The sequence below is a fragment of the Pseudophryne corroboree genome, chromosome 1 (assembly GCF_028390025.1).
Source record: "Pseudophryne corroboree isolate aPseCor3 chromosome 1, aPseCor3.hap2, whole genome shotgun sequence".
Taxonomy (NCBI): Eukaryota; Metazoa; Chordata; class Amphibia; order Anura; family Myobatrachidae; genus Pseudophryne; species Pseudophryne corroboree.
In genome coordinates, this window is record NC_086444.1 from 994,336,190 (window position 1) to 994,480,368 (window position 144,179).

Below are 144,179 nucleotides of genomic sequence, written 5' to 3' on the forward strand. Positions count from 1 at the left end.
TCTAATCTAGGTCAAATGTCTGTAAGAATAAACCTGTTGCGGAACTATCCCCATTAGATTAAGCATTGTCTATAGGAACTGTTCAGAAACATGACTAACTATATAGCTAGCCAGAGGTGTATAAGCCTGGATTAAGCCTTGGGGGTGCCCGGGGCACTTAAATCAAGGGGGCCCCTGGTGGAAGGCGGGGGAGTGTATTTTAGATTGTGCATACCCCCCAATCTGTCCAGGAGGGATAAAATGCTGTTTACCTGGACTTCCTTCTTAATATATGATTGGTGTCACCTGTGTTGAACTATTTCATAGATATGAAAGGTGTTTCAACACAGGTGATTGCAATCATAACTTAATATAGCATGTTATCCCTCCCTCCAGGACTGAGCCATGTTAGGATGCAGTGGCGTCACAAGGCGGGTGCAGGGGGTGCGGCCCACACCCGGGTGTGACACCTGGAGGGGGGTGACACCAAATGTCAGATCCTCTGCAGTGTCAGGAGCCAGGTGCTGCAGTGAGAAAGTCTCCTACAGCACCCAGCTCCTGTCATAGAAGAGGAGCCGACAGCGCACGGAGACTGTCTCTGGGGGAAGCCCAGTATCTCCGGAGATGCTGGGCATGCCCCCAGAGTGATGATTCCGGGATCCCCGCAAAGCCTCGCCCCCTATGTGTTAAAGACCATGCCCCCTTTTTGCCACAAGTGCGGCAGGAGATCAGGGGTGCGCACCGGGTGTCACCACACACGGTGACGCCTCTGTTAGGATGTATGGATTGTGTATATTAAATTTAATCCAATGGGGTATATTAGACTTAAACTAATAGTTGAATAATGCCAGGTTACATAGGACCCAGATACCCAGGCAGGGAGGAGGAGAAGATGGGATCCCTGTGTCACTTACAGCTCTCTCCACCCTCCTATCTCTCCTCTGGTCAGAAAGCTCAATCGGTAGCTCATAAAACCTGATACATATGCCTGCAATGCATGCTGCCCTCCTCGCATTCTGGCTGTGTGGTTCTGCTACTGCGTGAGAGGGAAAGCTAGCGATGTCGGCGTGCTCTGTCTGGTGGGCCCCCTAACAAAGGGGGGCCTGGGGTACTGTATGACCTTCGACCCCCCCTTTATCTGGCTATGGTAGAAGGACCTGCTCATCCTGACAGACTCTACGAAGTGTCAGCAGTTGTGGAACAACAAGTCTGAGTATGCTCAGAGATGTACAAAGCCTTGGAGAGTGAAGAGAAGATAACGTATTAGCTAATCAGTTCCTAACTGCCATGTTACTGGCTGTGTTTGAAAAATGACAGTGTGAAGCTGGTTGGTTGGTAGTTTATCTCTCTCCAAGGCTTAGTACATCTGCCCCATAGTTATCTAAAGGAGAATTACGTACGTGCTGCAACATCCATATAGCAATAAACCTTTGTTTTGTAGTTCTATTACTGTATGAGTAAATGTTAAATTATAGAAGAGGACAGAGGAGGGCACAAATGTATATTTTGCAGGAGTTTGCCAGACACCTCAGCACCAACCCTGGTCCCTGGCATGCTTATGAAATTGCAGGCTATTCGGCGGTGAACGTACATAGAGATCTGGCCGCTTTTAGTTGGATCACATGCACTGAGGATAGGGCTGGTGTAAATACATGCTGCTGATGATGACGATGACTGCATTAGCCAGCGGTGGGATGTGCGGCAGTGCTGTCACATAGATTACAGGTGGAAATCTGCATGCATGTATGAATGAGTAAAGCAGCCAGAATTGCGTCCACGTGTGACTATGAATCAGGCCCAGTGTTGACAAAAGTGTGTCTGTTATACTAACTCTAAATTATCCTGTTGAGATAAGAATCCGCTCATGATAAGTTCAGCCTAATACTTTCTGCATGTAATCACTTGCTCCTGCCTGCAATAATGCGCCAGTAATTTGCCCCATCTGCTGATGCTTCTGATCCCTCAGTGTCAGACTGGTGCATGCACGTTAGATGCTTGTCCTGCCTGCACTGATGTCACTCATAGATATTTATAGAGAATATAAACTGGCAAAAGATGTTATGGAGGAAGAGCTCTTGATTTGCTGCTATTACATTACACACATGTAGCACAGATGGGGCTGGCAGGCAGTCCAGCAACACAGTCTGGAGAGTAGTGTGATGAGCTTTGTTCTGACACTGGTATGCATAGCTCAGACTAGTGATTGCTGGGAATGCACTAGCATGAGAGTTGTGGTGCCCATATAATCTGTATGCTAAATGAGGCCCAAAGTCTTTATACAGTAAACTGCCATTTGTTCCAATCCACTGCTGGGGCTGCGGAGGCTAGCAGTATATTTAGTGATTCCTGCAGCCACCCTCCCATACTTTACTGGACCACTGGCAACGAGCAGGAGACCACTGGCAACGCAAAGGAGACCCCTGGCAATGCAAAGGAGACCCCTGGAAAGACGCATGACACACCTGGCAACGCGCAGGCGACCCCTGGCAACGCACACAAAATCCCTGGAAACGCTAAGGAGACCACTGGCAATGCAAAGGAGACCCCTGGCAATGCATAGGAGACCCCTGGCAAGACGCATGACACACCTGGTAACACATAGGAGATCCCTGGCAACGCGCAGGAGACCCCTGGCAATGCGCAGGAGACCCCTTGCAATGCAAATGAGACCCCTGGCAAGATGCATGACTGACACCCCTGGCAACGTGCATGACACCCTTGGCAACGCGCATGACACCCCTGGCAACGCGCATGACACCCTTGGCAATGCGCATGACACCCTTGGCAATGCGCATGAAACCCCTGGCAATGCGCATGACACCCCTGGCAATGCGCATGACACCCCTGGCAACGCAAAGACGACCCCTTGCAATGCAAAGGAGACCCCTGGCAAGACGAATGACACACCTGGCAATGCGCATAAAATCCCTGGCAACGCGCATGACACCCCTGGCAATGCGTAGGAGACCCCTGCGAGCATGGAATCCAGAGCATGAAACCCCTGACAACGTGCATGAAACCCATGGCAACGAGCATGAGACCCCTGACAACAGGCAAGTAATTTAAAAGTAATTAGAAACCTTACTGTGTGGCATCATTTGTATGGGGTATTAATGTGTGTGGTGCATAAAATGGTGTCAGGGTCATAACTGTGTGCGGCATAATATGTAATTGACGTTACAGTGTGTGGCATAACGCATAGTGGGCATTACGGTGTGTGGAATATTGCGTAATGGGCATTACGGTGTGTGGCATAATGTGTAATGGGCATTAGTCACTGCTGCGGCCGCCCAATCAATCCAGCTGCCGCCTCCTGACGATCACCCTCCAGCAAAAACATAAATTGGCACTTTTTTTTAGGGGGGAGGGGGGGCAAAGGAGAGGGAGGAGTCAAGTGTGATGCCCAAGCAGCGGAGTTGGGGAATGGGGGAGATAATGGTGTTGTCAATTGGGATAGAGATATTGATGGAGGGGGGGGGGGGGGGAGAATCTAGATGGGGGGGGGGGGGGAGATGAGGAGTTTGGTTTTGTCCACAATGAGCTTCAGAGAGCACTTAGACATCCAGGAGGAGATGTCAAGATATTAGTATAATTTGTCACAGATGTCATAACTCCCCCACTGTCCTAATTCCAGTGATACAGTCCCGCTATTCAGACACTGTCTTGCTGTCCCACTCGCCGGCCACAGTGTCCCGCATGCATTAATGCTATAATGGTGCGGAAAACAGCACATCCAATAAATATAGGTAGTGCCTGCAAGATGCAGCCAGTCCAGTGTTCACAATAAAATAACATCTAATACACCGAAATAACATACTTATATGTATAGGGAGGGATGAATTCACATAAAGTCAAATTGCATTTGGAATTTATTGTATAGGCACCGCATTAATCATGTATACTGTCTGAGGGCGGGATGTACTAAAGGAAAAATGCGGTAACCCCCCCCCCCCCCCCCCCCCCCGTTTTCGGGGTTTTACCGCATTTTCAAATGTACTAAGACCCAGCCCCCGGGTTTTCACCACCCAGGATATTGATATCCCATAGAAGCCTATGGGCTTCTTATCGCTGTCTGCCGCAACCCGCCGACGATGCTGACCCCCCTCATCCCCAGCATACCTTCCTCCAGGCAGCCTGGACCCTGGAAGGTAATCTCCTCCTCCCCCTAGCAACGCGGCCAAAGGTCCTTCCGGCTGCAGGGGGGAGGAGGAGGCGCCGGGGAGAGCCTGCTGCTGCTTCCCGGCGTGCGGGCAGTGTGGAGACCCCTGGGAGGTGACGGAGACCCCCCGCACACCACCTTACAGGTATCGCGGGAGGCCTCCGTCACCGCATTGCGATGTTGATCGCATATGTTAGTACATACAGTATGTGATCAACATCGTTGCGATGGGCGGCGAGGGGCGGCGAGGGGCGGTGATGTATGTTAATACTAGGGATGTGCACCTGAAATTTTTCGGGTTTTGGGTTCGGTTCCGTGGCCGTGTTTTGGGTTCGAACGCATTTTGATCCCATAGTATTATTAACCTCAATAACCATAATTTCCACTCATTTTCAGTCTATTCTGAACACCTCACACCTCACAATATTATTTTTAGTCCTAAAATTTGCACCGAGGTCGCTGGATGGCTAAGCTAAGCGACCCAAGTGGCCGACACAAACACCTGGCCCATCTAGGAGTGGCACTGCAGTGTCAGGCAGGATGGCCCTTCCAAAAAATACTCCCCAAACAGCACATGACGCAAAGAAAAAAAGAGGCGCACCAAGGTGGCTGTGTGACTAAGCTAAGCGACACAAGTGGCCGACACAAACACCTGGCCCATCTAGGAGTGGCACTGCAGTGTCAATCAAGACAGGATGGCCCTTCCAAAAAATACTCCCCAAACAGCACATGATGCAAAGAAAAAAAGAGGCGCACCAAGGTGGCTGTGTGACTAAGCTAAGCGACCCTAGTGGCCGACACAAACACCTGGCCCATCTAGGAGTGGCACTGCAGTGTCACGCGGGATGGCCCTTCCAAAAAATACTCCCCAAACAGCACATGACGCAAAGAAGAAAAAAAAGAGGCGCAATGAGGTAGCTGTGTGAGAAAGCTAAGCGACCCTAGTGGCCGACACAAACACCTGGCCCATCTAGGAGTGGCACTGCAGTGTCACGCAGGATGGCCCTTCCAAAAAATACTCCCCAAACAGCACATGACGCAAAGAAGAAAAAAAAGAGGCGCAATGAGGTAGCTGTGTGAGTAAGCTAAGCGACCCTAGTGGCCGACACAAACACCTGGCCCATCTAGGAGTGGCACTGCAGTGTCACGCAGGATGGCCCTTCCAAAAAATACTCCCCAAACAGCACATGACGCAAAGAAGAAAAAAAAGAGGCGCAATGAGGTAGCTGTGTGAGTAAGCTAAGCGACCCTAGTGGCCGACACAAACACCTGGCCCATCTAGGAGTGGCACTGCAGTGTCAGGCAGGATGGCCCTTCCAAAAAATACTCCCCAAACAACACATGACGCAAAGAAGAAAAAAAGAAAAAAGAGGTGCAAGATGGAATTGTCCTTGGGCCCTCCCACCCACCCTTATGTTGTATAAACAGGACATGCACACTTTAACCAACCCATCATTTCAGCGACAGGGTCTGCCACACGACTGTGACTGAAATGACTGGTTGGTTTGGGCCCCCACCAAAAAAGAAGCAATCAATCTCTCCTTGCACAAACTGGCTCTACAGAGGCAAGATGTCCACCTCATCATCATCGTCCGATTCATCACCCCTTTCACTGTGTACATCCCCCTCCTCACAGATTATTAATTCGTCCCCACTGGAATCCACCATCTCAGATCCCCGTGTACTTTCTGGAGGCAATTGCTGCTGGTGAATGTCTCCATGGAGTAATTGATTATAATTCATTTTAATGAACATCATCTTCTCCACATTTTCTGGAAGTAACCTCGTACGCCGATTGCTGACAAGGTGAGCGGCGGCACTAAACACTCTTTCGGAGTACACACTGGAGGGAGGGCAACTTAGGTAGAATAAAGCCAGTTTGTGCAAGGGCCTCCAAATTGCCTCTTTTCCCTGCCAGTATATGTACGGACTGTCTGACGTGCCTACTTGGATGCGGTCACTCATATAATCCTCCACCATTCTTTCAATGGTGAGAGAATCATATGCAGTGACAGTAGACGACATGTCAGTAATCATTGGCAGGTCCTTCAGTCCGGACCAGATGTCAGCATCAGCAGTCGCTCCAGACTGCCCTGCATCACCGCCAGCGGGTGGGCTCGGAATTCGTAGCCTTTTCCTCGCACCCCCAGTTGCGGGAGAATGTGAAGGAGGAGATGTTGACAGGTCGCGTTCCGCTTGACTTGACAATTTTCTCACCAGCAGTTCTTTGAACCCCTGCAGACTTGTGTCTGCCGGAAAGAGAGATCCAACGTAGGTTTTAAATCTAGGATCGAGCACGGTGGCCAAAATGTAGTGCTCTGATTTCAACAGATTGACCACACGTGAATCCTGGTTAAGCGAATGAAGGGCTCCATCCACAAGTCCCACATGCCTAGCGGAATCGCTCTGTTTTAGCTCCTCCTTCAATGCCTCCAGCTTCTTCTGCAAAAGCCTGATGAGGGGAATGACCTGACTCAGGCTGGCAGTGTCTGAACTGACTTCACGTGTGGCAAGTTCAAAGGGCAGCAGAACCTTGCACAACGTTGAAATCATTCTCCACTGCGCTTGAGACAGGTGCATTCCACCTCCTTTGCCTATATCGTGGGCAGATGTATAGGCTTGAATGGCCTTTTGCTGCTCCTCCATCCTCTGAAGCATATAGAGGGTTGAATTCCACCTCGTTATTACCACCTCTTGCTTCAGATGATGGCAAGGCAGGTTCAGGTTTTTTTGGTGGTGCTCCAGTCTTCTGTACGCGGTGCCTGCACGCCGAAAGTGGCCCACAATTCTTCTGGCCACCGACAGCATCTCTTGCACGCCCCTGTCGTTTTTTAAATAATTCTGCACCACCAAATTCAAGGTATGTGCAAAACATGGGACGTGCTGGAATTTGCCCAGATGTAATGCACGCACAATATTGCTGGCGTTGTCCGATGCCACAAATCCCCAGGAGAGTCCAATTGGGGTAAGACATTCTGCGATGATCTTCCTCAGTTGCCGTAAGAGGTTTTCAGCTGTGTGCGTATTCTGGAAAGCGGTGATACAAAGCGTAGCCTGCCTAGGAACAAGTTGGCGTTTGCGAGATGCTGCTACTGGTGCCGCCGCTGCTGTTCTTGCAGCGGGAGGCAATACATCTACCCAGTGGACTGTCACAGTCATGTAGTCCTGAGTCTGCCCTGCTCCACTTGTCCACATGTCCGTGGTTAAGTGGACATTGGGTACAACTGCATTTTTTAGGACACTGTGGAGTCTTTTTCTGACGTCCGTGTACATTCTCGGTATCGCCTGCCTAGAGAAATGGAACCTAGATGGTATTTGGTAACGGGAGCACACTACCTCAAGAAATTGTCTAGTTCCCTGTGAACTAACGGCGGATACCGGACGCACGTCTAACACCAACATAGTTGTCAAGGCCTCAGTTATCCGCTTTGCAACAGGATGACTGCTGTGATATTTCATCTTCCTCGCAAAGGACTGTTGGACAGTCAATTGCTTACTGGAAGTAGTACAAGTGGTCTTCCGACTTCCCCTCTGGGATGACGATCGACTCCCAGCAGCAACAACAGCAGCGCCAGCAGCAGTAGGCGTTACACTCAAGGATGCATCGGAGGAATCCCAGGCAGGAGAGGACTCGTCAGACTTGCCAGTGACATGGCCTGCAGGACTATTGGCTTTCCTGGGTAAGGAGGAAATTGACACTGAGGGAGTTGGTGGTGTGGTTTGCGCGAGCTTGGTTACAAGAGGAAGGGATTTACTGGTCAGTGGACTGCTTCCGCTGTCGCCCAAAGTTTTTGAACTTGTCACTGACTTATTATGAATGCGCTGCAGGTGACGTATAAGGGAGGATGTTCCGAGGTGGTTAACGTCCTTACCCCTACTTATTACAGCTTGACAAAGGCAACACACGGCTTGACACCTGATGTCCGCATTTCTGTTGAAATACTTCCACACTGAAGAGCTGATTTTTTTGGTATTTTCACCAGGCATGTCAATGGCCATATTCCTCCCACGGACAACAGGTGTCTCCCCGGGTGCCTGACTTAAACAAACCACCTCACCATCAGAATCCTCCTTGTCAATTTCCTCCCCAGCGCCAGCAACACCCATATCCTCATCCTGGTGTACTTCAACACTGACATCTTCAATTTCACTATCAGGAACTGGACTGCGGGTGCTCCTTTCAACACTTGCAGGGGGCGTGCAAATGGTGGAAGGCGCAAGCTCTTCCCGTCCAGTGTTGGGAAGGTCAGGCATCGCAACCGACACAATTGGACTCTCATTTGTGATTTCGAAGAACGCACAGTTCTTTGCTGTGCTTTTGCCGCAAGTCTTTTCTTTTTTCTAGCGAGAGGATGAGTGCTTCCATCCTCATGTGAAGCTGAACCACTAGCCATGAACATAGGCCAGGGCCTCAGCCGTTCCTTGCCACTCCGTGTCGTAAATGGCATATTGGCAAGTTTACGCTTCTCCGCAGACGCTTTTAATTTTGATTTTTGGGTCATTTTTTTACTGATCTTTTGTGTTTTGGATTTTACATGCTCTGTACTATGACATTGGGCATCGGCCTTGGCAGACGACGTTGATGGCATTTCATCGTCTCGGCCATGACTAGTGGCAGCAGCTTCAGCACGAGGTGGAAGTGGATCTTGATCTTTCCCTATTTTTTTAACCTCCACATTTTTGTTCTCCATATTTTGCGCACAACTAAAAGCCACCACAGGTATACAATGTAGATGGATGGATAGTATAGTATTACTTATACTTATGGACGACGAGTGACGACACAGAGGTAGGTACAGCCGTGGCCTACCGTACTGCTGCTTAGTGCTTATATATAAATATAATATACTGTATAACGGACCTGGTGGACAGTGTCAGCAGACTGCTAAACTAGTATGAAGAAAGAAAAAAAAACCACCACAGGTATACAATGTAGATGGATGGATAGTATAGTATTACTTATACTTATGGACGACGAGTGATGACACAGAGGTAGGTACAGCCGTGGCCTACCGTACTGCTGCTTAGTGCTTATATATAAATATAATATACTGTATAACGGACCTGGTGGACAGTGTCAGCAGACTGCTAAACTAGTATGAAGAAAGAAAAAAACCCCACCACAGGTATACAATGTAGATGGATGGATAGTATAGTATTACTTATACTTATGGACGACGAGTGACGACACAGAGGTAGGTACAGCCGTGGCCTACCGTACTGCTGCTTAGTGCTTATATATAAATATAATATACTGTATAACGGACCTGGTGGACAGTGTCAGCAGACTGCTAAACTAGTATGAAGAAAGAAAAAAAAAAACACCATAGGTATACAATGTAGATGGATAGTATAGTATTACTTATACTTAGGGACGACGAGTGACGACACAGAGGTAGGTACAGCCGTGGCCTACCGTACTGCTGCTTAGTGCTTATATATAAATATAATATACTGTATAACGGACCTGGTGGACAGAGTCAGCAGACTGCTAAACTAGTATGAAGAAAGAAAAAAAAACACCACAGGTATACAATGTAGATGGATGGATAGTATAGTATTACTTATACTTATGGACGACGAGTGACGACACAGAGGTAGGTACAGCCGTGGCCTACCGTACTGCTGCTTAGTGCTTATATATAAATATAATATACTGTATAACGGACCTGGTGGACAGTGTCAGCAGACTGCTAAACTAGTATGAAGAAAGAAAAAAAAACCACCACAGGTATACAATGTAGATGGATGGATAGTATAGTATTACTTATACTTATGGACGACGAGTGACGACACAGAGGTAGGTACAGCCGTGGCCTACCGTACTGCTGCTTAGTGCTTATATATAAATATAATATACTGTATAACGGACCTGGTGGACAGTGTCAGCAGACTGCTAAACTAGTATGAAGAAAGAAAAAAAAACCACCACAGGTATACAATGTAGATGGATGGATAGTATAGTATTACTTATACTTATGGACGACGAGTGACGACACAGAGGTAGGTACAGCCGTGGCCTACCGTACTGCTGCTTAGTGCTTATATATAAATATAATATACTGTATAACGGACCTGGTGGACAGTGTCAGCAGACTGCTAAACTAGTATGAAGAAAGAAAAAAAACCCACCACAGGTATACAATGTAGATGGATGGATAGTATAGTATTACTTATACTTATGGACGACGAGTGACGACACAGAGGTAGGTACAGCCGTGGCCTACCGTACTGCTGCTTAGTGCTTATATATAAATATAATATACTGTATAACGGACCTGGTGGACAGTGTCAGCAGACTGCTAAACTAGTATGAAGAAAGAAAAAAAAACCACCACAGGTATACAATGTAGATGGATGGATAGTATAGTATTACTTATACTTATGGACGACGAGTGACGACACAGAGGTAGGTACAGCCGTGGCCTACCGTACTGCTGCTTAGTGCTTATATATAAATATAATATACTGTATAACGGACCTGGTGGACAGTGTCAGCAGACTGCTAAACTAGTATGAAGAAAGAAAAAAAAACCACCACAGGTATACAATGTAGATGGATGGATAGTATAGTATTACTTATACTTATGGACGACGAGTGACGACACAGAGGTAGGTACAGCCGTGGCCTACCGTACTGCTGCTTAGTGCTTATATATAAATATAATATACTGTGTGTATAACGGACCTGGTGGACAGTGTCAGCAGACTGCTAAACTAGTATGAAGAAAGAAAAAAAAACCACCACAGGTATACAATGTAGATGGATGGATAGTATAGTATTACTTATACTTATGGACGACGAGTGACGACACAGAGGTAGGTACAGCCGTGGCCTACCGTACTGCTGCTTAGTGCTTATATATAAATATAATATACTGTATAACGGACCTGGTGGACAGTGTCAGCAGCAGACTGCTAAACTAGTATGAAGAAAGGAAAAAAAAACACCACAGGTATACAATGTAGATGGATGGATAGTATTACTTATACTTATGGACGACGAGTGACGAGTCGACACAGAGGTAGGTATAGCCATGGCCTACCGTACTGCTGCTTAGTGCTTAATTATATATATAATATACTGTATAACGGACCTGGTGGACACTGCAGTGTCAGCAGACTGCTAAACAAACTAGCATGAAGAAAGGAAAAAAAAAACACCACAGTGTTTTTCAGGCAGACAAACGTATACTGGACTGGTGGTCACTGTCAGCAAAACTGTGCACTGTACTCCTGCTATAACTGCTCCCCAGTCCCCACAATTAGGCAGTGTGAGCAGTGCACTCAGCACAGATATATCATGCAGCAGTGCAGCACACTGAGTGAGCACAGATATGGTGGAGCGTTTTTTTTCAGGCAGAGAAACAACGGATTAAACTCAAAACCCTGCACTGTACTCCCTAACAGCTGCTCCCCGTCCCCAATCCTCCCCACAATTATAACTAACTAAGTTCTAATATAATACAACGGACTCGGAGAGGACGCCAGCCACGTCCTCTCCCTATCAATCTCAATGCACGTGTGAAAATGGCGGCGACGCGCGGCTCCTTATATAGAATCCGAGTCTCGCGAGAATCCGACAGCGGGATGATGACGTTCGGGCGCGCTCGGGTTAACCGAGCAAGGCGGGAGGATCCGAGTCGCTCGGACCCGTGTAAAAAAAAGGTGAAGTTCGGGCGGGTTCGGATTCCGAGGAACCGAACCCGCTCATCACTAGTTAATACATCCCGCCCTCTATGAGAAGAAAATAAATATTTGCAAACAAGAAACCCTGTATCGCAGAAAACAAGGTTAGTATCATCAATACTAGCAAAACTTCCCAAAATATATTGTTATATAGAAATATTTCTCAACAAGCATTTAAGCATAGACTCGACCATATGTGGAGCTAGACACAAACTTTGGGAAGAGTACGACATGCCCCCTTGACGGTGCTTCTTGAATCTCCCTGATTCTAGTTTTCAAAAGTAGGCAAGTATGCCCTGAATGCAAAAACAGGATTTTAATACCTACCGGAAAATCCTTTTCTCCTAGTCCGTAGAGGATGCTGGGGTCCACTTCATGACCATGGGGTATAGACGGTTCCGCAGGAGCCATGGGCACTCTTAAGACTTTTCAATGGGTGTGAACTGGCTACTCCCTCTATGCCCCTCCTCCAGACCTCAGTTATAGAAACTGTGGCCAGGGAGACGGACATTTCAAGGAAAGGATTTACTTTAAACTAGTGATGAGATACATACCAGCTCACACCTCAACCGTGCCGCACAACATGGCATTCAACATAACACGCCAACAGGCATGAATCAATTACAGCAACATGCTGAAACTAATATAACACAACTTGTGTAACTCTAATAAACAAAACTGCAGGTAAAGTACGCACTGGGACGGGCACCCAGCATCCTCTACGGACTAGGAGAAAAGGATTTACCGGTAGGTATTAAAATCCTGTTTTCTCATACGTCCTAGAGGATGCTGGGGTCCACTTCATGACCATGGGGTTTATACCAAAGCTCCAGTACGGGCGGGAGAGTGTGGATGACCCTGCGGCACCGATTGACCGAACTTGAGGTCTTCATCGGCCAAGGTGTCAAACTTGTAGAATTTTGCAAATGTGTTTGACCCCGACCAAGTAGCTGCTCGGCAAAGCTGCAATGCCGAGATCCCCCGGGCAGCCGCCCAGGATGAGCCCACCTTCCTAGTGGAATGGGCCTTCACCAAAGTCGGTAACGGCAATCCAGCCGTAGTATGAGCATGCTGAATCGTACCTCTGATCCAACGCGCAATAGTCTGCTTGGAAGCAGGAAACCCAATCTTGTTGGGAGCATACAGGACAAACAAAGACTCTGTTTTCCGTATTCGAGCTGTTCTAGCGACATAAATCTTCAAAGCCCTAACCACATCTAGGGACTTTGACTCAGTGAACGTGTCAGTAACTACTGGCACCACAATAGGTTGGTTTATGTGGAAAGATGAAACCACCTTTGGAAGAAAATGTTGACGAGTTCTCAACTCTGCCCTATCTTCATGGAAGATCAGGTAAGGGCTCTTGTGAGGCAAGGCCCAAATTCAGATACCCGCCGTGCGGATGACAATGCCAAAAGCATCACCACTTTCCAAGTGAGAAACTTCAACTCTATCTCTAGGCTCAAATCAATCCGATTGAAGGAACTGCAACACCACATTAAGGTCCCATGGTGCCACTGGAGGCACAAATGGAGGCTGGATGTGCAGAACCCCTTTCACGAAGGTCTGAACCTCTGGAAGAGCAGCCAATTGTTTTTGGAAGAAAATTGACAAGGCCGAAATCTGGACCTTGATTGACCCCAATCGAAGGCCCGCCTCCACACCAGCCTGCAGAAAATAAGAATTTACTCACCGGTAATTCTATTTCTCGTAGTCCGTAGTGGATGCTGGGTACTCCGTAAGGACCATGGGGTATAGACGGGCTCCGCAGGAGACTGGGCACTCTTAAAAGAAAGATTAGGTACTATATCTGGTGTGCACTGGCTCCTCCCTCTATGCCCCTCCTCCAGACCTCAGTTAGGGAAACTGCCCGGAAGAGCTGACATTACTAGGAAAGGATTTGGAATCCAGAGTAAGACTCATACCAGCCACACCAATCACACCGTACAACTCGTGATAACTATACCCAGTTAACAGTATGAACAATAACTGAGCCTCTCTCAACAGATGGCTCATACAATAACCCTTTAGTTAAGCAATAACTATATACATGTATTGCAGAGAGTCCGCACTTGGGACGGGCTCCCAGCATCCTCTACGGACTACGAGAAATAGAATTACCGGTGAGTAAATTCTTATTTTCTCTGACGTCCTAGTGGATGCTGGGTACTCAGTAAGGACCATGGGGATTATACCAAAGCTCCCAAACGGGCGGGAGAGTGCGGATGACTCTGCAGCACCGAATGAGAGAACTCAAGGTCCTCCTCAGCCAGGGTATCAAACTTGTAGAATTTTGCAAAAGTGTTTGAACCCGACCAAGTAGCAGCTCGGCAAAGTTGTAAAGCCGAGACCCCTCGGGCAGCCGCCCAAGAAGAGCCCACCTTCCTCGTGGAATCGGCTTTTACTAATTTAGGATGCGGCAGTCCAGCCGCAGAATGTGCAAGCTGAATCGTGCTACAGATCCAGCGAGCAATAGTCTGCTTTGAAGCAGGAGCACCCAGCTTGTTGGGTGCATGCAGGATAAATAGCGAGTCAGTTTTTCTGACTCTAGCCATCCTGAAAACATAAAGTTTCCGGGCCCGGACTACGTCCAGTAACTTGGAATCCTCCAAGTCCGTAGTAGCCGCAGGCACCACAATAGGTTGGTTCAAATGAAACGCTGATACCACCTTAGGGAGAAATTGGGGACGAGTCCTCCATTCTGCCCTTTCCATATGGAAGATCAGATATGGGCTTTTACATGACAAAGCCGCCAATTCTGACACACGCCTAGTCCAAGCTAAGGCCAAAAGCATGACCACTTTCCACGTGAGATATTTTAGCTCCACGGTCTTAAGTGGCTCAAACCAGTGGGATTTTAGGAATCCAACACACGTTAAGATCCCAAGGTGCCACTGGAGGCACAAAAGGGGCTGAATATGCAGCACCCCTGTAACAACGTCCCAATTTCAGGCAGTGAAGCCAGTTCTTTTTGAGAGAAAAAGGGATAGGGCCGAAATCTTGGCCTTTATGGATCCTAATTTTAGGCCCATAGTCACTCCTGACTGTAGGAAGTGCAGGAATAGACCCCCCTGGAATTCCTCTGTAGGGCCTTCCCGGCCACACACCAAGCAACCTATTTTCGCCATATACAGTGAAAAAGTCTTGCTGTCACGTCTTTCCTAGCCTTTATCAGCGTAGGAATAACTGCATCCGGAATGCCCTTTTCCGCTAGGATCCGGCGTTCAACCGCCATGCCGTCCAACGCAGCCGCGGTAAGTCTTGGATCAGACAGGGTCCCTGTTGCAACATGTCCTGACTGAGAGGCAGAGGCCATGGGTCCTCTGAGAGCATTTCTTGCAGTTTCGGGTACCGAGTCCTTCTTGGCCAATCCGGAGCAAAGAATATTGTTCACACTCCTCCGTTTATTACAATTTTCAGCCCTTGGGTCTGAGAGGAAGAGGAGGGAATATATAGACCGACTGGAACACCCACGGTGTTAGTGCGACCACAGCTATCGCCTGAGAGTCCCTTGACCCAGCGTAAAACCTTTTTTATCTTTTTATTGGGGTGGGACGCCATGTAGTCCACCTGAGGCAGTTTCCATCAATTTGCAAAACTGCGTGAAGACTTCCTGATGAAGTCACCACTTTCCCGGGTGGAGGTCGTGTCCACTCCCGGAATGAACACTGCTGACAGTGCGCTTACTTGATTCTCCGCCCAGCGAAGAATTCTGGTGGCTTCTACCCTCGCCACCCTGCTCCTTGTGCCGCCCTGGCGGTTTACATGAGCCCCTGCGGTCTGACTGGATCAGAACCGTTTGGTCGCGAAGCAGGAACTCCGCTTGACTTAGGGCGTTGTATATGGCCCTTAGTTCCAGGATATTGATGTGAAGGCAAGTCTGCTGGCTTGACCACAAACCTTGGAATTTTCTTCCCTGTGTAACTGCCCCCCACCCTTGGAGGCTTGCATCCGTGGTCACCAGGACCCAGTCCTGAATGCCGAATCTGCGGCCCTCGAGAAGGTGAGCACTCCACAGCCACCACAGGAGAGACACCCTGGCCCTGGGGGATAGGGTGATTAACCGATGCATCTGAAGATGTGATCCGGACCACTTGTCCAGTAAGTTCCATTGTCCTTGCATGGAACCAGCCGAAGGGGATGGCCTCGTATGATGCCATCATCCTTCCCAGGACTCGAGTGCAGTGATGCACTGACACCTGTTTTGGTTTTCAGTGGATTCCTGACCAGTGTCATGAGCTCCTGAGCTCTCTCTATCGGGAGATAAACCCTCTTCTGGTCTGTGTCTAGGATCATGCCTAGGCGAGGCAGATGAGCTGTAGGAACCAACTGCGACTTCGGAATATATAGAATCCAGTCGTGTTGCCGTTTCACTTCCATAGAAGGTGATACGCTGTCCAGCAACTGCTCTCTTGATATCGCTTTTATGAGGAGATCATCCAAGTATGTGATAATAGGGACACCTTGCTTCCGCAGGAGCACCATCATATCCGCCATTACCTTGGTGAAATTGGTAATGACAATCCCGTACCGCAATTCTGAGGTACGCCTGATGAGGTGGATAAATGGGGACACAAAGGTATGCATCCCTTATGTCCTGATTCATTTCAGGCTTGCAATGACCGCTCTTAGCGATTCCATCTTGAACCTGAACCTTTTCAGGGATATGTTCAGGGATTTTAATACAATATGGGTCTAGCCGAACCGTCTGGTTTCGGGATTATAACATGGTCGAATAATAACACCCTCTTGTTGAAGGAGGGGACCCTTGACCACCACCTGTTGAAGATACAATTTACGAATTGCAGTTAACACTGGCTCCCTCTCTTGGGGGGAAGCCCGCCGGGTCCTCGGTGAGGGGGCATCTTCTCACAGTCCAGCCTGTATCCCTGCAATACAATTTCTATTGCCCAGGGATATAACAGGGAGTGAACCCACTTGTGGCTGAACTTACGAAGGCGTGTCCCCACCGGGCCTAGCTCCGCCTGTGGAGCCCCAGCGACATGCAGTGGATTTTTGTAGAGGCCGGGGAGGACTTCTGTTCCTGGGGACTAGCTGTGTTGTACAGCTTCTTTCCTCTGCCCCCGGCTCTGACAAGAAAGGACGCACCTCAGACTTTCTTGTTTCTTTATTCGAAAAGCGGCATTTAATAATGTCGTGCTTTCCTAGGCTGTGCAGGAATATAAGGCAAAATATCAGAATTACCAGCTCTAGCTGTGGAGACCAGGCCCGAGAACCTTTCTCCACACATTCCTCAGCCTTCCATATGCCTCTTAAGTCGGCATCATCTGTCCAATGTATATTCTACAGGACACGTCAAGCAGAAATCGACATAGCTTTTGTCTCTAGGACCCAGTATACTCATGTCCCTTTGGGCATGCTTTATAATTATATATCTATCACTTAAGACAGCATCTTAAAATATTTATATGCATACTAGGGTCTCAATCTCTGCTGATAAGGTACCTGTCCACGCTGCCACAGCGCTATAAACCCATGCCGACACAATCACCGGTCTGGGTAGTATACTAGAATGTGCACACTATCTGCAGGATCCCTGAGAATAGCTAGTGCAAACAGGACACCCAAGGGGAAGATTCTCAACACATCCTGGCCCTAGTGGGGAAAGGATACAGCCTGAGAATTCTCTTGTGGGAAGCTGCCGTCTCTTGTCTGGAGATTCCCGCTCTTTTTCCTCATGAGAGGAGGGAAATTTACCTCAGCATTCTTCCCCTTAACACGTGTACTCTCGTGTCAGAGACAGATGAGTCATCAGTGATATGCAAATCATCTTTTATTCCAATAATCATATATTGAATATCTTTTAGCCCTCTTGGCTGTAACTTTGCATTATCGTAGTCGACAGTGGAGTTAAACTCCGTGTCGATACTTTGTTATTTTGGATAGTGAACATAGAGAGACTCTGAAGGACTCTGTGACATAGGGACAGACCAGGGTAGATTTCCTTTCTGTTCCCTAACCTTTTGTGCAATAATTTTACCTCAGCACTTACACATATCCAAACAGGTGTCGGCGTTGTTGACGGAGACACCCTCCCACACACATATCCGCTCTATCACCTCCTTAGAGGAGCCTTTTACCTCAGACATGTCGACACACACGTACCGACACACCACACACACAGGGGATGCTCTATTTGAAGACAGTTCCCCCACCAGGCCCTTTGGAGAGACAGAGAGAGAGTATGCCAGCACACACCACAGCGCTATATAATACAGGGATGTACACTATACTGAGTGATTTTTCCCCCTATAGCAGCTTATATACACAGTTTTGCGCCTAAATTTATGTGCCCCCCCCCCTCTCTTTTTTACCCTTTGTGTACCAGTATACTGCAGGGGAGAGCCTGGGGAGCTTCCTTCCAGCTGAGCTGTGAAGAGAAAATGGCGCCGGTGTGCTGAGGAAGAAGGCCCGGCCCCCTCAGCGGCGGGCTTCTGTCCTTTTATGTACTTTAATGGCGGTGGTTAATGCACATATACAGTTTATCAGACTGTATTATGTGCTTTTCGCCAAGTAAGGTAATCTAATTGCTGCCCAGGGCGCCCCCCCCCAGCGCCCTGCACCCATCAGTGACCGGAGTGTGTGGTGTGCTAAGGGAGCAATGGCGCACAGCTGCAGTGCTGTGCGCTACCTTAATGAAGACTGGAGTCTTCAGCCGCCGATTTTCAACTTCTCTTCATTCTTCTGGCTCTGCAAGGGGGACGGCGGCGCGGCTCCGGGACCGGACGACCGAGGACTGGGCCTGTGTTCGATCCCTCTGGAGCTAATGGTGTCCAGTAGCCTTAGAAGCCCAAGCTAGCTGCAAGCAGGTAGGTTCGCTTCTCTCCCCTCAGTCCCACGTAGCAGTGAGTCTGTTGCCAGCAGATCTCACTGAAAATAAAAAACCTAACAAATACTTTCTGTTCTAGGAAGCTCAGGAGAGCCCCTAGGGTGCATCCAGCTCTGGCCGGGCACAGATACTAACGGAGGTCTGGAGGAGGGGCATAGAGGGAGGAGCCAGTGCACACCAGATATAGTACCTAATCTTTCTTTTAAGAGTGCCCAGTCTCCTGCGGGGCCCGTCTATACCCCATGGTCCTTACGGAGTACCCAGCATCCACTAGGACGTCAGAGAAAATGGAGAAAACATCTCAATTGAAACTCTTCCGTAGGAGCCTTCTTGGATTCACACCAAGACACATATTTTCTCCAAATACGGTGGTAATGTTTCAACGTTATTCCTTTCCTGGCCTGAATAAGTGTGGGAATGACTTCCTTTGGAATACCCTTTCGGGCTAGGATCCGGCGCTCAACAGCCATGCCGTCAAACATAGCCGCGGTAAGTCTTGATACACGCACGGCCCCTGCTGCAGCAGGTCCTCGCGAAGAGGAAGAGGCTGAGGATCTTTCATGAGCAACTCCTGAAGATCTGGGTACCAAGCCCTCCTTGGCCAGTCTGGGGCAATGAAGATTGCTCAAACCCTTGTTCTTCTTATGATTCTGAGAACTTTTGGGATCAGCGGAAGTGGAGGGAAGACATACACTGACCGGAATACCCACTGGGTCAATAGCGCATCCACTGCTATATACACTGAGGGTCTCTCGACCTGGAACAATATTTCTGAAGCTTCTTGTTGCGACGAGATGCCATCATGTCTACTTGAGGAACTCCCCAAAGACTTGTCACCTCTGCGAAGACTTCTTGGTGGAGGCCCCACTCTCCTGGATGGAGATTGTGTCTGCTGAGGAAGTCTGCTTCCCAGTTGTCTACTCCCTGAATGAAAATTGCCGACAGAGCCTTTACATGTCTTTTTGTCCAGAGGAGGATCTTTGTTACCTCTGCCATCGCCGCTCTGCTTTTCGTTCCGCCCTGCCTGTTTATGTACGCAACTGCTGTTACATTGTCCGACTGGATCTGCACGGGATGATCTTGAAGAAGATGTACCGCTTGTTGAAGGCCGTTGTAAATGGCTCTCAATTCCAGCACGTTTATGTGAAGGCAGGTTTCCTGACTTGACCATTTTCCTTGGAAGCTTTCCCCCTGAGTGACAGCTCCCCAGCCTCGGAGACTTGCATCCGTGGTTACCAGGACCCAGTCCTGAATCCCGAACCTGCGTCCCTCTAGTAGGTGCAATCTGTGTAGCCACCACAGGAGCGAAATCCTGGCTTTTGACGACAGGATTATCTTCCGGTGCATGTGTAGGTGGGTTCCCGACAATTTGTCCAACAGGTCCCACTGGAATACTCTGGCATGGAGCCTGCCAAACTGTATGGCCTCGTAGGCCGCCACCATCTTCCCCAACAACCGAATGCACTGATGGATCGACACACTTGATGGTTTCAATATCTGTTTTACCCTTTTCTGGATTTCCAGAGCCTTTTCCACTGGAAGAAATACTCTCTGAACTTCTGTGTCCAGAATCATCCCGAGAAAAGACAATCTTGTCGTTTGTTCCAACTGTGACTTTGGAAAATGTATGATCCAACCGTGTTGTTGGAGTATGGACAGGGAGAGCGTGATGTTCTGTAGCAACTGCTCCCTGGATCTCGCCTTTATCATGAGATCGTCCAGATAAGGAATTATATTGACTCCTTTTTGACAAAGGAGGACCATCATCTCCGCCATCAACTTGGTGAATACCCTCGGTGCCGTGGAGAGACCGAAAGGTAACGTCTGGAATTGGTAATGGCAATCCTGAACAGCGAATCTCAGATAAGCCTGGTGAGGAGGATAAATGGGAACATGCAGCTTAGCATCTTTTATGTCTACAGACACCATATAGTCCCCCTCCTCCAGACTGGAAATCACTGCCCTCAGTGATTCCATTTTGAACTTGAATCATTTCAAGTAGAGATTCAGATTTTTTAGGTTTAGGATCGGTCTGACCGAGCCGTCCGGCTTCGGAACTACAAAAAGGCTTGAATAAAACCCCTCCCCTTGTTGTGACAAAGGTACCAGGACTATGACCTGATCCTGACATAATTTTTGGATTGCCGGTGTTACTGCTTCCCTTTCTGGAAGAGAAGCTGGCAAGGTCGATTTGAAAAATCGGCATTGGGGAATGTCTTGAAACTCCAGCTTGTACCCCTGGGACACTATTTGTAACACCAAGGGATCCAGGCCAGACAGAATCCAACCTTGGCTGAACAGTCTGAGATGTGCTCCCACCCGAGCGGCCTCCTGCAAAGGAGCCCCAGCGTCATGCTGAAGATTTGGCAGAAGTAGGGGTAGACTTCTGCTCCTGGGAACCTGAAGCCGCAGTGGACTTCTTTCCCTTTCCCCTTCCCCTACCTGCAAAGAAGGGGGAACCTCTTGCTTTTTTGTATTTATTGGGCCGAAAGGACTGCATGTGCGGGTGATATGTCTTTTTTGCCGGTGCAGGCGCAGAGGACAAAAATGTCGACTTACCTGCGGTAGCCGCCGAGACTAACGCATCCAGTCCATCGCCAAATAAGGCCTCACCTTTATATGGGAGAGCCTCCATATTTCTTTTGGAATCCGCGTTCCACTGGCGAATCCACAACGCCCGCCGAACCGATACTGCCATGGTAGCGGCTTGTGAACTCAAGAGTCCAATATCTTTCATCGCTTCTAGCATGTATGCGGCAGCGTCTTTGATATTCCCTAACTTAAGGAGTATCTCATCTTTATCAATCGTGTCAATTTCTGATGACACGCTTTCTGACCATTTTTCAATAGCGCGACTCACCCACGCGCAAGCAATTGTGGGCCTGAGCAGCGTACCATTGGCAACATAAATGGATTTCAATGTAGTTTCCATCTTTCGGTCTGCTGGCTCTTTTAGTGAAGCCGTGCCAGGTGCAGGGAGTATTACCTTCTTTGTCAACCTGGACAGTGCACTGTCTAACACAGGGGGTGACTCCCATTTTTTCCTGTCCTCCAACGGGAAAGGATAAGCTATCTGAATTCTCTTGGGAATACAAAATTTCTTTTCGGGATTCACCCACATCCCTTCAAAGAGAGTATTAAGCTCGTGGGAAGGAGGGAAAGTGACTTTAGATTTCTTTTCTTTATAGAAATAAGCCTTCTCCTGAGGTACAGGAGTGGCTTCCGTGACTTCCAGAACTACCCTTATAGCTACAATCATATATTGTATATTGTTTGCCAATTTATGATCTATTTCTCTGGAGTCACTATCGTCGACACAAGAATCAGTGTCCGTGTCGGTATCAGTATTCACAATATTCGCAAATGGTCTCTTATGTGGATGGAAGAACAGAGCCCTGAAAAATCACATCCTCCACAGATTTTTTCCAGCACTCAGCATGAGATTCAGACTTATCTAATCTCCTATTGATATGATGCATGCTATCTTGGTGTGCCGGCAGCGCCACCACATTACACTTCTGTGTCCCTAAAATGGTTTCCTCCGGGGAGGAACTCCCTGCCTCTGACATGTCTTACACATGTGTACAACACACATTCACAGACACACTGGGACTTATAGGGGACAGACCCACAGTAAAATCTGTCAGAGGGACACAGTTTAGGAGCAGCCAGTTCACAACCCCAGCGCCAGTATGTAATGCCTGTGAACACAGAATGCCCACAGACATGCAGCGCTTTTTACACAGTAAAACACACTAGTAAAGCACCAAATTCGCTTGTGCCCCCCCTGTTTTGCACCCTGATACTTGTAGTCAGAAGTGAAGGAGGACCAGCGTTGTCTCTGCAGCCTGAGGAGAGAGAAAATGGCGCTAAGCAGTGTGCTGGCTGCCTCAGGAAGAAGCTCCGCCCCCACAATGGCGCGTTTTTACCTCAGAACTTTTCATAATATTTATACTGGCGGGGGAAGGGCTGTGCCTGGGCATCTTTTGCCTAGAGATGAGCGCCTGAAATTTTTCGGGTTTTGTGTTTTGGTTTTGGGTTCGGTTCCGCGGCCGTGTATTGGGTTCGAACGCGTTTTGGCAAAACCTCACCGAATTTTTTTTGTCGGATTCGGGTGTGTTTTGGATTCGGGTGTTTTTTTCAAAAAACACTAAAAAACAGCTTAAATCATAGAATTTGGGGGTCATTTTGTTCCCAAAGTATTATTAACCTCAAAAACCATAATTTACACTCATTTTCAGTCTATTCTGAATACCTCACACCTCACAATATTATTTTTAGTCCTAAAATTTGCACCGAGGTCGCTGTGTGAGTAAGATAAGCGACCCTAGTGGCCGACACAAACACCGGGCCCATCTAGGAGTGGCACTGCAGTGTCACGCAGGATGTCCCTTCCAAAAAACCCTCCCCAAACAGCACATGACGCAAAGAAAAAAAGAGGCGCAATGAGGTAGCTGTGTGAGTAAGATTAGCGACCCTAGTGGCCGACACAAACACCGGGCCCATCTAGGAGTGGCACTGCAGTGTCACGCAGGATGGCCCTTCCAAAAAACCCTCCCCAAACAGCACATGACGCAAAGAAAAAAAGAGGCGCAATGAGGTAGCTGTGTGAGTAAGATTAGCGACCCTAGTGGCCGACACAAACACCGGGCCCATCTAGGAGTGGCACTGCAGTGTCACGCAGGATGTCCCTTCCAAAAAACCCTCCCCAAACAGCACATGACGCAAAGAAAAAAAGAGGCTTTTTACTGATATTTGGTGTTTTGGATTTGACATGCTCTGTACTATGACATTGGGCATCGGCCTTGGCAGACGACGTTGCTGGCATTTCATCGTCTCGGCCATGACTAATGACAGCAGCTTCAGCACGAGGTGGAAGTGGATCTTGATCTTTCCCTAATTTTGGAACCTCAACATTTTTGTTCTCCATATTTTAATAGGCACAACTAAAAGGCACCTCAGGTAAACAATGGAGATGGATGGATTGGATACTAGTATACAATTATGGACGGGCTGCCGAGTGCCGACACAGAGGTAGCCACAGCCGTGAACTACCGCACTGTACTGTGTCTGCTGCTAATATATAGACTGGTTGATAAAGAGATAGTATACTCGTAACTAGTATGTATGTATAAAGAAAGAAAAAAAAACCACGGTTAGGTGGTATATACAATTATGGACGGGCTGCCGAGTGCCGACACAGAGGTAGCCACAGCCGTGAACTACCGCACTGTACTGTGTCTGCTGCTAATATATAGACTGGTTGATAAAGAGATAGTATACTCGTAACTAGTATGTATGTATAAAGAAAGAAAAAAAAACCACGGTTAGGTGGTATATACAATTATGGACGGGCTGCCGAGTGCCGACACAGAGGTAGCAACAGCCGTGAACTACCGCACTGTACTGTGTCTGCTGCTAATATATAGACTGGTTGATAAAGAGATAGTATACTCGTAACTAGTATGTATGTATAAAGAAAGAAAAAAAAACCACGGTTAGGTGGTATATACAATTATGGACGGGCTGCCGAGTGCCGACACAGAGGTAGCCACAGCCGTGAACTACCGCACTGTACTGTGTCTGCTGCTAATATATAGACTGGTTGATAAAGAGATAGTATACTCGTAACTAGTATGTATGTATAAAGAAAGAAAAAAAAACCACGGTTAGGTGGTATATACAATTATGGACGGGCTGCCGAGTGCCGACACAGAGGTAGCCACAGCCGTGAACTACCGCACTGTACTGTGTCTGCTGCTAATATAGACTGGTTGATAAAGAGATAGTATACTACTAATATTATATATACTGGTGGTCAGGTCACTGGTCACTAGTCACACTGGCAGTGGCACTCCTGCAGCAAAAGTGTGCACTGTTTTAATATAATATTATGTACTCCTGGCTCCTGCTATAACCTATAACTGGCACTGCAGTAGTGCTCCCCAGTCTCCCCCACAATTATAAGCTGTGTGAGCTGAGCAGTCAGACAGATATATAATATATATAGATGATGCAGCACACTGGCCTGAGCCTGAGCAGTGCACACAGATATGGTATGTGACTGACTGAGTCACTGTGTGTATCGCTTTTTTCAGGCAGAGAACGGATATATTAAATAAACTGCACTGTGTGTCTGGTGGTCACTCACTATATAATACATTATGTACTCCTGGCTCCTGCTATAACCTATAACTGGCACTGCAGTAGTGCTCCCCAGTCTCCCCCACAATTATAAGCTGTGTGAGCTGAGCAGTCAGACAGATATATATAATATTATATATAGATAATAGATGATGCAGCACACTGGCCTGAGCCTGAGCAGTGCACACAGATATGGTATGTGACTGAGTCACTGTGTGCTGTGTATCGCTTTTTTCAGGCAGAGAACGGATTATAAATAAAACTGGTGGTCACTATCAGCAAAACTCTGCACTGTACTGAGTACTCCTAATGCTCCCCAAAATTAGTAAATCAAGTGTCTCTCTAATCTATTCTAAACGGAGAGGACGCCAGCCACGTCCTCTCCCTATCAATCTCAATGCACGTGTGAAAATGGCGGCGACGCGCGGCTCCTTATATAGAATCCGAGTCTCGCGATAGAATCCGAGCCTCGCGAGAATCCGACAGCGTCATGATGACGTTCGGGCGCGCTCGGGTTAACCGAGCAAGGCGGGAAGATCCGAGTCGCTCGGACCCGTGAAAAAAAACATGAAGTTCGTGCGGGTTCGGATTCAGAGAAACCGAACCCGCTCATCTCTACTTTTGCCCCCATTTTGCCAGTTTATAGAGGTGTTTTTGCTGCCCGGGGCGCCCCCCCCCCACACCCTGCAGTGCCTGTGTGTGTGGGCAGCAATGGCGCGCTGCGTTCCCGCCAGCCGCGCTGTACCTCGGCCGTCACTTTTCTTGATAGAAGATCTGTCTTCTTCTACTCACCTGTCTTCTGACTTCTGGCTCCGTGAGGGGGGTGACGGCGTGCTGTGGGAGTGAGCATCTAGACACGGCTAGCGTTCAGTACCCTTCAGTAGCTAATGGTGTCCTGTCAGCCAGAAGCAGAGCCATGAAACTCTTCAGGAAGTTGGTTCCTACTTCTGCCCCCTCAGTCCCACGAAGCAGGGAGACTGTTGCCAGCAGTTCTCCCTGAAAATAAAAAACCTAACATAAGTCTTTTCAGAGAAGCTCAGTAGAGCTCCCCTAGAGTGCATCCAGTCTGCCTGGGCACATTTCTAAAACTGAGGTCTGGAGGAGGGGCATAGAGGGAGGAGCCAGTTCACACCCATTGAAAAGTCTTAAGAGTGCCCATGGCTCCTACGGAACCGTCTATACCCCATGGTCATGAAGTGGACCCCAGCATCCTCTGGGACGTATGAGAAAACAATAAATGTCTATGCACCCCTTGGATTGCAACATGGTTTGTCCAGGTGCACAGTTACTTGCTCTGTTTTTTTGCTTTACTCCCAACCAGGGGTGGCTCCAGAGGAGGGGCTGCAGAGCAGTCCAAAACTCAAATAGTGGAATTCAAAATGCCACTTAGGGGTCTATTTACTAAGCCTTGGGTGGAGATAAAGTGGACGGAGATAAAGTACCAGCCAATCGACTCCTGATTGACTGGTACTTTATCTCCATCCACTTTATCTCCATCCAAGGCTTAGTAAATAGACCCCTTAGTCCCAGCTGCTGATGTTTGACAGCGTTTGGGTGGCGGTTGGTGTGGCTCCCTAGTTTGAATTTTGGACTGTGCTGCAGCCCCAGCTCTGGAGCCGCCACTGCTCCTAACTCAGTGTTCGCCAAGAATACACCTGCCCTAACTAAGGCGTTGGCACTGGACCTATATTTCTTCAGCATGCGGACTGAAACTGTTATTTCGGATTTACAGTTACTATAGCAACCACAGTCAGATGGTGTGAACCGCTGATATATATCAAGAGCCTATCCGTTGTTCACACACATATCGCATCCGCTGTGCAGCACAGCCGATGGCCAATATATCTGCAGATATTGCGGGCTATCTGTCTGTGTGTACGGGCAGTATGCCCGCCTCCTGTACACTTGCTGTGGGAGGGCTGATGTCCCAGCTGGGTGGGAAAATTCAAATGCCCGTCCAGCTGGGGATCCTTACTGACACATTGAGCGACCGATCAATAACTGTGTACACATACCTTGATCGGTTGCTTTGTCGACGCAACGGCGGGTCCACTGACGTGTCCTTCCACCATATCTTTTGAAGGATCAGGAACTAATACTTCCATGTAGGAGACAGTTTTGTTTTCATTTTACAATGGCATATCATATACCATATCAGTTATATTAAAAACTACCCTATAAATCGATGTTTGAAAGTGAACATTGAGCCTAGTTCAGGTCACAACGCTGTAGTGGCGCATGCCACACATTACTGATGTTTCATACTTTGCACATGCACCGGACTCATCTGCGCATGTGCAGTACAGGTCGGAGCACGGCTTTAGACTGTCAGTGATTGACAGTGTGATGCCAATTGGGGGCGGGGAGATGGTGGTGATGGCCTCAGTTTCTCAAAATGGAGGCATGTCATCGCCATCAGAGGATCAGGCAGCCATCCAATAGTATTGCCAATTCCGATGCTGCATCCTGGGATGCAGCTTGGAGGCGTGACATTTCCTACTGAATTACCATATTAGTGCAATCGCTGTTACTTCCATGTTAGCAGCAGAAATACCAACCCCAACCACATCTGAACCAGGACCAAGGTTCCTGGAAAAAATATAGCGTCAGGTAAAATATTGACAAAACAAAATTGAAAACATTTTTTTTTTAAAAAAAGGTAATTAAAATTAGTCAGGAAAAGGATATCATGGCCTTTTTGATGTTTAACCCATTGTTTCCTGGCTACCAATACTTTTCTATTGTATATCTTACCCTCCTAGTCTAACAACATGTTGGTAGAGAGACAGCGTTATCATTCACAGTTTTGATTGGTGACATAAAATGAATTCATTAATATTTATATTTGATACTATTCATCTTGTTATTTTATGGATCTGCATAGTCTAGTTTCTTTCATATCGCTTAGGCACCAACTAATGAGATTGCAATTCCTCAAAGGAGAGGAGATTCATTGCGCCTATAAACCCGAGCAGCGCACAGAGAACAAACTCTTATCCAAGGACTATAAATAACTGGTAGACACGTATGTATGCCCAAAATAATAATACAAGAAAAACAATCATATTCTGTGTTCCAGAATCCCACAGCGTGAGCTACAAACTGTAAACGTAAAAAATGATAAAGTCATTGAAAGGATCTCATATTCTGGTCTGAAGTAGTCACATAAAGGGCATCAGATGCTAATGCATTAGTCTCTCATTTGTGGGGATTTTTTACTAGTGTTTATGTTTGGGATTTTTTAGTAAAGCACAAACAATGAAAGCTGTACTCCTTTATGCAACTCAGAGTGACGTGAAAGATTGAATTGACCTGTGAAGGAAAAACACAGTAATGTAGTAAAGCAAACAATATTTCGATTTTGTGAACATACTGGTAAGCCTCGTACACACGGGGAGAGATGTGTGCTGAGCAATCTATCAGTGGCCGCTCAGCACACATCTCCCTGCCGCTCAGTACAGCGCAATGTGTGCTGAGTGATTGGGGCGGACGGGAGGCCAATCTAGCACCGGCGATAGCGATGCTGTCGCTGTGGGGCATACACACGGAGAGATCCGTGCTTAAATTCTAAGCAATCTAGTGAGATTGCTTAGAATTTAAGCACTGATCTCTCCATGTGTACCCCCTTAAGAGGTTTAGAAAGTAAAAGGATGCTAAAGGGGGGTACTCACGGAGCGATATTCTAAGCAATCTGACTAGATTGCTTAGAATATAAGCCTGATCGCTCCGTGTGTACCCCTTACAGCGATAGCGATGCGCAGCCCCGCGCATCGCTATCGCTGCTGCTAGATTGGCCTGCCGTGCTGGGTGAAGTGAGCGCCCCCGTCTCCCCCCGCACGCTCAGCACAGATCGCGCTGTGCTGAGCGGCGGGAGAGATGTGTGCTGAGCGGTTCACTCAACACACATCTCTCCCCGCATCGGCCCGTCTATATGGGCCTTTAGGCAGCATTTTGGTACAACTACAGATTCAGGACTATTAGTATTATTTACCCCATGGGGCATGTAAAGAATTTTTCTTCCAGAAGCCGTAAAGAGTCTAATCTCACTCTCCAGCTAACTGCATGCTCCTGTCCACTGGCCTGTCACTGGGGGGGAACTCAATTCTCCGTGATGTGACATCGGACATCCATTGGCGTAACGACAGGGTGGCTAGACTGGCAAATGTCCAGGGCCCCACAAGGTGACGGGGGTCCAACACGCTCCAGCTACTGGATAGGCCCCAAGCCGCAGACTGATTTGCAGTCTCCCGGATAATCCACCAGACCCCCTGCTGCCTGCCGCTTACCTAAGGAGGCTCCTCTGTTACGCCACCGCGGACATCGCAACAATGTTCATCTGTGCATATTACTAATTATTATGGTGAGGAATATACACTAATTCTCCAGTGCACTTCTATGGGGTGTAAAAGAAAATCATTCATTTCAGATCAGCTGTGTTAATCTAGTTAGGTTTCCATTCTTCTCAGTTGTAAAATAGTTTCATCGATAGTGATGTAAAAAGGAAAGCACATACACAAAGTCAGTATTTTCTACAAAGCAAAGTTTAGCAATGCAACCACCAAATTAACCTCTTTGGGGAAATTAGTTAAGGTAAACACCTCTCAGAAAGAATCCCCCCTCGCAGATGAGATGAGAAAAATAATGTTTTTACATGAAAAGCTGTATAACTACAGACCACAGGAGGCAGTGCACCGCCCACACTAAACCACACATTCTTTTTCACTTACTGCAATCAGCACTTTAATAAAGGTCAAGCTAATTAAGGCTAAGAGACCCCACTGCTATGCAGCCTTTAATGCCTTCATTCCTACCAATCTTTATATGAGCAATGCTGGAATTTTGTATCTCTGCTGGTGCTTTAAGAGCTATGTTTGGTTTTTCGACTCTTTAATGACTTTGGCATTATCTATCACAATTCTATATTCTCCAAACCCACTAACATCAGCTTCATTCCTTACGATTCTGTCTTCTACAACTCACTGACTTCAGCTTTGTCCGTCACAATCCATCCTTTAGCTCAGGCATCCCCAACCTTGGTCCTCAAGGCACACTAACAATCCTGGTTTTAAGGATATCCATGCTTAAGCACTATTAGTACATCAGTTTACACTTCAGGAACTCTAGCACCGCCTATTGACACTCAATACAATATAAATCACATATTACAACAGGCGTGGCCACTGCAAACGGCGTGTCAACATGACACACCATCTGTTTCTCATCACTCTTGGAGCATTCCTTTCCATTCCATATGCACCTTACCTATATGGTGGTTTCTCACAATAGGGAACCTCTGAAGAAATGCCCTCCCTGGGCACAGAGCGTCTTCAGTCTGTAATCACTATTCATGTAGGAAATCGTATGTGCAGGAATATAACCAAGATCATCATCATGCAGCAGAGGTTTAACAAGACTCGTGTCACCTCCTGCCCCCTGTGTCTCTCAGCCACACTCTCATCTCCTGGCTGCATCTCTCAGCCACACCATCTCCTCCCCTCCCTGCGTCATCTCTCACCCCCACCATCATGCCCTGCCTGCTTCATCTCTCGTCTACGCCATCATCTCCCTGCCACGCATCTCCCACAATCCACCTCACTTTGTGTCTCTCAGTCTCCCCTTCTCTCTGTGCCTCAGTCTCCCCCTTCTCTCTGTGCCTCAGTCTCCCCCTTCTCTCTGTGCCTCTCCGTCCCCCCTTCACTCTGTGCCTCTCACCCTTCATTCAGTGTCATTCAGCCTCCCACCCTTCACGTCGTGTCTCTCAGCCTGCCCTTTTCACTCTGTCTTTCAGTCTCCACCTCCCTTCATTCTGTGTCCAGTGCCGCTTACACACAATGCCCACAGTAGTAGTGCCCCTTACACAATGCCCATAGTTGTACTCCTTACACAATGCCCACTTAAATTGTGCCCATTACACAATGCCCACACAGTAGTTGTGCTCCTTACACATTGCCCACTGTAATTGTGCCCCTTACACAATTCCCACATTAGCAGTGCCTCTTACACAATGTCCACAGTAGTAATGCTCCTTACACAATACCCATAATAGTAGTGCCCCTTAAACAATGCCCACACAATAGCCGTGCCCCTTAAACAATGCCCATATAGTAGTGCCCCTTACACAATACCCATAGTAATAGTGCCCCTCACACAATGCATATAGTAATAGTGCGCCTTACACAATGCCCATAGTAATAGTGCCCCTCACACAATGCCCATAGTAATAGTGCCCCTCACACAGTGCCCAAAGTAATAGTGCCCCTCACACAATGCCTATAGTAATAGTGCCCCTCACACAATGCCTATAGTAATAGTGCGCCTTACACAATGCCCATAGTAATAGTGCCCCTCACACAATGCCCATAGTAATAGTGCCCCTCACACAATGCCCATAGTAATAGTGCGCCTTACACAATGCCTATAGTAATAGTGCGCCTTACACAATGCCCATAGTAATAGTGCACCTTACACAATGCCTATAGTAATAGTGCCCCTCACACAATGCCCATAGTAATAGTGCCCCTCACACAATGCCTATAGTAATAGTGCGCCTTACACAATGCCCATAGTAATAGTGCCCCTCACACAATGCCCATAGTAATTGTGCGCCTCACACAATGCCCATAGTAATAGTGCCCCTCACACAATGCCTATAGTAATAGTGCGCCTTACACAATGCCCATAGTAATAGTGCCCCTCACACAATGCCCATAGTAATAGTGCCCCTCACACAGTGCCCAAAGTAATAGTGCCCCTCACACAATGCCCATAGTAATAGTGCCCCTCATACAATCCCCTTAGTTGTGGCCCTTACGCACTTCTTCCTCCTCCTCCTCCTCCTAGGTACGCTGTCATGTGGCATGGCACACACAAGTAGAGAGAGAGGCGAGCAAGGGCGGGCGGGAGGACGCTTGGCGTGATGTCATCAAGAGGCGGAGCTGGGAGAAGGCTCCGTCTTCTTCAGTGCAATGTGCACCCAGTGCGGTCACTACTAAAGTAAATTGACAGTCCCTCCTGATCGGGTGGCGGGTTCAGGGGACAGGAATGAGCAACACTCTCGGTGGTCACTGCCAGCAGTGCTGCTGCAGGCGTAGCATTGTGAGCCGGGTGCCTTGGCGCAACAGGCACCCCCTGTGCGCACGCCTATGATCAGCCATTACACTAAAACCACCTGCCTATTATTGTGTAGGTGCTCCCAAAACAGCTTTGACCTGTTGAGGCATGAACTCCACACGAAGTGTAAGTTGCAAGCTGGGGAATCCATGGATTGGAATTGTTTTTCCAGCTCATCCAAAAGATGTTCAATGAGAATGAGATCTTGGAAATTTGGAGGCTAAATCAACATCTTGAACTCTTTGTCGTGTTCCTGAAACTACTCCTGGACAAATTTGCATTGTGGCAGGGAGCTTTATTCTGCTGAAGGAGGTCACTGCCATGAGGGAATACATTTTCTCTTACGTCCTAGAGGATGCTGAGGTCCACATTAGTACCATGGGGTATAGACGGGTCCACCAGGAGCCATTGGCACTTTAAGAGTTTGAGAGTGTGGGCTGGCTCCTCCCTCTATGCCCCTCCTACCAGACTCAGTTTAGAAAATGTGCCCGGAGGAGATGGTCACAGCTAGGGTAGCTCTACAGAGCTTCTTTAGTAAAAGTTTATTTTAGAGTTTATTATTTTACAGGGAGGCTGCTGGCAACAGCCTCCCTGCTTCGTGGGACTAAGGGGGGGAGTAGTGTCCGCCCTGTGGGATCTGAGCCACTATCCCCTCTGACAGGACACTGAGCTCCTGATGGGATTGATTGTTACCCTCCACAGGGGATCGCTCACCCCAGCAGCATGCCGCCACCCCCTTACAGAGCAAAAAGATTGGTGGCAAGAGTCACCAACCCCCCTAGCAAGCACGGGGCCGGTGTGAAGATGGCGGTAACAGAATATGGAGCGCAGTACTAACTGCGCTCCGGGGCTCAGCGGTACATAGTGCGGCGCTGTGAGGGGCGCCCTGAGCCAGCGCCTACACCCTACACTGGTCACACAGCCTGTCGGGGTCCCGGGATCTCTGCCAGCATAATTCCTCAGGCCGGTATAATCCTATGAAGAGCAGGAAGACAGTGCCATTTTGGGGGCAGAGCTTCTCCTCAGAGCGGACCCAGCAGCGTTTAGCGCCATTTTCTTGCCTGCAGAAATGCTGTCAGTGAAGAGCAGTCCCTCCAGAACCACTCCAACTATCTCTCACGGTACCAGGGGGTTGTAGAAGCGGGTGGAGGCTGTATACAGGCTGTGTAACCTATTAAGGTGCACAGTCAGCGCTGGTTGGGGGTCTCCCTTTACCTGTGTGTGGGTTGGCTCCAATCTCTGTGTCTCTTATGCCATTCTTGGGGGTGAAACTCTGTCTGCCCTCCCGTGTGTGTGTGTGTGTGTGTGTGTGTGTGTGTGTGTGTGTGTGTGTGTGTGTGTGTGTGTGTGTGTGTGTGTGTATTGTCTGTGGTCTCCATTAAGCTATGTCCAGGGACTCTGTGTCATATACTGCAGAAGATATGTCCTCTCAAGATGATCCCATTCCATGTAATCAGGATTGCATTGTTTTAGCGCAGATACCAGCAAAGGAGCCTGAGTGGTTATCCTCTATCAAATCTATGATTTCTCAGATTTCTACTAGGGTTGCACAGAATGAGTCTGCAACTCAGGCTTTACAGAGCTCTATGGCAGTCTGGCCCAGTTCTGTTACCTCAGGGCCCCCCGCTGTATATTCCCAAAAACGTGCTCTTGCACAAATTATGCAAGATGACACGGATATCGATTCTGACACTGAGGATGGTGATGGGGATATGTTGAGGGGGGCAACATCTCTTGCAAAAGGGGTGCAGTTGATGATAGAGGCCATTAGGGATGTGTTTAATATTACTGATACAACACCTGTGCAGGTTGAGGAGGCTTACTTCACTGAAAGCCTCGCTAACCTTCCCTGCATCAAAAGAATTAAATGCTATTTTTGAAAAAGCATGGGAAAACCCTGAGAAAAAATTACAGATCCCTAAAAGGGTCTTGCTGGCATTTCCTTTCCCTGTGGGGGATAGAAGAAAAATGGGAAATCCCGCCCATTGTTGACACGTCTGTATCCAGACTCTCAAAAAAGGTGGTTTTACCTGTTCTAGGATCCACCGCCTTGAAAGAGACGGCTGATCGTAAAATTGATAATACACTCAAATCCGTGTACACGGCTTCAGAAGCTATATTACATCCCACTATTGCCAGTGCTTGGATTGCCAAAGCTATAGTAAATTGGTCAGGCACATTACTTGAAGATTTGGATACTATGGATAAATCTGATTTTGAATTGTTTTTGCGTAACATTCAGGATTCAGCAGGATTTCTGGTAGAATCCATGAAAGACCTGGGTTCCATGACTGCAGGAATTTCTTCCATGTCTGTCTCAGATCGTCGAGGACTGTGGCTGCGACAGTGGTCTGCCGACTCGGAATCCAGGAGAAGTGTGGAGACCCTACCCTACACAGGTCAGGCTCTCTTTGGGGAAGCGTTAGATGCGTGGATCTCCACGGCTACAGCGGGTAAGTCACCTTTTCTTCCCTCAGCTGCACCTGCTACGAAGAATCCCTTTTCTTTAACTGCATCACAGCCCTTTCGGGTTGCCAAGCCATGAAAAGGCCAGACCGTCCAACACCTTCTTTAGGGGAGGTCGGCCCAAATCCAAGAAACCTGCTGCGGCGGGTTCCCAGGAACAGAAAACTGCTTCAGGTACGCTGAAGTCCTCCGCATGACGGTGGACTGCACGCCCCGGAGGTGGGGCCGGTGGGAGCGAGACTCAGGCATTTCTGTCACGTCTGGGTGTTGTCCGGACTGGATCCCTGTTTGCGAGATATCGTGTCCCAGGGGTACAGGCTGGAATTTCAAGATCTCCCTCCTCAACCGATTCTTCAAATCAGGCTTGCCAGCTTCGCTGGCAGACAGGGCTGTCCTGCAGGCAGCCGTCCAGAAGTTGTCGGAGGCAAAGGTCATTGTATCAGTCCCTCCTCATCTGCAAAATAAAGGTTACTATTCAAACCTTTTCGTGGTAATCTTCTGAGAAATCGGGCCATTCAAGTGCTGTCGGACAATGTAACGACAGTAGCTTACATCAACCGACAGGGCGGAACGAAGAGCAGAGCTGCAATATCAGAGTTATCAAGAATCGTCCACTGGGCAGAAAATCACGCATTGGCGCTGTCAGCAATCTTCATTCCGGGAGTAGACAACTGGGAAGCGGACTGTGCGGGGTAAATACTGGCTGCTTTATTTTTACACTGCCATTTAGATTTCAGTTTGAACACACCCCACCCAAATCTAACTATCTCTGCACATGTTATATCTGCCCCACCTGCAGTGCACATGGGGTCTAATTCAGACCTGATCGCTAGGCTGCGTTTTCGTACAGCCTGCGATCAGGTCTGAACTGCGCATGCGTATGCACCGCAATGCGCAGGCACGTCGGTCCGCAGTGCCGGGGAGCGCCGGTCAGCGACGGGATGGTGCGAGAAAAGTGATCGCACGGGCGATCACAAGGTGACTGACAGGAAAAGGCCGTTTGTGGGTGGCAACTGACCGTTTTCAGGGAGTGTCCGGAAAAACGCAGGAGGGTCTTTCGCACTGGACAGTAAGTCCTGGGCTTTGCAGAGACTGCACAAACTTCTGTTTGTGCAGCTCTCCTGCACATGTGATCGAACCCCTGCACAGCGAATTCCCCCTCCCCCTATAGGCGGCGACTACCTGATCGCAGGGATGCAAAAAACGCACCCTAGCGATCAGGTCTGAATTAGTGATGTGCACCGGACATTTTTCGGGTTTTGTGTTTTGGTTTTGGGTTCGGTTCCGCGGCCGTGTTTTGGGTTCGAACGCGTTTTGGCAAAACCTCACCGAATTTTTTTTGTCGGATTCGGGTGTGTTTTGGATTCGGGTGTTATTTTCAAAAAACCCTAAAAAACAGCTTAAATCATAGAATTTGGGGGTCATTTTGATCCCAAAGTATTATTAACCTCAATAACCATAATTTCCACTCATTTTCAGTCTATTCTGAACACCTCACACCTCACAATATTATTTTTAGTCCTAAAATTTGCACCGAGGTCGCTGGATGACTAAGCTCAGCGACCCAAGTGGCCGACACAAACACCTGGCCCATCTAGGAGTGGCACTGCAGTGTCAGACAGGATGGCCCTTCCAAAAAATACTCCCCAAACAGCACATGACGCAAAGAAAAAAAGAGGCGCAATGAGGTAGCTGTGTGACTAAGCTCAGCGACCCAAGTGGCCGACACAAACACCTGGCCCATCTAGGAGTGGCACTGCAGTGTCAGGCAGGATGGCCCTTCCAAAAAATACTCCCCAAACAGCACATGACGCAAAGAAAAAAAGAGGCGCAATGAGGTAGCTGTGTGAGTAAGCTAAGCGACCCTAGTGGCCGACACAAACACCTGGCCCATCTAGGAGTGGCACTGCAGTGTCACGCAGGCTGGCCCTTCCAAAAAACACTCCCCAAACAGCACATGACGCAAAGAAAAATGAAAGAAAAAAGAGGTGCAAGATGGAATTGTCCTTGGGCCCTCCCACCCACCCTTATGTTGTATAAACAGGACATGCACACTTTAACCAACCCATCATTTCAGTGACAGGGTCTGCCACACGACTGTGACTGAAATGACGGGTTGGTTTGGACCCCCACCAAAAAAGAAGCAATTAATCTCTCCTTGCACAAACTGGCTCTACAGAGGCAAGATGTCCACCTCATCATCATCCTCCGATATATCACCGTGTACATCCCCCTCCTCACAGATTATCAATTCGTCCCCACTGGAATCCACCATCTCAGCTCCCTGTGTACTTTGTGGAGGCAATTGCTGCTGGTGAATGTCTCCACGGAGGAATTGATTATAATTCATTTTAATGAACATCATCTTCTCCACATTCTCTGGATGTAACCTTGTACGCCGATTGCTGACAAGGTGAGCGGCGGCACTAAACACTCTTTCGGAGTACACACTTGTGGGAGGGCAACTTAGGTAGAATAAAGCCAGTTTGTGCAAGGGCCTCCAAATTGCCTCTTTTTCCTGCCAGTATAAGTACGGACTGTCTGACATGCCTACTTGGATGCGGTCACTCATATAATCCTCCACCATTCTTTCAATGGGGAGAGAATCATATGCAGTGACAGTAGACAACATGTCCGTAATCGTTGTCAGGTCCTTCAGTCCGGACCAGATGTCAGTATCAGCAGTCGCTCCAGACTGCCCTGCATCACCGCCAGCGGGTGGGCTCGGAATTCTGAGCCTTTTCCTCGCACCCCCAGTTGCGGGACAATGTGAAGGAGGAGATGTTGACAGGTCGCGTTCCGCTTGACTTGACAATTTTCTCACCAGCAGTTCTTTGAACCCCTGCAGACTTGTGTCTGCCGGAAAGAGAGATCCAAGGTAGGTTTTAAATCTAGGATCGAGCACGGTGGCCAAAATGTAGTGCTCTGATTTCAACCGATTGACCACCCGTGAATCCTTGTTAAGCGAATTAAGGGCTCCATTCACAAGTCCCACATGCCTAGCGGAATCGCTCTGTGTTAGCTCCTCCTTCAATGTCTCCAGCTTCTTCTGCAAAAGCCTGATGAGGGGAATGACCTGACTCAGGCTGGCAGTGTCTGAACTGACTTCACGTGTGGCAAGTTCAAAAGGTTGCAGAACCTTGCACAACGTTGAAATCATTCTCCACTGCGCTTGAGACAGGTGCATTCCACCTCCTATATCGTGCTCAGTTGTATAGGCTTGAATGGCCTTTTGCTGCTCCTCCAACCTCTGAAGCATATAGAGGGTTGAATTCCACCTCGTTACCACTTCTTGCTTCAGATGATGGCAGGGCAGGTTCAGGCGTTTTTGGTGGTGCTCCAGTCTTCTGTACGTGGTGCCTGTATGCCGAAAGTGTGCCGCAATTCTTCTGGCCACCGACAGCATCTCTTGCACGCCCCTCTCGTTTTTTAAATAATTCTGCACCACCAAATTCAAGGTATGTGCAAAACATGGGACGTGCTGGAATTTGCCCATATTTAATGCACACACAATATTGCTGGCGTTGTCCGATGCCACAAATCCACAGGAGAGTCCAACTGGGGTAAGCCATTCTGCGATGATCTTCCTCAGTTGCCGTAAGAGGTTTTTAGCTGTGTGCGTATTCTGGAAAGCGGTGATACAAAGCGTAGCCTGCCTAGGAAAGAGTTGGCGTTTGCGAGATGCTGCTACTAGTGCCGCCGCTGCTGTTCTTGCGGCGGGAGTCCATACATCTACCCAGTGGGCTGTCACAGTCATATAGTCCTGAGTCTGCCCTGCTCCACTTGTCCACATGTCCGTGGTTAAGTGGACATTGGGTACAACTGCATTTTTTAGGACACTGGTGAGTCTTTTTCTGAGGTCTGTGTACATTTTCGGTATCGCCTGCCTAGAGAAATGGAACCTAGATGGTATTTGGTACCGGGGACACAGTACCTCAAACAAGTCTATAGTTGGCTCTGCAGTAATGATGGATACCGGAACCACGTTTCTTACCGCCCAGGATGCCAAGGCCTCAGTTATCCGCTTTGCAGCAGGATGACTGCTGTGATATTTCATCTTCCTCGCAAAGGACTGTTGGACAGTCAATTGCTTGGTGGAAGTAGTAAAAGTGGTCTTACGACTTCCCCTCTGGGATGACCATCGACTCCAAGCAGCAACAACAGCAGCGCCAGCAGCAGTAGGCGTTACACGCAAGGATGCATCGGAGGAATCCCAGGCAGGAGAGGACTCGTCAGAATTGCCAGTGACATGGCCTGCAGGACTATTGGCATTCCTGGGGAAGGAGGAAATTGACACTGAGGGAGTTGGTGGGGTGGTTTGCGTGAGCTTGGTTACAAGAGGAAGGGATTTACTGGTCAGTGGACTGCTTCCGCTGTCGCCCAAAGTTTTTGAACTTGTCACTGACTTATGATGAATGCGCTGCAGGTGACGTATAAGGGAGGATGTTCCGAGGTGGTTAACGTCCTTACCCCTACTTATTACAGCTTGACAAAGGCAACACACGGCTTGACAAATGTTGTCCGCATTTCTGTTGAAATACTTCCACACCGAAGAGCTGATTTTTTTGGTATTTTCACCAGGCATGTCAATGGCCATATTCCTCCCACGGACAACAGGTGTCTCCCCGGGTGCCTGACTTAAACAAACCACCTCACCATCAGAATCCTCCTGGTCAATTTCCTCCCCAGCGCCAGCAACACCCATATCCTCCTCATCCTGGTGTACTTCAACACTGACATCTTCAATCTGACTATCAGGAACTGGACTGCGGGTGCTCCTTCCAGCACTTGCAGGGGGCGTGCAAATGGTGGAAGGCGCATGCTCTTCATGTCCAGTGTTGGGAAGGTCAGGCATCGCAACCGACACAATTGGACTCTCCTTGTGGATTTGTGATTTCGAAGAACGCACAGTTCTTTGCTGTGCTTTTGCCAGCTTAAGTCTTTTCATTTTTCTAGCGAGAGGCTGAGTGCTTCCATCCTCATGTGAAGCTGAACCACTAGCCATGAACATAGGCCAGGGCCTCAGCCGTTCCTTGCCACTCCATGTGGTAAATGGCATATTGGCAAGTTTACGCTTCTCCTCCGACGATTTTATTTTAGATTTTTGAGTTCTTTTTTTACTGATATTTGGTGTTTTGGATTTTACATGCTCTGTACTATGACATTGGGCATCGGCCTTGGCAGACGACGTTGATGGCATTTCATCATCTCGGCCATGACTAGTGGCAGCAGCTTCAGCACGAGGTGGAAGTCGATCTTGATCTTTCCCTATTTTTGGAACCTCAACATTTTTGTTCTCCATATTTTAATAGGCACAACTAAAAGGCACCTCAGGTAAACAATGGAGATGGATGGATACTAGTATACTTATGGATGACGAGCGACTGCCGACACAGAAGTAGCTACAGCCGTGGACTACCGTACTGTGTCTGCTAGTATAGACTGGATGATAATGATATAAAAAATATATATATATCACTACTGCAGGACAGGTATATATTATATAATGACGGACCTGCTGGACACTGTCAGCAGACTCCTAAACTACTAGTGTGAAGAAGATAGAAAAAAAAACCCACCACAGGTAGGTATACAATTATGGACGAGCGACTGCCGACACAGAGGTAGCTACAGCCATGGACTACCGTACTGCGTCTGCTAGTATAGACTGGATGATAATGATATAAAAAAAAATATATATATATATATATATATATATATATATCACTACTGCAGGACAGGTATATATTATATAATGACGGACCTGCTGGACACTGTCAGCAGACTCCTAAACTACTAGTATGAAGAAGATAGAAAAAAAAACCCACCACAGGTAGGTATACAATTATGGACTAGCACTGCCGACACAGAGGTAGCTACAGCCGTGGACTACCGTACTGCGTCTGCTAGTATAGACTGGATGATAATGATATAAAAAATATATATATATATCACTACTGCAGGACAGGTATATATTATATAATGACGGACCTGCTGGACACTGTCAGCAGACTCCTAAACTACTAGTATGAAGAAGATAGAAAAAAAAACCCACCACAGGTAGGTATACAATTATGGACGAGCACTGCCGACACAGAGGTAGCTACAGCCGTGGACTACCGTACTGCGTCTGCTAGTATAGACTGGATGATAATGATATAAAAAATATATATATATATCACTACTGCAGGACAGGTATATATTATATAATGACGGACCTGCTGGACACTGTCAGCAGACTCCTAAACTACTAGTATGAAGAAGATAGAAAAAAAAAAACCCACCACAGGTAGGTATACAATTATGGACGAGCGACTGCCGACACAGAGGTAGCTACAGCCGTGGACTACCGTACTGCGTCTGCTAGTATAGACTGGATGATAATGATATAAAAAATATATATATATATATCACTACTGCAGGACAGGTATATATTATATAATGACGGACCGGCTGGACACTGTCAGCAGACTCCTAAACTACTAGTATGAAGAAGATAGAAATAAAAAACCCACCACAGGTAGGTATACAATTATGGACGAGCACTGCCGACACAGAGGTAGCTACAGCCGTGGACTACCGTACTGCGTCTGCTAGTATAGACTGGATGATAATGATATAAAATAAATATATATATATATATATATATATATATCACTACTGCAGGACAGGTATATATTATATAATGACGGACCTGCTGGACACTGTCAGCAGACTCCTAAACTACTAGTATGAAGAAGATAGAAAAAAAAAACCACCACAGGTAGGTATACAATTATGGACGAGCACTGCCGACACAGAGGTAGCTACAGCCGTGGACTACCGTACTGCATCTGCTAGTATAGACTGGATGATAATGATATAAAAAATATATATATATCACTACTGCAGGTATATATTATAATATAATGAATGACGGACCTGCTGGACACTGTCTGTCAGCAGAATGCGTTTATAGAATTAAAAAAAAAAACACCACACGAGTGTTTAACTTTTTCAGGCAGACAATATACTGGTGGTCACTGGTCAGTCACACTGGCAGCAAAAGTGTGCACTGTTATGTACTCCTGCTATAACTGCTCCCCAGTCTCCCCCACAATTAAGCTGTGTGAGCAATGAGCACTCAGCACAGTCAGATATACATAGATGATATTATCATGCAGCACACTGAGGCTGAGCACAGATATGGTATGTGACTGTGTATCGTTTTTTTTCAGGCAGAGAACGGATTTTAAATAATAAATAAAACTGGTGGTCACTGGTCACTAGTATAACTATCAGCAAAACTCTGCACTCTCTGAGTACTCCTAATGCTCCAGTAAATCAAGTGTCTCACTCTCTATCTAAACGGAGAGGACGCCAGCCACGTCCTCTCCCTATCAATCTCACTGCACGTGTGAAAATGGCGGCGACGCGCGGCTCCTTATATAGAATCCGAGTCTCGCGATAGAATACGAGCCTCGCGAGAATCCGACAGCGGGATGATGACGTTCGGGCGCGCTCGGGTTAACCGAGCAAGGCGGGAAGATCCGAGTCTGCCTCGGACCCGTGTAAAAAGGCTGAAGTTCGGGGGGGTTCGGATTCCGAGGAACCAAACCCACTCATCTCTAGTCTGAATTAGGCCCACTGTTTTGGCCATCTGCTAACAAATTTGCTGCTGCGATCAACTCTGAAGTAGGCCCTATATGCCCACTCTCTGCACTATAACATTGTAGTATACAATGGGTGTATGGCTTTCTGGGCGCTAACACATTAAATCACACTTTTAAAACCAGATATACGGCGCTAATTTCTAGTGCTCAAAATATCTCTCAACAAATCACATATAGTAAAAAAGCATATAATTTATTACATAAACATGCAAAAATAAAAATAGATAAATTACTCTTCAATAAAGGGAAAATGTAAACATATTTATCCAGTCCAGTAAAAAATTGGAATCTTTCTAAGGGTGTGTACACACAGTGAGATCCTTGCTATGCCCGATTTTCACTTGCGATTTCCCTTGAACTCCCTGGAGCCCAGATAGCACAGATTTTGACTAACTTTTCTTGAGATATGGACTATGTGTGCTTACGATTTTGGCTTATGTGAGATTTTGGCTTATGTGAGATATCATTGACATGTGAGATGAACTAGATAGTACACCGATTTAGCAAGGATTGACTTGCCTGCACAGTCTATCTTTTCTTGCGATGCCGACCTGGCGGGACTGTGCATCGAGATGGATCGAATCGGGATCGCAAGGTGACTTTTACCTTGCGATCTGCACTAACTTTTCTTGCGATTTTGACTATATAATAAAAATCGAAAGAAAATATCTCACCGTGTGTACACACCCTAAATCTCAGGTTATACTATCGCGCTTGTGACAGTTACTGTCTACATTCTTCCGATAGCTTTAGATGGCAACAGAGAAAGATAAAATACTTTGGCCCAGCTGTATTAAGCCTTTAAAAGTGATAAAATGGAGATGGATTAAGGACCCAATTTATCAAGCCTTGGAGTGTGATAATTAGCACAGTGAAAGTACCAACCAATCAGCTCCTAACTGCCATGTCACAGGCTGTGTTTGAAAAATGACAGGAGCTGGTTGGCTGGTACTTTATCACAATGCTATTTATCACCCTCCAAGGCTTGATAAATCTGGGCCAAAGAGGGATAAACTCAGCCAACCAGCTTCTGTCATTTTTCAAACACAGCCTGTGACATGTCAGTTAGTAGTTGGTTGGCTGGTACTTTATCACTTTTTATCCGTGTCCACTCCATCACTTTTTAGGCTTACAGGTCTATTTACTAAGCCTTGGATGGAGATAAAGTACCAGCCAATCAGCTCCTTGTCATTTTTCAAACCCAGCCTGTGACATGGGAGATAGGAGCTGATTGGCTGGTACTTTATCTCCATCCAAGGTGTAGTAAATAGACCCCTAAATACATTTGGCCCTTTGATTCTCTGAATCGTTATTCCGCCCCCTCCACACCACAATTACATCATTTACATACAGTCAAGTGTGCGTTGGCATTTGATCATTTTCATTTTTGTTACTATCTCTATAACTTCTCCAGAAGTGGTCAATTCTGCCCTTTTACTTAATTATCATTTCTTCTTGTTATATATATATATATATATATATATATCTCGATATGTTTTAATGGCAGAGGGCTATATTCGGGTTTGTTAGCAAACAAAAAAAAGCACACTAATGAGCAAAACCATGTTGCACAGCAGGTGGGGCAGATGTAACATGTGCAAAGAGATTTAGATTTGGGTGGGGTGTGTTCAAACTGAAAGCTAAATTGCAGTGTTAAAATAAAGCAGCTAGTATTTACCCTGCACAGAAACAATATAACCCACCCAAATCTAGATATCTCTGCACATGCTACATCTGCCCCCCCTCCCCCCCCCCCCCGCAGTGCACATGGTTTTGCCCATTAGTGTGCTATTTTTGGTTTGCTAACACACCTCAATAACCCCCACAATACAATTGTTAAAAATATTTTTATTTGTACAGTAGAACAGAGAGAAGTACAAGACAGGGTGAGTATCTAAAAAATACAAAATCCACAACTCCTGAAATGGTTACATGGGTAATAATAATACCGTGAAAAATCTAGTGCTGTACATCCAATATTGAAAATATAAAGGCACTAAACAGCCCAAAGAGAGAACAAATGGCATCAAAGGAAAATAAGAAATATAACATTATAAATCAGAACTGTGTATTTCTTTCTAATAATGCCAAATTATACCAGGTTGTCAGCTGAAAACTTTGTTTAAGTGCTAGTTTCATGTCAGGGGACAATGTGTGGATGTAGGGAAGCCAAACAGAAAATAATTTCCCAGCCAATTCTTCTTTGTCAATGGACGTAGAGGTCCAATCCATTGTAAACAAATAAAAGAGCCTGGGTTATTGTTATATTTTAAATGTAAAAACTGCTGTGCTAATTTTTAAACTGCATTCAAGCAGACATATGAAGCGCTGTGTACACACAAAGTGGCGTCAGAGGCAGAACTCTGGGAGGCAACGGAGTCATCTGCCGCCGGGCTCCTGCTCTGAAAGGGGCACCTCTCCTCCCATTCTGTGACACCATTGAATTAAGTTAATTGATATCTGTTGCTGTCTTTTCAGTGGCCAACTTCTTCACTGGTCCCTGCACCTTACAAATCACACCCTTTTCATTATACCGTAGGTACACATTTTACAAGGGTCACACCCAAGATTAGAAACCACAACCTATTACACTGAAGCAGACACCTTACTATTGGAGCTATTTGCTCCTGTGTAGGAAATATGAGAATTTTAACTATATGTAGATACTTCGCTGATAATTACACGTAACTTCATATAGTTAGAATTCTCATGCTTCCTGTACAGGAGCAAATAGCTCCATCAGTAAAGTGTCTGCTGTCAATATAACAGGTCATGGGTTCTAATCCTGGGAATGACTGCTAAGAATTGAGTGATTTAAAATAAAAAACAATTAAATGTATAAATACAGTATATACATTTTTTTCAGAACACTCCACACACACACATGCACGCACGCACGCACACACACACACACACACACACACACACACACACACACACACACATTTATTTATCTTAATATAGGAAATAGGGAGGGGCACCAATATTTATCTTGCCTCCGGGCAACTGGCACGAACTTCCGCCACTGAGTGGCATAACTTCATCCCAGGTGCCCTGAGGCAAGATAGATCTTGGGCATCCCCCATGCCAGCCTATTATCACTCACGTTCGACCATGGACGCAGATCCATGTAACTTTGGACTGCTAATTTGATGCATTTGCAGAGTGATCTCCAGTGATGAATCGTTGATTCCATCTGCAATCTTTGTGATTAACAGACAATATAGAGGGCATTTTAGTGATCATCAGAGACTACAGACAGCTCTTACATGACTGCCAGACAATACTGAGAAAAATTTAATGTCCACCAAACAACACGGATAGCATTTTAGTGATTGCCATACACCACTTAAAGCATTTTGTGACTACCAGACAATGGGGAAAATTCAGTAAGGATTGCAAAAATTACAAATTAACAAAAATTGCGAGCAAAAGCAAAATTGCGAAAGCACGCCCAAACGGAAAAACTGCAACACTAATTTAATTTAACAAAAAGAAGGTGGCCTTGTGAAATGTGCAAATATTGCAAAAACCATCCTAATAATCGCAATTTTTGCGTACATATTACAAATGTACGCAATTTTTGCTTACATGTTTCTGATGTAGCATTTTTTGCTAAAAACAGTGTTTTTCCCTTAAAAATTGCACAACCTACTTTCCTGCACCCAAATTAAAGAAACTACTCAACAATTGTAAATCAATTCAATCATCACTTAATAGGTCAAATGATCTTGTGGTAATTTTGCAATTATTATCTTAAAGACACCATAGTGTTTTTCTTCAAACATTGACTAATGCCCACAACTGTGTTCAAATATATTCAACTAGAGAGAGTGTGAATTCTAGCCTCTAAACCCTACACAACAACAATTATTGGTATATGTTTTAACAAACACACTTTTTTTGGAGTCAAAATATTTTAATTCAGAAACAACAGTAACATTTTTATAAAAAAAAAATATATATATATATATATATAGTGTTTTTTTTATCGTGAAGTGGTCAAACATTACATATTATTGTTTCTTTGCTTTTATTTACATACCTTCCTTTAAGGAATTATGTGTAAATATTTGTTTCAATAAGTATACAAATGGAGCAGAATTTGCAAAACTTGGAAATAAAAAGATGGTGTTGCAGTTCTTCAACATATGTTTATGTGTGTAGCGCACAAATAAAATGTAAAAAATAAAAGAAATGTATGTGGGTATGTTTTGTTTAACAAAAAAATGTTGGTTGTTTAAAAAAAAAAAATGTTAGGAAGCTAAATATCATTCAGCAGATACTACTAAGCAAAATGCTTGTAAAGGTTATTTTACATTTGCTTCTATCAAATAGTGTGGTTGTCAAACCTCAATTGTTAGTAAGTGTAAACACAAATCGGTAATAGTAACATATATTTTCACAATCAACATGTGTTACAGAGTAATAGGCCCTACACACTCGTCGATCTGACTGAAAGATATGAATGATCTCGTTCATTAATGAACGAGATACCGTTCATATCTTTCAGTGTGGAGGCACCAGCGATGAACGATGCGCGGCCCCGCGCTCGTTCATTGCTGGTGCCCCGTCGCCCTTGCATGCAGGCCAATATGGACGATCTCGTCCATATTTGCCTGCGCTTCTATGGTGCCGGTGAGAGGGGAGTGAAGGAACTTCACTCCCCCCGTCACTGCCCCCCCGCCGCCAGGTCGCCCGTCGGCCGTATCCGCCGTCCGGCAGCTCGGCGGCCGATTGTTAAATGTGTAGGGCCTATTAACCAATACCTTACATGTTTCTAAGTTCCAATACAGCTGAATGAAGTGATTTGTGGTCTGAGGTGTGAGCTTCTTCAGCTGAGAGTAATGAAGCAATGATTGCAGTATACATGCAGTCTACAACTGAGGTCAGCTTGTGCAATTTTAAAGGTAGACCTGTAGTCACTCAGAAACTGCACATCAGAAATGTGCGATCTGTTGTAAAAATTGCGAATGCACCGCCCACCGACCATCAGCAACACGCCCCTGATCATAGTTTTAGTGAGTCCAGCCCTTTAGTACGACCCCTACACGCCTACTTTTCGTAGTACATACGCAGTTTTTGCTAAGTCTCAGAAATTAGTTTTTTTCTCAGTTTTTGCTATTTAAGTTGCAGAATTTGCATTTTTACGCTTTTTTTTGCTAATTTTGCTGATTTGTGATCCTTGCTGAATTAGGCCCAATATGGAAAGTCTATTTGTGACTGACCTATAATAGAAAGATACCATACAGATCATACACAGTGTTGCAGAACTCCACCCACTCTACATCCAGGAGTTCCACCTGTAGTTACAGACATACACATACACATATTTATATATATATATATATACATATACAGAGCTACACAGATACACATATACAGTTCCATAGATACATATAGTTCCACAGGATCATATACACATACAAATATATACTGTTACACTGACACATATAGTTACACAAACACATATATACAGTTACACAAACACATATATACACAGTTACTCAGACATATATATATATATACACACAGACACATATATAGTTACTCGGACACATATATACAGACAAATATATAGTTACTTGAACACATATATACACAGATATATAGTTACTCAGCCATATAAATTTATATAATGTACACAGACACATATTTAGTTACTCTGACACATATATACACAGGCACATATATAGGTACTCAGACACACATATATACACAGGCACATATATAGTTAGACATATATATTCCAAAGAACAAGCACTTTGATTCATGAAAAAAAAATTATCAGAAAAATAGCAGCAGAATAGTAAAGTGCACATATAATCCAGTAAATACCAGAGGCATGGTAGTAAGCAAAGATACTTAGCAAACATGACAGGGTGGTCAGCATGGTAAATCTGTGCCAGTCTCCAGCACAAAGTCAGTATAGGTCAACAGCTGTTTCGGCGCTGGCACAGCACCTTCATCAAGGACAACTGACAAAGCAACCGAGAACAATATTTAGACCTGTGTAAATATGCAAATCTTACTCACCTTCACCACGCTATGCCCACCCCAGGTGCCACTCCTGTCTGGACCCGGAAGCCGCGTCAGGTAGCCATGGCAATGGTGCCACCGAGTTACATATATTTTATATTACAGCATATGTGTCTGTTAGACAAACACATATATACACAGACACATAGATACACATTTTGCTCACTGAGTGAAAAATAACACTATATAATAATCAGATAATACAGAGATCTTGGTTGCATATATCTGCAGAATAGGGTTAAGCCCCCAGGCCGAATGGCAAGGCGTCTCTGTCACTAGGGGTCCCTAACACTAGGTATGGGTTCGGGGTGCGGGACCCCATCATGCCGGCACAGGCTGGCCACCCCAGGGCAGCACACAGATGAAAATTAGTAGGGGTTAATAAGAAGCACATAGGTGCTATGTAAGTGAGAAGTGTGATTAAAATACAAAAATACAATGTGATAGGGAAAAACATGTGTTAATAAAGTGTTAGGGTGTGCCAACCTGAAGCAGCACAGCCATACCAACATAGGGGTCTCCGCACCCCAAACCCACCCCATAAATAATTACAATTATCTGCTGACATATGCAACCAAGATCCCTGTATTATCTGATTATTGGCCCTCATTCCGAGTCGTTCGCTCGTTATTTTTCATCGCATCGCAGTGAAAATCCGCTTAGTACGCATGCGCAATATTCGCACTGCGACTGCGCCAAGTAATTGTACAATGAAGATAGTATTTTTACTCACGGCTTTTTCTTCGCTCCGGCGATCGTAGTGTGATTGACAGGAAATGGGTGTTACTGGGCGGAAACACGGCGTTTTAGGGGCGTGTGGATGAAAACGCTACCGTTTCCGGAAAAAACGCAGGAGTGGCTGGAGAAACGGGGGAGTGTCTGGGCGAACGCTGGGTGTGTTTGTGACGTCAAACCAGGAACGACAAGCACTGAACTGATCGCAGATGCCGAGTAAGTGTGGAGCTACTCTGAAACTGCTAAGTAGTTTGTAATCGCAATATTGCGAATACATCGTTCGCAATTTTAAGAAGCTAAGATTCACTCCCAGTAGGCGGCGGCTTAGCGTGTGTAACTCTGCTAAAATCGCCTTGCGACCGATCAACTCGGAATGAGGGCCATTATGCAGTGTTATTTTTCACTCAGTGTGCACTAGGGATAGAAAAATGTTTTTTCTTACACAGAATTACCCCTCCATTTTAGCACCTGAATGACATCACAGTCTGATTTAGCAGCTTGCCAATAAATGTGCATTGTACATATATACACAAAAATACACTTACTTGGACACATATATAATTTGCTCAGACACATACATACACAGTCACATTTCTAATTACTCATACACATACTGTATATATGCATACACATAATTACACAGCCACAAATATACACAGACACAATACTGTATAATGGGGCAGATGCAGTGGCGTAACTAGAAATTTTTCTCCCCCAAGCCAAAACATTCTCTGGTGCCACCCACCCACATACACAAAATTGCTATTAGAAAAGTGGGCGTGGTCGCAAAAGGGGGCATAGCCTTAGTGAACTGGGTGTGGCTTTGCATAAAGGGGCATGGCATTGCAGGAAAAGACTACCTTATACCCCAGTTATGCAACCTGCACACCCAGACGTTGGCCACTACAGGAAAAAAATAATAATCCTGTTTTATGCCCCTTTCATTATTTGTAATTTTCCTCCTTATAGTAATGCCCAGTATACATTATGCCACATGACCTTAGACATTATGCCACACACAATAAAGCCCATTACACAATATGCCACACACCGTAATGCCCCTGACACATTATGCCACACACCGTAATGCCTGTGTAACACATTATGCCACGCATCGCAAAGCCCGTTATACATTATGCTACACACTGCAATGCTCCTGAAACATTATAGCACATACAATGCCTGTGATACAGAACACCACACACCGTCATGCCTGTGACACATTATGACACAATACAATGCCCGTTATACATTATGCCACACAATGCAATACCCCTGAGACATTATACCACAATGCCTGTGATATAGTATACCACAGATTGCAATGCCTGTGACACATACTGCAATGGCCGTTATACATTTTGCCACACACTGCAATGCCCCTGAGACATTATAGCACATACAATGCCTGTGATACAGTACACCACACACCGTCATGCCTGTGACACATTATGACACACACCACAATGTCTGTGATACTTTATGCCACACACCACAATCCCCATTACACATTAAGCCCTACAGTAAGGCGTCTAATTACTTTTAAATTACCTGCTCATTGCCAGGGGTTTCATGCTCTTGGTTCCATGCACGGTGCCAGGGGTTTTCATGCTCAGGGTGTCATGCTCGTTGCCAGGGGTTCCATACGCTAAGTGTTATGCTTGTTGCCAGGGGAATCATGTGCTGGGTGTCAAGCTCATTGCCAGGGGGTAATATTAATTGCAGGGGTTTAATGCACTGTGTGTCATGCTTGTTGCTAGGGGGTAATGCTTGTTGCCAGGGATTTCATGAGCTGGGTGTTGTGCTTGTTACCAGGGGATAATGCTTGTTGCTAGGGCTGTGCTCTCAGTGCCACATATGCCTCCAGTGCCAGATATTCCCCCACAGTGCCAGATAAAAATATACCCCCATAGTGCCAGAAACACATATGCCCCCAGTGCCAGATATTCCTCCACAGTCAGATAAAAATGTGCCAGATAAAAATATACCCCCAGGGGGGCTCTCCGTGCCGGCTATCTGTTGGCACCACTAACACCTGCCAGCACCAGGATTGCTGCCCACATTCGTCATACACGGGCAACGGAGATAGAGGTGGGCAAGTGGCTACGATCCCTGGCTCCCCACCGCCCTGTAAGAGCCGGAATCAGAGTGTCTGGAGAGACACTACACAGCAGGCGCCATCTTGCAGCCCCCATCTTCCCCCAGCACTGATACTGGCTGCTGCTCCGGAGACCGAGGGGCCACCCCTTACCTTCTCGTGAGCGGGTGTGAAAGATCCAGCTAGTCGGCATCCCGCCGCCTCTGACTCTTTACCGCTCGCGGCACCTTTTGGGAGCCAGTCAGTGGGCGCCATCTCACAGCCCAGGTTCCCCCCCCCCCCCCCCCGCACTGCCTCTGCCTGGCTACCGATCTGGAGACAGAATAATCGCTCCTTCCATGTGTGAGGAGGACCCAGCTGACCAGCATCCCACCGTAGCGGCATTAGGCCCCGCACCTGTCCTGGCTGTGTCCATCCTGTGTCTCCAGCGGCGTGTCTGTCAAATGAAGTGTCAGTTCTTGAGCCAATCAGAGCTCGAGGACCGGCAGTTGCGGCTCCTGATTGGCTGCCGGTCCGCGAGCTCTGATTAGCTCACGAACCGGCACTTCGTTTGACAGAAACGCCATGGCGAGGTCTGCAGGGGCAGTAGTTACGCCAGTGGGCAGATGTTTTAAGCCTGGAGAAGTGATAAAGCAGTGATAAGTGCAAGGTGATAACGCACCAGCCAATCAGCTTTAATATGTAAAATGACCGTTGGGAGCTGATAGGCTGGGGCATTATCACCTTCCACTTATCACTGCTTTATCACTTCTCCAGGTTAATACATCTGCCCCAATGTTCCTTATATCTTACATAGCTGTACCCCCAGTAGATTTGCTCCCCAGTAGTTGTACCCCCAGCAGCTGTGCCCCCTGTAGCAGTGTTACCAATAGTTGTGAGCCCAGTAGCTGTGCCCCCAGTAGATGTGACCCCTGTAGCTGTGCCCCCTAGCTGTGCCACTTGTAGCAGTGCCCCGAGTAGTTGTGACCCCTGTAGTTGTGCCCCCTGTAGCTGTGCCCCCTGTAGCTGTGCCACCTAGCTGTGCCCCTTGTAGCTGTGCCCCCTGTAGCTTTGCCCCCTGTAGCTGTGCCCCCTGTAGCTGTGCCCGCAGTAGTTGTGACCCCTGTAGTTGTGCCCCCAGTCGCTGTGCCCCCTGTAGCTGTGCCCCCTAGCAGGGGCGGATTGGGATCGAACACCAGCCCGGGAAATTTATGGAAGCAGCCCTAATGGGTGCGGGGTCTGAGGGGGAGGGGTCTGTCAAGGGGGCAGGGTGACTCCTCAGAGGTCCTGATTCTGAGATAGACACAGTTGGGGCCTCCTTTGCTTTTTGTTATGCTAATGTTTACCTGCGACTTTATGCATATGCTGCTACAATGCCCTTCCCTGATGTATATCTGTACGTCTGAATATACAAGGACTAATATGCCCACTTTCAATTTCTACTGACACTGCTGTCATGCCTTTAATCTACTTCTGATTTTATTGATTTTTCATTCTACAAACCCCTTTTTTTAACCTTACATGTTTCAAAGTACAGGGAGGGAGAGCACACACTACATACAGCACAGTACAGGGAGGGGAAGCACACACTACATACAGCACAGTACAGGGAGGGAGCACACACTACATACAGTACAGTACAGGGATGGAGCACACACTACATACAGTACAGTACAGGGAGGGAGCACACACTACATACAGCACAGTACAGGGAGGGGGAGCACACACTACATACAGCACAGTACAGGGAGGGGAAGCACACACTACATACAGCACAGTACAGGGAGGGAGCACATAGTACATACAGCACAGTACAGGGAGGGGGAGCACACACTACATACAGCACAGTACAGGGAGGGAGCACACACTACATACAGCACAGTACAGGGAGGGGGAGCACACACTACATACAGCACAGTACAGGGAGGGGAAGCACACACTACATACAGCACAGTACAGGGAGGGGAAGCACACACTACATACAGCACAGTACAGGGAGGGAGCACATAGTACATACAGCACAGTACAGGGAGGGGGAGCACACACTATATACAGCACAGTACAGGGTGGGAGCACACACTACATACAGCACAGTCAGGGCCGGCTCCAGGCCTACTAGCACCCTGAGCGAGAAAATGTAAAAGTGCCCCCCCCCCCCCCATGCGCCGCGCGCTCCTGGAAAAGTGGGCGTGGCCTCCTGAAAAAGTGGGCGTGGTCTCGTCCCCCAGCAGTGCCAGCTACACATGACATGCCCTCCAGCAGTGCCAGCTACACGTGATAGTGTTCACTTTTCTCTAACGTCCTAGTGGATGCTGGGGACTCCGAAAGGACCATGGGGAATAGCGGCTCCGCAGGAGACTGGGCACAAAAGTAAAAAGCTTTAGGACTACCTGGTGTGCACTGGCTCCTCCCCCTATGACCCTCCTCCAAGCCTCAGTTAGATTTTTGTGCCCGAACGAGACGGGTGCAGGCTAAGGGGCTCTCCTGAGCTGCTTAGTGTAAAAGTTTAAAGTAGGTTTTTTATTTTCAGTGAGACCTGCTGGCAACAGGCTCACTGCACCGAGGGACTAAGGGGAGAAGAAGCGAACTCACCTGCGTGCAGAGTGGATTGGGCTTCTTAGGCTACTGGACATTAGCTCCAGAGGGACGATCACAGGCCCAGCCATGGATGGGTCCCAGAGCCGCGCCGCCGGCCCCCTTACAGAGCCAGAAGACTGAAGAGGTCCGGAAAATCGGCGGCAGAAGACGTCCTGTCTTCAATAAGGTAGCGCACAGCACCGCAGCTGTGCGCCATTGCTCTCAGCACACTTCACACTCCGGTCACTGAGGGTGCAGGGCGCTGGGGGGGGGGGCGCCCTGAGACGCAATAAAAAACACCTTTTTGGCAAAAAAATACATCACATATAGCTCCTGGGCTATATGGATGCATTTAACCCCTGCCAATTTTTCCATAAAAAAGCGGGAGAAAGGCCGCCGAGAAGGGGGCGGAGCCTATCTCCTCAGCACACTGGCGCCATTTTTTCCTCACAGCTCCGTTGGAGGAAGGCTCCCTGACTCTCCCCTGCAGTCCTGCACTACAGAAACAGGGTAAAACAAGAGAGGGGGGGCACTAAATTGGCATATAAATATATTCAGCAGCTATATTAGGGAAAAACACTTATATAAGGTTATCCCTGTATATATATATAGCGCTCTGGTGTGTGCTGGCAAACTCTCCCTCTGTCTCCCCAAAGGGCTAGTGGGGTCCTGTCCTCTATCAGAGCATTCCCTGTGTGTGTGCTGTGTGTCGGTACGTTGTGTCGACATGTATGAGGAGGAAAATGGTGTGGAGGCGGAGCAATTGCCTGTGTTAGTGATGTCACCCCCTAGGGAGTCGACACCTGACTGGATGGTCTTATGGAAAGAATTACGTGATAGTGTCAGCACTTTACAAAAGACTGTTGACGACATGAGACAGCCGGCAAATCAGTTAATACCTGTACAGGCGTCTCAAACACCGTCAGGGGCTCTAAAGCGCCCGTTACCTCAGGTCGATACAGACACAGACACGGACACTGACTCCAGTGTCGACGGTGAGGAAACAAACGTATTTTCCAGTAGGGCCACACGTTACATGATCACGGCAATGAAGGAGGTTTTGAACATTTCTGATACTACAAGTACCACAAAAAAGGGTATTATGTGGGGTGTGAAAAAACTACCCGTAGTTTTTCCCGAATCAGATGAATTAAATGAGGTGTGTGATGAAGCGTGGGTTTCCCCTGATAAAAAACTGCTAATTTCTAAAAAGTTATTGGCATTATACCCTTTCCCGCCAGAGGTTAGGGCACGTTGGGAAACACCCCCTAGGGTAGATAAGGCGCTCACACGCTTAACAAAACAAGTGGCGTTACCGTCTCCTGATACGGCCACCCTCAAGGAACCAGCTGATAGGAAGCTGGAAAATATCCTAAAAAGTATATACACACATACTGGTATTATACTGCGACCAGCAATCGCCTCAGCCTGGATGTGCAGTGCTGGGGTGGCTTGGTCGGATTCCCTGACTGAAAATATTGATACCCTGGACAGGGACAATATATTATTAACTATAGAGCATTTAAAGGATGCATTTCTATATATGCGAGATGCACAGAGGGATATTTGCACTCTGGCATCAAGAGTAAGTGCGATGTCCATTTCTGCCAGAAGAGGATTATGGACGCGACAGTGGTCAGGGGATGCGGATTCCAAACGGCATATGGAAGTATTGCCGTATAAAGGGGAGGAGTTATTTGGGGTCGGTCTATCGGACCTGGTGGCCACGGCAACGGCTGGGAAATCCACCTTTTTACCCCAAGTCACCTCGCAGCAGAAAAAGATACCGTCTTTTCAGGCTCAGTCCTTTCGTCCCCATAAGGGCAAGCGGGCAAAAGGCCACTCATATCTGCCCCGGGGCAGAGGAAGGGGAAAAAGACTGCAGCAGACAGCCTCTTCCCACGAACAGAAGCCCTCCCCCGCTTCTGCCAAGTCCTCAGCATGACGCTGGGGCCTTACAAGCGGACTCAGGCACGGTGGGGGCCCGTCTCAAGAATTTCAGCGCGCAGTGGGCTCACTCGCAAGTGGACCCCTGGATCCTGCAGGTAGTATCTCAGGGGTACAAATTGGAATTCGAGACGTCTCCCCCTCGCCGGTTCCTGAAGTCTGCTTTACCAACGTCTCCCCCCGACAGGGAGGCGGTATTGGAAGCCATTCACAAGCTGTATTCCCAGCAGGTGATAATCAAGGTACCCCTCCTACAACAGGGACAGGGGTATTATTCCACGCTGTTTGTGGTACCGAAGCCAGACGGCTCGGTGAGACCCATTTTAAATCTGAAATCCTTGAACACTTACATAAAAAGGTTCAAGTTCAAGATGGAGTCACTCAGAGCAGTGATAGCGAACCTGGAAGAAGGGGACTATATGGTGTCGCTGGACATCAAGGATGCTTACCTCCATGTCCCAATTTGCCCTTCTCACCAAGGGTACCTCAGGTTTGTGGTACAGAACTGTCACTATCAGTTTCAGACGCTGCCGTTTGGATTGTCCACGGCACCCCGGGTCTTTACCAAGGTAATGGCCGAAATGATGATTCTTCTTCGAAGAAAAGGCGTCTTAATTATCCCTTACTTGGACGATCTCCTGATAAGGGCAAGGTCCAGAGAACAGTTAGAGGTCGGAGTAGCACTATCTCAAGTAGTACTACGACAGCACGGATGGATTCTAAATATTCCAAAATCGCAGCTGATTCCGACGACACGTCTGCTGTTCCTAGGGATGATTCTGGACACAGTACAGAAAAAGGTGTTTCTCCCGGAAGAGAAAGCCAGGGAGTTATCCGACCTAGTCAGGAACCTCCTAAGACCAGGCCAAGTGTCAGTACATCAATGCACAAGGGTCCTGGGGAAGATGGTGGCTTCTTACGAAGCGATTCCATTCGGCAGATTCCACGCAAGAACTTTTCAGTGGGATCTGCTGGACAAATGGTCCGGATCGCATCTTCAAATGCATCAGCGGATAACCCTGTCTCCAAGGACAAGGGTGTCTCTCCTGTGGTGGTTACAGAGTGCTCATCTCCTAGAGGGCCACAGATTCGGCATTCAGGATTGGGTCCTGGTGACCACGGATGCCAGCCTGAGAGGCTGGGGAGCAGTCACACAGGGAAGAAATTTCCAGGGCTTGTGGTCAAGCATGGAAACATCACTTCACATAAATATCCTGGAACTAAGGGCCATTTACAATGCCCTAAGTCAGGCAAGACCTCTGCTTCAGGGTCAGCCGGTGTTGATCCAGTCGGACAACATCACGGCAGTCGCCCACGTAAACAGACAGGGCGGCACAAGAAGCAGGAGGGCAATGATGGAAGTGGCAAGGATTCTTCGCTGGGCGGAAAATCATGTGATAGCACTGTCAGCAGTGTTCATTCCGGGAGTGGACAACTGGGAAGCAGACTTCCTCAGCAGACACGATCTTCACCCGGGGGAGTGGGGACTTCACCCAGAAGTCTTCCACATGATTGTGAACCGTTGGGAAAAACCAAAGGTGGACATGATGGCGTCCCGCCTCAACAAAAAACTGGACAGATATTGCGCCAGGTCAAGGGACCCTCAGGCAATAGCTGTGGACGCTCTGGTAACACCGTGGGTGTACCAGTCAGTGTATGTGTTCCCTCCTCTTCCTCTCATACCAAAAGTACTGAGAATCATAAGAAGGAGAGGAGTAAAGACTATACTTGTGGCTCCGGATTGGCCAAGAAGGACTTGGTACCCGGAAATTCAAGAGATGCTCACGGAAGACCCGTGGCCTCTACCTCTAAGAAAGGACCTGCTCCAGCAGGGACCATGTCTGTTCCAAGACTTACCGCGGCTGCGTTTGACGGCATGGCGGTTGAACGCCGGATCCTGGAGGAAAAAGTCATTCCGGATGAAGTCATCCCTACCCTGATCAAAGCCAGGAAGGATGTAACCGTACAACATTATCACCGTATTTGGCGTAAATATGTTGCGTGGTGCGAGGCCAGGAAGGCCCCTACAGAGGAATTTCAACTGGGTCGATTCCTGCATTTCCTGCAAACAGGACTGTCTATGGGCCTCAAATTAGGGTCCATTAAGGTTCAAATTTCGGCCCTGTCAATATTCTTCCAAAAAGAACTAGCTTCTGTTCCTGAAGTTCAGACGTTTGTCAAGGGAGTACTGCATATACAGCCTCCTTTTGTGCCTCCAGTGGCACCTTGGGATCTCAATGTAGTTTTGGGATTCCTAAAATCACATTGGTTTGAACCACTCACCACTGTGGACTTAAAATATCTCACATGGAAAGTGGTAATGCTGTTAGCCCTGGCTTCAGCCAGGCGTGTATCAGAATTGGCGGCTTTATCCTATAAAAGCCCTTACCTAATTTTTCATACAGACAGGGCAGAATTGAGGACTCGTCCTCAATTTCTCCCTAAGGTGGTTTCAGCATTTCACTTAAACCAGCCTATTGTGGTGCCTGCGGCTACTAGGGACTTGGAGGATTCCAAGTTGCTGGACGTAGTCAGGGCCCTGAAAATATATGTTTCCAGGACGGCTGGAGTCAGAAAATCTGACTCGCTGTTTATCCTGTATGCACCCAACAAGCTGGGTGCTCCTGCTTCTAAGCAGACGATTGCTCGTTGGATTTGTAGTACAATTCAGCTTGCACATTCTGTGGCAGGCCTGCCACAGCCAAAATCTGTAAAAGCCCATTCCACACGGAAAGTGGGCTCATCTTGGGCGGCTGCCCGAGGGGTCTCGGCTTTACAACTTTGCCGAGCAGCTACTTGGTCAGGGGCAAACACGTTTGCTAAATTCTACAAATTTGATACCCTGGCTGAGGAGGACCTGGAGTTCTCTCATTCGGTGCTGCAGAGTCATCCGCACTTTCCCGCCCGTTTGGGAGCTTTGGTATAATCCCCATGGTCCTTTCGGAGTCCCCAGCATCCACTAGGACGTTAGAGAAAATAAGAATTTACTTACCGATAATTCTATTTCTCATAGTCCGTAGTGGATGCTGGGCGCCCATCCCAAGTGCGGATTGTCTGCATTACTTGTACATAGTTATTGTTACAAAAATCGGGTTATTGTTGTTGTGAGCCATCTTTTCAGAGGCTCCTTCTGTTATCATGCTGTTAACTGGGTTCAGATCACAAGTTGTACGGTGTGATTGGTGTGGCTGGTATGAGTCTTACCCGGGATTCAAAATCCTTCCTTATTGTGTACGCTCGTCCGGGCACAGTATCCTAACTGAGGCTTGGAGGAGGGTCATAGGGGGAGGAGCCAGTGCACACCAGGTAGTCCTAAAGCTTTTTACTTTTGTGCCCAGTCTCCTGCGGAGCCGCTATTCCCCATGGTCCTTTCGGAGTCCCCAGCATCCACTACGGACTATGAGAAATAGAATTATCGGTAAGTAAATTCTTATTTTTAGGGCAGGTTGCTGATCACAGGGAGGGCACATTTTTAAGTTAGGTGGGCAAAATGATGTACATATTGTAATGCTTGTTGTTCCCATTTCCACACGCTAAAGCATGGACAGTGCGCGCCGAAAAAGCAAAAATTTAGGGGAGTTACTTCGTGGGGAAGGTGCGTAGCCACATTATAGTGGCAATTCACATGACACCACACAGTAGTGTAGCTAATACACATTGCACCAGATAGAACCTCCTATAAGAGCACGTTAGACACATTGCGCCAGGTAGAGCACTGAGACACACTGCCCAGCCACAGACGCCTAGCGGGAACACTACATGATATGCCCCCCAGCAGTGCCAGCTACACATGACATGCCCCCCAGCAGTGCCAGCTACACGTGACATGCCCCCCAGCAGTGCCAGCTACATAAATGGCCACACAGTTCCAGATGGATAAATGCCCCCACAGCGCAGATATGCCCCCACAGTGCCAGATACATTAATGCCCTCACAGTGCAAGATATGCCCCCACAGTGCAAGAAATGCCCCCACAGTGCAAGAAATCCCCCCACAGTGCCAGATACATAAATGCCCCCACGGTGCCAGATACATAAATGCCCCCACGGTGCCAGATACATAAATGCCCCCACAGTGCCAGATACATAAATGCCCCCACGGTGCCTGATACATAAATGCCCCCACGGTGCCTGATACATAAATGCCCCCACAGTGCCTGATACATAAATGCCCCCACAGTGCCTGATAAATGCCCCCACAGAGCCAGATAAATGCCCCCACAGTGCCAGAAATATAAAAAATAATATTGTTTTTTGTTGTGGAACTACAAGGCCCAGCAAGCCTCCCCTGCTTGCTGGTACTTGGAGAACCTCAAGTACCAGCAGGCGGGGAAATAACGGGCTCGCTGGTACCTGTAGTTCTACAACAACAAAAATACCCAAATAAAAACACAAACACACACACCGTGACAGTAAAATTTTATTAAAACACACTGACACACTCACACATACTTACCTACATCCCACGCCGGTCACGTCCACTTGTCCATGTAGAATCCAAAAGGGTACCTGTAAAAATGAGAGAGATTACTTACCTACATCCCACGCTGATCACGTCCACTTGTCCAGTAGAATCCAAAGGGGTACCTGTAAAAATGAACATTATACTTACATATGATCCACAGGAGGGGGAAAGAAGAGAGAGAGAGAGAGAGAGAGAAGAGAAAGAGAGAAAGGAGCAGAAGAGAAGAGAGACACGGAACTAACCTGCTGCTGCTGCTGCTGGAGCCGGCGGGAGGAGGACAGCCGCACAAGCCACCGCTGCTGCCTGTCAGGTGATCGGGAGCCGGGAGGACGGAGCCAGAGGGGGAGGACGGGGGGGAGAGCTGCACACTCCGCAGGACCGCCGCTGGTAAGGTTAGCGGGAGCCGGAGCAGGAGGACGGGAAGGGGGGGGGGGGGGGGGAGCCGCAGACACACTGCCCACCGCTACTCCCGGCTATCATTAACGCCTCCAGCGCCGCATGTGGGTGATTGGACAAGCGGATCCAGCCCTGGATCCGCTGTCCAATCACAGGTGCCTCGCTGACATGGGGGTGGTGTCCCTGTCAGCGAGGCACTTGGAATAGTGCCACTTTCCCTAAGTTTTTTCATGGGGTTTTACAGCCCAGTGCTAGGCTCCGCCCCCCGCACTGTCCCGTTCCCATTATCCACAGGAGGCACCTGCTGTCAGTGCCTCCCAAACTGCTTTAAAGCAGTAAAATGATTAGGATTCAATAAAGAAGATACTTATGACACAGAATATGTGTCATAAGTGTCTTCTTTTTATTATTTTAATAATTAATCACAGGGGAGGCACTGCCTCCCCTGACTGCACGTCCCTGCAGTACAGGGAGGGGAAGCACACACTATATAGAGCACAGTACAGGGAGGGAGCACACACTACATACAGTACAGGGAGGGAGCACACACTAGATACACTAGATACAGTACAGTATAGGGAGGGGGAGCACACACTACATACAGCACAGTACAGGGAGGATGAGCACACACTACATACAGCACAGTACAGGGAGGGAGCACACACTACATACAGCACAGTACAGGGAGGAGGAGCACACACTACATACAGCTCAGTACAGGGAGGGAGCACACACTACATACAGCACAGTACAGGGAGGAGGAGCACACACTACATACAGCACAGTACAGGGTGGGAGCACACACTACATACAGCACAGTACAGGGAGGGAGCGCACACTACATACAGCACAGTACAGGGAGGGAGCACACACTACATGCAGCACAGTACAGGGAGGGGGAGCACACACTACATACAGCACAGTACAGGGAGGGAGCACATACTACATACAGCACAGTACAGGGAGGGAGCACAGCTCTGTGTGGCTGGTCTCTTCCAAGTGCTGCTGGGATTTCTAAGTGTGAGTTGGAAACAGCAAAAAGGTGAGTTTTATAATACACAATCAGGAACACACATTTACAGTACCATTAAACTTCTGCAAGGGGCTGACCTTGTGAGTGAGTGAGAGGGTCTCTTACTTGGAGTAGCAGAGGGGCTGTGATTGTGCGGGTGTGAGGGGCATTTTTGTTTTTTCTTTTCTTAGCAGGAGCCGGAAGCCGAGTGAAAAGGAGGAGCAGTGAGCTGGAACAACTGCAACTGCTAAGTGGAGTATAGGTGCCGCAGGAGAGAGTACTACGGCTGCATAAAAGTGAAGGACCAAGAACCGCACAAAGATAGATAAGTATAAGCCAGCTTAATTATTGTATAAGTGATATTGCTTGTCTTCTATTTTTTATTTTTGCTGCTTTTTCTTTGAGTGTAACAGGGAGTTAGACCTTGCAAACAATATGGGAGGGGCTGTGATTGAGGACCTCACTCAGTGCATGTCATGCAAGATGTATGCACACCTGGAGCTACCGGCTCAGTGTGAATACATCTGCACGAGGTGTGTGCGAACGGTTGCCCTGGAAGCCCAGGTAACTGATCTAGAGCAAACCGTTACGCGACTGAGGGAGATTCACAATCTCGAGCGTAGTTTAGACAGAACGGTGGAGGAGTTGCGGGAGGGGTCACTGGTAGAAGAGGATGATGATCAGGTAGCCAGTTGGGTCACAGTTAGAAGGAAGAAAAAGAGGGGGAGGCTGTTAGGGTCTCCTGCCCTGTGCTGCCACGTCGTCATGGCAACCGGGAGACAAGTGCTAGCGGAGTAACCTGAGCGCAGCTGATACTCCGGTTCGGGTCTTTTGCTGTGCAGTGGTTACAGGCAGGGGATCCGGTGCTGGTTTTTGTGCTCACAGTCTGTGAGGTCTGAGGGGGGCGTGGACAGCACCTGCTTTATAAGGCCTCTTCTCAGGTTAAGCAGATGCTGCTGAATCTTTGTTGGTTAGTCAGTTCCTGAAAGTTAGCCAGTACTGTGTAGCTTTGTATTTGTTGTTGCTTACTGCAAATAGGCCTGGGGATTTGGTACTACACTCTGCCAATCCAGACCTAGCAGTAAGACTGGAGTCAGTCGTTTAGCCTGCTGAGGTTCTTTTGATATTCTGTGAACCCAGCAGGTTTGTGGCTGTACTTTCAGACCTGCCTGCTTAATCCTCTCTCACTGTGCAGGGTGTCCATGTGTCAGTTTAGTGGCAGTAAGCTGTACCTGGGCCCTGCAAGTGAGAATTAGGATTGTGGAGACTCTCCTTGTGTCTATTATTCCATCTCTGACCAAGGAGTTTACTGCCACACCCGTTGGTAACCCTTTAGGGTTTTGCTGTTGCCCTTAGCAACAGCATTTCGGGTTCTCTACGTATTAAAACACAACATCTTGCTTTTTCCATCTGAGCATTTCTAATACTAGGGAGACACCCAGTTTCTTAGCCTCTGGGCGTCTCTGTTCACTCTGTGTTGGTTTTGTTACCCTATCACCTTCTGTGTACGTTATGTCATATTTCCCAGTCTGTCTGTGAGTTCATTTGTTTTGCATCCCTCTCTGTTCAGACACCAGTACATTCCTGCAGGCACTGGTGTGCATAACAGTTCAAACACCAGTACATTCCTGCAGGCACTGGTGTGCATAACATATTCAGCAGCCCAATACTGCTGTTGAAATTTTGTGGGAATATGGAGCATACCCCTCAAAATACGTTGCAACAGGTGGTCGATCAGGTGCAGGTCCTGACTCGTCAATTTAATGATTTGTCCATTAAAATGCACACCTCCCAGGCCGCTGGCGGAGCTCCCGCAGCAGCAGCACCTTCAGGGGTTAAGGAGCCGAAAGTAAATCTTCCGGATCGTTTTTCTGGAGATCGCTCGCAGTTCTTTTGTTTCAAGGAGAGCTGCAAGTTATATTTCCAGCTTAGGCCTCAGTCTTCTGGGTCAGAGATTCAGCGGGTGGGCATAGTGATTTCCTTGCTACAAGGAGACCCACAGGTCTGGGCATATGGGTTGCAGCCTGACTGTCCGTCGCTTAAAAGTGTTGATGCTTTTTTTACGGCACTGGGCATGTTGTATGATGACCCTGACAAGACGGCCTCAGCCGAGGCTCAGATTTCGATCCTTAAGCAAGGGCGAAGGCCAGTTGAGGTTTACTGTACGGAGTTTCAGAGGTTGGCCCATGATACCCAGTGGAATGACCCAGCCCTGAGACACCAGTACCGAAGAGGTCTTTCTAACCAGATAAAAGACCAACTGGTACAATATCCCTTGCCTGATAGCTTGGATCAGCTCATGCAGTTATCCATCCGGGTGGATAGACGGCTGAGAGAGCGTAGGCTTGAAAGGGAGACCGAGGTTTCCTTCTTTCCCAAGGGAACCTCAGACTCTGAGGAATTTTCCGAGGAGCCTATGCAGATTGGGGCTACCCGCCTCTCCTCGCGTGAGAAGACGCGGAGGAGACAGCAGGGGTTGTGTTTGTACTGTGGGAATAAGGGTCATGTGGTAGTATCATGCCCAGAAAAGCCGGAAAACTTCAGGGCCTGAGGGTGATGGGAAATATCCTGTCAGGCCAGAAGTCAGAATTTCCCAAGAAGACTTTTATCATTCCGGTGACCTTGAAGATCCTCGGTCAAACTGTCAAGACTGGGGCCTTTGTGGACAGTGGGGCCGACGGGGTTTTTATGGACCGCCAATTCGCCCTGAAACACTCTGTTTCCTTAGTACCCTTGGCGTCGGAAATTGAGATTTGTGGGTTAAACGGGGAACCATTATCCCAGGGTAAAATTACCTCTTGCTCTAGCCAGATTTCTTTGTTTATTGGAGCCACACACTCTGAAAAATTGTCCTTTTATGTGACTGTCTGTACTTTTGCCCCATTGGTGTTGGGGTTACCCTGGTTAAGGGCCCACAATCCTCAATTTGACTGGGTCTCTGGGGAGATTCTTAGTTGGGGTACTGATTGTTTCAGGAGTTGCTTGAGCCTTCCAGTCAGTCTCTCGCAGCTAAGTTTGCCAGGATTGCCAGGGTGTTATGCAGATTTTGCGGACGTGTTCTCCAAAAAAGTTGCAGAGGTACTACCTCCCCATCGCCCCTATGACTGTGCCATTGATTTGTTGCCGAATGCTAAGCTTCCCAAGAGCAGGTTGTACTCCCTGTCACGTCCTGAGACTCAGGCTATGGCAGAGTACATTCAGGAGAACTTGGCTAAAGGATTTATTAGACCTTCACAGTCTCCAGTTGGGTCGGGGTTCTTCTTCGTGGGTAAAAAGGACGGTTCATTGCGACCCTGCATCGACTTCAGGGAATTGAACCGTATCACGATTAAAAACTCATACCCACTGCCTCTCATTTCGGTCTTGTTTGACCAGCTTCGTACTGCCACCATTTTTTCTAAAATTGACCTACGCGGTGCGTACAATCTAATCCAAATAAGAGAGGGGGATGAATGGAAGACTGCCTTTAATACCCACTCAGGGCATTATGAATATTTGGTGATGCCTTTTGGGCTCTGTAATGCCCCGGCAGTCTTCCAGGATTTCATGAACGATGTGCTCAGGGAATATTTGGATAGATTCTTAGTTGTATACTTAGATGACATCCTAATCTTCTCCCATTCCCTGGAGGAACATCGGAAGCATGTACGCTTAGTCCTCCAGAAACTCAGAGACCACCGGCTTGGGGCAAAGCTGGAGAAGTGCGAATTTGAAGTTCAGCAAATCGCATTTCTAGGATATATTATCTCCCCAGAAGGTTTCCAAATGGAGGGTTCCAAGGTACAGGCAGTCCTGGATTGGGTGCAGCCCACTAGTTTGAAGGCGCTTCAGCGTTTCCTGGGCTTTGCAAATTTTTATAGACGATTTATCGCTGGATTTTCGTCTATAGTGGCGCCCTTGGTGGCACTCACTAAGAAAGGGGCGGATGTTGCTCACTGGTCTCGTGAGGCCAAAGCGGCTTTTGCCCGTCTCAAAAGGGCATTTGTCTCGGCCAAGGTGCTGCGACACCCAGATCCAGAGCGTCCTTTTGTGGTGGAGGTGGATGCCTCTGAGATGGGTATTGGGGCAGTGCTCTCTCAGATGGGAGTGTCTGATAATCGCCTTCATCCCTGTGCTTACTTTTCCCGTAAATTTTCGCCTGCCGAGATGAATTATGACGTGGGTAACCGGGAATTGTTGGCTATTAAGGATGCACTCGAGGAGTGGAGACACTGGCTTGAGGGGGCTAAGTTTGTGGTCTCAATTCTCACCGACCATAAGAATTTGGCATATTTAGAGTCAGCGAAGCGTCTCAATGCCAGGCAGGCACGATGGGCTTTGTTTTTTGCTCGCTTTAATTTTTTGATAACATATCGCCCTGGGTCAAAAAACATCAAGGCTGATGCGCTCTCGCGGAGTTTTGCTCCAATCCAGGAGACCACCGAGGAGCCGTTGCCCATTGTGTCCCCATCATGTATTAAAGTGGGCATTACCCAGGACCTCTTGTCATTAGTCCTTAGAGCACAGGAGCAGGCTCCTCCAGACCTTCCGGTAGGTCTTTTGTTTGTGCCTCCTAGGTTAAGACAGCGAGTGTTCCTGGAATTCCATGCCAAGAAGTCGGCAGGTCACCCGGGTATTGCCAGAACTCGGGAGTTGCTATCTAGGGCGGTGTGGTGGCCCTCGGTGGCTAAGGATGTGGATCAGTGGGTTCGGGCATGTGACATCTGTGCCCGAAATAAGACTCCTAGAGGGGTTCCTGTTGGCCCATTACATCCACTCTCTATTCCATCTAAGCCATGGACCCACATTTCAATGGATTTTGTTGTGGACTTGCCCAAATCCTCGGGGATGACAGCCTTCTGGGTTGTCGTTGACAGGTTTTCGAAGATGGCGCACTTCGTTCCACTGGTTGGGCTGCCATCGGCCAGACGCCTGTCTGAATTATTTATGCTGCATGTTGTGCGTCTCCACGGGTTGCCACTTGATGTGGTCTCTGACCGCGGATCCCAGTTTGTGGCCAAATTCTGGAGGGCATTTTGTTCCGATCTCCAGATTTCTGTCAGCTTGTCGTCAGGCTACCATCCGCAGTCTAATGGGCAGACTGAAAGGGTGAACCAGTCCTTGGAGCAGTTCCTCAGGTGTTATGTCTCCAAGTGTCAGACTGACTGGGTTGCTCATCTGTCAATGGCGGAGTTTGCCTATAACAACACGGCTCACTCTGCTACAGGGATCTCTCCCTTCCTTTGTGTGTATGGGCATCATCCTAAGGCCAATTCTTTTGACCCCCTGGACTCCACGCCTGGTGGTTCCTCTGTCGTTTCGGTCCTTAGAGGTATTTGGAGGAAAGTGAAGAAAGCCCTTGTGTCTGTGTCATTAGTGACCAAAAGGGTTTTTGATAAGCGGAAAAGACCCTGCAGCTTCAAATTAGGAGACTTCGTCTGGTTGTCTACCAAGAATTTGAAGTTGAGACAGCCATCTCATAAGTTAGGCCCCCGGTTCATCGGCCCTTATAAGATCACCAGGGTTATCAATCCGGTGGCATTTCAGTTAGATCTGCCCCGTTCTTTGGGTATCAATAAAACATTTCATTGTTCCCTTTTAAAACGGGCGATTAGTAATCCTTCTTCCAGAGGAAGACCTTCCCCTCTTCTGATACGTGGCCAGAGGGAGTTTGTTGTTGAAAGGATTCTTGACTCCAAGATGGTTCGGGGTCGGCTGTCATTTTTGGTGCACTGGAAGGGGTATGGCCCGGAGGAGCGGTCGTGGGTGCGCAGTTGTGATCTTCATGCCCCCAGACTGATACGCTCTTTCTTCTCGCAGTTCCCCGATAAACCCGGTGGTAGGGGTTCTTTGACCCCTCGTCAGAGGGGGGGTACTGTTAGGGTCTCCTGCCCTGTGCTGCCACGTCGTCATGGCAACCGGGAGACAAGTGCTAGCGGAGTAACCTGAGCGCAGCTGATACTCCAGTTCGGGTCTTTTGCTGTGCAGTGGTTACAGGCAGGGGATCCGGTGCTGGTTTTTGTGCTCACAGTCTGTGAGGTCTGAGGGGGGCGTGGACAGCACCTGCTTTATAAGGCCTCTTCTCAGGTTAAGCAGATGCTGCTGAATCTTTGTTGGTTAGTCAGTTCCTGAAAGTTAGCCAGTACTGTGTAGCTTTGTATTTGTTGTTGCTTACTGCAAATAGGCCTGGGGATTTGGTACTACACTCTGCCAATCCAGACCTAGCAGTAAGACTGGAGTCAGTCGTTTAGCCTGCTGAGGTTCTTTTGATATTCTGTGAACCCAGCAGGTTTGTGGCTGTACTTTCAGACCTGCCTGCTTAATCCTCTCTCACTGTGCAGGGTGTCCATGTGTCAGTTTAGTGGCAGTAAGCTGTACCTGGGCCCTGCAAGTGAGAATTAGGATTGTGGAGACTCTCCTTGTGTCTATTATTCCATCTCTGACCAAGGAGTTTACTGCCACACCCGTTGGTAACCCTTTAGGGTTTTGCTGTTGCCCTTAGCAACAGCATTTCGGGTTCTCTACGTATTAAAACACAACATCTTGCTTTTTCCATCTGAGCATTTCTAATACTAGGGAGACACCCAGTTTCTTAGCCTCTGGGCTTCTCTGTTCACTCTGTGTTGGTTTTGTTACCCTATCACCTTCTGTGTACGTTATGTCATATTTCCCAGTCTGTCTGTGAGTTCATTTGTTTTGCATCCCTCTCTGTTCAGACACCAGTACATTCCTGCAGGCACTGGTGTGCATAACAGTTCAAACACCAGTACATTCCTGCAGGCACTGGTGTGCATAACAGAGGCACGACATCTCCGAACTATCAAACCCGAACAAAGTTGCCCAATTGGACAAGGAATCGGAGGATGATAGTGAAGAAATGACGGTGCCGGAGGAGACTGCTCCCTCTAGCATCCAGAGGTGCGGTCCCTCTGGCGCGGTTGGGATAAAAGATAGAGAGGTAACTAGTCAAATGGTGGTGGTAGGGGATTCTATCATCAGGAAGGCAGATAGGGCAATCTGCTACCGGGACCGTGATCGCCGTACAGTCTGTTGTCTCCCGGGTGCTCGGGTACGGCACATCGCGGACCGGGTAGATAGATTGTTGGGAGGGGCTGGCAACGACCCGGCGGTCTTGGTGCACGTTGGCACCAATGACAAAGTTAGCGGAAGGTGGGATGTCCTTAAGAAAGACTATAGGGACTTAGGAAAGAAACTGAAGGCAAGGACATCTAAGGTAATATTCTCGGAATTATTACCCGTGCCACGCGCTAGTCCAGGGAGGCAGAGGGAGATTAGGGAGGTAAATGTGTGGCTTAGGGATTGGTGCAGGAAAGAGGGGTTTGTGTTCCTGGAACACTGGGCGGACTTCTCAGTCAGGCGCCATCTCTTTTGTCGTGACGGATTGCACCTGACTGAGGAGGGGGCAGCGGTGCTGGGGGGAAGGATGGTTAGAAGGTTGGAGGAGATTTTAAACTAGGAGCCTGGGGGGAGAGTTTAGCTAGAAACTACGGGTCATGCAGTGAGAATAGTGGGGATGGCGGTAGTAAACGAAATGGGGGAGAAGTTGGGGGGAGGGTAAGAGCAGGCAGTAAGGTTACTAACATGGGTACTAAAAGGGATTTTACCAAAGCACTAACCAATGGCGATTACAGGTCATCCTTGCCACATAAGGTGAAAGATGTCCCTAACGCAAGGGAAAATACTTATCTTAGTTGTATGTATGTAAACGCCAGAAGCATTACTGGTAAAAAGGGTGAACTAGAAATACTTGCAGCAAGCAAACAGTATGATATTATAGGCATTACTGAAACTTGGTGGGATGAATCTCATGATTGGACAGTCAATCTAGAGGGCTATACACTGTTTAGGAGAGACAGACTAAATAAAAAGGGTGGAGGGGTGTGTCTGTACGTAAAGCCGTTTTTAAAACCTAATATATGGGAAGATATTCAGGAGGGGACTGTAGACACTGTTGAGACATTATGGGTAGAAATTGCATGCGGGGAAAAAGGAACAAAAAAGTTAGTATTGGGTGTATGCTATAGGCCGCCTGGTATCAACGCATCTGATGATGAATTGTTACTAAAGCAAATTGAAAAAGCAGCAGGAGTAGGAGACATAGTAGTGATGGGAGATTTTAACTATCCAGAGATAAACTGGAAAAACGATTCATGTGATACTGCTAGGGGCAGTATGTTTTTAAACACACTAAATGATAACTACCTAGTCCAACTAATTGAGGAACCAACTAGGTACAATGCAATCTTAGACCTGGTATTAACAAACAATCAGGATTTGGTATCGGGTATTATAGTAGGGGAACCCATAGGAAACAGCGACCACAATATGGTCACATTCAATATCAGTTTCTACAAACAGCCCTGTACTGGCTCAACTAGGACTTTAAACTTTAGCAAAGCAAATTTTGAAAAGATGAGGGTATTTTTCAGGGATATTGAATGGGAAGGTTTGTTTTTAGGAAAAAATACTACAGAGAAATGGGAGGTACTAAAATTCCTGCTAGCTAAAAATACACTCAAATATATTCCTATGAGTAGCAAAAAAGGGAATAAAAATCATAAACCGATGTGGCTTAACAAAAAGATTAAGGAACTTATGGGCAAGAAAAGGCGAGCATTTAAAAAATACAAATCTGACGGGGAAGCAGAGTCATTTCAGCACTATAAGGAATGTAACAAAAATTGCAAAACGGAAATAAGAGCGGCTAAAGTAGAAACTGAAAAACTAGTAGCAAAGGAAAGCAAAGCGAATCCCAAAAAATTCTTTAAATACATTAATAGCAAGAGATTAAAAAAGGAGAGTATAGGCCCTTTGAAAGACAAGTTGGGAGTCTTAAGCAAAAATGATAATGACATAGCGGACACACTAAATGAGTTTTTTTCAACAGTATTCACTAGAGAGGACCCAATTCAGGGACTGACACACAATCTCAATAATGACAATATCACACTGATAGGTACTTATTTAAGCAAGGAAGTAGTCTGTGACCGATTAAAACATTTAAAGATTAATAAATCACCAGGGCCCGATGGTATTCATCCAAGGGTTCTAATGGAGCTTCACTCTGAACTGGCAAAACCGCTATCTTTGATCTTTGAGGATTCAGTTATATCAGGTATGGTTCCCAAAGACTGGCGTATAGCGGAAGTAGTGCTTATATTCAAAAAGGGAAGTAAAGCTGAACCAGGTAATTATAGACCAGTTAGTCTTACATCTATAGTGGGGAAAGTATTGGAAGGTATTCTAAGAGATAGTATTCAGAAGATCCTTGAAACCAATAAGGTCATTAAAAGGAATCAACATGGGTTTATGAAGGACAGATCCTGTCAAACCAACTTACTTGGCTTTTATGAAACAGTAAGCGCAAACCTAGATCAGGGTAAAGACGTGGATGTAATCTTTTTAGACTTTGCCAAAGCGTTCGATACTGTACCACACATGAGACTTATATACAAGCTACAAGAATCAGGGCTAGGAAGCACAATATGCACTTGGGTCAAAAACTGGTTAGATAATAGGAAGCAGCGCGTTGTGGTTAATGGATCTTTTTCAACTTGGACTGAAGTGCTAAGTGGTGTGCCGCAAGGCTCAGTATTAGGACCGCTATTGTTCAATATTTTCATTAACGACCTAACAGAAGGTCTAGAGAGCATGGTGTCAATTTTTGCAGATGATACCAAATTGTGTAAGGCTATAAATACAGAGGAGGATGCCGAGTCTCTTCAGAACGACTTAGTTAAATTACAAGCATGGGCAGCCAAATGGAGAATGCGCTTCAACACAGACAAGTGTAAGGTAATGCACTGTGGTAACAAGAACAAAAATTACACCTACCTACTAAATGGGGTAAAATTAGGGGATTCTGTACTGGAAAAGGACTTAGGTGTCCTCATAGATAGCAAGCTAAGCAGTAGTACCCAAAGTAGGACTGCAGCAAAGAAGGCTAATAAGATATTAGCATGCATAAAACGGGGTATTGATGCTAGGGACGAGAGTATTATACTCCCGTTATATAAATCACTAGTGAGGCCACACCTTGAATAATGTGTACAGTTCTGGGCACCGTACTACAAAAAGGATATCCTGGAGCTTGAAAAGGTACAGAGGAGGGCGACCAAACTAATTAAGGGCATGGAGACGATGGAATACAAGGAAAGGCTTGAAAGACTAGGCATGTTTACATTGGAAAAGCGGAGACTAAGAGGGGATATGATCAACATCTACAAATATATAAGGGGACAATACACAGAGCTTGCGCGGGACCTGTTTTTGGTTAGATCAACACAGAGGACTCGTGGACACTCGCTCAGGTTAGAGGAGAGGAGATTCCGCACAATATGGCGTAAAGGCTTTTTCACGGTAAGGACAATACGTGTTTGGAATTCCCTGCCCGAGGGAGTTGTAATGGCGGAATCTGTCAACACCTTTAAAAATGGGTTAGATAAATTCCTATTGGATAAGGATATCCAGGGGTATGGTGCATAGTCATGCATTATAGTTACTATAAATAGGGATAAAATGCAATGGCTGACAGCAGCATCAGTCAGAAATTTTAGTCAAATCATCATGCATAGGACACCACAAATAGGTTGAACTCGATGGACAATTGTCTTTTTTCAACCTCAGATACTATGTTACTATGTTACACTACATGCAGCACAGTACAGGGAGGGGGAGCACACACTAGATACAGCACAGTACAGGGAGGGGGAGCACACACTACATACAGTACAGTACAGGGAGGGGAAGCACACACTACATACAGCACAGTACAGGGTGGGAGAGCACACACTACATACAGTACAGTACAGGGATGGAGCACACACTACATACAGTACAGGGATGGAGCACACACACTACATACAGCACAGTACAGGGAGGGAGCACAACACACTATATACAGCACAGTACAGGGTGGGAGCACACACTACATACAGCACAGTACAGGGAGGGAGCACACACTACATACAGCACAGTACAGGGAGGGAGCACACACTACATACAGCACAGTACAGGGAGGGAGCACATACTACATACAGCACAGTACAGGGAAGGAGCACATACTACATACAGCACAGTACAGGGAGGGAGCACATACTACATACAGCACAGCACAGGGAGGGAGCACACACTACATACAGCACAGTACAGGGAGGGGGAGCACACACTACATACAGCACAGTACAGGGAGGGGGAGCACACACTACATACAGCACAGTACAGGGAGGGGGAGCACACTACATACAGCACAGTACAGGGAGGGGGAGCACACACTACAGTACAGGGAGGGAGCACATACTACATACAGCACAGTACAGGGTGGGAGCACACACTACATACAGCACAGTACAGGGAGGGGAAGCACACACTACATACAGCACAGTACAGGGAGGGAGCACACACTACATACAGCACAGTACAGGGAGGGAGCACACACTACATACAGTACAGGGTGGGAGCACACACTACATACAGTACAGTACAGGGAGGGAGCACACACTACATGCAGCACAGTACAGGGAGGGGGAGCACACACTACATACAGCACAGTACAGGGAGGGGGAGCACACACTACATACAGCACAGTACAGGGAGGGGGAGCACAACACACTATATACAGCACAGTACAGGGTGGGAGCACACACTACATACAGTACAGGGAGGGAGCACACACTACATACAGTACAGTACAGGGAGGGAGCACAAATAAGTAGTGAAACACAGACAGGGGACCAGTGCAGCGGAATCTGTCCCAGTGGCCAATCCGCCCCTGATTACATACATAGCCACTACATTATTACATGAATAGCACCACATTACATGAATAGCACCACATTACACGTATAGCACCGCATTACTAGAGATGAGCGGGTTCGGTTTCTTTGAATCCGAACCCGCACGAACTTCACTTTTTTTTTCACGGGTCCGAGCGACTCGGATCTTCCCGCCTTGCTCGGTTAACCCGAGCGCGCCCGAACGTCATCATGACGCTGTCGGATTCTCGCGAGACTCGGATTCTATATAAGGAGCCGCGCGTCGCCGCCATTTTCACACGTGCATTGAGATTGATAGGGAGAGGACGTGGCTGGCGTCCTCTCCATTTAGATTAGATTTAGAAGAGAGAGAGAGAGAGAGATTGCTGTGATACTGTAGATTAGAAGAGAGTGCAGAGTGCAGACAGAGTTTAGTGACTGACGACCACAGTGACCAGTGACCACCAGAGACAGTGCAGTTGTTTGTTTTATTTAATATATCCGTTCTCTGCCTGAAAAAAACGATACACAGTCACACAGTGACTCAGTCTGTGTGCACTGCTCAGCCCAGTGTGCTGCACATCAATGTATTGTATATAAAGCTTATAATTGTGGGGGAGACTGGGGAGCACTGCAGGTTGTTATAGCAGGAGCCAGGAGTACATGATAAATAATATTATATTAAAATTAAACAGTGCACACTTTTGCTGCAGGAGTGCCACTGCCAGTGTGACTAGTGGTGACCAGTGCCTGACCACCAGTATATTAGTAGTATTGTATACTATCTCTTTATCAACCAGTCTATATTAGCAGCAGACACAGTACAGTGCGGTAGTTCACGGCTGTGGCTACCTCTGTGTCGGCACTCGGCAGGCAGTCCGTCCATCCATAATTGTATTATATACCACCTAACCGTGGTTTTTTTTTTCTTTCTTTATACCGTCGTCATAGTCATACTAGTTGTTACGAGTATACTACTATCTCTTTATCAACCAGTGTACAGTGCGGTAGTTCACGGCTGTGGCTACCTCTGTGTCGGAACTCGGCAGGCAGTCCGTCCATCCATAATTGTATTATAATATATACCACCTAACCGTGGTTTTTTTTTCGTTCTTTATACCGTCGTCATACTAGTTGTTACGAGTATACTACTATCTCTTTATCAACCAGTGTACAGTGCGGTAGTTCACGGCTGTGGCTACCTCTGTGTCGGAACTCGGCAGGCAGTCCGTCCATCCATAATTGTATTATAATATATACCACCTAACCGTGGTTTTTTTTTCCGTTCTTTATACCGTCGTCATACTAGTTGTTACGAGTATACTACTATCTCTTTATCAACCAGTGTACAGTGCGGTAGTTCACGGCTGTGGCTACCTCTGTGTCGGCACTCGGCAGGCAGTCCGTCCAACCATAATTGTATTATATACCACCTAACCGTGGTTTTTTTTTCATTCTTTATACCGTCGTCATACTAGTTGTTACGAGTATACTACTATCTCTTTATCAACCAGTGTACAGTGCGGTAGTTCACGGCTGTGGCTACCTCTGTGTCGGCACTCGGCAGGCAGTCCGTCCAACCATAATTGTATTATATACCACCTAACCGTGGTTTTTTTTTCATTCTTTATACCGTCGTCATACTAGTTGTTACGAGTATACTACTATCTCTTTATCAACCAGTGTACAGTGCGGTAGTTCACGGCTGTGGCTACCTCTGTGTCGGCACTCGGCAGCCCGTCCATAATTGTATATACCAGTGACCTAACCGTGGTTTTTTTTTCTTTCTTTATACATACATACTAGTTACGAGTATACTATCTCTTTATCAACCAGTCTATATATTAGCAGCAGACACAGTACAGTGCGGTAGTTCACGGCTGTGGCTACCTCTGTGTCGGCACTCGGCAGCCCGTCCATAATTGTATATACCACCTAACCGTGGTTTTTTTTTCTTTCTTTATACATACATACTAGTTACGAGTATACTATCTCTTTATCAACCAGTCTATATATTAGCAGCAGACACAGTACAGTGCGGTAGTTCACGGCTGTGGCTACCTCTGTGTCGGCACTCCGCAGCCCGTCCATAATTGTATATACCAGTGACCTAACCGTGGTTTTTTTTTCTTTCTTTATACATACATACTAGTTACGAGTATACTATCTCTTTATCAACCAGTCTATATATTAGCAGCAGACACAGTACAGTGCGGTAGTTCACGGCTGTGGCTACCTCTGTGTCGGCACTCGGCAGCCCGTCCATAATTGTATACTAGTATCCAATCCATCCATCTGCATTGTTTACCTGAGGTGCCTTTTAGTTGTGCCTATTAAAATATGGAGAACAAAAATGTTGAGGTTCCAAAATTAGGGAAAGATCAAGATCCACTTCCACCTCGTGCTGAAGCTGCTGCCACTAGTCATGGCCGAGACGATGAAATGCCAGCAACGTCGTCTGCCAAGGCCGATGCCCAATGGCATAGTACAGAGCATGTCAAAACCAAAACACCAAATATCAGTAAAAAAAGGACTCCAAAACCTAAAATAAAATTGTCGGAGGAGAAGCGTAAACTTGCCAATATGCCATTTACCACACGGAGTGGCAAGGAACGGCTGAGGCCCTGGCCTATGTTCATGGCTAGTGGTTCAGCTTCACATGAGGATGGAAGCACTCAGCCTCTCGCTAGAAAACTGAAAAGACTCAAGCTGGCAAAAGCACCGCAAAGAACTGTGCGTTCTTTGAAATCCCAAATCCACAAGGAGAGTCCAATTGTGTCGGTTGCGATGCCTGACCTTCCCAACACTGGACGTGAAGAGCATGCGCCTTCCACCATTTGCACGCCCCCTGCAAGTGCTGGAAGGAGCACCCGCAGTCCAGTTCCTGATAGTCAGATTGAAGATGTCAGTGTTGAAGTACACCAGGATGAGGAGGATATGGGTGTTGCTGGCGCTGGGGAGGAAATTGACCAGGAGGATTCTGATGGTGAGGTGGTTTGTTTAAGTCAGGCACCCGGGGAGACACCTGTTGTCCGTGGGAGGAATATGGCCGTTGACATGCCAGGTGAAAATACCAAAAAAATCAGCTCTTCGGTGTGGAGGTATTTCACCAGAAATGCGGACAACAGGTGTCAAGCCGTGTGTTCCCTTTGTCAAGCTGTAATAAGTAGGGGTAAGGACGTTAACCACCTCGGAACATCCTCCCTTATACGTCACCTGCAGCGCATTCATAATAAGTCAGTGACAAGTTCAAAAACTTTGGGTGACAGCGGAAGCAGTCCACTGACCAGTAAATCCCTTCCTCTTGTAACCAAGCTCACGCAAACCACCCCACCAACTCCCTCAGTGTCAATTTCCTCCTTCCCCAGGAATGCCAATAGTCCTGCAGGCCATGTCACTGGCAAGTCTGACGAGTCCTCTCCTGCCTGGGATTCCTCCGATGCATCCTTGCGTGTAACGCCTACTGCTGCTGGCGCTGCTGTTGTTGCCGCTGGGAGTCGATGGTCATCCCAGAGGGGAAGTCGTAAGCCCACTTGTACTACTTCCAGTAAGCAATTGACTGTTCAACAGTCCTTTGCGAGGAAGATGAAATATCACAGCAGTCATCCTACTGCAAAGCGGATAACTGAGTCCTTGACAACTATGTTGGTGTTAGACGTGCGTCCGGTATCCGCCGTTAGTTCACAGGGAACTAGACAATTTATTGAGGCAGTGTGCCCCCGTTACCAAATACCATCTAGGTTCCACTTCTCTAGGCAGGCGATACCGAGAATGTACACGGACGTCAGAAAAAGACTCACCAGTCTCCTAAAAAATGCAGTTGTACCCAATGTCCACTTAACCACGGACATGTGGACAAGTGGAGCAGGGCAGGGTCAGGACTATATGACTGTGACAGCCCACTGGGTAGATGTATGGACTCCCGCCGCAAGAACAGCAGTGGCGGCACCAGTAGCAGCATCTCGCAAACGCCAACTCTTTCCTAGGCAGGCTACGCTTTGTATCACCGCTTTCCAGAATACGCACACAGCTGAAAACCTCTTACGGCAACTGAGGAAGATCATCGCGGAATGGCTTACCCCAATTGGACTCTCCTGTGGATTTGTGGCATCGGACAACGCCAGCAATATTGTGTGTGCATTAAATATGGGCAAATTCCAGCACGTCCCATGTTTTGCACATACCTTGAATTTGGTGGTGCAGAATTTTTTTAAAAACGACAGGGGCGTGCAAGAGATGCTGTCGGTGGCCAGAAAAATTGCGGGACACTTTCGGCGTACAGGCACCACGTACAGAAGACTGGAGCACCACCAAAAACTACTGAACCTGCCCTGCCATCATCTGAAGCAAGAAGTGGTAACGAGGTGGAATTCAACCCTCTATATGCTTCAGAGGTTGGAGGAGCAGCAAAAGGCCATTCAAGCCTATACAATTGAGCACGATATAGGAGATGGAATGCACCTGTCTCAAGTGCAGTGGAGAATGATTTCAACGTTGTGCAAGGTTCTGATGCCCTTTGAACTTGCCACACGTGAAGTCAGTTCAGACACTGCCAGCCTGAGTCAGGTCATTCCCCTCATCAGGCTTTTGCAGAAGAAGCTGGAGGCATTGAAGAAGGAGCTAAAAGGGAGCGATTCCGCTAGGCATGTGGGACTTGTGGATGCAGCCCTTAATTCGCTTAACAAGGATTCACGGGTGGTCAATCTGTTGAAATCAGAGCACTACATTTTGGCCACCGTGCTCGATCCTAGATTTAAAGCCTACCTTGGATCTCTCTTTCCGGCAGACACAGGTCTGCTGGGGTTGAAAGACCTGCTGGTGACAAAATTGTCAAGTCAAGCGGAACGCGACCTGTCAACATCTCCTCCTTCACATTCTCCCGCAACTGGGGGTGCGAGGAAAAGGCTCAGAATTCCGAGCCCACCCGCTGGCGGTGATGCAGGGCAGTCTGGAGCGACTGCTGATGCTGACATCTGGTCCGGACTGAAGGACCTGACAACGATTACGGACATGTCGTCTACTGTCACTGCATATGATTCTCTCAACATTGATAGAATGGTGAAGGATTATATGAGTGACGGCATCCAAGTAGGCACGTCACACAGTCCGTACTTATACTGGCAGGAAAAAGAGGCAATTTGGAGGCCCTTGCACAAACTGGCTTTATTCTACCTAAGTTGCCCTCCCACAAGTGTGTACTCCGAAAGAGTGTTTAGTGCCGCCGCTCACCTTGTCAGCAATCGGCGTACGAGGTTACATCCAGAAAATGTGGAGAAGATGATGTTCATTAAAATGAATTATAATCAATTCCTCCGCGGAGACATTGACCAGCAGCAATTGCCTCCACAAAGTACACAGGGAGCTGAGATGGTGGATTCCAGTGGGGACGAATTGATAATCTGTGAGGAGGGGGATGTACACGGTGATATATCGGAGGGTGAAGATGAGGTGGACATCTTGCCTCTGTAGAGCCAGTTTGTGCAAGGAGAGATTAATTGCTTCTTTTTTGGGGGGGGTCCAAACCAACCCGTCATATCAGTCACAGTCGTGTGGCAGACCCTGTCACTGAAATGATGGGTTGGTTAAAGTGTGCATGTCCTGTTTTGTTTATACAACATAAGGGTGGGTGGGAGGGCCCAAGGATAATTCCATCTTGCACCTCTTTTTTCTTTTCTTTTTCTTTGCATCATGTGCTGATTGGGGAGGGTTTTTTGGAAGGGACATCCTGCGTGACACTGCAGTGCCACTCCTAAATTGGCCCGGTGTTTGTGTCGGCCACTAGGGTCGCTAATCTTACTCACACAGTCAGCTACCTCATTGCGCCTCTTTTTTCTTTGCGTCATGTGCTGTTTGGGGAGGGTTTTTTGGAAGGGACATCCTGCGTGACACTGCAGTGCCACTCCTAGATGGGCCCGGTGTTTGTGTCGGCCACTAGGGTCGCTAATCTTACTCACACAGCTACCTCATTGCGCCTCTTTTTTTCTTTGCGTCATGTGCTGTTTGGGGAGGGTTTTTTGGAAGGGACATCCTGCGTGACACTGCAGTGCCACTCCTAGATGGGCCCGGTGTTTGTGTCGGCCACTAGGGTCGCTAATCTTACTCACACAGTCAGCTACCTCATTGCGCCTCTTTTTTTCTTTGCGTCATGTGCTGTTTGGGGAGGGTTTTTTGGAAGGGCCATCCTGCGTGACACTGCAGTGCCACTCCTAGATGGGCCCGGTGTTTGTGTCGGCCACTAGGGTCGCTAATCTTACTCACACAGTCAGCTACCTCATTGCGCCTCTTTTTTTCTTTGCGTCATGTGCTGTTTGGGGAGGGTTTTTTGGAAGGGCCATCCTGCGTGACACTGCAGTGCCACTCCTAGATGGGCCCGGTGTTTGTGTCGGCCACTAGGGTCGCTAATCTTACTCACACAGCTACCTCATTGCGCCTCTTTTTTTCTTTGCGTCATGTGCTGTTTGGGGAGGGTTTTTTGGAAGGGACATCCTGCGTGACACTGCAGTGCCACTCCTAGATGGGCCCGGTGTTTGTGTCGGCCACTAGGGTCGCTTATCTTACTCACACAGCGACCTCGGTGCAAATTTTAGGACTAAAAATAATATTGTGAGGTGTGAGGTATTCAGAATAGACTGAAAATGAGTGTAAATTATGGTTTTTGAGGTTAATAATACTTTGGGATCAAAATGACCCCCAAATTCTATGATTTAAGCTGTTTTTTTGTGTTTTTGGAAAAAAACACCCGAATCCAAAACACACCCGAATCCGACAAAAATAATTCGGTGAGGTTTTGCCAAAACGCGTTCGAACCCAAAACACGGCCGCGGAACCGAACCCAAAACCAAAACACAAAACCCGAAAAATTTCAGGCGCTCATCTCTACGCATTACACGTATAGCACCGCACTACACGTATAGCACCGCACTACACGTATAGCACCAAATAACATAAATAGGACCATGTTACAGGTATAGCACTGCACTATACGAATAGCACCACATTACAAGTATAGCACCTCATTACACAAATAGCATCACATTACATACATGGCCACCACATTACATACGTAGCCACCGCATTACATACGTAGCCATCGCATTAGATACGTAGCCACCGCATTACATATGTAGCCACTATATTACATACGTAGCCACTGCATTACATAAATAGGCTCATCATCATGGACAGACATTGGGCAGGTATAGGGCTGAAGGACTTTGCATTAGAGATTGTCCCAGGGCTGGCTGTGAGTGCTGCCTGATCAGCTGGCATCCTGAGAACAAGGTATGTCCTGCTCCTGTCCAGTCCCCAAACCATACATGACCGGGGACGTCCTAACCCCTACACCATCATGATAATGCAAATAATGTAATTAAAAATAATCTCTCTGCTGCGTCCCCTTCAGTGCTCAGTTGCCGCTCTGTCCAGTTCAGTGAGAGTGCGGGAGCTAGGGTGGCGACGGGTGTAGTGGACCCGGCTCCGACCATCGCTATGCTGCTGCTCCCGGGCCGGGTTTGTTGAAGAGACCTTTGGCCGGGGCCAGAGAGAGGATGCTGCTAGGCTGGTTAACTTTCTCCAGGGCCCCCATTGGTAGAACAGCTTCAACACTTTTCACGACTAGCGGCACCTGGAAGTGCCCACTAGCCTAACTTCCGTATTGCATTCCAATGAACCACAAGTACTGGAAGCAGTGTGAGCCAGCCCAGCCTGAGTGTGAATCGGCCTGGCTGAGGGGGATATGGGACCGGCCCATCAGAATCTGCCATGGTGTCCTGGTGGGCCAATCCGCCCCTGCCCCCTAGCTGTGCCCCCTGTAGCTTTGCCCCCAGTAGCTGTGCCCCTTGTAGCTGAGTCCCCAGTAGTTGTGCCCCCAGCAGTTGTGACCCCTGTAGTTGTGACCCCTGTAGCTGTGCCAGTGCCCCCAGTAGTTGTGCCCCAGTAGCTTTGTCCCAGTAGAGCCGCAAACACACACATTTAAAAAAAATACACACACAATACTTACCGCTCCTGCTGCGCTGCCCTCCGTCTCCGGCCGCCGTCTCCTCTCTACTATGGGAGAGACGTCATGACGTCTCTCCCATAGCAGCACCGCTCAGACACTAGGGGCCAAGTATGACCTATAGGGTCAGTCAGCGACGCCGGCTGCAGCGGGAACCCACACAGCCCACGGTGCCTGCTGCAGCCGGGGTCGGGGGGGAATAGTATGCGGCTTGCTACTGATTGGACAGCGGATCCAGCACTGGATCCACTGGGCCAATCACATCTGGGGGACTGACGGGCGTGCATTCATCGGGGCTGAATGCACGCCCCTGTCATTGAGGCACCAGTATAGGTGCCGCTTCCCCATGAATTTTCAATGGGCTTTTACAGCCCATTGCTTTGCCCTGCCTTTTGCCCGCCCCCCAGACTTTTAGTGTTAGCAGTGGGAGGCACCTCTCCCGCTGCTTCACACCCTCATACGCAGCCATATACACAGGGGGGGAAATTATTAGAATAATAAAAGAAGATATTTATCACTGTGCTATTGTCACGCTCGGCTGGAAATGAGGATCCGGCGACTGAGGTTTGCCTGAGGAAGCGGACACTTGCGAGGGAAGAAGATGAGGTGGCTGGATGTAATTCCTACTCATGGGTCAGGAGCAATGGAAGTGGAGACTACCGAGATGGAATAGTCACTGTAAATAATGAACCGCGGGTGGTAATCTGTGACTTGAAAAACTGAAGATTGTGAGCTGTGGCTTGAATAACTAGGCTGAGGAGCACTAAAGATGAAGGACTGTGAACGGTGAGCTGTGGCTTGGATAACGAAGCTGAAGAACACTTGAAGATGATGAACTGTGGTTTGAATGACGAGGTTGAAGAACACCGAAGATGAAGGACTGTGAACGGTGGGCTGTGGCTTGGATAACGAGGCTGAAGAACACTTGAAGATAAAGGACTGTGAATGTTGAGCTGTGGCTTGGATAACGAGGCTGAAGAGCACGGTAACTGTCGACGACCAAGATCCTTGAAGAATCAAGATTACAGAGTACGTCCCTCTCAGATGGTATCAGGTTAGGGACGGCGGGACTGCTGCAATCAGAAAGACCGAGGCAGAGCAAAGCTGGAGAGTAACCAAGGCACCGCAGTAACCTGGGAGCACAGGGCTGGAGATCCTACACCTAAGTAGTAACTTGAAGCACTGGCACTCATAACCTGAACCAGCTCCCTTTTAAGAGGAGAGATCTCCATGGATTGGCTGGACAGAATGAGCATGTGCAATAGGTTCAAGCTTTGGTCTCCAACATGGCCGCCCCTGTGCAGCAGACACATTTTAGTGTTTACCACCAGAACTCCCCCTGGCCTCTCTCCGGAAGCTGCTCCCTAGTACCAGCAAGCCCGCTGCAGCAGCCTCCGGCTACTACGAGCGGACCCGCCACAGCATCCCCTCACCACCGCACACGGACCCGTCGCAGCAGCCCAGCACCGCCGCTGCCCGCCAGACACCTGAGCGGTAACCGCCGGGGCTCCAATCGTACGGTAAGGCTCCGGGACGTGATAGTACCCCACCTTTGACGGTGGACTCCGGACACCTTCATGGTTTGGTTGGATACTTGGCATGAAAGGCTCGAATTAGTCTTGGAGCGTGGGCATCCTCTGCAGATACCCAAGACCTTTCCTCGGGTCCATATCCTTTCCAGTCAATAAGATATTGGAGATGACCATACCTCTTCCGAGAGTCGATGATCTGGTGAATTTCAAATTCATCTTCTTGAGCAGACTGGATTTTAGGAGTCTTAGGCAAAGCAGCCCGAAATCGGTTGAGAACTAGAGGTTTCAAGAGAGAAATATTGAAGGCGTTCGGAATTTTCAAATGGGGAGGTAGTTTTACCGGGTGTAGTATGGTATGCCGGCGGTCGGGCTCCCGGCGACCAGCATACCGGCGCCGGGAGCCCGACCGCCGGCATACCGACAGTGTGGCGAGCGCAAATGAGCCCCTTGCGGGCTCGCTGCGCTCGCCATGCTGCGGGCACGGTGGTGCGCTATGCCAGGGGGGTCGTGGACCCCCACGAAGGAGAATAAGTGTCGGTATGCCGGCTGTCAGGATCCCGGCGCCGGTATACTGTGCGCTGGGATCCTGACAGCCGGCATACTGAAGACCACCCAGTTTTACCTTGTAAGCTACTGGGTTTAAGACCCTTTCGATTGGGTATGGTCCAATAAACCTGGGTGCAAATTTCTTAGTAGGCACAGTCAATCTCAAGTTACGGGTAGAGACCCAAACACGATCTCCCAGTTTGAGATCCGGAACAGCCCTCCGTCTTCGATCAGCAAAAGTCTTGTATCTCTTAGATGTCTTAAGCAAAGCCTGGTGTACTTGTTTCCAAGTCTTGGTGAACTGTCGTAATGCCAGCTCTGCTGCAGGAACCTCAAGTGTTGGAAGATGTTGAAAATCAGGAATCCTTGGGTGATACCCATAGTTTATGTAGAATGGAGTAGATTTGGTAGCGGAATGGAAAAGGTTATTATGGGCAAACTCAGCAAACGGAAGATAATCCAACCAGTCATCTTGGGAAGAGGACATAAACAGACGTAGGAAGGTTTCAAGATCCTGATTCACTCTTTCAGTCTGGCCATCTGTCTGAGGATGATATGCAGATGAAAAATTTAGTTTAACTCCAAGGGCTGAACAGAGGGATTTCCAGAACCTGGCTACGAACTGTGGTCCTCGATCTGATATGATCTCCTGTGGTAATCCATGTAATCGGAAGATCTCTGTTATAAATAATTTTGCCAGACGAGACGCTGTTGGAAGGCCAGGGAGAGGAACAAAGTGTGCCATTTTAAAGAAGCGGTCCACAATGACCCAGATAGTGTTTCATCCTCCAGAAGCGGGTAAATCAGTTATAAAGTCCATAGAGATGTGTGTCCACGGTTTTTGTGGTATCGGCAATGGGTGAAGTAAACCAAGAGGAGAACCCTTAGGACTTTTATGCTGTGTGCATTTTGGAAATGCGGCTATAAATTCCTGCATGTCAGTCTTGAGATGAGGCCACCAGTAAGAACGCTGTAAAAATTTAAGAGTTTTGAGACCCCCTGCATGGCCCATAAAAGGTGATGTATGAGCCCAAGTCAATAACTTCTTACGAAGATTCAGAGCAATGAAAGTTCTTCCTGGTGGGGGAATTTGGGTTGTACGAGTGGCGGAGAAAGAAACGGGATCCAAAATGAATTGTTTTCCTGAGCACTCGGCAGAGGCACTGGAACTTAGGGAGCGTGAAAGGGCATCCACTTTTACGTTAAGCGAACCTGGATGGTAGCTGAGTGTAAAGTTGAAATAGGAGAAGAATAGAGCCCATCTTGCTTGATGTGGATTTAGACATCGAGCTGTTTGCAAGTATAGGAGGTTCTTATGATCGGTGGTTACTGAGATTGGATGTTGTGCTCCTTCCAACAGAAATCTCCACTCTTCAAAAGCCAACTTAATTGCCAGTAGTTCTTGTTCCCCAATGGCATAATTCTGTTCAGCCGGAGAAAATCTTTGTGAGAAATATGCGCATGGATGGACTTTTTTTTTATCTTCGAAGAGCTTAGATAAAACTGCTCCTACACCCACAGTGGAGGTATCCACCTTCACAAGGAAAGGACAACTGAGATCAGGCTGACGAAGAATTGGGGCAGTTGTAAAAGCTCTTTTTAAAGAAGAAAAGGCCTCCAAGGCCCCTAAGGACCACTTGGCTGGATCTGCTTCCTTTCTAGTTAAAGCGGTAATGGGAGCAATGATGGAAGAGTAATTCTTGATAAATTTTCTGTAGAAGTTGGCAAAACCAAGAAAACGTTGAACCCCCTTTAGAGTGGTTGGTAACGACCAATCCCGAATCGCTTGGACCTTGGCCGGATCCATCCGAAACTCCTCTCCTGAGATAATGTAGCAGAGAAACGGGATTGAGGACTCTTCAAAGGTACATTTCTCCAATTTGCAAAACAATTTATTCCTCCTCAGACGCTCAAGAACTTCCTTGATTTGAACGCGATGGGTATTGAGATCTCTGGAAAAAATCAAAATGTCATCTAAGTATACCACCAAGCAGTTGTAAAGAAGATCCCTGAAAATCTCATTTACAAACTTTTGGAAGACCGCTCGGGCATTACACAAGCCGAAGGGCATTACCAGGTATTCATAATGCCCATCCCGGGTATTAAATGCGGTCTTCCATTCATCTCCTGAGCGGATGCGTATCAAATTATAAGCTCCCCGCAGATCCAACTTGGTGAACACTGTGGCTCCCTTTACTCTGTCAAATAACTGTGGGATCAGTGGCAAGGGGTATCTGTTCTTAACTGTAATCTCATTAAGACCCCTGTAGTCGATACAAGGTCGCAAACCTTCGTTTTTCTTTTAACAAAAAAGAACCCTGCCCCAGCCGCAGAGGAAGAAGGCCGAATAAACCCCTTATCCAGATTCTCCTGAATATATTCAGACATTGCTCGCGTCTCTGGGAGAGATAGGGGATAAGTCCGACCTCGGGGAGGGGTCTTGCCAGATATCAGGTCGATAGGACAGTCCCAACTTCGATGCGGAGGTAAAGTATCGGCTCCTTGCTTACTGAAGACATCCGAGAAGGACTGGTATTCTGTGGGAAGACTGGAATAATTTAGCGTGCAAAGAGGACTCACTGTAGACAGGCAATGTCGGAAGCAGAATCCTCCCCAGGTGAGTACATCCATCGTTTGTGCCAGTCTATATGTGGATTATGCTTCTGTAACCACGGTAATCCCAGGATTATTTCGTGAGAGGCTTTAGGAATTACGAGGAAAGAAATGTTCTCCGAGTGAAGAGCTCCAATCTTTATTTTAAGGGGTACTGAACGACAGGAGATTAACCCTTTGGGGATATAACTACCATCCACCGCAGTGACAGAAATAGCCCATTCCAATCGAACCGTTTGTATTCCGGCTCGTTTGACTAGGGCTGCTGTAATTAAACTTTCAGCGGCTCCTGAGTCGACTAGCGCAGGGATGGGAAGGGATGATGAAGGAAGCTCCAAACAAGTGAGAAGAACAGATTCTTTCTGGGTGAGTAATTCTATGGGATCTCCTAGCTTAACCTCTCTGGCACAAGCTAGGAGTGAGCGTTTCCCGGACGTTGACGGCAGAACTTAACGAAGTGATCCGATGCGCCACAATACATACATAGATTTCCTTGTCTCTGTCTCTGGCGTTCCTCATTGTAAAGGCGTGAACGATTGATCTGCATGGGTTCCTCCGTTATTGGAGATGATGGTCGTGGTGGAGGATAGACCCGTGGCTTGGGTCGGTCTGACTTTGCTTTCTCAAGCAGCGTTCTCTGTACCTTAGATCCAGTTTGTTGCACAAAGAAATTAACCTATCCAGTTTATCAGGAACGTCCTGAGTTACCAGGTCATCCTTGATCTCATCGGAAAGACCGTTCCAGAAAGCTGCGATAAGTGCTTCTTCGTTCCAGCTTAGTTCTGAGGAGAGGGTACAGAATTGAATCACGTACTGGCTGATGGACCGAGTCCCCTGACGTAAATGCAGGATCTCCAGTGAGGCAGAAGTGGTTCTGCCCGGCTCGTTGAAAATCTTACGAAACGTTGACACAAATTCAGAATAGCTTGAGAGTACGGGATCTGCTCTTTCCCACAAAGGTGAAGCCCATTCCAAGGCCGGACTGGTTAGAAGGGAAATTATATACGCTATCTTGGTCTGGGCAGATGGAAAGTTGGCAGACTGCAATTCAAACTGGATTTCACACTGGTTAAGAAACCCGCGGCATTGTTTTGGATTCCCATCGAATTTACTAGGCGATGGCAGATGCAATCGAGGCAGTGGGATCAGCACAGATGGAGTTGCAGCTGGGGGTGCAACTATAGGTGCAGGCACGGACACTTGGGGTGCCGCCATAGCTGCATGGATAGAATCAAGGCGATCTGACATACTTTGCATGAACTGCACAATTTGAGATTGTACGGCCTTCTGTTTACTCAGGCGTGACAGAATATCCGCAGTAGCGCCGCCTCCCGAAGCCTGATCACCCGTCGGATCCATGGGGCCAGTGCTTACTGTCACGCTCGGCTGGAAATGAGGATCTGGCGACTGAAGTTTGCCTGAGGAAGCGGACACTTGCGAGGGAAGAAGACGAGGTGGCTGGATGTAATTCCTACTCATGGGTCAGGAGCAATGGAAGTGGAGACTAACGAGATGGAATAGTCACTGTAAAAAATAAACTGCGGGTGGTAATCTGTGACTTGGAAAACTGAAGACTGAGCTGTGGCTTGAATAACTAGGCTGAGGAGCACTAAAGATGAAGGACTGTGAACGGTGAGCTGTGGCTTGGATAACGAGGCTGAAGAACACTTGAAGATAATGAACTGCGGTTTGAAAGACGAGGTTGAAGAACACTGAAGATGAAGGACTGTGAACGTTGGGCTGTGGCTTGGATAACGAGGCTGAAGAACACTTGAAGATAAAGGACTGTGAACGTTGAGCTGTGGCTTGGATAACGAGGCTGAAGAGCACGGTAACTGTCTACGACCAAGATCCTTGAAGAATCAAGATTACCGAGTACGTCCCTCTCAGATGGTATCAGGTTAGGGACGGCGGGACTGCTGCAATCAGAAAGACCGAGGCAGAGCAAAGCTGGAGAGTAACCAAGGCACTGAGGTAACCTGGGACCACAGGGCTGGAGATCCTACACCTAAGTAGTAGAGATGAGCGGGTTCGGTTCCTCGGAATCCGAATCCGCCCGAACTTCAGGTTTTTTTACACGGGGCCGAGCGACTCGGATCTTCCCGCCTTGCTCGGTTAACCCGAGCGCGCCCGAACGTCATCATCACGCTGTCGGATTCTCGCGAGGCTCGGATTCTATCGCGAGACTCGGATTCTATATAAGGAGCCGCGCGTCGCCGCCATTTTTACACGTGCATTGAGATTGATAGGGAGAGGACGTGGCTGGCGTCCTCTCCGTTTAGAAATAGATAGGAGAGTGAGAGTGAGACACTTCATTTACTGGAGCTTAGGAGGAGTACTCAGAGAGTGCAGAATTTTGCTGATAGTAGTTAATTAGTTATACTAGTGACTGACCAGTGAGACCACCAGTGCAGTTTTATTATTATTTAATATAATCCGTTCTCTGCCTGAAAAAAACGATACACAGTGACTCAGTCACATACCATATCTGTGCTCAGCCCAGTGTGCTGTATCATCTATGTATAATATCTGACTGTGCTCACACAGCTTAATTGTGGGGGAGACTGGGGAGCAGTTATAGGTTATAGCAGGAGCCAGGAGTACATATTAAACAGTGCACACTTTTGCTGCCAGAGTGCCACTGCCAGTGTGACTGACCAGTGACCTGACCACACTGACCACCAGTATATTGTGATTGTCTGCCTGAAAAAGTTAAACACTCGTCGTGTGACTTGTGTGGTGTTTTTTTATTCTATAAAAAACTCATTCTGCTGACAGACAGTGTCCAGCAGGTCCATCATTATATAATATATACCTGTCCGGCTGCAGTAGTGATATATATATATTTTTTATATCATTATTTATCATCCAGTCTATACTAGCAGCAGACACAGTACGGTAGTTCACGGCTGTAGCTACCTCTGTGTCCGCACTCGGCAGTCCATCCATAATTGTATACCACCTACCCGTGTTTTTTTTTTCTTTCTTCTTTATACATACTACATCTCATTATCATCCAGTCTATATTAGCAGCAGACACAGTACAGTACGGTAGTCCACGGCTGTAGCTATCTCTGTGTCGGCACTCGGTAGTCCATCCATAATTGTATACCACCTACCCGTGGTTTTTTTTTTCTTTCTTCTTTATACATACTACATCTCATTATCAACCAGTCTATATTAGCAGCAGACACAGTACGGTAGTCCACGGCTGTAGCTACCTCTGTGTCGGCACTCGGCAGTCCATCCATAATTGTATACCACCTACCCGTGGTTTTTTTTTTCTTTCTTCTTTATACATACTACATCTCATTATCAACCAGTCTATATTAGCAGCAGACACAGTACGGTAGTCCACGGCTGTAGCTACCTCTGTGTCGGCACTCGGCAGTCCATCCATAATTGTATACCACCTACCCGTGGTTTTTTTTTTCTTTCTTCTTTATACATACTACATCTCATTATCAACCAGTCTATATTAGCAGCAGACACAGTACGGTAGTTCACGGCTGTAGCTACCTCTGTGTCGGCACTCGGCAGTCCATCCATAATTGTATACCACCTACCCGTGGTTTTTTTTTTCTTTCTTCTTTATACATACTACATCTCATTATCAACCAGTCTATATTAGCAGCAGACACAGTACAGTACGGTAGTCCACGGCTGTAGCTACCTCTGTGTCGGCACTCGGCAGTCCATCCATAATTGTATACCACCTACCCGTGGTTTTTTTTTTCTTTCTTCTTTATACATACTACATCTCATTATCAACCAGTCTATATTAGCAGCAGACACAGTACAGTACGGTAGTCCACGGCTGTAGCTACCTCTGTGTCGGCACTCGGCAGTCCATCCATAATTGTATACCACCTACCCGTGGTTTTTTTTTCTTTCTTCTTTATACATACTACATCTCATTATCATCCAGTCTATATTAGCAGCAGACACAGTACAGTACGGTAGTCCACGGCTGTAGCTATCTCTGTGTCGGCACTCGGCAGTCCATCCATAATTGTATACCACCTACCCGTGGTTTTTTTTTTCTTTCTTCTTTATACATACTACATCTCATTATCAACCAGTCTATATTAGCAGCAGACACAATACAGTACGGTAGTCCACGGCTGAAGCTACCTCTGTGTCGGCACTCGGCAGTCCATCCATAATTGTATACTAGTATCCATCCATCTCCATTGTTTACCTGAGGTGCCTTTTAGTTGTGCCTATTAAAATATGGAGAACAAAAATGTTGAGGTTCCAAAATTAGGGAAAGATCAAGATCCACTTCCACCTCGTGCTGAAGCTGCTGCCACTAGTCATGGCCGAGACGATGAAATGCCAGCAACGTCGTCTGCCAAGGCCGATGCCCAATGTCATAGTACAGAGCATGTCAAATCCAAAACACCAAATATCAGTAAAAAAAGGACTCCAAAACCTAAAATAAAATTGTCGGAGGAGAAGCGTAAACTTGCCAATATGCCATTTACCACACGGAGTGGCAAGGAACGGCTGAGGCCCTGGCCTATGTTCATGGCTAGTGGTTCAGCTTCACATGAGAATGGAAGCACTTAGCCTCTCGCTAGAAAACTGAAAAGACTCAAGCTGGCAAAAGCACCGCAAAGAACTGTGCGTTCTTCAAAATCCCAAATCCACAAGGAGAGTCCAATTGTGTCGGTTGCGATGCCTGACCTTCCCAACACTGGACGTGAAGAGCATGCGCCTTCCACCATTTGCATGCCCCCTGCAAGTGCTGGAAGGAGCACCCGCAGTCCAGTTCCTGATAGTCAGATTGAAGATGTCAGTGTTGAAGTACACCAGGATGAGGAGGATATGGGTGTTGCTGGCGCTGGGGAGGAAATTGACCAGGAGGATTCTGATGGTGAGGTGGTTTGTTTAAGTCAGGCACCCGGGGAGACACCTGTTGTCCGTGGGAGGAATATGGCCACTGACATGCCTGGTGAAAATACCAAAAAAATCAGCTCTTCGGTGTGGAAGTATTTCAACAGAAATGCGGACAACAGGTGTCAAGCCGTGTGTTGCCTTTGTCAAGCTGTAATAAGTAGGGGTAAGGACGTTAACCACCTCGGAACATCCTCCCTTATACGTCACCTGCAGCGCATTCATAATAAGTCAGTGACAAGTTCAAAAACTTTGGGCGACAGCGGAAGCAGTCCACTGACCAGTAAATCCCTTCCTCTTGTAACCAAGCTCACGCAAACCACCCCACCAACTCCCTCAGTGTCAATTTCCTCCTTCCCCAGGAATGCCAATAGTCCTGCAGGCCATGTCACTGGCAATTCTGACGAGTCCTCTCCTGCCTGGGATTCCTCCGATGCATCCTTGCGTGTAACGCCTACTGCTGCTGGCGCTGCTGTTGTTGCTGCTGGGAGTCGATGGTCATCCCAGAGGGGAAGTCGTAAGCCCACTTGTACTACTTCCAGTAAGCAATTGACTGTTCAACAGTCCTTTGCGAGGAAGATGAAATATCACAGCAGTCATCCTACTGCAAAGCGGATAACTGAGGCCTTGGCATCCTGGGTGGTGAGAAACGTGGTTCCGGTATCCATCATTACTGCAGAGCCAACTAGAGACTTGTTGGAGGTACTGTGTCCCCGGTACCAAATACCATCTAGGTTCCATTTCTCTAGGCAGGCGATACCGAAAATGTACACAGACCTCAGAAAAAGAGTAACCAGTGTCCTAAAAAATGCAGCTGTACCCAATGTCCACTTAACCACGGACATGTGGACAAGTGGAGCAGGGCAGGGTCAGGACTATATGACTGTGACAGCCCACTGGGTAGATGTATGGACTCCCGCCGCAAGAACAGCAGCGGCGGCACCAGTAGCAGCATCTCGCAAACGCCAACTCTTTCCTAGGCAGGCTACGCTTTGTATCACCGGTTTCCAGAATACGCACACAGCTGAAAACCTCTTACGGCAACTGAGGAAGATCATCGCGGAATGGCTTACCCCAATTGGACTCTCCTGTGGATTTGTGGCATCGGACAACGCCAGCAATATTGTGTGTGCATTAAATATGGGCAAATTCCAGCACGTCCCATGTTTTGCACATACCTTGAATTTGGTGGTGCAGAATTTTTTAAAAAACGACAGGGGCATGCAAGAGATGCTGTCGGTGGCAAGAAGAATTGCGGGACACTTTCGGCGTACAGGCACCACGTACAGAAGACTGGAGCACCACCAAAAACTACTGAACCTGCCCTGCCATCATCTGAAGCAAGAAGTGGTAACGAGGTGGAATTCAACCCTCTATATGCTTCAGAGGTTGGAGGAGCAGCAAAAGGCCTTTCAAGCCTATACAATTGAGCACGATATAGGAGGTGGAATGCACCTGTCTCAAGCACAGTGGAGAATGATTTCAACGTTGTGCAAGGTTCTGATGCCCTTTGAACTTGCCACACGTGAAGTCAGTTCAGACACTGCCAGCCTGAGTCAGGTCATTCCCCTCATCAGGCTTTTGCAGAAGAAGCTGGAGACATTGAAGGAGGAGCTAACACGGAGCGATTCCGCTAGGCATGTGGGACTTGTGGATGGAGCCCTTAATTCGCTTAACAAGGATTCACGGGTGGTCAATCTGTTGAAATCAGAGCACTACATTTTGGCCACCGTGCTCGATCCTAGATTTAAAGCCTACCTTGGATCTCTCTTTCCGGCAGACACAAGTCTGCTGGGGTTGAAAGACCTGCTGGTGAGAAAATTGTCAAGTCAAGCGGAACGCGACCTGTCAACATCTCCTCCTTCACATTCTCCCGCAACTGGGGGTGCGAGGAAAAGGCTCAGAATTCCGAGCCCACCCGCTGGCGGTGATGCAGGGCAGTCTGGAGCGACTGCTGATGCTGACATCTGGTCCGGACTGAAGGACCTGACAACGATTACGGACATGTCGTCTACTGTCACTGCATATGATTCTCTCAACATTGAAAGAATGGTGGAGGATTATATGAGTGACCGCATCCAAGTAGGCACGTCACACAGTCCGTACTTATACTGGCAGGAAAAAGAGGCAATTTGGAGGCCCTTGCACAAACTGGCTTTATTCTACCTAAGTTGCCCTCCCACAAGTGTGTACTCCGAAAGAGTGTTTAGTGCCGCCGCTCACCTTGTCAGCAATCGGCGTACGAGGTTACATCCAGAAAATGTGGAGAAGATGATGTTCATTAAAATGAATTATAATCAATTCCTCCGCGGAGACATTGACCAGCAGCAATTGCCTCCACAAAGTACACAGGGAGCTGATATGGTGGATTCCAGTGGGGACGAATTGATAATCTGTGAGGAGGGGGATGTACACGGTGATATATCGGAGGATGATGATGAGGTGGACATCTTGCCTCTGTAGAGCCAGTTTGTGCAAGGAGAGATTAATTGCTTCTTTTTTGGTGGGGGTCCAAACCAACCCGTCATATCAGTCACAGTCGTGTGGCAGACCCTGTCACTGAAATGATGGGTTGGTTAAAGTGTGCATGTCCTGTTTATACAACATAAGGGTGGGTGGGAGGGCCCAAGGACAATTCCATCTTGCACCTCTTTTTTCTTTAATTTTTCTTTGCGTCATGTGCTGTTTGGGGAGTGTTTTTTGGAAGGGCCATCCTGCGTGACACTGCAGTGCCACTCCTAGATGGGCCCGGTGTTTGTGTCGGCCACTAGGGTCGCTTATCTTACTCACACAGCTACCTCATTGCGCCTCTTTTTTTCTTTGCGTCATGTGCTGTTTGGGGAGGGTTTTTTGGAAGGGACATCCTGCGTGACACTGCAGTGCCACTCCTAGATGGGCCCGGTGTTTGTGTCGGCCACTAGGGTCGCTTATCTTACTCACACAGCTACCTCATTGCGCCTCTTTTTTTCTTTGCGTCATGTGCTGTTTGGGGAGTGTTTTTTGGAAGGGCCATCCTGCGTGACACTGCAGTGCCACTCCTAGATGGGCCCGGTGTTTGTGTCGGCCACTAGGGTCGCTTATCTTACTCACACAGCTACCTTATTGCGCCTCTTTTTTTCTTTGCGTCATGTGCTGTTTGGGGAGTGTTTTTTGGAAGGGCCATCCTGCGTGACACTGCAGTGCCACTCCTAGATGGGCCCGGTGTTTGTGTCGGCCACTAGGGTCGCTTATCTTACTCACACAGCTACCTCATTGCGCCTCTTTTTTTCTTTGCGTCATGTGCTGTTTGGGGAGGGTTTTTTGGAAGGGCCATCCTGCGTGACACTGCAGTGCCACTCCTAGATGGGCCCGGTGTTTGTGTCGGCCACTAGGGTCGCTTATCTTACTCACACAGCTACCTCATTGCGCCTCTTTTTTTCTTTGCGTCATGTGCTGTTTGGGGAGTGTTTTTTGGAAGGGACATCCTGCGTGACACTGCAGTGCCACTCCTAGATGGGCCCGGTGTTTGTGTCGGCCACTAGGGTCGCTTATCTTACTCACACAGCTACCTCATTGCGCCTCTTTTTTTCTTTGCGTCATGTGCTGTTTGGGGAGGGTTTTTTGGAAGGGACATCCTGCGTGACACTGCAGTGACACTCCTAGATGGGCCCGGTGTTTGTGTCGGCCACTAGGGTCGCTTATCTTACTCACACAGCTACCTCATTGCGCCTCTTTTTTTCTTTGCGTCATGTGCTGTTTGGGGAGGGTTTTTTGGAAGGGACATCCTGCGTGACACTGCAGTGACAATCCTAGATGGGCCCGGTGTTTGTGTCGGCCACTAGGGTCGCTTATCTTACTCACACAGCTACCTCATTGCGCCTCTTTTTTTCTTTGCGTCATGTGCTGTTTGGGGAGGGTTTTTTGGAAGGGACATCCTGCGTGACACTGCAGTGACACTCCTAGATGGGCCCGGTGTTTGTGTCGGCCACTAGGGTCGCTTATCTTACTCACACAGCTACCTCATTGCGCCTCTTTTTTTCTTTGCGTCATGTGCTGTTTGGGGAGGGTTTTTTGGAAGGGACATCCTGCGTGACACTGCAGTGCCACTCCTAGATGGGCCATGTGTTTGTGTTGGCCACTAGGGTCGCTTAGCTTAGTCATCCAGCGACCTCGGTGCAAATTTTAGGACTAAAAATAATATTGTGAGGTGTGAGGTATTCAGAATAGACTGAAAATGAGTGGAAATGATGGTTTTTGAGGTTAATAATACTTTGGGATCAAAATGACCCCCAAATTCTATGATTTAAGCTGTTTTTTAGGTTTTTTGGAAAAAAACACCCGAATCCAAAACACACCCGAATCCGACAAAAAAAATTCGGTTAGGTTTTGCCAAAACGCGGTCGAACCCAAAACACGGCCGCGGAACCGAACCCAAAACCAAATCACAAAACCCGAAAAATTTCCGGCGCTCATCTCTACTAAGTAGTAACTTGAAGCACTGGCACTCATAACCTGAACCAGCTCCCTTTTAATAGGAGAGATCTCCCTGGATTGGCTGGACAGAATGAGCATGTGCAATAGGTTCAAGCTTTGGTCTCCAACATGGCCGCCCCTGTGCAGCAGACACATTTTAGTGTTTACCACCAGAACTCCCCCTGGCCTCTCCGGAAGCTGCTCCCTAGTACCAGCAAGCCCGCTGCAGCAGCTTCCGGCTACTACGAGCGGACCCGCCACAGCATCCCCTCACCACTGCACACGGACCCGTCGCAGCAGCCCAGCACCGCCGCTGCCCACCAGACACCTGAGCGGTTACCGCCGCGGCTCCAATCGTACGGTAAGGCTCCAGAACGTGATAGTACTCCCCTTTTGAGGGTGAACTCCGGACACCTTCATGGTTTGGTTGGATACTTGGCATGAAAGGCTCGAATTAGTCTTGGAACATGGGCATCCTCTGCAGATACCCAAGACCTTTCCTCGGGTCTATATCCTTTCCAGTCAATAAGATATTGGAGATGACCATACCTCTTCCGAGAGTCGATGATCTGGTGAACATGGATCCATCGCAGCAGCCCAGCACCGCCGCTGCCCGCCAGACACCTGAGCGGTAACCGCTGTGGCTCCAATCATACGGTAAGGCTCTGGGACGTGACAGCTATAAATATCTTCTTTTTATTTTTTTAATCATTATGACATTGGAGGCACTGCCTCCCCTGCCTCTCCTGACTGCATGTACCTGGTTCTGACCTATTCAATGCCCCCTCAGATTTTCCGACAAGTCGGGAATTCTGACTTGTCGAGAGACACGTGGATCGGCGGAATAGCTGCGGATCCACGTGTTTTGTCAGAAACGGCGGCCAATTCCACACTGACATGCGGGGGGGTGCCCAGCACAGGGCTAGTCCGCCCCGCATGTCATGGCTTACCCCATCGCAGAAGTAAAAAGCATCGCACAGCGGCGATGCTTTTGTACTGTAGGAGTAACTCCCAGCCAGCGCAGATACTGCGCGCTGGCAGGGAGTTACTCATCGCTGCCCGAGTCGCAGCGGCTGCATGTGACATCACGCAGCCGCCGCATCCTGCCCGCCCAACGGTCCGGAACGCGCCCCCTAAACAGCGGCAAAACGCCGCCGGCCCACCCCCTCCCACCAAGCGACCGCATCTGCCTGTCAATCAGACAGAGGTGATAGCTAGCCTAAGACAGCCATCGGCTGCCTGCCATGCAAAAACGCACAGCAGCGATGGGGTCTGAATGACCCCAAATGTCAATTTGACTTTAATAAAAGTCGGATTGGCATTGTCATGTCGGATTTGGCCGCTCATTGAATACTCAGATGTCGTATCCTTTCCGTCGGAAAGGATACGACATCTATTGAATATATCCCTTAGGGGTAAATTTACTAAGATTGGATGTTGCCCATAGCAACCAGCAACAAGATTCCAGGTATTATCTTCTAGAAGGATGCTTGATAATTGAGAAGTAGAATCCCATCTTAAACAGAACTACCATCTTAGTAAATTTACCCCTTATACTATACTTATGTATATTTATACAGAAAGCAATATAGGTAGTCTTACCATGCCATCCCTTTAAACCGGAACGCTCATGAATTATGCAGGTTTTTGTGGCTATGTTTATTCAATCCTGCATTTCTCCTGGTCTTAATCAGCTATAGAACCTGTGTAATTCATGAGTTTCCTGGTTAAAGGGATAGTATGGTAAGCCTGTATAGGGTAAAGTAAGATGTAGTAAAGAACCAACTGGAATGTCCACAGTTTGATATTTTTGATGTATTTTTATATCAAATTTAAGTCATCTGTGCTGTACATCTGTGTTTTGTATAACCATTGTTTCTTCCTAATGAAAATACTTAATTCTAGTTATGCACAGCACTCCAACTAATTACTTTTAAAAGTAATCAGCCTAACACATGGTCATTAGATTTATATATGTCACTCACATACAATGGAGGAAAGCAGTTTGTATGAGATCTAATAGAAAGGTTCCCTACTCTAGAATAACAGCTTTGTTTATTAGTCAATACCAAGTCTTGTATTACTATGTCGTTTACCAATTGTAAAGTGCAGCTATATAAACACAGTAAATGTTATTCAGAAAATAAAATCTTAAACTGGGCATACACTATAGTCTATGCCCAGCTTTACTAGTTCTTTAATGGGGTGTGTATTGCATGACCGGCGGTCAGCATACAGATGCCAGTATTCGGGGGAGATGAAGGGGGGGGGGAACAAGCCCCTTGAGGGCTCGGTGGCGAACAAGTTTTATTCCCATTCTATGGGTGTCGTGGACATCCACAAGTGGGCATAGTCCATGTTGGTCGGCATGGCGACCGTCGGGATTGTGAGGGTGTGGGATGTAGGGGGAGGTAGTGTGACTGCCGGTCACATAACTACATCCCCTTTAATGCACAAAATATAGATATGCAGAAACCCACATACAGTATAACCAGGGCCAGATTAACAATGGGGCAGATGGAGCTACAGCTCCAGGCCTCCACATAAAACAGACCCATCATCATGACAGCATGATGATCACCAGCCACCAGCCGCGTAGTGGGCTACACGGTCAGCCATAAATTATAAGCATTAAATTATATTTCTATTTTTGATACAAAATTATGCAATTTTTTGTACTTTTACATATTTAGGCAGACATTGGGGCTGCTAGTTTACGGGGGCCTACATGTCTTCATGGCACTGGCCATACACACAAAGCATTGGTCATACCCCTCTGCTTCTCGTAATAGGCCTTTCAAACATTTTCAGCCCCAGGCCCATGAGGCCCTTAATCCAGCCCTGAGTATAACAAATGGCAGTTAAGGTTTTAAAGACACACTTAAGGTCTTAAAGACACAACAGTCCAGGTTTTAAGGATATCCATGTTTCAGCATAGGTGACCTAATAAGTACCTCAATTGTTTTGATTTAATTTTGTATGGTGATTGTAGATCTTCCTTTTAGTAAATCATTACATTGCTGTTATCATCTCTGTTCTCTGAGGCCCTCTGTCTGCAGTAATAGTGTGCAGAGCCGGCCTTAGGCACAGGCAAACTAGGCAAATGCCTAGGGCATTTGGCATGCTTAGGGGCACCAGCAGCTCCTGCTGATTAAAATGATATGCGGCATGCCTATATTCTGTGTGTGACTGCGGCTGTATCTGCATACGAAATGCTACGTTGCGTGTATTCCTGGAAATCACTGTAATGTAGCATTTCGTATGCAGATACAGCTACAGTCGCATAGGCATTCTGCATATCATTTTAATCAGCAGAAGCTGCTTGTGCATCCTAGCCATATAGTAATGCAAATAATATGCATTTTCATAAACAAAAGGTGCCCGACGTTAGCAGAGCTGACAGCTGACTCATGCCAGGCTTCTCCTGCAGAACTAGCGGCGGTGCTAGGGGGCACCATCCAAAATCTTGCCTAGGGCATCATATTGGTTAGGGCCGGCTCTGATCGTGTGATACTAGAGAAATATACCAGGTACACAGCCATACTTGCTTACTCTCCCATAGACGCATGATTATTTGTGCAGTCCCCCACAGTTCCAGAATAGTGGACACTCCTCCCGCATCCTGCCCACTTCCTAGTGAAGCGGACAGAATTGGTAGAATAAAATGGAAATCCACGGTCCTCAAGAAAAGGGCCTTATGGTGCATTTTTATGACAAGTGCATCATGATGGCATGATTAGCTCGACCCCATACCTCTTGCTGCCTACCTGCATTCTTTTCTCCGGGCTTGTCACGGAGATGAAACATAAAAGTATGCAAGTATATGTATCTCTACACGGCCTCTTTAGGTAAACTCTTGACTTACAACATCATCTCTATGCAGATGAGACTCAAATCTACCTTTCCACCCCTGACCTCTTCCCGTCTCTCCTCACTCGTATCTCCAAGTGTCTCTCCACTATCTCTTCCTGAATATCCCAGCGCTTTCTTAAACTTAACATGTCTAACATTGAGCTGATTGTCTTCCCAACCTCCTGCACAACCTCTACTCCCACAATTTCATTATCTATTGATGGCACAACTATCTCCTCTAGCCTCCAAGTGCTTGGAATAATCTTTGATTCCTCCCACTCATTCAAACCACACATTCAGTACCTCTGCTTTTCCATCTCAAAAATATTTTCAGGATTAGACCCTTTTTCACCCTGCATGCTACTAAGACCGTCATCCACTCACTGGCAGGGCCGTCTTAACAGCAGTATAGGCCATTGGGCAAAGCAATGCATTGGGGCCCTTACCCATCCTCCAGCGGTAGGGGTGGGGGTGCTATCAGCAGCAGTTTTGATGTTCCACAGGCAGTATGGGGTAGTCTATCTTCACTTCAGCTCACTTAGTTTTCAGTGTGATAAAAAACTAGAGAGTCCCACTTGTCCGGGGGTACTGGGGGTTTGGGGATCAGAGTTCAGGAGCCAGAGCAGTCCACCAACGAAAATATAAAACTGCATACCAGGCATGTGGAGCTGTAGCAGGGAACAGCTGCTGCAAGGCTAATATCTCTGGATCTTGGCATAGTAGAGACAAGCTACTGGTATACACTGAAAGGGGAGAGTCCCAGCTTTTGGAGTATACCCTCATAAAAACTCTAAGTCAAACAGAATCCAAGATATGTTATTTTAAAGTCAGATGTCTCAGGTTCCCCAGGGTTGATTTTCAAAAATCTGGTACCCCTAGAAAAAGGGGACCCTCAGCTATCAACCTAGGGCCCTTATACTCCTGGGGCCCTTGGGAAACTGCCCATGGAGCCCATACGAAAAGACAGCTCTGCTCACAGATCAGACTACTGTAATCTTCTCTTATACGTCTTCCCTGACAAATGCCTCTCCACTCCAATCTATCCTCAATGCTGCTACCCGGCTCATCTTCCTCTCCAAACATATTACATTCGTCTTCCCTATCTTACAAGCCCTACAGAGGCTACACTTCCCCTTCAGAATCCAATTCAAGCTTCTCCCACTCATTTATAAAACCCTCACTTATTCCTCTCCCATTTACATCTCTGACCTTATTGCCCTCTTTGGGGGACATTTACTAAGCAGTTATAAGAGCGGAGCAGTGAGCCAGTGGAGAAGTTGCCTCATCAACCAATTAGCAGCTCTGTATTATTTCATAGTATGCAAATTATAGCTGTTACTTCAGTGCTGATTGGTTGCCATGGGCAACTTCTCCACTGGCTCACTTCTCCGCTCTTATCACTGCTTAGTAAATCCTCCTTCTACTCCTACCACCAAGATTTTGCATGTGCTTCTCCCTATAGCTGGAATTCTCTACCTCTCCCTGTCAGACTCTAGACCTCCCTATAAAACTTCAAACGGGCTCTCAACCAACACACACATCAAACAAAAAGCCGCCTCTCATCCTAATGCTGGCCATACATCAGAACAATTTCTTACCAACCAGCCAACTAGTTGGCTGGTTGGAATGATAATTGGCCAGTGTGTGGTAGCAAATGATCATCAGCTGTTTGCTCCCACATGCTGAAAAAGTCAGGAAATGGTTGGTCCAACTAGTTGGGAAAGATCAATCCTGTTTGATTTTTCCCAGCTAATCATTCTAGTGTAGGTAGAACCCTCCCCTCAACTGAACCATAAGTGGGTGGCTCAGGCCAGCAATGTCCTCCTACTTCACCATCATCTACCTGGCTATCACTGTCATCTGCAGCAGCGGCTGAGTGGGGGTGGAGAGGATCAGTGACTGCTGCTGTCACTGTAGTCCAGGGGGTGTCTGCCTCACGATCAGCAACATTATGTTAGACTCAGACCACCCTGGTACCCGCTTCCCCTACTAAAGGCCCCCTTTGGGTGGCACTCACAATCACCACCCACTCTCCTCCCCTGGCGACTGGCACCCCTCACCTCTTGCAATCAGCACCCGTGACTGGCACCACTCAACCACCGCAATCAGCACCCAATCCCCAGCCACAAAAGGCCCCACTGCTGCCACCACCCTGCCTCTAGTGTGGTGAGTTGTATGCTCCCTGCCTCCAGTCTGTAACGGCAGTGCTGGGGGAGAGACTTGCCAGGGAGATGCTGCTCCCAGCACCGAGGTATGCTGACAGGGGGAGACATGGTGGTAACAGCTCAGCCAAATAATACTGGGCAGGGACACATCCCCCCATCCCCACCAGTACAACCTGCACTTTACACACCGGCTTTGTGCTTATACAGTCATGCACATAGGGGTAAATTTACTAAGATGGGAGTACTATTTAAGATGGGATGTTGCCAATCAGATTCTACTTCTCATTTATTTAGCAGCTTCTAGAAGATAATACCTGGAATCTGGTTGGTTGCTATAGGCAACATCCCATCTTAAATAGAATTCCCATCTTAGTAAATTTACCTCAGTGTGTGCACTGCAAACCATTGAGCATGCTGCTGTTGACGCACAGGTGCCTGGGTTATTACTAGACAAAAGAAATATACAACTGTCTGCCTGAAGACAGTTCTTGTTCTGTGTAATGGAGGAGTGCACCCGCAACCCCCCCAACCCCCTCCACACACTCTACCTCCTACAATAGCAACCCCTGGGCTGCTGTGCCGACCATATAGTGCAGGGGAGTACCGCTTAACACATATATACATGCATTTTATGTATGTAATATGATTGCTGGCTGGTTCTTCCAGGGATCAGATTAGCTGAGTGTATATGGAGTTGTGCATCACCCGGGAAAAAGCATTTCACACACTCTCATTGGGGGCGGACTTAGGAGTGTGTGAAACTGATTCTCAGGTCCCGGACAGCTCCAGACCAGATACACTCAGAGGTGGATTTCCCACCCAGGCAACGTAGCCACCCAGGGAGCCCCATAAAGAAATATGGCTCATCCAAAACATTCCCAGAGTAGATTTGTGTGACTACCGGTGGTGCAGGTAGAAAAAATGTTGTACAGGTATTGAAGAAGAAATGGGTGTGGCCAAATGCCACATGGGGCGTGGCCAATGAAATTGGGGGCGTGATGCACATATGACACCAATAGTGCCAGATACACGTTGCCCCACAGTACCAGATATACATTGCACCACAATGCCAGATATACATTGCCCCACAGTGCCAGATACACATTACCTCACTGTGCCAGATACACAAATGCCCCCAGAGTGCCAGATATACATTGCCTCACAGTGCCAGATACACAAATGCCCCCACTGTGTCAGATATACATTGGCCCCAGTGCCAGATACAGAAATGCCCCCACAGTGCCAGATATGCTCCCAGTGCCAGATACAGAAATGCCCCCAGCGCCAGATACACATGTCCCCCCAGTGACAGATATGACCCCAGTGCCAGATATGCCCCCAGTGCCAGATACAGAAATGCCCCCAGTGCCAGATACACATGTCCCCCCTGTGCCAGATATGCCCCAGTGCCAGATATGCCCCCATTGCCAGATATGCTTCCAGTGCCAGATATGCCCCCAGTGCCAGATACACATGTCCCCGCAGTGCCAGATATGCCCCCAGTGCCAGATATGCCCCCAGTGCAAGATATGCCCCCAGTGCAAGATATGCCCCCAGTGCCAGATATGCTTCCAGTGCCAGATATGCCCCCAGTGCCAGATACACGTCCCCGCAGGCCAGATTAGCCCCCAGTGCCAGATATGCTTCCAGTGCCAGATATGCCCCAGTGCCAGATACACATGTCCCCGCAGTGCCAGATATGCCCCCAGTGCCAGATACACATGTCCCCCAGTGCCAGATATGCCCCCAGTGCCAGATACACATGTCCCCGCAGTGCCAGATATGCCCCTAGTGACAGATACACATGTCCCCAGTGCCAGATATGCCCCCAGTGCCAGATACACAGGTCCTGGCAATGCCAGATACACATGTCCCCCCAGTGCCAGATATGCCCCCAGTGTCAGATATGCCCGGAGTGCCAGGTACACATGCCCCTCCTCTTCCCCTGCTGCTCACCACTGCTGCTGTCCTGTGTGTGAGGGGAGGAGCGCATAGCGTGCGCCTCTCCTGCCCCTCAGTCGCTGGCGGCAGTGCGGGTGTCTACCTTTAATTCAGCGCCAATCTGGGCCGGTGCTGAATTGAAGGTAGACACTGAGGGGCAGGAGAGGCGCATGCTGCGCTCTCCTCCCCTCGCAGCAGCAGCGGTGAGCAGCAGTGGAGGGAGAGAGCGGCGGCCCGTCGGCAGTCGGTACGGCATACCCATGGCTAAATTCTTAAGGGTACGCCGTACACCTAGTGATGAGCGGATACCCACCCGTAGTCACTTGCACTGCTGGTGACTACTGAGTGACGTCATGACATCACAAGGACCTGCCAGTACTCCCAGAATCCCACTGTCTGCATTGTGCATCAGAGGGGAGAACCTGCCGTCCAGCCCCAACCAACCCAAGGTCAGCCCTAGCCCTAGCACAGAAGCAGCCGCCACTGCCAGCACACAGCAGTGAGGAGCGGATGGACAAAGGCAGAGGCAGACTAGCAGCCTTTCAGTCACTGGCCCTCATTCCGAGTTGTTCGCTCGCTAGCAGATTTTAGCAGCATTGCACACGCTAGGCCGCCGCCCTCTGGGAGTGTATCTTAGCTTAGCAGAATTGCGAACGAAAGAGTAGCAGAATTGCGAATAGAAAATTCTTAGCAGTTTCTGAGTAGCTCGAGACTTACTCCTACACTGCGATAAGCTCAGCCCATTTCGTTCCTGGTTTGACGTCACAAACACGCCCTGCGTTCGGCCAGCCACTCCCCCGTTTCTCCAGACACTCCTGCGTTTTATCCTGGCACGCCTGCGTTTTTCCGCACACTCCCAGAAAACGGTCAGTTTCCGCCCAGAAACACCCACTTCCTGTCAATCACACTCCGATCACTTCAACGATGAAAATTCTTTGTTCGGACGTGAGTAAATCTACTAAGTTTTGTGCTAAATTACTTAGCGCATGCGCACTGCGCATGCGCATTTTTGCCTTAATCGCTCCGTTGCGAAAATCGGCAACGAGTGAACAACTCGGAATGACCCCCACTGGCTGAGTGAGTAATTGGAATCAAGATGACAGTCACAGACTCATAGTGCAGGGTTCAGGTACTGTGTAAACAATATATACTGGGGTCTAGTCATAATGAAAATGAAAACTAAATTGTTACTTTTCACTATATAATGCATCGGTTCAGTTAGTTAGCTTCGTTAAGTAACAATTCATGTACACTTACCTATTGTCATGACTGTTTGTTTTGTGAACCCGGAGTCTATGTGAAGTCTGTGCAGGTAACTGCACAGACTTCACATGCTTAACAATGTGGGCTCACTCACATAATAATGCCCCACTACTACCTACTCATTGTCAGGGGTTTCATGCTCCTGCTGCTGTCTTCCTCGGCCATGATTAGCACCCCCCGCTACGCGTCAGTGGTCCTGCCACTTGCCTCTAGTGAATGTAGCATCTTCTAGCATCCTTCATAACTGTCTTCTCTCTGGCAGTGTCCATTTTGGGAGGAACATTTTCAACAGTATTCCATGCAGACCTCCGCAGATGCCCCATGCAATTGCACGGCTCACCCGGCCTTAAAAACAGCCCTGCTTCTGCGCATGTGCTGGCAGCTGAGGTCAGAGGAGACTGCTGGGACTGGCAGTATATCAAGGTGGCATAGCAAGCGCCGCGTGCCTGGCAGAGAGCAGGGAAGCATTAAACTTTCCTGCTGTTTCCGCACTGATCAGGGCCGGATTAAGCCTTAGGGGTGCCCAGGGCACTTAAGACAGGGGGGCCCTGGTGAAGGTTTGGGGATATATTAGATTTTTTTATACCTACAAACAGGGGCGGATCCAGAAGAAAATGAAAGGGGGGGCACCATGATAGGGGACCGGTAATAGTTATATTTATATGCACCTAAGGCATGCGTGCTCCCAGATAAGGGGTGTGGTATCAAAGGGAGCGTGGCCTCACAGAATACGCCATGAGGTAATGATTGGCTGTAGGAGCGCATCCTGGTTTATTGCCAATGTTTCACCCTGATGAATAGGCTGATTGGGCCTTGAAATGTTGGACACCGGTTCCATTAGTTATGGGAGCCTGGAAGGCACCCCAGCACAATATAATTATTATAGTTTTTAGTTGGTGGTGGCCGGTGCAGCATACCTTGTTTTGGGCACTGCACTGAGACGCAGACTGCAGGACACGAACTGCCCATCTTTGATTAGCAGAAGAAGCCAGCTGGATCTCCAACAAGCAGCCTGAGACATCTACAGGACAGCCCTGTCACAATCACACGGGCGGCCTTCTCAAAGCTGAGCTGAGTTTGACTGCACCTAGCATGGTGGTAAAAGAAGTGGAGGAGGAAGTGCTGGGAAACTGTGTGGTGCAGTGAGGGCTAATGAAGCCTTCTGCGTCGTCATAAGTTACAGTCTTACTCGATGCTGGCATTTGAACCCCGCGCCTGGGTTGGACTCTGGCCGTCTGGCAGTGGGGGAGGTAGGTTGCGGTGTGAGCAGGGGGCAACTCCAGCTTCCCCATTGGATACCACACGGACTTGCTGTTAGAGCCGGGCAGGTCCTAGTGCCTGCTGGCTCTGTTATCAAATCTGACTGACGGAAATAGCAGTAGTGCTGCCGTTGTTCTCCTTTTGAAAAAAAGAAGTCAGAAACGACAGGGGGGGCACGGGCTCAAGTGCCCTCCCCCTGGATCCGCCTATGCCTACAAACAACCCATTCCAGAGGGGACAAAACGTTCTTTACCTGGACTTCCTTCTTCATAAATGATTGGTGTCACCTGTGTTGAACTATTTAATTGATAAGAAAGGTCTTCCAAACAGGTGATTGCAATCATTACTTAAGAAAGAAGTCCAAAAGGAAGCAGAGAGCATTTTGTCCCTCTGGAATGGGTCATATTGGGTGGTATGGATAGGGAACATTAAATTTAAACCAATAGTGTATATTAGATTTAAACTGATAGTTTAATAATGCCTGGGTACTGTTTATAGCCCCACCTAATTGAAAGACAACTATTTTATAAAAAATTCATGTAGTGGAACAAAGACAACTTAAACAACCTTAAAATACACCTAGAAAAATAAAATCTATAATTTATCATGTCACATGCAAGAATAGCAGCAGCCTCTGTACTACATACACACCGAGACAGGACTCAGGAGGACTCTCTCTAGACCCTCATTAGATAACAGGTTACACCCAGACAGCCAGGCAGGGAGGAGGAGAAGCTGGGATCACTGTGTCACTTACAGCTCTCTCCGCCCTCCTATTTCTCCTCTGGTTGGCAAGCTCCACATATAAACACACATTTATCATAAGGCTCTGCCCCTTCGTGGCTGTATGCCATGATTCGCTGGTCAGTGGGGGAGGAGACAGAGCCAATATGACACCATTCTATGAGAAACTTGTCACCTCACCACCGAACCACGAGCGGTTGAGGCTCCAATCGCTGGCTGCTGGACCCCACCAAGTTATAAAAAAAAAAGATTTGGTCCATCAGTGTGCTACATGTGCTAGTGGGGAGCCTATGTATGCCTGTATGCTTGGACCATCATATATCAATTGCAGGGTTGTTTAATTGGGTAGTGAGCGTCATGCTTGCAAAAATACCTTAGCACCAATGGCGGCGCTTGAGATATAGCTCGGCACAGTCCAAAAATTAAAATAGGGGATCCATACCAGCTGCCACCCCAAACGCTGCCAAACAACACCGTCCCGGACTCACTGGCAGTTGGTGTGGCTCCCCTCTTTGAATTTTAGACTGTGCTGCAGCCCCACCTCTGGAGCCGCTAATGCCTGGCACTGTTATATTAGCCAGACACCCAGTGCTTCCAGTGTGAAAATGCAAATGAAAGCCAGCCTGGGATAGATAATTCTACCATTGTCTGTAGTGATTACTTATCATCATTGTTTCATGTCATAGGTACTAAGGTGGTCACACATTATTTTGCATGTACCCTAACCACCACACCACCAGCTTTGTATGTCTACACCACAGTATCCACTGCAGATGCCACCTCGCAGTGATCTTCTAATCCCTAGATCATGCTTGTGTGTTGTATGTATGGAGTAATAGGGAGAGGACCCCCTCCTTTATAGTACTAAGCAGGAAATACGTAGAGTTAGGGTATTGGGGTTATTTTAGGGGTTAGGATATTAGGGATAGGATATTAGGGTTGATGTAGCAGTTTGGATTAGGGTATTAGGGATAGGTTAATAGGGTAGGTGCAGGGATTAGCAGTTGGGTTAGGTATTAGGGTTAAGGGTTAGAGTGAGGTTTGGGAAAGGGGTTGAGTTAGGTCAGGATTAGGGTAGGGATGCTATGTGTCCTTGATTTACTAATCTAAATATCTTTGTGTAGATTCAGGCCCAGGCCAAGAGTATACAGTTTTCAACTGCTGCATAAGGTGTAATTACAGTCTCCTTTACACACTCATCTTTACACCTAAATCCTGTCCAGTCCATTAACTACAAGATCCTGAACCAATAATCCTGAGAATGCAGCCTGTAGACTCACTAGGGACTAGTAACAATGTTGTTAAGCAATGTTGTTTAATAGGATAAGAAATGTTTGGATACACAAACTGATTTCTTTAAATGTGACACAGGTTTACTTTTAAGTCTACTTCCAAAAGACCTAGGGCCTAATTCAGGTTTGTACGCAGTGCCGCTTTTAATGCAACTGAGCATTTATCAGTAGACTGCACAAGCACCCCCTCATAATCAGGAACAAAAGTATAGTGCTATGGATTATTTGAGGGCGGGGGGCCCCAAACCGTTATCTTGCTTTGGGCCCCATGAGGTCTAGATCCAGCTCTGCCTCCTACGTCAAAGTGCAATATGCTCACTGATATTTCCCCTATGACTTAACACCAGTATTGTTGTGGCTTATACCAGTTATGATTTAGGTCAGTCTTTATAGGACCTGACCTATAGAAACTAACCTAAATGGCAGTACATAGCTCCTCCAGGAAAATATAAGAGGTATAACTGTCACTGTAGGGTAAAATAGCCAGAATGAGGTCAAAACAAGTAATTTAAGGCAAGGTCATTATCCAAGCAGATGTCAGGAATAGTAGGTAACAGGCAAGGTCAGTACCTAGGCAGAAGAAAGGGAAGGCAGGACATAAGCAGGGCCAGTATCCAGGCAGTAGAATGAGAAGGTAGGAAATAGGCAAGGTCAGTATCCAAGTAGAGAAAAAGGAATGCACAAGATAGGAAATTGTGTACATCCGCCTTACTGCCTTTCTTTCCTCCTACTCACTGCTTGACCCATTCCAGTCTGGCTTCTATCCTCTCCACTTCACCTAAACTGCCCTCATGAATGTCTGCAATTACTTCCATGCTGCTAAATCTAAGGGCCATTACTCTCTGCTTATTCTCCTTGACCTCTCTGCTGCTTTTAACACTGTGGCCCATCCTCTCTTTCTGCAAGTCCTTCACTCCCTTCGTCTGCGTGATACTGCCCTATCCTAGCTGTCCTCCTACCTCTCTTACCGTTCCTTCTCTGTCTCCTCTCATGACTCCACCCCCCTCCACTAACTGTTGGTGTCCCCCCAAGGTTCTGTTCTTGGTCCTCTACTTTTCTCTCTCTATACGTCCTCTTTACGTGAGCTCATTAGCTCTTTTAACTTACAATATCATCTCTATGCTGATGAGACTCAAATCTACCATTCCACCACTGACCACTACCCCTGCTCTCCTCACTCGTATCTCCAACTGTCTTTGTGCTACTGTATCTCTTTTTGGATGTCCCAGCGCTTTCTTCAACTCAACATGTCTAACACTGAGGTGATCATCTTCCCATCCTCCTGCACAATCTCACCTCCCAAAAAATGTCATTATCTATCGAAGGCACAACTATCTCCTCTAGCCCCCAAGTGCGCTATCTTGGACTAATCCTTGACTATTCCCTCTCATTCAAGCCCTTCACTGGCACCCCTTCCTTTTCAGACTCCAATTCAAGCTTCTCACGCTCACATACAAAGCCCTTATCCACTACACGCCTATTTACATCTCTGACCTTAACTCCCTTTACACTCCCACCCATCCTTTTCACTACACTAATACACCTCCTCTCCTGCCTACTGGTTACTTCCTCCCACTCATACTGCCAAGATTTTTCACGTGCTGCTCCCTATCTGCGATATTCTCTACCTCTCCCTATCAGACTCTCCACCTCTCTACCAAAATTTAAACAGGCTTTCAAGACCCACTTCTTCACCAAACCCAGCCAACTTTCATCATAACTGTCTGTTCCATTCTCACTGTCTTTCAGGGAGTGTCAGGAAAAACGCAGGCATTCCAAGCGTTTTCAGGGAGGGCGTGTGACGTCAGCTCCGGCCCTGATCAGCCTGTTTGTATCACACTGTAGCAGTAAGTCTTGGGCTATGCACAGACTGCACAGACTGGAAAAATCATTAGATGATGAGTGAGTTGCGAACGGATTTGCAGCTGTCCGCAGTCTGGCGGAATTTTTGCACGGCGTACACATGCACTCGCACACTTGCACAGGGCGGGTTTTCACTCTCCCTGGGCGGTGACTATCTGATCGCAGACCTCTGCAAATTTGCAGCACAGCGATCAGGTCTAAATTAGGCCCCAATCCCTTGATTTTCGAATACTAATATCTAATACTTATTTCAGTGTCAGATATGTTTATATATACCCTGTACTTGTCCTATATTGTCTTGAACTGTAAGTCACTGTGTTTTTGTTTTGCTTATTTGTGCACTCTGTAACTTGGCACTACGGATCTCTTGTGGTGCTGTATAAATAAAGGTTAATAATAATAATAATAATAATAATAATAATAAATGTCAGTGTCTAGGACTTGGGAATTTCTGTTAACTTAATATTCAAGAAAATGTTTAGTTGCAAAGTGTCCTTAATTTCCTGGGACTGTAATTGGTGTTACTCATTTTTCCTGGAATGTCAATACAAAACATCTTCTTCTTATATTACGTACTGTATGCAATTCTAGATATCTGCTGATAAAAAAACAACAAATGTTATATCATGTTATCTGGAAGTAGTCCTAGTTTTTGTAGGACCATCACGATTCTCAGCTGGCATGAACAACAGATGAGCTCTTGCTATATATGGGTGTGTTGTGTGGACACAGTGTAATAAATATTCCTGTATCAAGTCAATTGAATTTCAAATTACTGCCAAAATCATGATGCTAAACGCACATACTGTAAACATGATTATTTTAAAGATTTTTCCAGAACGTGCTGTTTTTCACAAATATTCCACATACTCGGCACATCTGGTTGCAAATTGCATATGGTATTTTTGCCTCATTTGACACCTACACAAAGATATTTAGGATTAAAATGTAACAAACCTCTTTGTGGAGAGAGTGTCAAAATTAAAGTACAGAAAAGAGTTTAGAGTAGGAATAGAATTTACGGTGGTCATTCCGAGTGGTTCGCTCGGTATTTTTCTTCGCATCGCAGCGATTTTACGCTATTTGCGCATGCGCAATGTTCGCACTGCGACTGCGCCAAGTAAATTTGCTATGAAGATTGGTATTTTACTCACGGCATTACAAGGTTTTTTCTTCGTTCTGGAGATCGGAGTGTGATTGACAGGAAGTGGGTGTTTCTGGGCGGAAACTGGCCGTTTTATGGGAGTGATTGAAAAAACGCTACCGTTTCTGGGAAAAACGCGGGAGTGTCTGGAGAAACGGAGGAGTGTCTGGGCGAACGCTGGGTGTGTTTGTGACGTCAAACCAGGAACGACAAGCACTGAACTGATCGCACTGGAAGAGTAAGTCTCGAGCTACTCAGAAACTGCACAGAAAAGTCGTTTCGCAATATTGCGAATCTTTCGTTCGCAATTTTGATAAGCTAAGATTCACTCCCAGTAGGCGGCGGCTTAGCGTGTGCAAAGCTGCTAAAAGCAGCTTGCGAGCGAACAACTCGGAATGAGGGCCTACATTTTTTGGAGATGCTGTGTGGCTTTACAAACAGCTGCTCTACAGCATGCCCATAGTGTATTTTTTATTTTGGAAATGTCCTGGCATAAACGTTGTATGAAAACATATGGAAATAATTGGTGGAAAGAGTAAAATCGACATTACTAAGTCCATCCATCTCCACAATGCACAAGATAACTGGGTTAACTTTTGATCTTGTGGAGCAGCAACTGAATTCAGTATTTAGTAACATGACATGACATATTTTGGACTGTGGGACTATTTTTAATGGACTGTGCATGGTATGGCTTCCACTGCAGAATGAGTGGTAAGAAAATTAGGAGAAGGTGGAACCATTAAACTCCATCAATTATTGTAGGTATAAAAGGTTAAAGCCAATTATTAGGCTATGCAGAGTTGCCATTGCCAGATGCCTACAAGTTGGTATGTGGACTGTACAGAAAAAAAGAGAATTCCTGGCGCCCATTAAAAATCCAATGCGATCCCCTGACTGCCTGCCGCTTCCACTATCCTATCCCCAAAACAACCAAGAAGAATTCACTAGTAAACAGAAAAGGAAGCACTGGCAAGCGGTAATAATTAATAAAAGGATCAGTTTATTATCCTATATATTTAATTAGACAAAACTGTGATGCTTCAATAATACAATGACAGGCTTTGGAATATGCAGATACTTTTATAGAGCCAAGTAAACAACATGCACCTTCAGTCTTATCAGCCTGACCTTTAAGTCTGGTGACTCAGACATGTGATATTATTTTGGCTGATGAGTGTACAATGTACAATAACACTCAGAGACAGCCTTTAAACCATTAAACTACAGCAGCAGCCGTGAACAGCAGCAGTTGTAGTCAACAATGGATAGTATTTAAAGGTAACTATGGGCAAGTCTAATGTTACAATAAGTTTACTGGTAGTCTACAAATTTGAGTGAGATAAGTAATTTAGATGGAATCCACTTGAAACTTGACTTTTTAATAATTATGCAGTGGAAAGTCAGGGTAGAGCATAACAATGTGTTATAGCTCTATGCTTCATATGTAAAAATAGGACATTTTTTTTATCACTCCAGAAACAAAATTCTATTGAATGATGCTGGTCTTTTGAATTGTTTATTTTCGCAACACTTCTAAAGGCCTATATTCCACTGTCTCTACTCTGCATCATGCCTGAGACATAATTTATTGCAGTGAGAACAGGGGGTGGGAGTGTCATACAACCATAAGTGGTTTATGAGTCAACAACATCTCTGGAAGAACTCAATCTGAATAGTATACAATAGCATGCATACACACCATACTCTAAGTAGGGGCATAATAACTGGGGGAGGCAGAGTGGCAGTTGCCCCCACCATGATTTCTGTTGAGTGTGCAAAGACTGTGTTTTGCCACCCCCCCCCCCCCCTCCCCCAATGGAATTCTACACAAAAGCAAATGGGAATGAATGAAATAAAAATGGGGATGAAGTGATAGTAGTTGTCGTTTCGGTTTACCAAAAATGAAGTTATCTTCATTTTCTTCATGCAAACACTTTTTTTCTGCTTTCTTAGAAGCCCCACTCACTTTGCTATCACAATACAGTAAGCATAAGCAGACACACAAGGCCGGGAAGCTGCACTTCCCATTAACATGTTGAGAGAGTGGAAAATATACAAAATCCCGGCGCCGGTCTCCAGTATTGGGTCAGGATTTTGCCGTTGGTCATATGACTGCCGGCATCCTGACAGCTGGGATGCTGAACGCATCCTGAGAGAGTTTGTAACCAGAAATGAAGAGAGGAAATGTATTTTGGCAAAATGTAGCAGTAGGTTATTCATGCTACTTTCTGAAGTCATGGTATCTATTCTAAACTTGTGAAACTTTTATAAAATGTAGATTTTCTTAGTATACATATCAAATGTCCTTTAATATAGATTGCCTTAATATACAGATTGATTGATTGATTGATTGATTGATTTAAAAAAAACTCTAAGTGTTCCATTTATAAACATTTAATAAATAACCTGTATCGATGAACAACTATTCACTTTACTTTTACCCTGAATTTTGTGCGGTGCGTCCAGTGACAAACAGAGATCAGTTAAAGCGGGTGTGGAAAACTCTAGGGGGTCTATTTGCTAAGCCTTGGATGGAGATAAAGTACCAGACAATCAGCTACTAACTGCCATGTCACAGGCTGCATTTGAAAAATGACAGGAGCTGATTGGCTGGTACTTTATCTCTGTCCACTTTATCTCTGTCAACTTTATCTCCATCCAAGGCTTAGTAAATAGACCCCTAAGTGTGGCTGAGGCTGTTTATCCGACCAGAGCAACTGTGGGGCGCCCCAACATGCCCCTTTTCTCAGCTCCTGGGGAAATCCATCAGGAAATGCCCTATCCATAAGTAAAAGCATTGCTGATCTGGCATCTATAAATCCTTCTTGGTCTTTTTGGGAACGCAGGGGTATGCAATGAAAATCCTCTATTCATAATATATGCCTGCATCATCTTGTGACCCCAATCTAAACAGCCATTCATTCCACTTTTCCTGGTCAGCAGATCCTCGTCACTGCAAACGATTTGCCATTTCATCCATTAATTTAACCATTTGCTATGTGTGTTCTGGGGTGTGGATGTATACCCATTTGCATACTTCGGGATCCATCTCTAACAAAAGTTGGTCCAGCAACATGAAGACCATAATCTCTAACTTAGCTTGTATGCTTCAATATGTGTATATTGAAACCACTTTAACAGGTTTTCTGATAGAAAATACTGTCTGGACAAATAGTGTAAGCAATATTCATGGATTAATATACTGCTTATCATGTTTTTATCATTGACCCATATTTTCACCAGTGATCAAGTTGCCTGCTGAATGTATGGCAATGCATTACTAAACTACTTAATGAATTAGAGCAGGCATGTCCAACCTGCGGCCCTCCAGCTGTTGTGAAACTACATATCCCAGCATGCCCTGACACTGTTTTGCTGTCAGAGAATGCTAAAGCTGTGTCAGGGCATGCTGGGATGTGTAGTTTCTGAACAGCTGGAGGGCCGCAGGTTGGACATGCCTGAATTAGAGCTTCTCTCTCTCAGTCTGACCTGAGATTTTTAATTACGTATCCATGTGGAGTGCGAGATTCATATTACTCTGTGTAAGCTTGGCTTTATCATTTTTATATAAAATATCCTTTGCATTTATCAAGGAGTATTACTATACGATACCAAACATTTCTTATTTAGTACTGAATATAGCAAACTGCAAAAAAGGGAAAATACAAGGCTTTACATGGAAACATGCTGACATAAAAGAAACACAGAGTTAATGGAAAAAAATGAGATAAATAATTAAGAAATCGCAGTCCCTGATGAATTCTAGTAAAATGAGAATATATAACGGAAAGGAAATTTTTTTATTTTTTTTTATACTGGAATGGAATGTAAACTTAGACCACAATGTCAACGGTTTGGGTAAAGGCTGCCAAGGAATGAGATCCATCACAGTTCTAGTCTAAGAATAGGCATGGATTGGTTTTCACTCAAGAGAAAGCTACTGCAAGTTTTGTTCCTGGGAAGGCCAGGATGCTGTTGCATATTAAACTGGGACTCTCTTTTCTCTTACTCAACTGGCTCTGCCTGGTCCTTGGCCAAAATATTTCTCCAACGAAACATATATCCACTCACAGTACTGGACTTAGCAGTGCAGAATCATGGACTGCCCGTACATTCAGTCTGCTGTGATTTACAGATATACTTCCAGTAATAGAAGGTGAGATCATGCCTGGTTAATGCACTGGGAGAGAATAATGTAAGTGATATGACCATTACATCATTCCGCTGGATTCATTGTTGTCACTACAGCTGACAGCAGAAAAAAGCTTGTGTGTCAGATTACTGACAGCTTTATGGAAAACAATTTAAATGCAAAATCACATGTTTTTCCTTTACTAGCTTAATAACGAAATTAAATTGAATATACCTACGCTATATCAAAGTGTCTTACACAGCAAAATACTGTTTTCCAAATCTGTATAAAGTAGTTGTAACTGAAGTAGAAGATGCATTTTGGGTGCCCCATGCTGATTTTGTTTTGTAATTGACACTTTTTGAAATCAGCCTAGGTTCTCGACTTTTTAAGACAATTTTAAGACTTGGCAAGAGATTTTTCCGTTTTAGAGAGGTTTTAGTATTTAGTATTTCACTAGAGGATTATCCCTAATGCTCAGCACCAGATATGAGAAAATTAGTGACAATGACAATTGTGGATGCTCCCACAAAATACCTGCCTACTCTCCCGTATTGTCTGGGAGGCTCTTGAAATGCGGGTGATTCTCCCGGGTGCCCAGTAGATTGGGCAAGCCTCTCGTAGGCCACCTGAGGTCATCTGCAGCTGTTCACTTACCAAGTGAATTATGCAGTCTGGGCAGCCAATGACACTATTTATTTATTTATTAACAGTTACTTATATAGCGCAGCATATTCCATTGTGTCTTACAATTGGAAAGATACAGTGATAGAACAAAACTGGGTAATAAAATAACAGACAGACATAGAGCTAGGAAGCCCTGCTCACAGGCTTACAATCTGTAGGGAAACAGTCATTGATTCACAAGGATAGGTGCTACCGACTGCATAATGGTCCACCAGATTGCAAAGGTTCTTGGTGGGCTGTACACTGCAATGTTGGCTTGGGATCAGGAGGATGTGAAAGTGAAAATATAAAGTTATGTGGTGCACTGTATAGGTAGAGACCATTTTTGCTGGTTTTGGTTCTAATTCATTGTCCGGTTTTGGATTCGGTTTTAGATTTTTTCAGTGACTAGTTTTAGTTTTTCATTTTTCCAAACATTGACAAAAAAATCTAAAATCACATAATTTGGGCCTTTTATTGTTCTTAGAGTATTATTAACCTCAATATAATTAATTTCCACTCATTTCTGTCACTTTTGACCACCTCACAGCTCACAATATTGTTTTCATCTGCTTTAGGCCAAAGGCTTCATCAAGCTGGCATGTTACTAAGCAACAGAGCAGAGGCACAAAAATGCGGCAGTTTATAGCACATCTATGAAACATTGCCATACAGCAGTCACAGTACTTATATGTTATAGATACACTGTTGGGAACTTACATGTTATGGATAAACATTCTCATGTGTCATCTCCAGCCATTGCAATTTTTTTACCCTTATAAATGATTTTCCAGTTTTTATATGTGAATATATTGTTCACCACAAAACCTGATGGTATTAGGAGAGCATTTTGGCACTAAGAAAGAGATTAGCTGGAAAGATAGGTTAAGGTAGGTTAATACGAAACTACATTACAGTAGAATATTTGGGGACTTAAAATTCCATTTGCTCTAACTTAATGGTGGTCTGTTCCAAATGTTAAACCACTCTTGTGCCTCCTCTCTCTTGTTTAATTTCACAGTCGGAACATATGGGGAAAAATACATGTAGCCATTGTCGTGAAGATGGAGTTTGGTCTCCTCAGCCCACCTAACCCCTCATCATCTTTTTCTGTATCCCAGACCAAAATTCCACCCCTCCCTTTTTCATCCTACTCTCTATTAATTTCCCTCATATCCACTTTTCTCTTACGTCCTAGGGGATACTAGGAATCCATTTTGTACCATGGGGTATAGTGGGATCCACTTGGAGCCATGGGCACTATAGAAGTTTGATAACGTGTGCTGGCTCCTCCCTCTATGCCCCTCATACCAGACACAGTTTAGAAAATGTGCCCGATGGAGCCGGTCACATCTCTGGAAGCTCCTGAAGAGTTTTCTGCATTTATTTTAAGTTTGTTATTTTCAGGCAGGACTGGATGGCACCAGCCTGCCTGCTTCGTGGGACTTAGGGGGGGGGATGGGGGACGGCCCAACCCCACTAAGGGTTAATGGTCCTGTTCCCCGCTGACAGGACGCTAGCTCCTGAGGGAACTATTCGCAAGCCCCACCACAGCGAGCGTACATTCCCACAGCACGCCGCCACCCCTAACAGAGCCAGAAGATAGAAGAGCGGTGAGTACTAAGCCGGCGACCCGCTAACCGGTTAGCGGGTTGTCGGCCATTATGGTGGCATTAGGATACTGAGACGCATAGCTTCTAACGGGATGGACTGAGTCTCCAGACTTAGTACACAGTATGTGTACATAGTACCCAGACTGGCATCACAGCTTAAAAGGGGACTTGTCACTGACCTAGGTTGGGGGTGTTGTGAACTCGGGGGTTCTCCCGATGGTAGGGGAGAGGAACCACAGTTGGGTCGGAACAGGGATGGCTTGATATAGATCTTCCTCATACAGGACTCTGACAGTAAAGCTTGGTGAAAATATTAAAGGACTTTATTGCAGGAAGAGAGCAACACAATGTCACATAACAGAGAAGGAGCGTATGGAGAAATGTCCAGGAAGTACTTGTGAGTGATGGCAAAAGACACTGGTGACTCAAGAACTTGAGAGCGGTGGTTAAAAGACACTGATGATTAGAAGAACTTGAGAGCGATGGTTAAAGACACTGGTGATTTGAAGAACTTGAGAGCGGTGGTTAAAGACACTGATGATTTGAAGAACTTGAGAGCGGTGGCTAAAGACACTGATGATTTGAAGAACTTGAGAGCGGTGGTTAAAGACACTGATGATTTGAAGAACTTGAGAGCGGTGGTTAAAGACACTGATGATTTGAAGAACTTGAGAGCGGTGGTTAAAGACACTGATGATTTGAAGAACTTGAGAGCGGTGGTTAAAGACACTGATGATTTGAAGAACTTGAGAGCGGTGGTTAAAGACACTGATGATTTAAAGAACTTGAGAGCGGTGGTTAAAGACACTGAGGATTTGTATAACTGGAGAGCGAGAGTTAAAGACACTGAGGACTTGTATAACTTGAGAGCGAGGGTTAAAGACACTGAGGACTTGTATAACTTGAGAGCGAGAGTTAAAGACACTGAGGACTTGTATAACTTGAGAGCGACGTTTAATCTGCAGCCCACGCTGACTCCAAGAAGCACTGGTGACTAGAGCGCAGTGGAACCCAGCAGCGGCTGGGGACGCTGGAAGCTGTGCAACAACTGACACCTGGAAATGCCGGAGACACTGGGGTATGCTGCAGAGAGATCCGCCGAGGACAGAAGCACTGGCATCCACTTCAGGGGAAAAGACGATACTCAGGCGCCGAGGCGCTGCCCGGCGTCTGCCTGTGAATCTCCCGCCTCCGCTGGATTGGCGGAACAGTCTGATGATGTCACCTGCTCCCCGCCCACGTGATGCCGGGTGTCATGGTGGCGCCCCTGCCCCGGGGAACCGCCGGGGGCCGCACCAGCCAGGCGCCGGAGCCCGTGGACCACAGAAGGCGGAGGCCGCAACACAGACCAGCAGGTACGCAGGGGTAAGCGCGGTGAACGCCGCCTATGGGGTGTGACAGGACTTACTCCATTTTATGCAGTTAGACACATAAAGCCAGTATAAAGAAGGGACGGAGCTTTACTATAAGCGGATCCAGCAGCTCACAGGCGCCATTTTACTCTATTGCAGCTACACAAACGCTGACTGCAGGGACGCGCAGCTCCTCCAGAGAGCCTCCAGATTACCTCAGTGGTACCAGGGGGTCATAGCAGGGGGGAGCTATATACTAGTGTACTAAAACCCTAATCTAGGTACTTAGTCTGCGACCTGGCTAAGCTTGGCTTTAGCGATAAGGGTGCCACGTGCTGGTTATTTTCTCTCTCTCTGTCTCTTGGGAAGGGCTCTTTGTGGGCTAATTGTGCTTTTAACCTTTTCCTGTGTGTGTGCTGTTACTACTGCAGTGTGTCAGGCAAAGAGTGTTTATCATGCAAGGCACAGTGTTCCTCTTCTCCAGGGGGTACACTAGTGTGTACTCAGTGTAGTATCCCTTCTCAGGCTAGTGGGATGGAGCCAGCATGGCTGGACTACATTCGGGGGATGATTTCCACCATCTCTACTAAATTATCTCGTAATGAGAAGGAGACGCAGTACTTAAGACAGTCTATGACTGAGTTTATGCAAAAGGACACAGTACTCAGGTCAGCATCTCAGTCCTCTACCATTTGTCTGCAGAAATGTACTTTGGCCCATATCCTGCATTCTGACTCTGATAATGAATGGTCAGAAATGGAGGAAGTTGAGGTGGACATAGAGGTAGGGTAGGGTACTCTGTCGCAAGGTGTTGAGGCGCTCATAGACTCTATCAGGAAAGTCCTAAATATTGCTGATAAGGTGAAAGAGGTGTGTGAGGAATCTTTAATGTGAAGAAAAAATCCTCAGCCACTTTTCCAGTGTCAAAGGAACTCAATACCCTGTTTGAGGAACCGTGATTTAATGAAGACAGGAAATTTAAAATTCCTATGCGATTATCATCTTTTCCTTTTCCTCCTGAGGATAGGAAAAAATGGGAAAATCCACTGATAGTGGATGCATCAGTCTGCAGGCTCTCACGTAAAATAGTATTACCTGTTCCTAGTGCAGCATCCCTAAAGGATGCAGCTAATCGCAAGATTGAGACTACACTCAAATCTTTGTATTCAGCTGCTGGGGTGCCCCAGAGACCCACTATAGCATGTGGGTCGATTACGCGAGCCATTGCTAAATGGTCTGGTAATTTAATTGAGGGGTTAGACACCTTACCTCAAGAGGAAATTGTTTTACTCCTGCAACACATCCAGGATTCTGCGAACTTTATGGTGGAAGCCATTAAGGTTTGCTTAATGAACGCACCACAGCTATGGCAGTGTTGGCACGCAGGGGATTATGGCTACATCAGTGGACTGCTGACTCCAAAAAAGGTGTGGAAGGCCTGACTTTCACAGGTGAAGCCTTATTTCACTCGACAAGTGGATTTCGCGAGCTAGTCTGCGGGTAAGTCCACTTATTTACCTTCTGCAGCTGTGCCAGCTAGAAAGGCCTACTCAGGACCCATTTTACAGTCCTTTCGGACTGCAAAGTTTCGAGGCAAGGCCAGAGGCTCTTCTATCGCCGCCAGAGGTGCTAGAGGTAAACCACGCAAATCAGCGGCTGCTGGTTCACAGGAACAGAGCTCCAGCTCTGTCTCCTCAAAGGCTTCCGCATGATGGTGGACCGCAATGCCTGGGAGACAGGCAGGTGGGAGCCGGCTAAAATTCTTCAGTCTCACCTGTACAAGATGTTTCCAGGATCCCTGGGTCATAGACCTTATTTCCCAGGGCTACAGGCTGGATTTCCAGGATCTCCCACCTCACAGATTCTTCAAATCAGGCTTACCAGTTTCACAAGAGGCAAGAAAAACCTTACAAGACGCAATTCAAAAACTGTTACAGATCCAGGTTATTGTTCCAGTTCCACCTCATCTACAAAACAAGGGTTACTATTCCAGCTTGTTTTTACTACTGAAACCGGGCTGTTCGGTAAGACCAATTCTGAACCTCAAGTCATTGAACCCATACTTACGAGTGTTCAAGTTCTAGATGGAGTCTCTGAGAGCGGTGATCTCAGGTCTGGAAAAGTGTCCTAGTGTCTCTGGATATCAAGGATGCGTACCTTCACATTCTGATCTGGCCGCCTCATCAGGCTTAGCTACGGTTTGCACTGCAGAACTGTCACTACCAGTTCCAGGCCCTGCCGTTTGATCTCTCCCCGGCACCGAGGGTGTTCACCAAAGTGATGGCAGAGATGATGATACTACTCCGCAAACAAGGAGTGAACATAATTCCTTACCTGGACGATCTTCTGATAAAGGCACTGTCCAGGGAGCAGTTGTTGGAGAACATTGGTCTCACAACCAGATTACTCCTGGATCATGGGTGGATTGGAAAAGGCAAGGTTAATCCAGTCGATGGTTCGGGCCGTCTTGAAGTCGACCCGAATCTCAGTACATCAGCGCATCCGCCTTCTGGGGAAAATGGTGGCTTCTAACGAAGCAATTCAGTACGGAAGGTTTCATGCGAGGACCTTCGTGGATCTGTTGGACAAATTGTCCGGATCGCATCTTCATATGCATCAGAGGATTCGTCTGTCGCCAAAACCAGAATCTCCCTCTTGCGCTAGTTACAAACTTCTCACCTAGGGGCTAATTCAGACCTGATCGCTGCTATGTGTGTAGGGGCGTGCCAACGGCATTTGGCCAACATTTAGGGGGCGCGGTCTGGGAAACGCAAGCGTGCCGGGACCATTGGGGGGTGGGCCGCGGCAGCTGCGTGACATCACACGCAGCTGCTGCGACCCGGGCAGCGACAAGTAGCAGGAGCTGCGCTGGCTGGGAGCTACTCCTACAGTACAAAAGCATTGCTGCTGTGTGATGCTTTTGTACTTGTACTATGGGGTAGGGCCTGACATGCGGGGCGGACTAGCCCTGTGCTGGGCATCCCCCCGCATGTCAGGGAAGCTGATCGTAGATATGCTAAATTTAGCACATCTATGATCAGGTCTGAATCACCCCCCTAGTGATGGGTCGAAGGTTTGGGATTCAGAATTGGATTCTTTTAACCACAGACGCATGCCTCAGAGGTTGGGGTGCAGTCACCAAAGGGGTGCAGTTTCAAGGTAGATGAATAAGTTGTCCTTCCTATAAACATCCTGGAACTCAGGGCTATCTACAACGCCCTTCTGCAGGCCTCATCTCTTCTTCAGAATCAGGCCATTCAAGTTCAGTCGGACAATGTGACGGCGGTGATGTTCATAAACCGACAGGGCGGAATGAAAAGCAGAGCCCCAATGTCAGAGGTGTCAAGAATTCTTCTTTGGGCGGAAAAACACGCTGCGTCGTTGTCGGCGATCTTCATTCCGGGAGTAGACAACTGGGAAGCAGATTTCCTCAGCAGGCACGACCTGCACATAAGGGAATGGGGCCGCCATCCGGAGGTGTTCCAGTGGCTGACACGTCGGTGGGGGTATCCACATATTGACATGATGGCCTCTTGACTCAACAAGAAGCTCAAGCGGTATTGTTCCAGGTCGAGGTACCCACAAGCTGTAGCGTTTGACGCCCTGACAACCCCGTGGGTCTACCAACTGGTGTACTTGTTTCCTCCCATTCCTCTGATCCCAAGAATTCTCAAAAGAATAAAAAGGGAAAGAGTTCAAGCAATCCACATTGCTTCGGACTGTCCATGAAGGGCCTGGTATGCGGATCTTCTCGGGATGCTAATCGAAGATACGTGGCCTCTGTCTCTTCGAGAGGATCTTCTGCAACAGGGCCCATTCATTTATCAAGACTTACCCCGACTACGTTTGATGGCTTGGAAGTTGAACGGCTGATTCTAGCCAGGAGAGGGATTCCTGACAAGGTCATCCCGACTATGATCCAGGACAGGAAGGGGGTAACGTCAAAACATTACCATTGTATCTGGAAGAAATGTCTCTTGGTGTGAGAGCAGACAATATTCTATGGTGGAATTTCATCCGGGACATTTCCTGCTTTTTCTGCAGTCGGGAGTTGATGTGGGCATACGTCTAGGCTCCATAAAAGTTCAGATTTCGTCCTTGTCTATTTTATTTCAGAAACAATTGGCTTCGCTCCCTGAGATCCAGACGTTCTTGAAAGGGGTTCTTCATATCCAACCTCCCTTTGTGCCTCCCACGGCACCTTGGGATCTCAATTTGGTTCTGCAATTCCTCCAATCGGACTGGTTTGAACCATTACAGGAGGTAGACGTAAAGTATCTTACGTGGAAAACCATCACAATGTTGGCCTTGGCTTTGGCAAGGTGCGTGTCGGAGCTGGGAGCGTTGTCTCACAAGAGCCCATACTTGATTTTCCATGAGGACAGAGCTGAACTCAGGACTCGTCAGTAATTCCTTCCTAAGGTGGTGTCAGTGTTTCACATCAACCAGCCAATTGTGGTTCCGGTTGTCACTGACACCTCTGCTACTTCAAAGTCTTTGGATGTTGTAAGGGCTTTGAAGGTATATGTAAAGCGAACTGCTCGTCACAGGAAATCGGACTCGCTGTTCATTCTTTATGATGCCAATAAAATTGGGTGTCCTGCTTTAAAGCAGTCAATTGCACGCTGGATCAGGCTCACTATCCAGCATGCTTATTCCATGGCAGGTTTGCCAATTCCGAAATCTGTACAGGCCCACTCTACTAGTTCGGTGGGTTCCTCTTGGGCAACTGCTGGGGTGTCTCGGCATTACAGCTCTGCCGAGCAGCTACTTAGTCGGGTTCGAACACGTTTGCCAAGTTTTACAAGTTCGATACCATGGCTTCTGAAGACCTCCAGTTTGGTCAATCTGTTTTGCAGGAACCTCAGCACTCTCCCACCCGGTTTGGGAGCTTTTGTACTTCCCTATGGTACTAAATGGATTCCCAGTATCCCCTAGGACGTAAGAGAAAATAGGATTTTAATTACCTGCCGGTAAATCCTTTTCTCTTTGTCCGTAGGGGATACTGGGCGCCTGCCCGGTGATTCGTTCTTCCTGCACGGTTACTTGTTTAAGTACTGTTGTTTGGTTCAGCTGTTGCTGTTCCTGTTTTCAAGTTTGGTTAGCACGGCTTTCCTCTTGTTCTGGTTGTGCTGGTTCAAAATCTCACCACTTTCCTTATCTATTTCCTTCTCTCAAAGTATGTCCGTCTCCTCGGGCACAGTTTTCTAGACTGAATCTGGTAGGAGGGGCATAGAGGGAGGAGCCAGCACACGTTATCAAACTTCTATAGTGCCCATGGCTCAAAGTGGTCTCGTCTGTACCCCATGGCACTAAATTGATTCCCAGTAACCCCTACGGACTACGAGAAAAGGATGTACCGGTAGGTAATTAAAATCCTATTTTCCCCCCCGCGTCTCCCCTTTGTCAGCTCCCTCATACATCTATATACTGCATGTCAAATGGATAGAAAAAGGAAAAAAAAATAAACATCATCATGTCATGTGACTGTCTGACCACTTCATGATCCCATGAGACAGCAGTGTGCATGAATGGTGACTAGTCATCACACTGCCCCTCCCAGCGAGATCTGTTCAGACATTGTACATGTATAATGCCACATCATTTTCTTTATAGCCATATATAGATTTTTGCAAATCAATGATTTTTATCCCATTATAGGCAGAGTAGCACAATGTATATCTTCAATAAGCCCCCCCCCCCTCCCCCTTCCCCCTTCCCCAGTCTTCCATTGGCAAGTTTCACAGGAGTCTGGGGGCAGGCTTATATTATTAATTATTTATTATTTATTACCAGTTATTTATATAGCGCACACATGTTCCGCATCGCTTTACAGAAACTATTTGGCCATTCCATCTATATTTCCTAGCACATTTACATGCACACAATGTCAGAAGCCATTTAACCTACCAGAATATTTTTGGAGTGTGGGAGAAAACTGAAGTACACGGAGGAAACCCTCGCAAGTACGGGGAGAATATACAAACTCCACACAGGTAGGGCCATGATGGGAATCTAACCCATGTCCTCAGTGCTGTGAGGCAGTAATGCTAACCATTACACCGTCCGTACCGTATAGAAGATAGACAAGCTGAGTGCTGTGTCCCGTGATGCAGCAGGTCAGTGATACACACAGCAGTGCTGCTGATCCCCGGGTAAGACAGCCAGAACATACATTACATACAACATTGCATGTATGTTTATATGTGCTGACTGGCTCCCCCCTGCAATGTGTGGTCGGCGCTGCCTCCCAGGGATAGCAGCCACCACTGAACATAATTAAATGTGGATGCATCCCCAGATATGCCTGTTAGGATTTCTTGGCTCCAACCTTCCAGTATCTGCATGAGATCACAAAAGAAAATGTATAGTAGCAGCGCTTGACGTGATGAGCTAATCAAAATATGTATTTAAACAATGTTATAACACATGAGGATGGATTGCAAGGTAAAAAAGCATTTATATAAAAAACACATAAAACTGTATCTTAGCTGCACATAAAAGCATTCATAATAACCAATATAGACTTCTTAAATGTTAGTGATCCTAATTTAGGTATTTTGGACTTATGATTATATGTTTTTGTAACAATCTGATTAAGTTGTGATGGTTGAATTGAACAGGTGCAGGCTAATTAGTAGCCATTAAGGGTATAAATACCCAGCTCTGTACACTTTCAGATCACCTTTGAAAAAGCTGCAAGATCTGCAGCAAAACGCGTTAGGTGTTACCTTACATCACAGATTTTCCATTGGAAACTACTTCTCATGTGCCCGGACCTTTATTGGACTCCAAACACGATTGTGCAGAGGGGACAACCATTTCATGAATGGACTAGCTAATGGTGCTCTTCTACATCTGCTCCACATTAAGGACACCGCACTCTAGTGAGGATTCAGGACCCCACAAACATCACCCTATTCAGGGACTTTATTCAGAGTACCTCCACCTCCAGCGGGCGCTTCTGTGGTAACGTTATACATGGACTGTGCCATCAGCCCTATTTCCATTGCCTTTCTCACACCCTTCTGCAGTCCATGCTAATTAAGGAATGGTCACTAACATTTAAGCAGTCTATATTGGTGATTATGAATGCTTCTATGTGCAGCTAAGATACAGTTTTATGTGTTTTTTAAATGAATGCTTTTTTACCTTTCAATCCATCCATCCTCATGTGTTATAACATTCTTTGAATACATATTTTGATTAGCTCATCATGACAAGCGCTGCTACTATACATTTTCTTTTGTGGTTTTTCAGGTTTTCACAGGTTTGACTAACCGTGTTTCTATAGCAGCAGCTCCATTATTAGAACAACAGCCCTCCTGGCGCCTCGGTTAATTCTATTTCTGCTTCTGCACGAGATCAGCCTCATAACTGGCATATATGGAGATGCATCCATGTTTAATTATACTGCAATTATACATAAATTTGCTATATTTTTCAATCCTCTAATTAAATGATTGCTTATTGACCCCTTAGTCTTTGATTATCCAAAAGCCTCTCTACCCACTTCTCTCCTACCCTATTGATTTATCACTGTTAGATTTTTTTGTCTTACTTTTATTGAATTTTTTTTACTTCTACTTATTATTATTTGTTATTGATTATTTTTTGCCATTTAATCCTTAAGGAGTATTATGCACTCAAGATTTACCTGTTTTCTCAAGCATTTTCCTATTGTCCCTCTAGCTCCCCCAAAAATGACCCAAATGCTTAGTTCTCTTTTTCTTTAAAGCTTATTTAGTATTTTGTGCTGTAAATATTATTATTATTATTATTAGTAGTATTATTTTGTATTGTTATTATTCATTGTAATATATATTCATATGTAAAATATTTAGTTTATTAAGAAATATCTATGTATCCACTAAAGGGATTAATAGATTTTGTGGAATTTCTCTGGTTAAAGAAAATTGGAGAACCAATAAAAGAGACTTAAGGCTAGCTCAAAGGGAAATGCGTTGGATTCATGATTTGAACATGTTGAGACTGCATGGTTTAAACCATGAATTTGAAGTGAAATGGTTCCTTTAATGAAAAAGATCCCTCTGTGATATTTGTGGTGTATATGAAATTTTTAAAAAGAGCTTTGTATAATATATAATATATTGTATAATATACAATATCATGAAGTTCAATATCATGAAGTTCAGTCATTGTTTATGTAATTTCTGTATTTGTGTAATTTGTATTATTAGATGTGTGTGTTATCTTATTGTAAATGGAATCCGGTTATTTATGTATACCCTTTTTCCATTAGAAGAGACTGGAGTTATATGTAATTGGACACCACTTTTTTATAGTTATTTATATTTTTAGATATGTTACCATGACAATATATTGTTTGAATGTAACACATTTCTATAGTCACGTGACCGCAAATGGTAATGTTATTTTTTTTATAAAGTTTTATTGATACCAGCATATGATCAAAATAACTTTATCTAAACACCTTTGAAAAAAGCATGATGTGTATAAACATAACCATGTGACCAGAATAACTTTATTGGTCATATTGTCACAGACACAGCCACACACAGGTGTTCCCTGTTTGCAGTTACACACAGTATGAGCTGTAGGCAGGGTACAGATATAAATGCTAAATACAGTGTTTGTTTCGTATAACAAACAGACTGTTTATTTACAGATTTGCTTTTAGTCACATGTTCGCAGGTCCTAATGTCAATTTTTTATTAAAGTTTTATTGAAGTGACCACTAGACAACTTTATTGAGATATCATTGAGCAGAACAATGTGTACAAACACGGCCATGTGACCAAAATAACTTTATTTATCACATGGACATTGACAAAGTCGCACATTGATTTATCCTCGCTTGCGGCTACACGGGGACCCGTGTGAGCGGCAGCAGCGGAATAATCATAGACGCTGGCCATAATATGGTACATTGGAGATTAATTATACACATTTATTTTGTTCACAAAATACAGGAAATTAATTTCCGGTGAGGTCACTTCCTGTTTCCAGGTATATAAATCCTATACTGGCTTACAGACACTCCACCTTGAAAAAGACACCCCTTGGTGTCGAAACATGTCGGAGGAGTGATTGTCCAGGGGCTTCCCATCCATGCTGATCTTTTGAGCATCAGTACGGTATACAGGACTAGTACCCAGGTTCCATCACATGGTTTTGTTTGATGTGTCTATGCTTTATATATTTCTGGTACGAAGACTGGGAGAATCCCCTTTTTATATGTATATCATGTATTGTGATTAAATACTGTTTTTAAGAATACTACGCCATGAGAAGTTTTTGGACTGTTTTTTCATGTGCAATGGAAAGAAAGAAACCTATATGAACCTTGAATAACAAGATCAACATGTAAGCAGTGTGAGCATCTGTTATAAATCCACCTATGGTTTTGTGTTCATAAGAGTTAAAGATACCTTTATGAGTATTCTGCATATCTGTTGAAAGTAAGAACAAAGTGAGCACTATTTTGTTTGATATCATATTGGTGCCCCATACCGTAGGGGATTTCGCACCCCACTCTTTTGGGGAGAGGATAAGGGTTTGATGATACCAACCTTCCCTGATCTTCCCATTAAAATAGAATTGTTATTTGTACTCCTCTCCATGTTTCATACCTCCACACCTGTGAGACATACTGAATGAGGAGAATCCAAATGACTGTTGGTTGAAGGACCATACATCTGGAACAAGTTTGGTGCAAGGACCTTTTTATTGTTTTACCATTTGTTTCTGCAAGGTTGTGGTGACTTTGTATATATTGTGTTTATGCTGCCATTCTCAATCAGCGCCCAGGTTTTTGGTACATCCAATTATATAGTTTATGTTTGAGATATATTCATTTGGAAAGTCCACCACTGTGTTTTTCACTCTGAGGAAATAATTGTCATAGGGCCTGATTCAGAGGTGGCGCAATATCGATGTTGGATGTAGTGGAGCGATTTTTGGCCACTGCGCATACCTCACTGCGCACATACACAACTGATTAGCAGTGGTAGATGAAGTTAGGATTTGTTCACTAAGTGAATGCCAGGTAGTGACTGTTTAGGAAAGGTAACATTTTTTATTTTCAACCATAGCCAATTACACAAGCAGATGCAGGATTCACAGGTCAGGTTTAGCAAAGCAGGGTTCACAGTCTTCAAAGTGCACAATCACAAATTCTCCAGTGGACCCCAAGGTCCAGTACCCCTAACAGTAGCCATCCCCTGGCCTATCAGCTTGTCCACCGTCAGGAGCAGTGCTTCTTGTGACTGAAACCCTTTTAGCATAAACTTACAAGTGCCTGCAATCCCAACCGTGGCCAACAGCAACACCTGTCCTGGATTCTCTCCAGCCACAATCCAGCATTTCTTCACCCATGTCAGATTTGTGCTGTCTTTGTAACACTCCTTCCCCCTTAGCTCCAACCACCTTAGTGAAGCTACCGGCTCCCTAGACAAACACCCTGATTCGCCTACACCAATTCTTTTCCAGCCGTTCAGATCAATACCAGAGTTCTTCATCTTCAACCTCTACTTCCCTCTCCCCTAGACTCACTGTATGGTGGACTGTAAGATCAGAATTCATAAATTTCCTGCAGGGAAGGCATCCTCAATGTGGTGGAGTTTTCCAGGGTGGTGTTGCAACTCGATTTTAAATGATTGTAAAAACAAAAACCAGTAGGTCACGCGTGCATTCCCCACTTTATTTATGTGCATCCACTGTAGAGGTGCATGGTCTGTAACTAATCAAAATTCTCTCCCCAGTAAATAGTACCTAAGGGACTCCACTGCCCATCTAATTGGCAAACACTCTTGTTGCAGGGGCCACATGCAAACCAAAGGGTAGCACTGAAACGACCCCTTTGGAGTAGAAAAAGCTGTTTTTAGCTTGGCAGCATCAGTTAAAGGTATCTGTCAGTTCCCTTTTGTCAAATCGAGAGTAGTCAAATAACAGCTCTTGTTAAACTTTCCACTAGCTCATCATCCCGAGGTATAGGGTAGGTATCAAACTGTGAGACTTTATTTAGTTTCCTGACGTTATTGCAAAACTTCAGGGCTCCTGAAGGCTTGAGTACCAACACAGTGAGATCATTCCATTCACTATTTGAGTCCTCTTTGACCCCTAGATGCAGCATCTCTTCTACCTCTATTTTTACCTTAGCTCGTTTAGCTTCGGGAATTTGATATGGTTTTTGCTTAATCAGAACCCCTCGGTGGCGTAACTACTGCCCCCGCAGCCCTCGCGGTGGCTTGGGGGCGAGGGGCTGCGGGGGCGCCGCCACTGATTTAGAGCAGATTGACATGCGGACGAACGTCCGCATGTCAATCTGTTGTCACTAGCCCCCCGCTGTGAAGTAGGGACACGGAGGGCACAGCGTGCGCCTCTCCTGTGTCCCTCTAAGTCTCCGGCGTGTCGGGGGGCGTGTCCTATGAAAAGGGGGCGTGGCTTCGCGGAGGACCCGCGATCGCGGGCCACGCCCCCGTTTCGTCACTGAGGGGGCATGCCCAGCGCTCTGAGCTGCTGGCATGCCCTCTCTCCCACTGTCTGCGCTGAATAGACGCTGTGCGCATGCGCACAGCGTCTATTCACTACTGCTCTGCTATGCAGAGCAGTGACTGTAGGAGACTCCCAACTGCCCCCCCCCATCGCGGGACACTGCGGGAGGTATGCATATATGGCACTGGGGGGGCACTGAGGGGGCATATATGGAACAGGGGGGGGGGCACTGAGGGGGCATATATGGCCTGAGGGGGCATATATGGCACTGGGGTGGCACTGAGGGGCATATATGGCACTGGGGGCACTGAGGGGGCATATATGGCACTGGGGGGGCACAGAGGGGTCATATATGGCACTGAGGGGGCATATATGGCACTGCGGGGGGCACTGAGGGGGCATATATGGCACTGAGGGGGCATATATGGCACTGGGGGGCACTGAGGGCATATATGGCACTGGGGGGCACTGAGGGGGCATAGATGGCACTGGGGGGCACTGAGGGGGCATATATGGCACTGGGGAGGCACTGAGGGGGCATATATGGCACTGAGGGGGCATATATGGCACTGGTGGGGCACTGAGGGGGCATATATGGCACTGGTGGGGCATATATGGCACTGGGGGGTACTGAGGGGGCATATATGGCACTGGGGGGCACTGAGGGGGCATATATGGCACTGGGGAGGCACTGAGGGGGCATATATGGCACTGGGGGGGCACTGAGGGGGCATATATGGCACTGTATGTGTACCTGGCACATGGGGGGCTATATTTGGCACTGGGGGCACGTGAGCACCTGGCATTGTGGGGGAATATCTGGCACTGGGGGCATATGTGGCACTGGGGGGAGAGGCTATATTTGGCACTGGGGGCATGTGAGTACCTGGCACCGTGGGGGAATATCTGGCACTGAGGACATATGTGGCACTGGGAGCACAGCCCTAGCAACAAGCACTACCCCCTAGCAATGAGCATGACACCCAGTGCATGAACACCGAGTGCATGAAACACCTGGCAACGAGCATGACACCCTGAGCATGAAAACCCCTGGCACCGTGCATGGAACCAAGAGCATGAAACCCCTGGCAACGAGCAGGTAATTTAAAAGTAATTAGAAGCCTTAATGTAGGACTTAATGTGTAATGGGCATTACGGTGTGTGGCATAATGTATCACGGACATTGCGGTGTGTGTCAGAATGTGTCACAGGCATTACGGTGTGTGGCAAACTATATCACGGGCATTGTGGTATGTGGTATAATGTCTCAGGGGCATTGCAGTGTGGCATAGGGTATAACGGGCATTGCGGTATGTGTCACAGGCATTACGGTGTATGGTATACTAGATCACGGGCATTGTGGTATGTGGTATAATGTCTCAGGGTCATTGCAGTGTGTGGCATAATGTATAATGGGCATTGCGGTGTGTGGCATAATGTGTCAGGCATTACGGTGTCTGTATACTATATCACGCGCATTGTGGTATGTGGTATAATGTCTCAGGGTCATTGCAGTGTGGCATAATGTATAACGGGCATTGCGGTGTGTGTCATAATGTATCACGGACATTGCGGTGTGTGGTATACTATATCATGGGCATTGTGGTATGTGGTATAATGTCTCAGGTTCATTGCAGTGTGTGTCATAATGTATCACGGACATTGCGGTGTGTGTCATAATGTATCACGGACATTGCGGTGTGTGGTATACTATATCATGGGCATTGTGGTATGTGCTATAATGTATCAGGGGCATTGCAGTGTGTAGCATAATGTATAACGGGCATTGCGATTCCTGTCATAATGTGTCATAGACATTACGGTGTGTGGCATAATGTGTCGGGGGCATTACGGTGTGTGCATATTGTGTCATGTGCATTATTGTGTGTGGCATAATGTCTGAGGGCCTTTGCAGTATGTGGCATAATGTATACTGGGCATTACTATAAGGAGGAAAAATGACAAATAATGGAAGGGGCATGAATCAGGATTATTTTTCTTTCCTGTGGTGGCTAACGTCTGGGCGTGCAGGTTGCAAAACTGGGGTATAAGGTAGTCCATTCCTGCAATGCCACGCCTCTTTATGCGAAGCCGCGCCCATTTAAACAAAACCACGCCCCTTTTTGGCGCCGCGCGCCTTCGGCGCGCACATGTTTGTCCCTTTCCTAGTGCCAATTATGGGGGGGGGGGGGGGGCGCCGAAGAATTTTTTGGCTTGGGGGAGAAAAATTTCTAGTTACGCCACTGGAACCCCTGGTGGAGTAACAATATCATGCTGTATTATTTGGGTTTTCCCAGGGATGGCAGAAAAGATATCTTGGTTTTGTGCTACCAGGTCTATAGCTTCCCTCTTTTGGTTGGGACTTAACAAGGCTTCAATGGGAACCAGGCAGTCTGGGGTTTTATGGGCCAGCAGAGAACGTTGATTAACACTTCCCTTCCAAGGTTTTAACAAATTAACATGGTAAATTTGTACCTCTTTCCTTCTACCCTCCTGACATAATTTACAATTAGCAAAGTCAGTAAAAGGTGGAGTACATCTGGGCGCTGATGCATGGATAAGTCACTGCTGCAACCCTAGAATCAAGGTTACCCCATGATAACCAAACATAGAATAGACAAGAAAAGATAATAGACCCAGAGGTGCACTGTGGCTTTAGAGCATAGATTATACACTTCTCATAGGGGATATGTACAATGCAAAGGTACTCCCCTTCAAACTTTCTGCATTTCTCTGCTTTCTTCACTGGTCTCCCAAATCATGGAGCGAGTTTTGAACTCGAGATCTGTGCTGATATCTGTATGGATTTCCTCCTCCTTACACTGCTGATCAACCCCTCACATATGTGTTTTCCTTTTGGTCTTTATCTTCTACCTCAAAAATAGAGCTGCTCCCTGTGGAAGTGTGCCCAAGTCCACTTCAGAGCGTTTGCAATCTTCAATGGCTTGGATGGAGACATGTCGGCTTCTCTCTGCTTCTGCTTTATTACAGTAAGGATAAAGTTCAGCCCAAGATGAAATGGTCACCACGCTCAAAGTAACTACACAGGTAGTTCCTATACATGTAGTTACTTTGGGTACAGCGGCCATTTCGTCCTGGGCTGAACTTTATCCTGCCCAAAATAACTGGGTAGGGAGACCTTGGGCCATGGCAGCTACCATTTTTATCAGTAGTCTTTTTAGCACCACCAGCAATTGTACATGGGGGTACTCTTCCACATCCCCATGGATACACAGTACTTTCACTGAGGGTAACACCTGATCAGCCCCTTTTGGTACCAGATAAGCCAACACAAGGGACAGTTCACTACCTGTATCAATCAAAGCCCAGACCTCCCGGCCTTCAATTTGTATGGCCATCTGGAATAAGGTATTCTCTTGCAGAAGGGCAATGCCGACCAGCATACTGATAACAGATCAGGCCGATTTACCTGTGCTACAGGCCCGGTGTACATGACCGGGTTCACCGCAGTTATAACACACGGCTGTAAGTGGTTTGTAAGGCTTAACCACTGGGATCTGGGTCCTAGGTTTAGGAACTGGCTGGTACTCTTGCATGGGTGTATTCAACTCCCCAAGGTCACAAATCATTCTAGTACTTCTGCCAACTTCTCAAATGTTTTGTCAGCCTGGAAAGCCCATTGTTGAACCTCAGGATCTAACACTCTTGGGGTCTCAGAGGTGGTCAGTCAAAAGTCATGAAAATGTTGGGCTTTGCTAAGCCCTGTCACCCCAATCCTGGCTGGGATAGCTGCTTTCAGATGTATATAGGAATCAGCCTGAGCAGCAGGTATATCCACATAATCCCTCTGGGTTTCTCCTGTAAGACAGGGAGCTAACCTCACAGCCCACCACTCTTCAGGCCATTTAAGCTGGGCAGCCGTGCATTCAATAGTACAAAGGAACACTTCTATATCATCTGTTGGTGTCCATTTATGCAACACCTTGTGCTCCTGTCCAGCTTTCCTTGTCTCCACCAATTCCTCATACAGCAGTTCTTTCTGAGTTAGCTGTCCCTTTATCAGGGTTTGTTGCCCTGTAGCCATCTCAGCAAATATTCTCATAACCTCCTCCATTTTACCCAGTGTGTCTACTTTGTGGATAAACCAAGCAGGTGTAATCTAATATGTTTTGCTGACAATCTTGCTTACCAATCAGATCAGCTGATTATTACCCTGTCACAGATACCTACTGCCTGGACTTCCAAGGCCACATATAACAAACAGTTTATACTGTGCACAATTCGCAAAGACACTCCCACACCGCCCCTGGGTCCAAGCCACATACACAGGGACAAATGTTAACACTGTGAACAACTGCCATTTTATAGCCGGCTTGCCACATTCAACTACCCAACTGCTTGTAGTGCGAGTCTCACCAAGCCACTGTGCTGTGGATCTGTACCATTATTTCCCTCATTCATTTGGATGATATATTTGCCTCCATGACACCCTGACCTAATACAGATGTACTGATGGCTAAATTGCCCACTCCTTAGCTGTAACCTTAACACACATCACTAATACTATATAGAATGCATGATATGCTAGGATACCGTATGGAATCTAATACACAGCAGAAAACAGACTGGTCAGCACCTTTAATAGCTTATGTCTCATTTCCAGATTTTGTCATACTTATCTTTTACCTTTTACATTTTTTTTCTTTTTTTTTGTATGTGGAAATAGAAATGCTTTTTCATTAAAGAATCTGAGCTGTACTGGGAAAGTATTTTGGTATTAGGAAAGAGATTAGCTGGAAAGATAAGTTAGTGTGAAATGACATTGCAGCGTCTCAACTATTGGGGACTTAAATTTCCACTAGCTTTCACTTTGTGGTCATCTGTTCCAAAAGTCAAACCACTAGCATTCCTGCCTCCATTTCTGTGACTTATCTGTCAGATTCCGACTCGCAATACAAAGAAAAGCAATGACATTCTGACCGACCTGCCATAAGGAAGCTCAGGCCCAGGTGCAGGTAGGGTTCCCCAATAGCTGCTCCTTCGACAACCCCTTAATTGTTGCCATCTCCCCTCTATGTTGCACTTTCTGCCATTCATTCTGTCACAGATTTCTTAACCCAAAGTTGCCACACACATAAATGTAATTTCTTATTCTGTCTGTATAAGACCACATTGAACTGTACTTCATACTTGCCTACCTGACCCTCTCCATGAGGGAGAAAATGCTCTGTTCCTGGACTTTCCTGGTAATGTATGATTGCCATCACCTGTGGTGAAACACTTTTCTTATCAATTAACTAGCTCACCACAGGTGATGGCAATCATACATTACCAGGAAAGTCCAGGAACAGAGCATTTTCTCCCTCATGGAGAGGGTCAGGTAAGCAAGTATGCTGTACTTGTGTAGGATTTCTGGCTACGATAACAATTGGCCAAAAATGCAGCCGGCCAGTGACCACTGTAAATATTTGTGTGGACAATGGGGTCAGTCCGGGTTGATCGCTAGCAGCCGTTGTTCGCTGCATAGCACTCCTTGAAAAAAATGGCTAATCTGCGCATGCGTATGCACCACAATGCGCACGCGCGTCATACGGGTACAAAGTCCTTTGTGGTTTTGCACTGGTTCTAACGACAATTCCAATCGCACAGCCGAACGCAAGAAGATTGACAGGAAGTGGGTGTTAACTGACCGTTTTCTGGGAGTGTTTTGAAAAACGCAGGCGTGGGCGGGCGTTTGCTGGGCGGGTATCTGACATCATTACCGTGTCACTCGTCGCAGCAATAATCGCACAAGATAAGTAACTACAGGGCTGGTCTTGTTTTGCACAAAATGTTTTTGCAGGCGCTCTGCTGCACAGGCGTTCGCACTCCTGCAAAGTGAAATACACTCCCCCGTGGGCGGCGACTATGCGTTTGCACGGCTGCTAAAAACTGCTAGCGAGCGTTCAACTCGGAATGACCCCCCAATGTGTGGCCTCAGTAAGGTGGCCCCGGTGGACCTTGCTGTTTTGCAGCCAGGATAAACTTCTGGATATTTTTATTGTGTGTGGTTAGATATACTATTCTCACTTCTGCAGACATGGTTTTATGATTTAATTAGGTGTTAGTAACATTATTTTTCATCTTTACATTTTGTATTAAAAGTGTTAGTAGAAAAGGACTGGCAGCATTTCTACTGAGGAGTGTATACTTAAATGAACTGTTTTCTGCAGCGGGGTACACTGGGCTCCACAGGGAATAACATCGGGGTGTAGACTAGGATCTTGATCCAAGGCACCAACAGGCTCAAAGCTTTGCCTGTTCCCAAGATACATAGCGCTGCCTCCTCTATAACCCCGCCTCCGTGCACAGGAGCTCAGTTTTGTAGTTGGTGCCATGCAGTAAGCAGGCATACAACAGGTGGGCTGCTACAGCAGCCCTGGGAAGAGCTTTTTAAGCACAGATAGAAACTTCAAGGGCTGCAGCAGTGATAGATGTCAGTCTGACATCTCCTTCTGCAGCTCCATCACCTCCCCCAGCGGCACTGTATACTCCTGCGCCCTGGTTTCCGGGTACTTACAGAGGAGGCTCCGGTTTGCTCACCGTTAGTCACACACTCGCCGAAGTTCTCCTGGATCGCGTGGCCGCGCTCAGGGAGGAAGTAAGTGGGTCCCCTGGGCGGGTCCCGCTGAAATCGTGATCCAGCGCGGCCCTTGGGAGGCGGGCTGCGCACGCTGGCGTGGACACTGTGGTCGAGCAGGGACTCCACTAAACCACCAGGGCAAGGGCACAGGTCGGTTTCTACCTCATAAAAAAGTTTTTATTACAGCCCATAGTACCAGTGGTGAGGTCCAGCAGGTGGATAAGGCTTGGACCTGTAACCCCTCCCCCAGCCCTAGGGCGCCATTTACAGTAATGTTCCCGCCCTGGAGCTGCATATATATCTCTCCCTCACTCCCAGTCAGTGTTTGGGCGCCATTACACAGAGCAGCACTGTTCCTGGGATTGTTTGGGCAAATCCTCCTTTGTAAACCCGCCTGCACGTCAGTGCTGTGCATTTTACAAGACACTTAAGTATTCTACATGTCTATTGACAGTGTTAGTTAAGAAACGGTGCATTTGGTCAGGGTTATATAGTACAAGTACCCTGTGATATACATCCAGTCTTTACTGTGCATTGATATATCTACTAATTATATAGCTATACTGAGTATTACTTTGTATTGCTAGTCCAGTGCAGTTTTATTGCATGTCATAATTTCTGCATTGTACATTGTGACTATATGTGTGTGCATGTAGCTGCTGTGTGACCTCCATTTTGTGTCTCTCACTCAGATTGCTATCCCTATATTCTATGACCTGAGGGGGCTCAGTGCGTCAGGTTTATTATCTGATATGTGTCTCACAAGAAATACTCATTGTGTATTTTTCTGTGTGATTTTTAGTCACCATATACCTCTTGAATTCCCTGTTTGCGGAGTACATAAGCTGCACAGGGGGTGCTTGTCAGGTATATTGCTGCTAATATTGTACTGTGTTGTCTTAGATTGTACTTTTAGCTATGTCGGCTACAGGGGGAAACAAAGCTGGAGCTGATCCCACAGTCTGTGGAGGTGATGCTGCAGGCCTGTTTGAGGAAAATTTGGCAGCAGAGAGTTCAGGTTCTGGGGGTTCCCTCCCCCCCCCCCCAGTGGAATAATGGCAACGGGGGTTCAAAATTACCTACCGTGGGCTACATATTCCTCGTTATTAACTACGCTTGTAACAAAACTTACGCCCCCTAAGGAACCCCCTGTACCGGCACAACTGATCATGGTCCCTGCAGTTAATCCGCCCTGGGTGAATCAAATCTCCAATCAGTTACAGCAATTAAACCAGTCAATGACTAAAACGAAATCTGACTCTCGCCCGCCTAAGACCAAGGGGTCATCTAAACGGGCCATTATTTCCTCATAGTCTACCACTGTCCCAGACACCTCATCTGATGAGGATGGTGTCTATACTGACCCCTCAGATACTGATCCTGATAGTTCTGATGGGGAGGCTGAGGGATGATTCTTCAGATCACTGATGACATAGAGCCTGATGCTGTTCCTAAGAAACCAGACAGGTTCAAATGAAAGAAAGTGGTTAAGCAAGTTTTACCTCGCTCTGACAACTTAGTGGACATACGTTAGGAATTCTGGGAAACTCCAGGTAAGAAATTCACAGAACCAACGGATAAGCATGTGGAGGGTTGTTTAAAGGCAGTTTAAACCCTCACTGGTGCTGCGCATAGGCCCACTATTGCAGCAACTTGTGCTGCAGAGGCCATTGAGGCGTGGTCCCAGGAGTTGGAAGCTGAGTTGCCTTTCAATGCTTCCGATCACGCTAGACAATGCCTGTCGTATATTGTCACAGCATCTCATTATGTGAAGGAGGCGGCTTCTGATGCGGGTATTCTGGTGGCCAAGGCTTCTACTACCTATATCCTGGCTCGCCAGATTCTTTGGTTGCGGTCCTGGTCCGTAGATCTGGACTCCAAGAAAACCCTTTTAAGGGAGATATTCTTTTTGAAGAAGACCTCAACAAGATAGTGGCTGACTTTGCTTCTGCTAAAACGGCATGTCTGCCTAGTACTGCTCCTTCGGCGCCAAAGTCTAAGAGTACTTCCTCTCAATCCTTTCGTCCTCCTGGAAAAGCAAAAGGTCAGGCGTACCCGAAACACAGTCGCACTTCCAAACCTGCTAAGCCCAAACTCAAATGGGCCTGGGCTGCCTGTCAGCCTGCTTCCAAAACTGACAAGCCTGCCGCTTGACGGGGCGGGCCTCCCCCTGGGGGATCCCAGGGTGGGGGCAGACTTCTAGGGCTTACCCAGGAATGGTTGAAGACCACTTCCGATACCTGGGTACGGGAAGTCGTCACTCGAGTTAACGCCGTATCCTTCAAGAAACGTCCCCCTCATCGATTTTGCCTGACAGACGTCCCTTAGGATCAGGTGAAGGCAAAAACTCTTCATTCGGTGGTACAGTCCCTCCTGGACACAGGAGTGGTAGAACAAGTGCCTCTGGCTCAGAGAGGCAAGGGGTACTATTCACCGCTGTTCCTAGTCCCGAAACCGAATGGGTCTTTACGGCCCATTCTCAACTTCAAGTCCTTGAACACATTTGTCAGGGTTTCCAAGTTTCATATGGAAACCCTTCGCTCTATTGTTCTGGCCTTGAACCTGAGGATTACATGGTCTCCCTGGACATACAGGATGCTTACCTGCATATTCCCATTGCAATGTCGCATCAGCAGTATCTGAGGTTTGCTGTGGGAAACCTCTATTACCAATTTCGGGTGTTAACTTTTGGCTTGACCATGGTTCCGCGTGTTTTCACCAAGGTCATGGCGGTAATGACGGCTGTACTCCGCCCGTCAAGGGGTCAGGATCCTACCGTATCTGGACGACTTGTTGATCTTGGCAAATTCCCCAGAAGTTCTCCTACGCCATCTGGATCTGACTATCCAGTTTCTGCAAGCCCACGGGTGGCTCATCAACTGGATGAAATCTTCCCTGGTCCCTGCGCAAAGCATGGTGCACCTAAGAGCATTGTTGGACACCCGCAACCAGCGGTTGTTCTTGTCTCAGGAGAAGGTCCTGAAGCTTCAGGACAAGATTTGATACTTCCTATCTCGTCCGCAAGTGTCAATACATTCGACGATGCAAGTGCTAGGTCTCATGGTGTCGGCTTACAACATGGTGGAGTTTGCTCAGTGCCATTCACGTCCTCTGCAGAAACTGATTCTTGCCAAATGGGATGGCCTACCTCACCGGATCAGGTCTCACATGATCTCCTTGTCTCCAGAGGTCCGTCTGTCACTGAGCTGGTGGCTGCAGGACCGACGTTTGAGCGGGGGTCATCCCTTCTGGATCTCCAACTGGGTCCTTCTGACGACAGATGCAAGCCTGAGAGGCTGGAGCGCGGTGTTGGAGCAACACTCCCTTCAGGGTCAGTGGACCAAGGAGGAATCTCGCCTCCCAATAAACATTCTGGAACTGCGGGCGGTGTTCAACGCGCTGAACCTGGCCCAGCATCTGATTCAGTACAGACCTGTTCAGGTACAGTCGGACAACGCCACCACAGTGGCGTACATAAATCATCAAGGTAGCACTCGAAGCCGCATGGCAATGAGGGAAGTATCAAGGATTCTTCAGTGGGCGGAACGCCATCTACCAGCCATATCGGCGGTGTTCATTCCGGGGTCCTCAACTGGGAAGCGGACTTTCTCAGTCGTCTAGATGTGCACGCCGGGGAGTGGAGCCTCCATCCAGAAGTATTTCAACTCCTCTTGGACAAGTGGGGCACTACGGATGTAGATCTGATGGCGTCTCAACACAACCACAAGGTTCCGGTCTTCGGAGCAAGAACAAGGGATCCTCAAGCAGCGTTCGAGGACGCACTGGCAATCCCGTGGAACTTTCGGTTGCCATATGTGTTCCCTCCAGTGTCTCTACTGCCCAGAGTAATAAGGAAGTTCAAGCAAGAAGGAGGCATACTACTTCTGATTGCTCCCGCGTGGCCCAGACGGCATTGGTTCTCAGATCTCCAGGGCCTCTTGCTAGGGCGTCCCCTTCTACTTCCTCCTCATTCAGGGCCCTTGTGTCTACCAGGATCTGGCCTGACTGGCTTTGAGGCGTGGCTCTTGAAGCTTCCGTACTGAGGGCCAAAAGTTTTTTGGAGGCGGTCATTCAAACTATGTTGAAAGCCTGTAAACCAGCTTCGTCTCGTATTTATTATAGGGTCTGGAATTCTTACTTTGCTTGGTGCGCAAATAACAATCATGACGCTTACAAGTTTAGTACAGCCAAACTTTTGGCTTTTCTACAACAAGGCCTGGACTTAGGTCTTCGTCTGGCCTCCCTCAAGGTTCATATTTCTGCCCTGTTGGTATGGTTTCAGAGAAAAATTGCATCTCTGCCTGATGTTCATACCTTCACTCAGGGTGTGTTACGCATTCAGCTTCCTTATGTCCCACCTGTTGCCCCTTGGGATTTGTCGGTGGTCTTGGAGGCCTTGCAAGAATTTCCATTTGAACCTATTGCATCCACAGATCTTAAGTGGCTTTCCCTTAAGGTCTTGTTTCTGCTAGCCATTGCCTCTGCTAGATGCGTTTCAGACCTGGGGGCCTTATCCTGTAAGTCCCCCTATCTAATTTTTCACCGTGATCGGTCAGTTCTTAGAACACGCCCTGGTTACGTACCTAAGGTGGTGTCTTCCTTACACCTTAACCAGGAGATTGTGGTTCCTGCCTTTAATTCTCCGGAATTGTATTCTGGAGAGCAGTCTTTGGATGTGGTATGGGCTCTCCGTATCTATGTGAAGAGAGCTGCTTCCATTCGGAAGTCTGATTTTCTCTTTGTACTGTTCGGCTTTCACAAACGTGGCTGGCCTGCTAATAAGCAGACCTTGGCCAGGTGGATTAGAATGGTGATTGCACATGCTTATGTACAGCCTGGTCTTCCAGCTCCTGCTACCGTTAAGGACCACTCTACTTGGTCTGTTGGACCTTCTTGGGCGGCCCGCCGTGGTGCGACCCTCGAACAATTGTGCAAGGTGGCTACGTGGTCCTCAGTGAACACGTTCATAAGGTTCTATGCCTTCGATACTTCCGCCTCCCAGGATGCTTCCTTTGGATGCCAGGTTCTTGTGCCCGCTACAGTGCGTCCCGTCCCATAAGGAACTGCTTTAGGACATCCTCGATGTTATTCCTTGTGGAACCCAGTGTACCCCGCAGCAGAAAACGAGATTTATGGTAAGAACTTACTGTTGTTAAATCTCTTTCTGCAAGGTACACTGGGCTCCACAGGGCACCCACCCTGACGCACTTAGCTTCTTTGAGTTGGTATGGCACTAGCCACTGACACCCTCTCCTGTCGTGATTGTGTGGTGTGTGTGGCTACTAATGATTGTTGTCTCTTTTACCTGCTACTGCATTGGACTGGTTAACAAAAACTGAGCTCATGTGCACGGAGGCGGGGTTATAGAGTAGGCGGCGCTATGCATCTTGGGAACAGTCAAAGCTTTGAGCCTGTTGGTGCCTCGGATCAAGATCCTACTCTACACCCCGATGTTATTCCCTGTGGAGCCCAGTGTACCTTGCTGAAAGAGATTTAACAACGGTAAATTCTTACCATAAATCTCATTTTTAATTCACATCAAAATAGGTTTTTGTACAGTAAGTGGCCACTCTTAGTGGACAATTCCACTTCACAGATACTAGGTGGTATATTTACTAAAGTGCGGGTTTACAATAATATTACAGCGCACAGAAATTGCATAATTTCAGTTTATTTAAGACATTTCTTAAAAAAGGTTAATACTTGAAAAATATATGTATAAAACAACAATAAATCACACCACCGGCTGGTAACATCTCCACAATTAAAACATACATCAGAGGTTAGAGAGCAACATCATTGATACATACTTTTAAAAGCTACAAAGTACCTTGAGATATTAAAGTAGAGCTCTTTCTTTTTGTTACAATTTTTTGGCTTCCGATCGATAGTGTTGAGCTTATATTTTAGAGAATTGTTTTAATTGTGGAGATATTACCGGCCGGTGGTGTGATTTATTGTTGTTTTATACATATATTTTTCAACTATAACCTTTTTTTAAGAAATGTCTTAAATTGAATTTATGCAATTTCTGTGCACTATAATATTATTGTTCTTTCTAGCTTTTTGTGTATTGTAGGGTTGAGTAACCCCTACTTTTTACTAGCTGCACAGTAATTGTTTTTGATAAGCATCGGGTCAGTTTGTATATATTTTATTCCATTCTTACATTTAACTGTTACATTGCTAAAAATCCTAGCCACTGAGAGCTGTATCATGCTTCAATACTAGTGGGCAGGGGCGCTTTAAGAGTGGAGAAGGCCCAGGTGCTGCCTCCTCCATTCAGGCCTCCTCCTCTCTGCCGGTAGCGCTGAGAGTCTGAGCTCTAGAGGGCTCAGACTCCACTGTGCATGCGCAGATCTCCGGGTCAATGGTGCAGCTGCCATTTTCCCAGTGATTTCTCTTCTGCGCATACACAGATCTCAGTAAAAATGGCCAAAGGGCCATTTGCTTTAACAGCACTCTGACATCGGTGCGGGACTCCGGAGGGGTGAGTATTCAAATAATGGGTGCAGCGTGTGCCATGTGGCCCCCCATGGACTCAGAGGCCCGTGTGCAATGCACACACTGCACTCATTATAAATACCTCTGGTACCCTCTTTACATACTGCGCCACTCGCTTGCGTAGAGCATTAGATACACAGTACATCTGCAGTGTACATTAAGGTGTATTGCTTTCACTAATCTCTCCAAAGTCTAGAGGATTTAAGTAACTCACCATCCATTGAGTGATGAATCCACTTTATTAGGAGACCATGTTATCATTTATGAAGTTGAGGTAAAGGGTCCACTTATTATTCACATTGATGTATCTAACAATCTGTGGAAACAGCACATCAAAATAATTGTCAGTTAGGATCCTAGGATCTAGGATAGTAAACTCTGTATGTGATAGATAATGGGAGCTGCACATCACAATGAATTAGCAGATATGTTGTAGTGGGCATTACTTTTACTTTAATTGGCTGCACTTTCTATTCCTATATAAATGCTGAGGCAGTCTTATGTGTGCACCCCTTTAGCTATTCTGGAAAGGTTTATTTTCCATGTACAGAGCTGAAAGTAGGGTGGTACAGAGTACCATTAAGAAATGCCCACCGCCGACGCCGCAGGGTCTCTGTCCGCAATGAGCATGCAACCCCTGGCAATGAGCAAGAAACCCCTGACACTGAGCATGTAACACCTGGCAACGAGCAAGACACCCCTGGCAACGAGCATGTAGGGAGGTAAGTACTACTAGAGGTATTATGTGTGTAAGCGACACTGCAGGGGGCATCATGTGTGTAAACAACACTAGTGCAGTATTGTGTGTGTAAGCTGCACCACAGGGGGGCATTATGCGTGTAAGCAGCACTGCAGGTAGCATTATGCGTGTAAGCGGTACTACAGGGGGCAATGGGGGTAATTCATAGTTGATCGCAGCAGCAAATTTGTTAGCAGTTGGGCAAAACCATGTGCACCGCAGGTGTGGCAGATATAACATGTGAAAAGAGTTACATTTGGGTGGGTTATTTTGTTTCTGTGCAGGGTAAATACTGGCTGCTTTATTTTAACACTGCAACTTAGATTTTTCAGTTTGAACATACCCCACCCAAATCTAAAGGCCCGTACACACTGGTCAATATATCGGCCGTTCTCTTGAACGGCCAATATATCGCGGGACCGTCGGCCAGTGTGTACGGCCGATACGTCTATGAACTCCGTCGTTCACAGACGTATCAAGTCGGCCGCGCAGCACAGC